At 40.8% G+C, this 144,179-nt stretch overlaps 2 protein-coding genes and 1 pseudogene across 5 annotated transcripts; all 3 read left to right on the top strand.

The window, feature by feature from the left end:
* Positions 1-846: 846 nt before the first annotated feature.
* LOC105240463 lies at positions 847-1,195 on the top strand (annotated as a pseudogene).
* A 34,957-nt stretch (positions 1,196-36,152) lies between these two features.
* Positions 36,153-140,034, top strand: POC1B (POC1 centriolar protein B). 4 transcript variants are annotated; one of them, XM_034643479.1, is made up of 12 exons: positions 36,155-36,309; positions 36,964-37,048; positions 59,011-59,182; positions 63,354-63,533; positions 79,445-79,552; positions 79,675-79,790; positions 80,947-81,080; positions 83,129-83,197; positions 90,891-91,043; positions 99,119-99,199; positions 134,403-134,624; positions 138,457-140,034. In XM_034643479.1, exons 1-12 carry the CDS (start codon positions 36,295-36,297, stop codon positions 138,559-138,561), a joined length of 1,440 nt encoding a protein of 479 aa, XP_034499370.1. In that variant the 5' UTR covers positions 36,155-36,294; the 3' UTR covers positions 138,562-140,034. The 4 variants fall into 4 exon arrangements, with proteins under 4 accessions (XP_034499373.1, XP_034499370.1, XP_034499372.1 ...); XM_034643482.1 differs by lacking the exon at positions 134,403-134,624 and having other exon boundaries at positions 36,153-36,309; XM_034643481.1 differs by lacking the exon at positions 99,119-99,199 and having other exon boundaries at positions 36,156-36,309.
* On the top strand, positions 37,353-39,381 carry LOC100465100 (polypeptide N-acetylgalactosaminyltransferase 4). The gene has a single exon (XM_002925752.4). It carries the CDS (start codon positions 37,608-37,610, stop codon positions 39,342-39,344), a length of 1,737 nt encoding a protein of 578 aa, XP_002925798.1. The 5' UTR covers positions 37,353-37,607; the 3' UTR covers positions 39,345-39,381.
* Positions 140,035-144,179: the final 4,145 nt, after the last annotated feature.

Raw genomic sequence — 144,179 nt, 5'->3', positions numbered from 1 at the left:
AGTTAGAACATTTGTGAAAGGATTTATGTTTACCTCAGGACGCTGGCACAGTTCAGCTGTTACCTTGGGTTACTCTTGAAGAACTGTTATTTACATTTTAACTACTACTGAGAAAGGATGAATATTAAGTAACACAGAAATGAATCACTCTTCTGTTTCTTATAAAGAGATAAGAGACGGAATTAAAATTATTAAAACCTGTGTTAACTACATCTTAAGATGGTATGAACTTAAAAGTCAAGTCACACAGGATAAAATTGAAGATGAATATAAAAATACTCTATTTTACACCTTTTAACCTTATTCCAATAATTCATTTAGGGTTGGAATACTGCCCAACTTTCCAAGTGGGACATTAGAATCAGACAGTAGTTCACCCTTTCCAGTCTCATAGTCTCAAGGTCACCCTCGAGACTTCCGTCTTTATACTTACAGACCCTTCCCTGAATGTGTAGTTATGATTTAAGGCCACACTATTAAAATAGAAGCCCTTAGCCTTTCTTGTCCAACGGGCCATCTTTCTGTTACTTCTGCTTTGAATTCAGTAGTGTTGTTTCTCTCTACTCTTCTCTGCTCCCGCATGCAATCAAACGCCACACACATCTCTCCTGTCTGCTTACAGGATATTGAATTGTCTTGACCCTAGGTCTCTTTCACCAAGTTGGGAGTACTTAATAAGAAACCACAAGGAAGTCAAGTAGGAGTTCAGTGATGGGGGTAATAATACCTGGAAAGTTTTGTGAGAAGGCTTAAATGAGATGATGCGCTCTTTCCCTGCTGCCCCGGGTCATGCACCTGCAGAGGCTGGACGCAGTCAAGATTCGGCTCCACCCATCCCCCCCCACCATGGCCAAGGAAGGCACTGCTGTTGGGGGTGTCATAGACATCAACACTGCTTTACAAGAGGTGATGAAGACCGCCCTCAGCCACGACGGCCTAGCATCAGACAAGCGCCCAGCCCATCTTCGAGTGCTTGCACCCAGCTGTGGTGAGCCTCTGTAGAGCAAGTTGGTGGAGGCCCTTTGTGCTGACACCAGATCAAGTTAATTAAGTTGATGACAAGAAGCCAGGGCAATGGGCAGGCCTCTGTAAAACTGACTGAGAGGGAAAACCCAGTTGTGTGGTGGTTAAAGATGATGGCAAAGAGTCTCAGGCCAAGGATGTCATTGAGGGATACTTCCAATGCGAGAAATGAAGAAATAAAAAACTTGGTTCTTTTTCCTCATTAAGTAAATAAATACATGCATAAATGCATAAATAAAATAAGGTGATGTATGAGAAGCAGCAGCCCCTAGGGATACACGGTAAATACAAAATAAAGAGTAGCTCTGTAGTTCCACAAATAATGAGAAATATGGCCTCCTTCCCCAAGAGCATGTATCAGTGGAGAGCAGACATAAAATTGTCATGGCAAGCAGTAAGCCCTGGGATCACTTAACACCTCCTCTCTATACTTCTGGGCAGGACTGGCTTGGTTGGTGAATAAGCAAGTTTGGAAAAGAACAACCTTGGACTCAGTGAGCTCATGTTCTTTCGCATCACCAGTGATAACATCTAAAAAACAACAGTAGTCACCTCCTACATATCCCCACAAAAACACTGAGATGTTTCTCACTGACAGATTTCATCTCTCTCTCAGGGCTCTAAATTCTTAAACTTTTAGGGTCAAGCTTCTGCTGCAGTCCTAAACTCTGCCTAGGCAGCCCTATGGAGAGGGAAACAGTGCTTTCATAAACGGAGAGACAGTTTAGCGGGGAAACTACCCTGCCGGCCTCGGTAGCCAATCGTCCTGGAAAAATACCAGACGACAACAGAAAAACCCAATCCTGAATCCCCAGCTTATAAGACATTTTGTTTCTTCTCTTTGAATTCTCCACTCTCTTTCAAGTATACCACTGACCTTATCTTCCCTCTCCCCAAGCCCTAAAATCCTGCAGTAAGTTTAATAACAATAAGCACCACCAATTACACTGGGGTAAACTCTGGGCATGCATCGTCCCGTTCAGTCCTCACATTAACTCGATGGTGTGGGTACGAATATTATTCCTATTTTACAGGTGAGCTTCTGAGGGTCATGGAAGTTAATGTCATTCATCAATTCACTGGCAAATGGTGAAGCCAGAACTTAAACCCATCTCTGAACCCAAAGCCAGTACTTTTAATCTCTGTACCAACACCGCCCGGGACCTTCCTCCACCCGAACCCTCATTGTCACCCAGCCGGTTTGGAGGATGTCTTTGGCTATCCTCATTTAAGTATGCGCTTCTGTCTTTTAGTCTGCATTCATATTTAGTTCAGTTTAATGCTATGCTGAGCTATGTAATAGACACAAAGAATTCTGCTCTTAGTTTGACTTAAAACTTAAAAACTTAACTTTCTTTCACCAAGTGAGATGGGTGTCCATTTGGACAGTAAATCCTGGCCTTATTTCCTTCTCCATACAAAATTAGTGGACACCTTAGTAAAGCACCGGGCATGAAGCATTAATTCCTTGGTTCTGTTAACTACTAACTCCCTGAAATGCTCACCAAGATCACGTGTTGGTCAAGCAGAGCCAAGTTCATTGCTTATTGCAGTAAGGGAGAGTACCATCTCGATAAAGTTTGAGTGTGTCTCAGAACGGAGACTTCAAGGATGAATATAAAGTTTAGGCAATCTGGTTTAAGGTGGGATTTTCAGTGTGGGGGGCTGATTGTGACTGGGCCAACTTTGTGATATAATAGCTTAAGATTGGTGAACTCAGCAAAGCTTGGGTTTTGAAGGAACTCTTGGTAAGTAAACAACACTTTGATAAGCAATCTGGTTTTCACAGTTGAACAGTCTATTCTTCAGATAAATGAATTCTCAAGATGTTCTTGAAACAAATATTTAGCAACTTTATCCTCCTGGGCAAGAACTTCCCATCATAGAAGGTTATGCAAAGGTAGCCAGTCCTATTTCATGTAGTTGCAAGCAGCTTTTGCTCAGTTCTTTATGTCTCCTATCTGTAAATAGATGATTATAGCACTTACCTCACCGGGCTATTACGAGGTTTAATGAATTAATGGCGGTAAAGGACTTAGAAGGGTGCCTGGCCCACAGAAGGGGCTATGTATGTATTTATCATCATGTTTACAACCTAGGACATTTTAATTAGTCTTGCTCTTGCCAGACTGAGGAAGACTTTCAATCTAAATGGATTTTTGAGGATGTTACTCTAATAAAGTCAGCTTTATAGTATTAATAGTCATGCAACAACTCTGCGTTACTTTGATTTTGAAGTCATTCTGACTAAACTAAATTCACAAAATGTATGTATCTTGCCCTAGTTTTTATCTCTCCTGGATTCCAGATATGTATTTCCTGTTGAAACTTAGTTTTCCTACTCATCTTTCCCACTCTAACAGGACTGAAGACAACATGCAGTTGACCCTTGAACAGTGTGGGTTTGAACTGCACTGTCTACTCATATGCAGATTTTTTAAAAATAAATACTGCACAATACCGTAAATGCATTTTCTCTTTCTAATGATTGTCTCTAGCTTACTTTATTATAAATACGATATGTAATATATATAACCTACAAAATACGTGTCCATTGAATGTTTAGATTGGTAAGGATTCTGATCAATAGTAGGTTCTATCAGTAGTTAAATTTGGGATGGTCAAAATTTATATGTGGGTTTTCAACTGTGCGGGAGTGTCATGCCCCTGACCCCCATGTTGTTCAAGAGTCAACTATAATCTATGATTTCTTCTCCATCCTCCCACCCAGGCTCCTGTCCAAGGTCTCATTCATTCAGCAAATATTTGTTGAATACATTTGCATTCCAGGTGCTGTAATCAGCACAGGGAATAAAATGGTGAGCAAAACAGACATGGAATCTTCCCTCACAGAGCACATAGTCTACTGGCAGAAATGGACATTAATCAGATGTAAAGTGCATTGGCCCAAGTGGTACTGGGGAAGGGGTGACATAATATAGGCATATCGCGAGATCTGAGATCGCTTGCATCCATTCACCTTCAATGGGGACTAAGAACTAAGATCACCTATGTCAACATGGCTTCATTATTTGTTCCAGGAATGCTTGTCCAGGGAGCCAAGTAGTACCAAGATACTACTATCTATCTACTAGTAAAGACTCTAATTGTTTGCTTTAGGAACTTTTTAAAACCTATGTATCTGAACTTTAGCTGTTCGAACAGTTTCTCAGGACAATAGATCACTTAACTGTCATCAAACGCCTGTTTACTTATCAAGATTTGCTTCAAGACTTATCTTACCCTAAATTCACCAATCCTTAATTATTGTATCAAGAACTTTGCCTAATCTCAGTCAGATCCCCTTAAAACAGAGTTGAGTCTAGACCTCAAAACCCTATAAATACCAGCTCCTGATTTGTAAGATATTTCTAAGTTTTACTTGATCAGCAGTTTATGCTGGTGGTCTTTTTGGAGAGTTTACAGTCAATAATCATTGAAAACTGAAGAGGTGCCATGAAATAAAAACACAGGAACAAGAGTGGATAACAAGGAGCTTGATCTAGAATGAGTGGGGAAAGAGAACTCAGGGAAGGCTCTGGAGGAAATGATATTGGAATTAAGAACTTAATATTGAGGAGGAAGGAGCTGGACAAAGATTAGAGGAGGAAGAGTGTTGTAGGCAAAGGCCTTGAGTTGGGAGAGAGCTGTATTTTTCTACAAGGGAAGGAAAGCTATTATGGCTAGAGTGAAGGATGGGAGGAAATGAACCCCTGGGATCAGGGCGGGGGGCGGAGGTGGGTGGTCAGTTAGACCATAAGGACCTGGCGTGATATGTTGAGGATTTGGACTTGAATCGAAAGTAAAGGGAAACCACTGGAAGGCTTAAGGCAGAGAAGTAATATGTTCTGATTTGATGCCTTAACAAGATCACTCTGGCTGTTGAGTGGATAGTGGATTGTAGAGGAGCAAAAGTTGATGGGAGACATGGTTAAGAAGTGCTATAAAACTCCAGAAAAAAAAGACTAAAGTGGCTTTGACACCCTTATTGTAATTCAAATTCATCCTGTTTACATTGCCCCTCCCCATTTAGGCTTCCTCCATAGCTTCTTAACTTAGTCCACACTAACCCAGATCTACAATCCACCTGGCTCTCTCCTGCAGAATCCTGCTCTATAAAATGGGCTAAGTGATAGCACATATGCTGCTCACTTCATTCAATAAGCAGTTTCGAATACCTGTTATACGCCCAGCATGTGCTAAGTCCCAGGAATTTACTCATGAGCAAGACGAGCATATACTCTGTCCCCCAAAATATAGGATCAAGTAAAGTGATGCATATCAAAGCTCTTTGAAAACTGTAAAGCTTTAGGTATTATAGATATTTTTAATTTTCTTTCTGTTATGATGTTTTGACATGTTAAAAACAAAAGCAACACCCTTCTGGGGACAGCCTCTCCCCTCTGAGGCCGGCCAATTCTTAAAGATAGCAAAGGACCCAGCTGGGAGCATGCCTTTGATACACAGACTAACCAAGCCAGAGCCACGCCTCCTCTATCTGGCCCTACACCCTAGGAGACAATGTTCTTTTGCCTCAATCATCCTAGGGCCAGAGGTTAGGCAGCTAGACACCACCCAAATAGTTTAGAGCCTGCTGAAGTTATTCAAACATTGTAGCCAATTCTAGACTGTTCACTTTCCCCTGCCTTTCCTTTCTCATGGAAAGCCCAAAAGGGCTCTAGCCTCAGCTTTCCCTTTGCTCCTGTCTTCCGCCACCTGACCCAAACCTGGATCACTCTGTGACCCTATGTGGCAAGAGGTGACCTTGCTATACTCTACTCTAATAAATTTTGTTTTCTTGTGCCTTTCCTGTGTTTCCTTTTGTGGCTGTACTTGACTGACCATTGCATAAAAGAGCACAGACCACCGCATTAGCACTCTTGATTTCAAGTTATGGAAACATGAATCAAATGGCTTGAACAAAAATTTATTTGTATATATAATTTATTAGCTTATGAACCTGAAAAGTCTAGGAATAGCCTGGTTTTCAGCATTTTTGGATCTAGGAGATCAAGCAATGACATCAGGGACCCATATCTTAGGACAGGGACCCTGTCCATTTCTTAGACAGGCTACTTCCTCATGAAAACAACATGGCCACAAGCCGTGCAAGAACGATCTTGCAGAAAGAGTCCATCTTTCATAGACCTCTGAGGAGAAAGTTCAGGATAGAATTCTGATAGGTCTAGCTTAGGTGATCTGCTTATCCTTGCAACCTGAGGCCAATGCCAACCTTGATACAATATTCTGGCCAGGTCTGGATCATGTGCCCCCTCCTAGAGGAAGAAATTGGGGGGGGGGCAGTCTCCTGAAACGTATACCCTCAATAGCGTTTCTATTGGTTGATGTGGGAGAAATTTGGATCCCCACTGGAATGTTTGCTGGGCAGAGAACCACAGCAACATATTCCCACACCAAAGACGTTGCAAATAAATATTAGGCTCTATAATTAGGACCCAAATATCTGATGTCTCTCTCATGATCGCTTTTATAGCTCTCAACATAAATACAAGACAGGAAGGAAAAAGAAATATGAAGAGAATAAGAAAAATGGAATAAAAGCTAGAGGATGACACAGTATGGGTCAAGAAGACGATTTTCAGGACGAGAGACCCGAAGATGCTTTTAATCTAGTAGAAGTAGAGTTAAAAATACCAGAGAGAAAGGAAAAATCAATGGAAAAAGTCAAGGAAGGAAGAATAAAGAATGTAGGAAGAGGCTTTTAGTCTTGGGGAACAGCAGCTCATCTTTTGACATGGGAAGGAAGGAGGTTTTGATGGGTGTGGATGTGTTGAACCTTGAAAAAGGTTTATTTTCACCTTGAAGCATCTCTTGTGTAGGAATTGTCTTCATATTGTCTCACAATTTAATTGCAATGTTTTTTTCTTAGGGTCACGTGAAATAATGATGCTTCTTACAATACATCATCACTTCAAGCTGATGAAATGTGGCCAGTCATTATGCCCGTATTCTGAGGGCTTTCATGCTTGAGCATATCCTTGCTCTCAGTTTTCTGAGCAAATGAAATAAGGGATGAGATGACATAGATTGCCAGTAGGGATGGGGCTGGAACTTGGGCTCAGTCAGTACACTCGTGGCTATGGATTGACTCTTAGCTCATCAGTGACCAGCAGGGTACTGGGTCAAGTTGCTTTCTCTCTCTCTCGGCTTCAGTTTTCTTGTCTATAAAAGAACAGTACCTCACTCCTGTGTTTGAGGTAAAGATTAAGTGAAGTGAATGTAGGGGGAAAAAAAGAAAAATAACTTAGCACATGGGCCTGGGCTATAGAATGTGTGAATAAAGGTTAGTCGTTGCCATTGTTGTTCATATTATTTTTGGCTCAGTGAGGTGTGAATGTTTGGAATAGCTGCCATGGCAGTGCTGAGAACCCACCTGGGAGGTGAGACAAGAGTTCTATAGTCTGCCTATTGGCGGAAGTTCCTCCAGCAGAATTCAACTGAACAGGTATAGGTGTGGCAACAGCAGGTTGTGCCGCCTGATGTTGGGCTGGGTGAGAGCAGCAACGTGCCATTTATGCCGCTGCTGCTGGGCCTTTGCCTTTCCTGTTCTCTTGCCAGGAACGCCTTTTCTCCATAGCCACATAGTTCACCTTCTCACTTCACTCAGACTCTTCCTCAAATGTCACTTCTCCAGGAATGCCTCCGTAACAGCCGTAACCGCCGGACCCTGAGGAGCACTCTCCACCCCACCCTGCTTGATATTTCCTTTAGCACACGATGGCACCAGGGGAGAAAAAAAAAATCTTACTTCTACCCTTCTAGGTCCGGTAACAAAAGACAGATTAGTAAGAGGAAAACAAACAGAAGTTTATTAACATGTATTCTCACACAGACAGGAGAAACTCAGGGAAGAGTAACTCAAAGAGGTGGTTTGGAATTTGGGCTTAAACACCATCCTCAGCTAACACAAAGGAAGAAAGATGTGGAGGCAGGGGAGGCAAGTTATGGGAAAGTGACCAGGAAAAGTATGGTAAACAAGGGTAGGTTTTGTTATGCACGTTATGTTGGTGCTCTCTGCCTGGATGAGAGTCTCGTGTGATTTAGAATCTTGTGATTTTATCCTGCTCTTCCTGGATCAGAGAGGAAGACACCTTACAAATGGCGATGTATTTTATAAATGCAAATTTCTCTTACAAGAAGATAGCTTCTATTCTGTTTTTAAACCTTCTTCTGTATCTGCTGTTTTTCAAAATGCAAGATAATCCGTATGCCAAAGAGGCACATTTGGGGGCATATTCTGGTCACCTAAAGTCATGTTTTGGGGTGGCGTATTCTGGTATCCTACAGCCCTAACATTACAGCACATTTTTACTTGTTTGTTTACTGCCTGCCTTCCTGGCAAGTAAGAAGGCAGCTCCTTCGTTGTGCTCCTTGTTCTAGCTCCAATGTCTGGTACAGAATGGACACATAAATAATTGTAGGACAAACAAATGAATAAATGAAGGGGGTGACTGGAGTAATTATCAGAAGTTAAGTTTGCAGTGGAAGGAAATGAAGCTGGAAGGCAGTTCACATACACACACTCATTCATTCAAAATGATTGCTTGAGTCCCTACCCTGTGCCTACTCAGTTCAAGGTGCCGGAGACAGATCAGTGAAGAAAAGAGATGAAAGTTGCATTCTCCAGGGTTTCTATTCTACCAAGGGAGAGAGGAAACAAGCAAGATCAATAATTAATTATGCACTGTGTTAGAAAGGAAAAGTAGAGCTGGGCAAGTGGCATCTAGAATGCAGGGGAAAGAGTGAGAGGTTGCAATTTTAAACTGAGTCGTCAGGGGAGACTTGACGGAGATCGTCCTGTTCCGGCACAGACTGAAAGTTGGTCGTGGAGTGCATCTTGAAGCTCTGTGGGTGAAGCTTTTTTTAGATAGAAGGTTCAGCGATTGCAAGGGGCCAGAGGCAGACGCATACTCACAGCGTATGAGGAATAGCCAGGAGGCAAGACGGCGAGATGGCCTGGAAATGGGAAGGTTGCAGACACTGTTCAGGGCACTGGCAGCTAGTAAGCACTTGGGATGTGATTCTGAGCAATGAAAAACCGGGCAGCTTTGTAGGTGGTAGAGTAAGATGGTCAGGATTTCATTTTAAACAAGCTGAGAGATAACTATCTTCATTTTGGAACTAAGAAAACTGAAGTTCAGAGGGCAAGGTTATTTATTCATAATCACAGAGCAAGTGGCCATCCCGGGATTGGAACCCAGGACAGCCTACATTTGTGTTCTCGGTCAACACATGCTCTGTCTCCCCCCGAGGATGCATACAGCATCGGGCGCCTCAGTCACCAGGAGAGCAACAGTCTCTCTCTTTGTGGGACCTGAGAGTCAACAGGAACTATGTGCTACAGTCTTTCTTTGTGAGTGTGTCCTTCCAGCCTAAGAAGAACCACTTCCATTACCCACCCCTCTACCTGCTGGGTAATACAAAGGAATAAGAATGGCACCAAAGCACCGTCAGCCCCAGCCCCAAACTCCGGAGAGGAAACTGTCCTTGAAATGTCAACTCCTGCTGCTCATGCACACTTGGTGAAGGAAACAGCTTCACTCCCAGCCGCTGATTTTTGGTGCCACGTCCGCACCCTGTGATCCCAGATACAGGCATCCATGACGCAAGGCTAGCCCATCCACTGGCCAGGCTGGGATATACTGCTGTAGCGCCATACCATTCTGTAACCCATGGGGACTAGACCATTTGAAGAGATCTGTTTGACAGTAACGTGAACAGGAGCAAATGCGTGAGCAGAGGACGCTGTTGGGTAGAGAGAGGGGGCAAAGAGCCAGGCACAGGGGGTATGCCAGCACAGGGCTGGTCCAGGCTGGAGCTGCCTCCGTGCCTGGCTGACTGCTTTCTGAGCTAACGCAATGTGCTCTCATGAAAGTGTCCCCACCTGAAGTGACTTAAACACCAGTCAAGCCAAGATAAAGCAAGTTCTCAGGCCACTCTCCACGTGTTCAAAAAAGCTATTGCCTTCTGCTCCCCACGGCACAGGCGAGTGTGTCTCCTTCAGCCTGTGCTAGCCCCGGGGCTGTCTGCTCTGTGCGTGCTGGAGAGCAGACCCCAGGTCGAGTCAAGGCCAATTCCCTGGACTTACATCGGTGGGATTCTAAGTGATGCCTCCCTTTTCTGACCTGGAAGGTGGCGAAAAGCATTTCACCAAAACCCTCTTTTTTCTACCAGGTATCTTGCTCTTATTTTTACTGTGACCACTAACGTAATCTGGAACTAAGGATCCTAAGATAATCTTAGCAAGTTAAAACCACCATCCAATATTCAGCTGAATCCAATAAACACTAAGCGAACATCTATTATGTGCTGGATATGGGACCAACTATACATAAGGCAGATAAGATCTCAGGGCGCATCAGTCTATCAAAAACAAAAACAATCACTGAATTTCTAGTCTTATTTTGGTCTGGTGGCACAGTTCTGTTGCATATAGAGTTTTGCTTTGAGGAACATGGAAAGGTAATAGTTTCTTCCTTGTGAGCTTAAGAACTTGAAGTTGGTCATTTGCAGACCCAGCAATCTCTTGGACCATATTGCAGGAAGGCTGATTAAAGCTAAAGCATGTCTCCTTGTCTCATGGACTGAATACTTCCATTAAGTTTGAATGTCCTTCTTGTTCCTTTAAAAGATGGCATTAGGCCAAGTCATTAACTTTCTGATAGCCTGTCCTTTCCCCCAGTTATCTGCTCCACATCTGTACTTGGTGACTCAAGTTGCATGGATACTTTGATGGAAGTTGGGGATGAACAAACATGTAGAGTATTAAATCTGAAAGTACGTTGTCTAAACTGTTTTCTATTCAGGAGAAATGGAAAAGGAAAATTGAGTAAAATGATGATTTTCTGCCTGTTTTTTAATAGGTGTCTAATCTTCTGTCTTTTTTTTCTAGTTTTATTTTTAATTACCACACAATAAAATTTACCTTTTCTATATGTGTAACTCCATAAATTTTGACTTGTGTATAAATTCATGCAACCACCACCAGGATCAAGATACGGAACAGTTCTATCACCACAAAAAACCTCCCTCGTGTTATCCCTTTGCCATCACTGTCTCCCCCAACCCCTCATCCCTAAAAGATCACTAATCATTTATCTGTTAACAGTCCATCGTGGATGATTTTGTCCTTTAGAGAATTTCACATAAGTGGAACTATTTAGTAGGTAACTTTTGAGACCAGCACCTTTCGCTCAGCTTAATGTCTTTGTGATTCATCCCAGTTGTTGCATGATTCAATAGTGGGTTGTATTATATTGCTGTGTAGCCTTACATTATTTAGATGTACTGCAGTTTATCTGGTTATCAGTTGAAGGACATTGTGTTGTTTCCAATTTGGGGTGATTATGACTAGAGCCACTATACAAACAATGATGTGCAAAGGGGTTTGTTTTTGTTTTGTTTTTGTTTTGGAAACGTGTTTATTTATCTATGGTAAATACTTAGGGGTGGGATCGCTGGATATAGTGGGTGTAAATATGTTTACTTTTATTAGACACTTCCAAACTCTTTTCCAGGCTCCTCGTATCATTTTGCATTCCCACCAGCAAAGAAGAAGAGTTTCAGTTGCTCTATGTCCTTGTCACCACTTGGTATTTTATTTTTATTTTAGCCACTCTAATAGATGTGCAATTGTGGTCTTAATTTGTATTTCTTTAATTGCTAATTATGTTAACATCTTTTCATAGGCTTATTTGACATGCATATATCCTCTTTGGTAAAGTATCTATTCAAGTGTTTCGTCCATTTTTAAATTGGATTGTTTTCTTATTGTTGGTAGTTGAGGGTTCTTTATATATTTTGGATAAATTTTTTTGTTGGAAACATGATTTGCAAATATTTTCTCCAAATCTGTGGCTTGTCTCTTCATGTTTTTAATGTTCTTTGCAGAGAAAAAGCTTTTAATTTTGGTAAAGTCCAATTTATTGATTTCTTTCTCTATGGATCATAGTTTTGGTGTCGTGTGTGTGTTTGTGTGTGTGTGTGTATTTTACTCTTTAGAGTGTTAATGTGGTGGACTGGTGGATCGTATTGACTGATATTCAACCTTGAACCACTCTTGCATTTGCAGGATAAATTCCACTTGGCATGATATATTATTGTTTTTACTTATTGTTGAATTTGATTTTGTTGAGGATTTTTGTATCTGTTTTCATGATGAATATTGGTCTCTGGTATTCTTTTCGTGAACTGTCTCTCTTTTTCAATCAGAATAATGCTGACCTCATAAAATCGATTAGGCAGTATTATTTCCTCTTCTGTTTTCTGGCGGAGATTTTTGTGTGATTGTTGTGTGCTAGTTCTTTAAATGTTTGGCAGTTTCACCAGTGAAACTATCTGCACCTGAAAATTTCCTTTTTGGATGGTCTTTAGCTAGGCATTATGTTCTTAAATAGTTATAGGAGTGTTCAAGTTACCTAGTTCTTCTTGGCTGAGTATTGGGTTTTTTTTTTTTTTCATTGTTGTTCTATGAATTAGTCCATTTTTATAAGCTGCTGAATTTATATATGTAGAGTGGCTCATATGATTCCCTTATTATCCTTTTAATGCGTGCTGAGTCTGGTGTTACACCTTTTCGTACTTCATAATGGTAAATTGTGTCATTTTTCAGTCTTGCTAGAGGTGTGTGTGTGTTTGTATGTGTGTATAAACTATATAAAAATTAAAATATATATATAAACCTAAATACATATATATACATATATATAGTCTTTGTAAAAAAAAGTTTTGTTTTTATTGGCTTTTCTATTGTCCCTCTGTTTTCAATTTTATTATCTTTATGTTCATCCTTTGATTGTTTTGGGTTTATTTTGCTTTTCTTCTCTCTAGTTTCATGAATTAGGCATTTAGATGATTGATTTGAAACCTTTCTGTTTTTCTAATATAAATATTTACTACTACAGGGGCGCCTGGGAGCGCCTCAGTCGTTAAGCGTCTGCCTTTGGCTCAGGGCGTGATCCCGGTGTTCTGGGATCGACCCCCGCATCGGGCTCCCTGCTCCACTGGGAGCCTGCCTCTTCCTCTCCCACTCCCCCTGCTTGTATCTCTCTCACTGGCTGTCTCTCTCACTGGCTGTCTCTGTGTCAAATAAATAAATAAAATCTTTTAAAAAAATATTCACTACTACAAGTTTCCCTGTAAAGCACTGCTTTTGCTGAGCCTCATAAATCTCAATACACATACTTAACTTTTCAAACTGTACTTAGAATCATTATTTTACTACTTGATGTGGAATATAAAATATTTTCCACCATATAGATCCCTTTCTCTTTCCTGCTCTATGTTGTAGCTGTCTTATATATTACATTTATACACACTAAAACTCCATCAGACAGCATTATAATTTTTGCTCTCAACCATCAAGCATATTTTGAAATATGCAGTAAAAGAATAGTATATATTTTTCAAGATATTTACCATCTGTGTTGGTCTTTTTTCATGATTGATGCTATAAGTTTTCTTCAAGTATCGTTCCACTCTGAAGAACTTCCTCTTGCAGTTATTTTAGAACCAGCCTGCCCTCAGGGAATTCTCATATTTTTTCTTTATCTGAGAATGTCTTTTTTTCCCCTTTAATTACTGAAGAATATTTTCACCAGTTATGGAATTCCGGGTTAACAGTTCTTTTCCCTCAGCACTTTAAAAATGTTCCACTCCCTGCCCCCCCGCCGTGATTTCTGGTGAGAAATCTGTAGTCGTTCAAATCATGATTTCCTAGAAGTAATATATATCAATTTTCCGTTGCTCTCCTTCAATATTTTTTCGTCGTCTTTAGCTTTTATGATTTTTCAAAAGTTTTAGCTTTTTGATTCTACTGTGTCTGGCAGTGGATTTCTTGGAGGTTATCTCTTTGCAGGTATGCTGAGGCTCTTGCATCTGTAAACTTTCATCTCTTGCTAATTGGGGAAGTTTTCAGCTATTATTTCTTCTAATATTTTTCTGCACAGCATGATTTCCTTCTGAGACTCTGATGATACAAATGTGAGGCTTTTGAGTTTTGTTCTACAGGCCCCTGAATCTCTTCATTTTTTTTCAATGAGAAAAAGTAGTCTTCTTCTTTTTTTTTTTTTCCAATCTTTTTGTTGTTATTGTTCAAACTGGATACTTTCTATTGATCTATCTTCACGTTCACTTTTTTCTTTGTTAATTTCTTTTGCTGTTGGGCCTATCCAGCAAATTTTTATTTTTGAGTTGTTATATTTTTCGGTGCTGACATTTTCGAATGGTTCCTCTTTATATATTCTATTTCTTGGCCGAGACGTTCTATCATTCCATTTATATAAGAGTTTATATCCTTACTTGGTAGAGCATTTTCGCAAGAGCTCCACTAGTGAGTTTTCTATAATTCCAACATCTATGTCATCTTGGAGTTGGCATCTCTTAACTGTCTCTTCCTGAATGAGTCACGATCTTCTCGGTTCTTTATATGCTGCATACTTTTGGATTGTATTCTAGATATTTTAATTACTACATTATGAGATTCTGGATGAATCTTACAAAGAATATTGATATTTTTGTTTTAGCCAGCAAATGATACAGTTGGGTTTAAGCGGCAAATTCCAACCAGCCATATGTGTTTTATGATTCCAATGTCAGTCCAGTTTATAAAACCTTTCGGTACTCTTCAGAACTGTCCCATGTATGTGCCACACGGTTTCCAGTCCAGGATCTGGGCAGTCAATCCTGTTGCTTGGTTCTCAATGTTCCTGTAGTTTAGAGTCAGATCCACACATGTGCAAATCAGGAGTAAGCTCAGAAGTTCGTAAACAACTTTAAGGAGTTGCAATCCTGAACTCTTTTCTCTTTGTGATCTCCTTGGTACCTTTTGGATTCCTGGGGCTCTCTTCTTTGGTCTTTTGGCCAGAAAGCTAGGATTTTGGTAACTCCACTCTGTTGTTCACTTCCTGCAAATGACCCACATCTAAGGCCAACTGATGAGAGAACACAGAGACAGACAAAGCCGCAGTAGTTTGCCTCATCCCCTTGGGATCACAGCTCCTCCAACTGGAGAGGAATGTGCACCTTTCTCAGAGTTTTGGTTCCTGCATGGTCCTGTTACTGTCACTACTGCAGGATTTCTTGGAGGCACAAGTAAATGAGCAAAAAGGTAGAAAAGAAAAAATACATGTAATAATGGTTTCCTCTAGTATCTCCGAATATTAGGAAATCCCTTTCTGACTCTTTGAGCTGGAATTAGAGGACTTCTCCAGAAGCTCTCTCTGATTGTGCCTTGGTGCCCACTCTGGGCTTCGCAGCCCTGAGTTCATTTCAAGGGATATCAGAGGGGGAAAAGTGAAAAACTCACCAGTTTGTCTCTTCCAATCTGCCTACTACTATTTACTTTCAGAGTCCTCAGATGACCCATGTGTTCTGTCCAGGCTTTATAGCTGCAGTTAGTAGGAGGGACAGGGCAGAATGAATGTGTTTACTCCACTGTACCTAGGATTGACACTCTTTGATATTTCTAAAAACTCCTTCAAGAGGCAAGAGAATGAGGCAGAGCTCCTTATTCTGAATTTCCTGCCTAACTAAATGTTTAGACCTATTAATGCTAGGAAGAGGAAAAATGTAAGTGGGGGTGGATGAGGTGGGACTATCTTGTAGTCATGTGAAACATTTCAAAGCCAAAAAAAGAAAAGAAAGTCTTTTAAGCTTTACTTTTTTACAGGCATATATTTTACCCAGTACCATCTGTGGGGAAGGAAATAAGAAGTGAAAGGCAAGAATTAAAATAAGTTTTGGAATCAGTAGAGGACTAAAGAAAGTTTTGCTGGGCAAGTTAGTATGGATTCAGGAAAGAAGGAAATACACTATACTTACTGAGGTTTTTTTGTACCATCTCCAAGCCAGGGCTTGCCAGGAATTTCCCTTTTTCCATTTACCCTGCTTAGAAGCCCGCCACAAAGAGCAAGACTTGGGTTTGCCGAAGCCTACGCTTGAGACAGAAATAAACCCCTTACCTCCTCACAGGGGACTGAGCTGTGAGGCTCTGAAAGATTTTCCTACTGCTTATCTTCTTCCTCTTCTTCCTCTTTGTTCTTTTATGTGTTCTTAGATCCATAATATCATTACCTTTCCCACACAAACAGCTAGTTTTGGCTCTATAGCCACATCCATGCAGTTAGGGCACCATAAAGATCAACCTCTACACAATATGCCACTGTGTGAGCTGGTTACTGCCTGAACACGGTAGTGTGCGTGTGTGTGTGTGTGTGTGTGTGTGTACTGTGTGAGCTGGTTTCTGCCTGAACACAGTAGTGTGCATGTGTGTGTGTGTGTGTGTACTGTGTGAGCTGGTTTCTGTCTGAACACAGTAGTATGCGTGTGCATGTGTGTGCGTGTGTGTGTGTGTACTTTGGGAACTTTTCAAACACAGAGTTGAACCAAGGATATAAGATCCCGAGAGTCTCCTGACAAGGGAATCATAGGTTTCCCTCCAAACCCTTTCCTGCGAGTGGCTTTATAATAGACTCCCGTCCTGTAACTCGTTTGGTCAGAAACACCATTTCTTCCGCTCTTCTAGGACTGAGGTTGAGAAAAGGATTGCTGGGCATGATTTATAAGACAAAATACAGACAATTCATCTCAAATGAGAAGCTAAATTTACTTTGAAAACCTGCTCTGTTTGTCCGGAGATGACTCTCACGGAAAACACCTTGGAATCTCGGCTACCATGAGGGTCGTTATTCCCCAAAGAGCTGCCCCTCGTCTCAGGAGCCTGGCGGGAAACAAAATTTGGAGTTGAGAAAGTGAGTTGCTGTCAGCCCAAGAGAACAACCTCACCCAGAGCAACCAGATTGCAGACTTTTCTAGGGCTGGAGATCACATGTTCTTCGCTTTTACTAATGCTGAGCATACATCTTTCCACATAGTGGGTAATCCATATAATTATTTAATTAAGTGGTATCTTGACCAGATCTGAGAGAGTGGATTCATTCATCAACATTTAATGAGTTGCCTGCTGTGGGCGCGGCTTGGTTCTAGATCTATACACTGGGGAAAAAGAAAGAACAAAAGACTTTACCTGCCTTAAAGAGACTGTTCTAGTGGGAGAGGTAGAAGGTAACAACTGTCTTAGTCAGCTTGGGCTGCCGTAACAAAATACCACAGACAAGGTGGTGAAACAATAGACGTTTATTTCTCACTATTTTGGAGGCTGGGAAGTCCAAGATTGAGGTGCCAGCTGATTTGGCTTCTAGCAAGGGCTCTCCTGCTGGCTTGCACATGGCCACTTTCTCACTGTGTCCATATATGGCAGAGAATGAGCTGCCTTTCTGGTGTCTCTTCTTATAAGGACACTAATCTTATTGGATCAGGGCATCACCCCCATGACCTTGTTTAACCTTTCTTACTTTAAATATAGCTCCTTGGGGGTCAGGGCTTCAACATACAAATTTTAGTGGGGGTGGGGCACAATTCAATCCATAGCACCAACCAAACAAGTCAAAATCATTGTATTATATATAATGGCAATGAATAGTGAGTGGTATAAAGAGAGTGAGAAGTGGAAGAGACTAGTGAGTCTGAGGTGGAAAGGTGACAGCAGACTTCTCTGAAGAGGTGACTCTAAGCAGAGGCTTCAGTGAAGTATGCTGTTCAATGTTGTGATGGCCAGACTGAGAGACCCAGTGAGACAGAGGCTCTGGGGCAGAAGGAGGCTTGGTTGCAGCAGGATAGATGTTTAAGGACAAAAAAAAAAAAAAAAGGATCCAGGTAGGCTTGATCAGGGATGAACAGCAGACACTTTGCGTGGAATAGCCTATAGGTTTCTAGCTAAGTCCCCAGTAGGAACTGCCTTTACCCATCTAGCACCCAATGTGCCTAGAGGGTATATAAGGGAAGGAAGTCTAAATGTATTGATAATACCAGGTTTTTCTAATAAAGAGTCAAGTCTCAAGGGATTCGGCCAATCTCCGGAGCCCTGAAATAATTCATTCAACAATTTGCAATAATTAGGAAGCCTGTACTATGTGCCAGCCACTGTGCAATTCTTCATGATCATGTCTTGGCATAGAAACTGGAAAAATGTCCTTGGGCTTATTTTCCTGGGAGGTAATTATTACAGTGGTGAAGTGGTGTTAAGTCAACTAGTCCTGTTCCAGGCTTGGAATATCCTAGGACAGAATGGGCTGTTCCTTTTTTCTCTACTACTGGGTCTTTCTCCGGGCTTTAATCATTGGTTCTCTTCTTTATCTTATGCTTTCTTTTTGGCTACTTCATCCAGCCTTATAAATACAAGCTCTATGCCTATCAATCTGAAATTTATATTTGCATCTTCGCATTCATCTTGGACTCTAAATTCATATATGCTTAAATGCCTACTTGACTCTCCATTAGGATGTTTAATAGACACCTCAAATCTAATGTGCCTGACCCTGAACTGCTAATCTTCCTCCCCATCTGCTCTACCCACAGTCTTCTTCGTCTGAGCTGATGACAGCTTAACCCTTGTTGGGGCCCCAAGCCTCAAAATTGTGCTTGACTCCTGTCTTTTCTAGACTCCCATATCCAATCCTTCCACAAGTTCTGTTGGCTCAATCTTCAAAATATACCCATATTCTGACAATTATTTTCACATCCACTGCCACCAGCCTGGTCCAGGCCACTGTTGTTTTTCACCTGGATCATTGCAGTAGCCTCCTGGCTGATCTCCCTGCTACTACCCTTCATCCTCAGCAGTCTAGTCTCAAATGGCAGCCAGAGTCTTTGAAAATGTACGTTAGCTTATCCCACCCCCTGCTCAAATTCCTGCAACAGTGCCGCACTTCGTTGAAAGTAAAAATCAAAATCTTACAATTAACCAATTATCTTTCCCTTCATTAATTCCCTGACCTCCTTCCCCCTTTCCCTTTTGCTCTCCTAATCACAATGGCTTCTTTGCTGTCATAGATGAGGGAAAATAATTTTCCTTCTACCCTTGTAGGTTCTTGTCTGAGACCCCCAGTCATAAGAGACAGATTAACAGGAGAAAAAACAAACCGAAGTTTAACAACAGGTAGACATCCTGTGTATTTGAGAGATATCCAGGAAAACTAAGTAACTCCTTAAAATGGCCCCAGCCACCACCTTAAATACATCTCTAGCTAAGGACGGAAGATGTTGTTGGGAAGATGAACTAGGTTTTCAGGCAAAGCCAAGTAAACAAGCATATGGCTGTTATGCACCTTCTCCACTGCTAAGAGTTTCTGGGGATTTGGTCATCCTTGTCTTCCTGGTACAGAGAAGGAGACATCCTTACAAAGGGGGTTCCCCTTATACTAGGAAACTCTCTTACAAAAGGGTGACTTCGACTCAGTTTCAAGGCTTCTGCAACTTACTTATTGCTGGCAGTCTCCTCTCAGCAGGCCTCAGTTCCATCAGGAGAGGACTTCTGCCTGTTTTTGTCACTCATAGCATCTCAGGCATCTAGGCTAGTGACTAGCACGTCATAGATGCTCAATAAATCTTGGCTTTGTGACTACAAGACTACAATCTGTATCTAATGCAATTCCTTGCATTGCAGGCCTTTAATAACTGCTTTGGAAGGGCTGACTATTTAGCCTGAATTGTGCAGTAGTTCATGAAATTTTCTAATACAGTTTCTAGTTCACAGAAACTTGCAAGAAGGTCATTATATAAAACACATTTCATTTTTTTCTTATTGAAATATAAAATACAGATAGAAAAATACATCTATCATAAAGGCACAGCTTATTGTAATTTCACAAATTGAAGTCTCCCATGGGACCGATACCCAGAGGAGGACACAACAATAGCAGCCCTTAGATGCTCCCTCATGCTTCCCTTCCTTCCCTTCCTGAATTCTAACATCGTAGATTAGTTTGAGTACATTTAAAGACTCCATATTGGGATTTCAACAATTTCAATAATGCTTGGATAAAACTAATCTATTTCTTTTTTTTAGAGAGAGAGAGAACATATGAGCATGAGCGGGGATGGGGGGTGGGGAGACTAGGGAGGCTAAAGAGGGGGAGAGAGAATCTTAAGCAGGCTCCATACCCAGTGAGGAGCCCGATCTCAGGACTCTGAGATCATGACCTGAGCCAAAATCAAGAGTCAGATGCTTAACCAATGGAGACACCCAGGTGCCTTGAGGCTAAAACTAGAATTAATCTGATTTCTCCCCTCACTGACAAAGAAAAGATAAAAATGGAACTTGTGTTATTTTAAAAAATATTTTACTTATTTATTTGACACAGAGAGAGCACAAGTAGACAGAGCAGCAGGCAGAGGGAGAGAGAGAAGCAGATTCCCCACTGAGCAGGGAGCCCTATGTGGGACGACCCCAGGACACTGAGATCATGACCTGAGCCAAAGGCAGAGGCTTCACTGACTGAGCCACACAGGCGCCCCTGGAACTTGTTTTAAAAAGCACACTCATGGGGTGGCAAAGCCTGGGTGGCACAGTCAGGTCAGCAGCTGACTCTTGGTTTCAGCTCAGGTCATAATCTCAGTATCCTGGGATGGGGCCCCACATCGGGCTCCATGCTCAGTGTGGAGTCTGCTTGAGACTGTCTCTCCCTCTCCCTCTGCTCCTCCTTCCTGCACTCTCGCTGTCCCTCTCTCAAATAAATAAATAAATCTTAAAAAAAAAAAAAAAACACACACCCGTAAGGAATTATCAGAGGCTCACATTTCAAAATAGACTTTCTGGGAAAAATCAATTAAACATAGATGTTAGATGCATCTTCCTTTACCTCATGCACATTTAAGAAGGACTGTGAAATATGACATTTGCCAGAAATATATGTCAAGCACTAAGATATCTCTTTATTGCCTTACTGGCTTGTAATATTGATGCTGTTATAACGGTAAGGATTTTCTCACAGAAAGTAAGGAGCTTGCTGAAGAATCACTCCATTTAAACTTCAGGGTGAAGAACTTTAACGTGCGTGGGTGAGCTGTTATTCTTTCTCCCTCATAAGCCAGCTCTATTCTCAGCACTTCTCTTCCCTGCAGAAGTGGATGACTCAGACTTCCTACTGCTTCCCGCCTTTCCCTCAAACCAGCCCTCTGGCCTCACAGGGAATTCCCCATGACCAATGCATGAGAAGACCAGGGACACTGTCTGGTTGAAAGATGTATCTCTATGTGGTGGGCTCTGCAAGTCAGAGGAAAATCTCCCAGTGGACAGACCTTCAGGTGCTACATCCAGTTGGCCACTTGACATGAAAGAAGAGATAACTGAGCTTATATTTATCTGAAATATACAGATTCATGGGCCATAAGCTAATGCATTGGTCAACTTACCAGGGACTTGGAAGTTTTTAAACATGATTGGAAGATATTTGCCAAGATCACCTAAAGACAAATTGTATCACGGACTTCTGAGAAAGCCAACAGTCTTTGAAGCTATTTGAGCTCCATGGAAATATTCCCCCAGGATACACCCACTGTGTAGAAGGATAGAATAAGGAGGTGGTCAACATGACCTATATTGCTTATCAGTGAGCATCCTTTCTGGCCATCTCTACGCTTGTACAAATGGCCCATGTACAAAATGGCCATGGAAACAGAGATTGAAGCAATAAATGTGACTAAAAATGTAGACTTCCTCTTATCACAGTTACTCTGACTTCTACTGGTGCTGAGTGCCCAATTTTCTAAGACAGCAGCCCACATTGAGCCCTTACTTGGTACCATTTCCCAGGGACACAGCCCTCCAGGTTAATTGTTTTGGACAGCACCATTAGAGAAGGGGCAACAGTTTGTCTTCATGGGAATAGCTGCATGCTCTGGAGAGTGATTTCCCTTTACTGCCCATGATGCTTCTGCCAACACCACCAGATATGGCTGATAAACTGTCTCATCACATCCATGGTATTGTAGCAACCAAGGGCAGGTTGCCCCAAGATGGACTATTTTGACATGGAGACTATTTTGAGTTAAAAAGCCATTAAAACCCAGCAGTTTCAGGAAAAGCTCTTTATGTCCCCCACAATGGCCTAAAAAGAATTTCGATAGAGGACCTGCTCCAAGAAGAGAGATATTGCGATGGATAAGTACATTATACTATGAGCTAGTTATGATGGAAAGGGAGGAATCTAGCAAGAGTGGCCCAGCAAACATTGGTTTACTAAATATTTACTCTTTTTCATCTCCCTGTGAATTGCATTTCTTCTCTTTGAAGTCCCAGATCCCTGCCTCCTTCTCCTTAGTGCACAATGACATATATATCTCATTTTGCCTGACTGTCTTTGAATTTCAGTGTCTGCATGGATTCCCTGTACATATGAAATTGAAGTTACTTTTCTCCTGTTAATCTGTCTCATGCCAATTTGATTCCCAGTCCAGCTGGAAGGACCTTAAAGGGGGCAGGACGTTCTTGCTTTCTAACACTATCACACACGTTGTTGCCTCTGACTGAGGAACTCCTTTGCAGTGAAACAACTATGGCTTTGGGCTCAAGTGATGGAATTCCTTGTTCTTACATCACTTGAAAGAAGCTGGCTTGATGGAATACTGGAATGACCTCCTGAAGTCTCAGTTACAGTGCCAGCTGGGAGACAACATCTGGTGAGGTTGGGACATTGTTCTTTAAATGATCAGGTCAGTGGTTACTATAGGGTGTTGAATACATTGTTCTGGAAACCCAGGAGTGAAGGTGGAAGCGGCTTCTCTCAGTTATACTTAATAACATGCTTCAAGAATATTTTCTTCCTGTCCCTGAAACGTTGTATCTAGTGAGTCTGAGGTCCTCCGGCCAAACAGAGAGGATTATTTCCACCAGATAACACTGAGAATGCCTCCTGGGCATTTCAGGCTGTTCTTGCCACTAACCAAGGACAGTGCATTGGGTATGCCTATGGGACAGCGTGATTGATTCTGCTTATCGAGGAGAAACTGGATTGATGCTGCAGAATGGGGACAACATTGTCTACAGCCCGTGGGATTGATTGTACTTTCGTGTCCAATAGCAATGGGCAATGGAAAACAGCAGCAACTCGATAAAGAGCCACAAAGCACCTGCGTCCCGTGGGAGCGAAGGTTGGGCTCAGCCCATGAGGTAAGAACATCTTCCCTGCTGGGGTGCTGGCTGAATGTGAGGGAGTCACGGGATGAGTGGTGGGAGAAGGAAGTCAGAATGGTCGACTTAGACTTATTTTACCAAGTGTTTCTCTTTCTCCCTCTCCTTGCTGATTTACATCCTGGGAGTGGCTGCTTTGTACAGCTGAGGTTCCAGGAAGGAGAATGACTGAACTCTGACACCCCTCAGTGACGCTGTGGTGGATGACATGTTGTTTTTCCTGTGCTGGGGAGCTGAGTTTCTTTAGCTAAGCAAAGGAGTGGCATGGAAGCTGGGTGACAGCACGGTGGCCGGCACTGGTTATTCTCAGCTCTCTTCTCTGCCTTTCCTCGCCACACGCTGTGGCCTGGGAGGCTGATGCCTCCTAAACTTGCCATTTCGCTTGCTTTGCCTTGTCCTCTGGCAAGGAGGCCCTGGCAAGAGGCCGGCGGGCAGGAAGAGAGCAAGGTCAGGGATTTTTTCCTCTTCCCTCTTTGCTCTTCCTGGCCTCCCCACAGTTGAGCACAGGCCCCAAATCCCAGGCGAATCCCAGCCACAGGCCTGTCTGGCTCAGGTCCGCGTCTTAGCAGCCTGGGAACAGCATTTGCTCACCTGTCCCTGCAGGTCTCCAGGGCTGAGGGCTAATCCCTGGGTTTCTCCCTAGAGCTTGTTGCTTCCATTAACCTTGATCATGCCTCTGTAAATAATCCCTGCATGAAATGCTTTTCCGTTAAAGCCTTTTGGGGTGCCATCTGTTCCCTGGGGAGACTTCGATGGATATAGCAGGGAACAGTGCTGAGAAAGGAGAGGGCTATGCCATCTGCTCTTGTGAGGTGGGGGGAAACTGGAGGGTTTCGGGCTGGCATACGGCAAGGGGACGGAATACAAGGCATTTCACAGGCTGAAATTGGCTGAGATTAAAAAGCAAACAATAATCTCTACTGGTCAGAGTTCATAGTCTACTTAATTTGTTTATTTTTAAAAAGGTGTCATAAGGTAGAAAAGCTTGTGAAACAAATTGGGGGGTTACAAGATTGAGGGGTTTCCTGGGATGTGGGACCTCGATGCTACAATCGGGACCATCCTGAACAAACTGGGACACTGGTTACCTTAGTCTGTGACTATACTTAGGACCTCTGAGTCCTGCTCAGACGCTCCTGTTGGAGAGACATTCCACTGTTCTAGGACCATGTGTTGACTCCTCGCAATCTTCTATCAAGGCAGACACTTTTATCTCTCATGACATTCTTTCTCATTAATTGTGCAGGCAGTCTGAGAATCCCCCTTAACACAGTGGTTCAGGCAGCCAGTATCAACTGATCAGAGTCGGAATGCCAAAGAACCTGTCAGCGCTGATTTAGAGCTTTGACTCTGAACCTAACAGCTGAGCCTGACCAAGGAGAGCCTCTGGAACTCCTTTTGTCCTTATAAACTTGGATCCTGCCAACAGTGTGGACTTTCTGGCTCCCTTCGTACTTGACCAAGAACCTGACCTTGTGTCTCTTGGTGTCTCTCCATCTAATGTAACAGCTTCGAAGACTGACAGTGTGGGCTGTAAGAACAGCACATCATACCTTTATAACATTAACAATAGGCCTGCATTTGCTCCAAGTGCTTTGTGTTTATCCATGACTTATATTTTAGAGAGCAGGGAACAAAGTGAAGGGAACTAAGCGACTTGCCCTGGGTGTTACAGGTAGTGTGGAGTAGGCACGGGACTCAAGTCCGCTCAGTCTGGCTCGGAAGTTTCTTAGGCACTGCACTGCAGTGCCTCTCGTCTTGGCCACTGGGGATCCTGGCACCTGGCTCAAAACTTGGCAGGTAGCCAGTGCTCATTGTTAAATATGTGCTTAAAGTTGTTAAATACAGACAAATCCTAACACAGTAAGTTTCCTCTCTTTCAGGTCTCCTTGTTCGTGGACCCTGCCGTGGGTCTTCTAAGTAAGGGCAACCTTTGACCCAGCTGACTAAACCAGCAGGACAGAGGACAGAAGAGCAGAGACCCATCCAATGTCATGTGGGTTCAAATCCAGACTCTTTCAATCTCCTAATCTATAAAATGGCCGTGACAATGGAATTTATCCCAATGAGTTTGTGTACTAAATGACAGCCAAGAACTTGGCACACAGTGAATATTTAGTGTCAGCTTTGGTTATTTTGACTGCTATTATTAGAAATCAATCCGGGGGTGCCTGGGTGGCTCAGTCGGTTGAACAGCAGACTCTTGATCTCAGCTCAGGTCTTGATCTCAGGGTCATGAGTTCAAGGCTCGAGTTGGGTTACACACTGGGCATGGAGGCTACTTAAAAAGAAATCAATCAAGTGTAGTAAATCTAAGTGCAACGGGGAAATTTCTCATACCAGGAGCAATCTCGTGACACCTGCTAGTTCCATTCCTAGTGGAGGGCTCTTGTCTTGGGGTCTGTTTAGCCCTCATCCTCTGCATCTATTCCTTCTCAGCAGAGGGGGTGGAAGAAAAGAAATCCTTGGGCTCCCTCTAGAGGCCAGAGGAGCTCCAACTTTGAGACTTCCAATGACATCCCAGGACCCAGAGGATTTTTCTGATAACTCTTTTTTTCCCCAAGTCCCTCCTTCTGTGCTGGGTGTTTCTCGTTGTCCCTCTGGATCTACGCTCCCTTCCTTTCCACTCTGCTCTGGGTCCTATGATGCTGACTTCTATGGACTGCATCCGGGGGCTCCCTTGCCCACTGACTTACAGGTTATTTTAACCAGTGGAAATCACCAGCACTGAGGAAGAAGAGAGACTGGGATATTATTATTTCCTCAGATCCCTCCCAGCTGAGTTTGCTTAGAGTTGACAATACCCTTCTACCAAAGACTACAGCTCCTATCAAGCGGACTCTTAGATCTCTGGGTATTGGTGTTGGCCTCTTTACCTCTTCAGACCAAGGGTGGAAATGGCTCCCTGCTGTTGCGAGCCCTAGGACACAGCACCATCTCACCTGTTTCCCTTAATCCTGCCCACATCTTTGTAAATACTCCCTTTGTAAATACTCTCCTCAGTTGAGTGTGCCATCTGTTTCCTGCCACATTCTACTCATAGTGTGTCCAGATTCCTTGGCTTGGCGGTCTCATCTCTGCCTCACTTTCCCGTCCACTGCATTCCGACAAACCAGCTCCTTTGGGTTTCTGTGATATAATCACGTGGCTTCGGCCGCAGGATGCTCACATTAACTCATCCATTTGCAGTGCCCCCACATACTCCTTGTCCACCCCCCTTACCATTCACTCTCCACCCTGCCTCCTATGCGATCCCAGGGGCTCTTCTTTTCTAAAGGCCATGGTTCAATGGCCTTGTCTTCTATTCGGTCCTTCCTTATCTCCTGTAGCGCATGGTTACTCCCCCACCCCGCCCCCCGCCATCTCACTGGCATCCCGCCATCTCTATCCTATTGGGTAGCAGCGCTCCACTTTGGTTGGATTTACTTTTCTCCAGTGTCTGTGGAGGATCCTGGGTAATTATATGGCATTGACTGAATTGATTCATATAGATCTGATCCACCCAGTACATGACACTTCCCTGGCCATGGGGATGTCTTCACAGGTGTTCTACTCAGCAGGAAACTGAGGAGTTTTTGTTTGTTTGTTTCCGGAAGTGATGCTTTCCCCATCAGAGTGAATAGGGAGCCTGTAGTTACATCTGCTACTGGCAGCCATCTTGTAACCAAAAAGAATGCTATTCTGAGCAAGGAGCTACCATGGAGGGAGGGCAGGGTCAAGAGAACCACTGAGAAACAGAGCTGTGGCTTTGATCAAACTGTGCCCAAATCTGTTATGCCAGCTTGAAAGGGGGTTTCAGTTATACAAACTAAAAATATCTGTAGCATTTGTGTTAACAAAAAAGCAAAATTCACAGGGTGCAATTAGAAAACAACTTAATTAGTTTCTTCTTCTGCTCATGCAAATCCACCCTAAGGGCTACTTCTTCACCTGTCCCTGGATGAAATATTGGTGGGGCGCAAGGTGGGGGAGGCTCTATGACTTATCTGTTCTTTTACTGATAACAACATATCTTCTAGCCACTTCTAATTACAAAATAGTTTATTTCAGTAATTAAAATACCCATTTCTATATGCTAGTTAAACCTCTGTGATTCATTCAATATAAAGTTTCTCCGCTCCCCAAACTCCAACCCCTAGAAGCTGCAGTGGGTGCCGGATGAGGGAGGGGAATGTTTCTATTTCCCCCATCCAACATTGGGAATGGTGGATTTTATTCTGTTTCCCCTTCCTTCACATTCGCTAAGAGGTTTCTGGCTCCTGGGTTGTAGCGCGGGAGAGAGGTGAGGGGTGCAACGAGGAAGATATTATCTGTATGGACACTCCAAAGTAATATGGTGATGGTTCCTGCTCTTCAGATGTTTAAAACTAATTTTCCCTGGGTTTGAGCCCAGAAAGAACTATCCTCATGGGCACTTCTGTGGGTTCTCTGATGACCTCACTGACACATTGGGCTGGACTCCCTGTGATGTGAGCAATGCATTGTTCTCTGTGTGTCACTTTCGGGTCCTCTCCAGCTCCCGGGACTCTGGCAGTCCGTCCTCTTACTGGGTTTATGGCAACACTTCAGGCTTTCTTGGGCCACAGTTCTGCCCACCCCCCTCCCTCCCCCACCCTCTCTCTCCCACGCAGGTCACGTCCTGTCCTAGAAAGGACAGTGGGAAAATTGCTCAGGGCAGCCTGGTCTCTGCCCTCAGAGCAGTCAGCCAACCATAGCCTCTTGCCCTTTGATTTTACAGGCATGTGTCACATCGCATCACTGTGCTCAGCAGCCCCCAAGAGTTAACATATCTGGAAGAGAGCCTAATCTCCTCTCAGCAGGTTTGAGGGTAGGGAGAGATATCCCCTACCCTTCCCCCATAGGCGTGGGAAGGGGGACTGAGGAACAAACACACTGGTATTCTCTCCACAAAAATCCTCTTATTTCCAAACTCAACCTGGAGAGGGATGTTTGTTGAAAGTCACTCAACTGGTTAACTGCATCCTCTTTGCAAGTCCTGCACAGGTGTTCCAGCCTGTCCCATTAGAATGTGGGGTGCTTGCCACCTATTGTCTTGAGGCCTCAGCAGAAATGGAGATGGAAAGGGTGGGAAGTATACCTCTGTAATATCCTAACCTTTATACGCACTTTACCCCCGGTAGAATTCTAGAATCTGTTGCTGTAGAGACAGGTGCTGTACAGATGTTCGCTGAAGTGCTGGTCATCCACCAATGTACTTGATTACATCAATTCTCCTACTGAGCTATAAACTTTGAAAGTCAGTGACTGAGTCAGGTGAACAGAACTGGAGACTCGTGGACCAAATCCAACTGGCTGAGGGACCTGGGGACCTTATTCTCCAGCTCATGTTTCCGTACAAGGAGGGACCGCCCTGGGGAAACACTTCTGGACTCTCTCCTTCTGCTTTCCCGGTCCTGGGATGAGGGTGGGTTTGAGGGGGGCTGGGAAGGGTGGGGGTGGAGTTTCCTGGAGACTTGAGAAGAAACGGTAATTGAAATGGGGCCCACTCAGCTCAGCCTCTGCCACCCTCCCCTCTCTTCACTTTCTTCTGTCTGCAAAGGGGGAATATCCTGGTTTGCTCTCTTGGCTGTAGGGTAAACTTAGTTTTTTCGGGGTGAAAAGCTAAGTTGGGGGAGAGGAGGGTTATATCAATTCAGGAGCCTGCTAGCAGGCCTGCTTGGTTGTACACTTCAGCCAAATCCTTCATTGTTATATCACCAGTATCATAGCTGACATTTTGACTTGCATCTGTCTGGAAGGACTCAGTGGCTTCTCCATTTGGGTGGGAAAGAGAGGTCTTATTTGGGGCTCACTTAAACACCATCTCAAGCTGTAGAGATTTTTTTTTTTTTTTGGCCCACATGAGTCTTTAAAAATTTCCAAATCGGCATACAACTTTTAAAATCAGGGAGATTTTAACTGAAATTCTAGATTTCCAGCTTACCATGATAATTTCAATGATTTGGTAACACTGGGGCTGCATTCCTCATGGAAACAATTCCTGAGATACTGTGTAGCAACTCCCCCTTTAGCTGAGGTCTGCATTTCCCATTTCCCTAATTCCCAGGTAGCTAGGGTTGCTAGATTTAGCAAATAAAAATGCAAGATATCTAATTTAAAGCTGAAGTTCAGATAAACATTGGTTTTATTGTATCGTTTTTAGTGTACGTATGTCCCACGTAATTCACGCAATTCGTTTAGGGAACTTCATCGTGTGTCTGGAAGCCCTACAATCTAACCTCCTTCCCTCCTTCTTGTTACCTGCTTGGGTTTAGAAGGTAAGTGTTTCCTATGCTTGTACCCATTTTTGCTTATTTTTATATGTTTAATACCTAATATGCTGCCTGGCTCCCTGTAGTGTGCTCAATAATGTTTGTGGAATAAATATAGTCTGGGGACCAAAATTCTGTCCCACGGAGAATGTCACTTTGTCTCAGAAGAGGCATAAAAAGGGGTAACCTCTTGCAACACATCTTGGATAAAGATTCCACATTTGCAGTGATTCGAGGGGCAGCACTGAACTAGAATTCTGGACCATTGACTTTGTAGGCTTGACTGGGTCACTGGCTAGCTGAATGGAGTTGGGCATGTCAATGAGCCTTCCTGGAGCCCTGGTTTTGCATCTCTTCATGGAAAGAATTGATCAACTTGCTCCCCAGGACTTCTACCAAAGGAGCAGTTCTGATTTCTCCCTTGTTTTGCGTATTCATCATAGAAAAAAGATCAGCGTGGGTGAAATCTGACATCAGTATCTGTCAGCAGCACAAGGAGAAAAGTCAATTAATGACTACGTAATTGGTGATAATAAATCATTGGACATATGAATAGGCTACTTTTTCATGTCCCCAGGCACTATTTTAAGAACTTCTGATCTCATACAGGAAATAGAAGCTTAGAACCTTAGAAATGCATACAGTATACTACGTTTTTTAAAGTTTAAGATGTCATTAACTAAACACCCACCATGATTTGATAACAGCTACTTAGAGGGAAAAATATATAAATTATCACATCTGATGCCAATTCAAAAAACTAAAACAGTGATTATATTTTTTTTAAATTTGAGTATAGTTGACACACAATGTTACATTATTCTCAAGTGTACAACATAGAGATCCTACCCCTCTATACATTATGCTCTGCTCATCACAAGTGTAGCTCCTAGGCTTAAACAGTGGTTTTTTGAAAAAGTATGTCTTATAATGAAGAAACTCTGGTATATTGGTGGTAAGTTTAGGAGATTGCTAATTACCTGAAACCTTATGAACAGCAGGAGATCAGGCCAGAAGGGTGGACCAACATTTATTGAGAATGTATGTGTGAATGCTTTCATTTCAATCGAGGTTTCTCGATCTCAGTATGATTGATGTTGGGGCCGGATCATTGTGGGGGCTGTCCCGTACCTGGTAGGACGTTTAGCAGCTTCCCTGATCTCTATATACCAGATGCCAGGAACACCGTACCCGCCACCGCCCCTGCCAGGGTTGTGACAACTGTAGGTTTCTCTAGAATTTGCCAAACAGCACGGGATGGGGGAGGGCTGTTATAATTAAGAACTACTGATTTAAATTATCCGATTGAGTTAAATAGTTCACGACAACCCAGCAAAATAAGGCCTCTGCAGTCTTCACTGTGCCCAGGTCACGCTGTGGTCCATGCAGACCTGGGTGGGAGCCTCCTCCTTTGTCACTCTGTTTCCACTTAGCCTCCTGGCTACCGAGCAGTGCAGCCTGTGTCAAGCGTCTCAGCGGACTGGACCACAACACAGTTTCTTCTACTTCTTCCTGTAGCCCCTCTCTCCAAGACACTCCGATGGAGTCTGCGGGGCTGGGGAAGCCGAGATATCACAGTGCTGTTGTCTGTCCTGCCTCCCTTCTCCGATGACAGGTATTTACTCAAACCTTGAAAGGGTCAGGAGACTGAGGGATAAGAATCTAACTCCTATCAAGCCCTTACTATCTGCCAGGCAGCAGATGGTAACACCTATATTATCCCTGTGTTACTAAGTTCTAAAATGGATGACTCTCATGTATTTAAAGGAAATGAATGAAAAATTTCAGGCTACTCTCTGAGATCTTGTACGGTATATGCAGGTTTACAATGCTCTTGGGAGCTATCCTGGTGTAGGCTGAAACTGGCCCCCATATGCGGAGGGCAGGGAGAGAACGGAGAAAGAGGCAGGTAGGTGGTAGGTGGCCACTTTAATAACAGCAAAGGGAACTTACATAAGAGGCTTGTCTTGGGTGGCGGTAAGGTAAATGGATCCCCCTATACATCCTCCAAATCTTAAAAGCTTACAAAGAGGCCCTAACTGGGTTCGGTTACCTGTACCATGCAGGTGTTTTCAACATCACCTTGTTTTCTCAAGGCTCTGTCGTTGGAGCAGCCTCTGGGAGCGGGAAAGAGCAGGAAAGGCAAGCAGAACCTACATTCCAAGGACGGGGGTGGGGTGGGGTGGGGTGAGGAGCCTCCAAGTGCCCACGTCCAGCTCACTGGTCAGTGTACAATGTGATAATTTGATATTCAGATATATTGCAAAATGTTTACCACAATAAGGCTAGTTAACAAATCCTTTACAACACATCATTGCCATTTTGTTGTTGTTATTGTTCCGGTAAGAACGTCAAAGTTCTGCTCTCATAGCGACTTTGAAGGATCCAATACAGTATTGTTAACTATAGTCACCCTGCTGTGCAGTAGATCCCTGGATCTTATTCACCTTATAACTGAAAGTCGTACCCTTTGACCAACATCTCCCCATTTTCCCCACCCTCAGACTCTGACAACCACCATTCTACTCTGTTTCTGAGTCTGATGTTTTTAAATTCTACGCATGAGAGATCACATAGTATTTGTCTTTCTTTGACTTATTTCACTTAGTTTAAGCCTCAAAGTCCATTCATGTTGTGGCAAATGGCAAGATTTCCTTCTTGTTTTCATGGCTGAGTACTATTCCATTATGCATGTATAATTACATATACCTCATTTTCATCCATTCATCTTTTGATGGACACTTGTTTCCATGTCTTGGCTATTGTAAATAACACTGCAAGGAACATGAGAGTGCAGATATCTTGTCAGTATCCTGTTTTCATTCTCTTTGGATATATACACAGAAGTAGGATTGCGGGATCATATGCTATTTCTATTTTTAATGTTTTGAGGAAACTTGGTACTGTTTTACAGAGTGCCTACGCTGTTTATATTGCCACCAACAGCACACATTTTCTTCACATCCTCACCAACACCTGTTATCGCTTGTCTTCTTGCTGGTAGCCATTCTAACAGGTGTGAGGTGATGGTTCACTGAGGTTCCGATTTGCATTTCCTTGATGCTTAGTGATGTTGAGCACTTTTTTCCTGTAACAGTTGACCTGTCTTCTTTGGGGAAAAAAAATGTCTACACGGTTCCTCTGCCCATTTTAAAAAATCAGATTTATGTTTTTGCTACTGAGGTGTGTGAGTTTTTATATATTTTGAACACTGACCCCTTATCAAAAACATAGTTTGCAAATATTTTCTCCCATTCCATAGGTTGCCTTTTCATTTTGTTTCTTTTTGTTTCTTCTGCCATGCAGAAGCATTTTAGCTTGATGTAGTCTCCCTTGTCCATTTTTGCTTTTGTTACGAAATCTTCTAGGAGGCAGAGGAGGAAGAGGGCCTGTAGAGGGGCCGGAGCCTCAAGGACAAAAAGATGGGAAGATGAATTCTCTTGTGAGGATATGGTTGATAGGATTTGGAAACTGAATGTTGACTGCAGTAAATCATTGATGGTCTGCAAAACAAAACAAAACCTAACGCTTTGATGATTCAGACAGATCTGGTACTTTCTAAGTACTCTCCTATACTCTGCAGCCGCTGGATCCAGAGGACTTACACGGTCTGGAAGCAGGCTACAAAGCAAGTTTCACTCCCGAGTGCCACACAAGAATGTGAACAGCAGATGGCACTTTTGTGCTATCCCTAAATTTTCAACCTTTGAAGGGAACTAACTTAAGAATGACCCCCGTTAACATAAAAATAAACTTCGATGGTGCTCAAGTGGATAAATTTGATGTCTAATTTGAGGGGAACCTGGAAAAGGAGAGCTAGTTAAAGGATCCCCTTGTCTTATGTAGTACCTTGCCTCCCATGATATCTTGTCGATTTCCAAATAGTGTGAAATATTGTGGCTTTCTTCCAGATTAATACATTTGCAGTTTGGAGTGGTTCCAAGTTACTGTAGCAAGTGGAATTACATGAATTCAAGCAGGCTTGAGGTTAGAAAAAAACCAAAAAAAACAAAAACCCAACTTTGGCCATGTTTCCAAACATCCATCTCTGAGCTTTTGCTGTTTGCAAAGGTGAGGAATAACAGACAAAACAAAGTCAAATCAAATATGGGAAAAACCATGAGAGGAGCAGTTTGGATTACTAAGAGATCAGTGAAATGGAAAAAAAAGATGTCCCCCCCCCCGCTTTTTTTTTTCCTTTTTGTAAAATTTACTGTTAGGCCAGGATACAGAATTTTACATGTTTACAATATGCCTGCCATCATGCAAAAGATCATGACTTAGTGATTAAGAGTGGAATCTGCAGGTACCCATTAAAATCTAAAGCTCCGTCACTTCCTGTGTACTTGGGGCAAGTAACTTCATGTCTCTGCATATTGATTTCCTCATATAGAAATGTACATGGTAATAATAGCATTCTTATGAGGACTAAATGTCAAATTTTGTAAGTTACTTAGAGGAGTACTTAGCATGTAGTGAGCACACCATAGGTAGATGAAAAAAAGTTTTTAAAGCCAACTTTTAGGTGATGGGCCAGTAGGTGATTATTTTCCTTCTATTCAGTTAAGAACTTGTATTTTTTTGATAACTAGAAAAAAAGTTTAAAATTTTTTACTAAATTCTGTATTTAAAAACTTCTCTTTTCTTTTGAACTAGTTTCTACATCCCTACCTGTTTCTTTTTCTCTTACTCTGCTATACCCACGATCAGACATATCTTGGCCATGAGAAATCCTGAGGTCTTGGTCATTCCTCAGAGTTTCCAGAACTATTATTTTTGATTGCAGTCGAATACACATAACATCGAATATACCACTTTATTCATAAGTGTACAAGTCACTGGCATGAAGTACAATGTCTCCAACCATCACTAGTACCTATCTCCAGAATGTTATCATCTCAAACAGAAACTCTGTGCCCATTAAACAATAATTCTCCATTCTCCCTTATCTTCACCACCTCTGGTGGCCTCCATTCTACTTTTTGTCTCTATGAATTCAACTATTTGAGCTACCTCGTATACATGGGATCATGCAATATATGCACCTCTGTGTCTGGCTTATTTGTTTAGCATATTGTTTTCAAGTTTCACTCCTGTTGTAGTATGTATCAGAATTTCATTTCTTTTTATGACCAAATAACAGTTATTGAATGTACGTATCACATTTTATTTGTAGAGTCATCTGTTAGACACGTGAGTTGTTTCCACTTTTTGCCTGTTGCAAATAACGCTGCTATGAACCTTGGTGTACAAGCATGGTGAACAAGTATCTTTTCTAGTCCCTGCTTTCAATACTTTTCTGTGTAAACCTAGGAGTTAACTTGTAGAGGAGCTGCTCAACTGTTTTCCACATTTTACATTCAAACCAGCATCCAGCATTATTTTTAAGTACTTTTTTTTTTTTAAGTCAAACGTAGATTGGGAATATGTAGCAAAGCTAAGATTCCTGCCACAGTTTTGGTAAGTTGCTGGTATCAACACTCTTGATACATGACCTCCTAGACTAGAGCAATATTTCTCAATGTACACAGCTAAGATTCCCTTATAACCCTGCAGGGCTCTGATCCCACCCTTTACATGTTGAATCAGCATCTCTGGGGATGGGGTCCCCTAAATAATCATTATGCATGCTAAAATATGAGACTCAGAAACCTAGACTGTTGAGTTCTTGAGGGCAGAAAGAATATCTCAGTTGCCCTTGCACCCCTCAGGGCCAAGCAGGAGAGAGTCAACAAACTTACACCTGAATTGAACTAGTACTGAAATCTAAAGGTATTTCCTATCTTCTTAATTGCTATGTACAGTATTTACTAAAACTAAGTTCTATCACTAGATAACTAGAGCACCTGTAATTAAGGTGAGTAGTATACTTTGCATCTACATCAAACATGTATCTTACCAGGTGTGGTCCATTACATCCTTTTTTGCTGCCAGTAATGTTTATCTTATATGTAATTTTCAGCTGAGTCTTTCATGCTTTGAGGTAGGTTAAAAAAGGATACGGACTTAGAATTGGAAGATGTGACTCTGGGATCTTTGACAATTATATCTAAAATATCTAGGAATCAAGCCAATAATCTGTAAACGTTGGTAACAGGTTGACACTATCAAATTCATAGTGTTGCCGAAGCGCACATGATATTATGTGTAAGAAAGCCTGCTGTACAAGGGGCTATGGTTACTATGTGGCCTAATAATTTAAACAAAAAGTTTCTTTCTAAGGCTTCCTACAGACTTCAAACATGCTGCCGTGTAAGTTTACTGCTCTAAAGCAAACGCTAATGAGCAGAGAATAGAAACACATAACAGAAAATCATTAAGTGGATGCACAACATTCGTTTGTCCCCTCAGTTTATCCAGCATCTATACACCACGAAGCGTACTGTGTGAAAAGCAGTGATTAAATAAATTAAAATGTGTCCTGCAGGGGTTTAGTTCCTGTGCGTATATTAATAATTATCAAGCTGCCCAACTTCAGATCAAAACTCCCTTCTCCTCGTCATTAAGCTGTTGGGGACCCTCTTCAAATTCGTGGGCGCTGTCTCTTTAACGTGTAGTAGAACTCCGATTGCATCGATCATAGCCTCATTACCCTTCCTCGCATCGGTCTCATTTCCAACCTGGTGACTGCCCTACTTCATAATTTCAAGCCGCGGGGAGCGCCAGTGTTAGTAAACGTTGGCTTTTGTCCGTGGTCACACCTGACCCCGGGCCGCCCCGCCTGCCAGCCCGCTGCGGCCCCGCTCTCTCTGGCTCCGGCGACGCCTCGGGGCTCGACTGGCCATGCCTGGAGCGCGGGGTTTGACTGGGCCGCCGTTGTTGTAGTGACCGGGAGGCGCCGCCGCTCTGGGCAGACGGTTCCGGGCGCCGCACGGTCCCCCCTCCTACCCCCTCCCCTCCCTTCCCCCGGTTTCCCCCGCCGGCTGGATCCCGGCGCCGACCGCTCCTCCCATGGCCTCCGCCCTGGTAAGGAGGGGCTGGGGGGCGCATCCCCTGAGCTGGTGCCGCGGGCTGCGGAGCCAGGTCGGGGCCGCGCTCGCACCTGGCGGGAGATGGAGGCCGGCGTCCGCAGCCGGGTCCTGAGCCTCTAGTCCCTCGCCCCTCGCCCCGGGGCGTCCACGTCTCACTCTGTACTGCTGGGGCCGAGTTATGGCCAGATCCCGGGCGCTCCTTCCCGCGTCCCGGAGCCCCGGACCGAGCCGGGGCAGCCCCATGGCCCCCAGAATTCTCTGAGGGTTTCCGTGGAGCGCCTACGTCAGAATCACCTGGCAGGTTTTAAAAAGTACCGAAGCCGGGGCGCCCTCGCACCTGTGACTCCGAGCCAGCGGCCGGGGCCCGGGAACGTGCATTCAAATGAGTTGCCCAGGTGGCCCCGCGGGCGCGCCCGATTCTGGGAAGCGCCCATGGCGGGTTTTGCAGGTTCTGCGTGGGAAGCCGGCGGTGGGCGTCCCCCGGCAGGGATCCGAGCCTGTGCTCGCGCAGGGCACCCCTGCCCCGCAGGCTGGCCGCCAGTGTGGCCGTTCCCAGGCAGGGCGCCGGGGGAGGGGACCGCCCTGATCCCGGAACCCCCGCGTCCGAGGTCTGCACCTGCTTGCAAAACTTGACAACTTTCCTTCCCAGGAGGACCCCGCTCTGGAGCGATATTTTAAGGGCCACAAAGCTGCGATCACCTCCGTGGACTTTAGTCCCAACGGCAAACAACTTGGTAAGTGTTATTCTCTCTTTTTGTGATGAGGCAAATGGTCCAGTGGTCCGAAACCTGGCCTCCCGTCCACACTGGGCCGCGGGAGAACCACTGAGGACCTGGGTGGAGGTTGAGAGCGGCCGGAGACTCGGGCACCTTGGTCGTGTCGGTCCCGACCACCTTACTCCCATCCCAGCCACGCAAAGTCCCTACAGGCCTGGGCCTGGCCGACGACTTTCGCGAACTAACCACAAGGAGGAGTAAGTGGGAAGGGGAGGGGTTTGTCCTGGGCCCAGGGAGGGTGGGGTGTTGGCTAGAGAGTTTGTGAAAAGTTGTGAGAAGAGCAGGAGGAAGCGGGGAGAGAGGAGTTGGGGCTGTGCCGGAGGCCAAGGACTGAGAGGTCTCAGGTCACCCCTGGAAGACCCCGTGGCTGGAAAGGAGCCGAACGTCTGCGTCAAAGGAGGGACCCGCTCGGAAGTTCGCTCCTACCTGAGCCGGGAGCTCAATCTGCGGGTCCGCAGCCCTTCTCCTGCGTGGTGACTCTGGTGGCCGCGTCTGCGCCCTAGCCAGGAGGATCCGGATGGCCGTGAGGTGGACCTGGGCAGGCAAAAGCTGTCTGTTGCTGGCGCTTTTAACAGTGGCCTATATCCTGGTGGAACTCTCGGTCTCTACTTTCCATGCCTCCCCAGCAGCCGACCTTTCCAGGGAGCGGGGGCCAAAACAGCTTTCAGACCCCTGGGAAAAGGCTGAGGATTTGTCTCGACCGCTCTATAAGAAGCCCCCTGCAGACTCGCATGCACTTGGGGAGTGGGGGAAAGCCAGCAAACTCCAGCTCAGCGAGGGTGAATTGAAGCAGCAAGAAGAACTTATTGAGAGATATGCCATTAATATTTATCTCAGTGACAGGATTTCCCTGCATCGCCACATAGAGGATAAAAGAATGTATGAGTGTAAATCCAGGAAGTTTGATTATAGGAGACTTCCCACCACCTCTGTTATCATTGCTTTCTATAATGAAGCCTGGTCGACTTTGCTCCGCACCATCCACAGTGTTTTAGAAACTTCTCCTGCGGTCCTTTTGAAGGAGATCATCTTAGTGGATGACTTGAGTGACAGAGTTTATTTGAAGACACAGCTTGAAACTTACATCAGCAATCTTGATAGAGTCCGCTTGATTAGAACAAATAAGCGGGAGGGGCTGGTTAGAGCCCGCCTGATTGGGGCCACGTTTGCCACTGGGGATGTCCTCACTTTCCTGGATTGTCACTGTGAGTGTAATTCTGGTTGGTTAGAACCACTTTTGGAAAGAATTAGTAAAGATGAGACGACAGTTGTTTGTCCTGTTATAGACACCATTGATTGGAATACTTTTGAATTCTATATGCAGACTGGGGAGCCCATGATTGGTGGATTTGACTGGCGCTTAACTTTCCAGTGGCATTCTGTCCCCAAACATGAAAGGGACAGACGGAAATCGAGAATTGACCCGATCAGATCACCTACCATGGCTGGAGGACTGTTTGCTGTCAGCAAGAAATATTTTCAGTACCTTGGAACATACGACACTGGAATGGAAGTGTGGGGAGGTGAAAACCTTGAGCTGTCTTTTAGGGTGTGGCAGTGTGGAGGTAAATTGGAGATCCACCCGTGTTCCCATGTGGGCCATGTATTCCCCAAGCGGGCGCCATATGCTCGGCCCAATTTCCTACAGAATACTGCTCGGGCAGCGGAAGTGTGGATGGACGAGTACAAAGAACATTTCTACAATCGAAACCCTCCAGCAAGGAAAGAAGCTTATGGTGATATTTCTGAAAGAAAATTACTACGAGAACGGCTGAAGTGCCAGAGTTTTGACTGGTATTTGAAAAACGTGTTTTCTAATTTACACGTTCCAGAGGATAGGCCAGGCTGGCATGGAGCTGTTCGCAGTATGGGAATCTCTTCTGAATGTTTAGATTATAATTCTCCTGACAACAATCCCACAGGTGCTAACCTTTCCCTGTTTGGATGCCATGGTCAAGGAGGCAATCAATTCTTTGAATATACTTCAAACAAAGAAATAAGGTTTAACTCTGTGACAGAGTTATGTGCAGAGGTTCCTGAGCAAAAAAAATATGTAGGAATGCAAAATTGTCCAAAAGATGGGTTCCCTATCCCAGCAAACATTATTTGGCATTTTAAAGAAGATGGAACCATTTTTCATCCACACTCGGGGCTGTGTCTTAGTGCTTTTCGGACACCTGAGGGTCGGCCTGATGTTCAGATGAGAACTTGTGACGCTCTAGATAAAAATCAAATCTGGAAGTTTGAGAAATAGAAGAGCACAACAGCACTTTCTTCCTGAGCTGACAAGAGCTTCCAGAAGTCAAAGAGCCGGTAAAGAACCTCAGTGAAGATTGTATTTTATCAGAAGTCACCCACTGGTCATCTGCGAGAGTTCTGTGAAACCTGTGTTTCATTTTGGTATAGAACACTGAAAGTGGGTGCATGGAGAGCTGCTGTTTAATCTCAAAGTGCCTTACTGGTGGGTTGTCTTATTTAAGAGCTTTGTCAATATGGTTTCTTCTCCTTAAAGAAGTTGACTGTGAATTGAGATACACAAAATATTTAAGTGCCAGACTTAATATTACAGAATGTAAAAGTCCAAGCAGAATGAGGCATGAGTTATATTGATGGGTAAGTTCACTGCCCATCCCTTTAAAAACAAAATTCATAAATGTGTGGTTGGAGCTGTTGCTATTTTGATTGTATGTAGGATTTGAATTTCTTTTAGCCAGCACATTAAGATTTAGGTGTTTTTTTTATTATTTTAATTTTCCTTTAATCAACCGGAAATCAAAGAAAGTTGATCTTAAGGAAAAAGGACTGGTTTAGATGTATGTTTCATTGGAAGAGGGCATTAATTTGAACGTGCATTTGGAGATCTTTTTTAGCATGGAGACATCTCAGAAAAGTATACCCACGTCTGAATGAAATGGGGAGATATTTACATTCCACACTTAGTGAACTTGAGCTATTAGACTTCATTGATCTGTCTTGATACCTCATATTGCTCTGATTTTGTAAGCTGTCCTCTCTGTGAACTCTTTTTTTGTGTGTGGGGCATTTTCTGATTGCACTTCCTTAAGTTATGAATGTACTGGCGAGGGACTCATTCACAATACTGTGCTTCCCTTTGTTAATGCTTAATCGTTTAAAGTAAACACAGTTGTTGGCTCTCTGAACTTAAACCCAACTGCATTTACTGAAATGTGTGAAACTGAAAGTGGGCCCCGTGCTACAAAGGCTGTGGGATTCTTCTAGGAGTTCTTCCTGATTAGGATATTTAAGGAATCATCTTAAAACAAGGAAGAGGACTGTCTGGGCACTGGTGAATGCTGCCTTGCAGCCTGTTGTCAGCACCGAGCACCCAGCCTGGCACTTAGGCAGCTTTCAGTAAGTGGGTGAATGGATGGATGGATGGATGATGAATGAATGGATGGATGGATGGATGGATGGATCAGCCATGGAATGAGATTTTGGTCCTGTTCTTTGACCAAAAGACTGTTTGAGCCTCAGTTTTCTCATCTGTAAATGTGGGTGCCAGATTAGATCTCAAAGATCCCTTCCAGCTCTGAAATGTTGTAATTACGTGTTACAGTCCCTCTTGCAGTCTTTATAACACTTTTTATCTCTTCACATTTAACACAGATAATGTGGTCGAGCAACATTCAGTCCAGTTGTGAAGCTGGAAAAGAGGGACAGTTTTAAAATTAGTGAGTGGAGGGTCGCGTGGGTGACTCAGTTGGTTAAGTGTCTGACTCTTGATTTCATCTCAGGTCGTGATCTCGGGGGTCATGGGATTGAGCACCATAGGGCTGTGCACTATGTGGGGAGTCTGCTTGAGATTCTCTCTCCCCCTGCCCCTCCTTCCACTCTCTCTCTTTCTGTCTTTGTCTCTCTCTCTCTCTTTCAAATAAATAAATAAATCCCTAAAAAATAATTAAGTGAGCTGAGCTCAACTGAAGTGGTTTAGTTTGGATTGAGTGGAAAGTTGTTGTGGTCAGTGTTTATATTCATTTTACTTTGACAGTTGTTGAACCAATTTTGTTTTTATCTTTACTCTTCAAACTCTAAAAGTAATCTTTTGGGCTAATCATATAAATATTTTCCAAAACAAATTATCTGAGAAGTAAGCATACTTTTTTTTTTTTTAAGAAAAAAGTATGTTTACTAGTTTTATTTCAATGCTATATCCAGAAATCACAGGCTGAATTTACAATTAAATCTCAGTTAGTTCACTTTGGTCTAGATTTATGAAAAATGCATACTCCATAGAGAATTAGATAACAGTACACATAAGTAAAGTTGTTTTCAGTGTGTACATGAAGACCGGAGAAAAGGAACTTTGCAGAATGTGAATTTAAGAAAAGCTTTTAGGATAACCATTTCAAAAAGTTAAAGTGCTATGTATCTTGAATATTTTATTTCTCTTTTGCTTCTTAAAATGAAAGTGTGTTAATAACTTTCATTAAGTTATTTAGTAACCTTAAAGTTTATCAAAGAATTGTCCAAATTTCATGTGCAATGTACATGGTCATGGGTGTAATTTAAGGATTTATAAGAATACTCTGAATTTTGCAAAAATGGTTGACAGCAGTTGTTCTCCTAAACCCACCGTCTCCTCTTGCCCAGTCTACTTTTTAATTTAAATTACTCTTTCTCTTTTTATTTATTTATTTTTGTTCTTGTTAGCCCACTGTCAAATGGAAAAACTAAAATTGATGTATTCTGGAAGTACTTACTGAAATCACTTTTATTCCAGTGTCTTGCTGCTCCTGTCAAAAGGTGAAGGGGGCATTGAAAAGCAAAGTACTTAATTGTTTACCCGTTGCCTAAATTGCAGGCTGTAACCCACTGATCTTTTTGGAATTTTAGGATAGCGCTTTATTTATATCAATAACTTGAAAGGGTCCGGTTATTCATTCCTCCTGATAGTGTAGGTTACAGAAGAATGAGACTTTCGTATTTTCATCTATAGGCATTTCCAATTTAATTTCAAAAACATGCTGTAAAATTACAAGCAAAATTTATTTTTATTCCCTAATTCCAATTTATTGGTACCAAAGCTCTCTTTCGCTGTAGACAATGAAGAGTTGACCTTTTAAGTTACTTACATACTAGTAACAGTTTCAATGAAATATTTGGTAGACAAGAGGTTTCCATTTTAAATGGTCACTGTCATTTAGTGTCCAGTTCTATGAGTAGATTGTCTAAATAGGCATTTCTAGCAGTCATCTTTTAAACAAATGATAACCTAGTCATCTGCAGGATCTCTGTAACTCAGAATATCTTGTTTGTATAAGAAAATGTGTTTACTTCCCTAGGGGTAGGCTCCTGCATGTTCATTATATGTTGGCAAATCGAACTTTTCTAGGTTGAAGACAAGAGGTTATTTTTAAGTTGTAGAATCTTAGTGGTTTGCAGATCTCAATTTTAATTAATAAAATATTTAGTTTTGACTTGTTTGTCCCTTTAAATTGCTATTTTAATAATATTTTTAAATGAGCACAAAAAATGTTGAGTTTCAGATTAATCTCTTTGGAACAATGAATTTTTTTCCTTTGTGATAAGCAGTTTCTATCCTTTTTTCCCCTTTTGTTAATGGTTTTTGCAATATTGATTAAGACATAAAATAAAATGTGTGGCTAATTATTTTTGCAAATGGATTCTAATAATTTTAGTCCATGGATCATTGTTTCTGTGTACACATTTGTTGATGGTAACAGGTGAGTTAAGCTTGTAATTGTTTTGTTTGTTTGAAAATACAGACAGAATGTTAAAAAGTCAAAGTTCCTGCATTATTTTGCAAGGTGTCATTTACCAACAAGCAATCCGAAGTGGTGTTAGCACTATTAATGCATGTGTTAACTACCCATAAACAAACAGGAAATGATCCCGGAGCTCTGGGACCCATTGGGGGCACTATCTGAGCAGGTGAGCTCCTGGACACCTTAACACCAATTTCAACACCCTAGGCTGAAAAGAAATGTGTCTATTCTATAAACCACATAACCTCACATTTCCCTTAACCTTCTCTCTGCATCACCCCATGCTAAGTACAATTCCTGTCCACTAGCCACATCTGTCTTCCTCCTTAGTGATTCTGCTTAATGCCCTACACCCATGCCTCTCCCCAGCCTGAGACACTACCTGGGAATCACTATTCTAAGTGAATAATGGGGATTCACTATGCTAAGACGTCTTATAGCCACATTTAGAATATGTATAGTTGAACTAAAGATATTTTTACTGATCTTTTGTTTTTTTACATATAAAGTGTCACTATTAATATGGATGTTATAATTTTGCTGTCTTACTAAGTGACGGCAACCCCGTGCAAATCATTTTATCTCTGTTTCAGTTTTATGAAGGTGAAGAAAGAGTGGGAAAATCATAGAGACAGTACATAGTGTTTGCCAGGGACTAGGGGAAGGAGGAGTAGAGAATGATTGCTAACGGGGATGGGTGGTTTTTTTGTTTTTCAGTTTTTGGGGGGGGCAGTGGGGAGGGGTGTGATGAGAATGTTCTGGAATTACATAGTGACAGAGGTTGTACAACTTTGGTAAAACACTGAATTATACACTATAAAAGGGTGAGTTTATGGTATTTGAATTACATCTCAATTATTAAAAAAAAAAAACAACAAATACAAAACTTTAGGGAAAAAGAAGAGGCTGGAGAATTTCATGTATCCCAGAAAAGATTTCTAAGTCCCTCTGTGCCTATTAGACTTTAAAACAGGCCAGCAGGATTTACTAATACTTGAGTCATTTTGTAATTCAGCAGAATTAAGAAAGCTAGATATATATGTGAATTAGGCTGTGAGTAGAAATAGTTTGTATTGGAATTTTTTTCTAAAATTTCAGAGAAATCTCAATCAATCCTTTTGAACAGAAAGTAGGGATTATTATAAAAGGTGAAATGAGCTCCTGAATCATATAGTTGTCCAAGGCAGAACTGAAGAGCAGACAGGTCCTTACAACTTGCGAATAATCAGACACTACTTTTCCTTTTGTGCCAAGCTCAATCACTTTCTCAGGGTGGCCTGGGAGAGTTGTCTACTGCAGGCCAGGGGTGTCCTTGGCTGTGTGGTCACTATTCTAACCCTCTTATTTGCATGTATCTAATCTTGTTCAAAGGGGGAAATGGGAGGTACTCTATTTATTTAGTACTCCTTTATTTAGTTAATGCTACTGTGTGCCAGATGCTAGCCTATGCTCTGGGTATACATACAGAGGTGAACAAAACACGTGTGCTTTTTCAGGGCGTATGAAGAATTCACAGCCCAATGATAGAGACAAATATTAACTAGGAAATACATAAATCATGTGCAAGTACAACTTGAAACAGGAAAAGAGGTTCATGGTATGAAGAAAAGGAAGAGTGCTTTGAGGAAGAACAGTGGTGACATAATATGGGGTTAAGGGACAGTCCTCTGTGGGAGTTAGATTTAACTCAAGACCTGAAGGAGAAGTTAGGCCAAGACTGGGGAGAGAATAGCATATGCACAAACCAAGGGTGGGAAAGAACTTGTCCTTGATCAAGGAAATAGAATAAGGCCAGAGGTGCTTGGCTGGCTCATTCGGAAGATCATATGACTTGTTGATCTCAGGGCTGTGAGTTCAAGCCTGGCATTGGGTGTAGAGGTTACATACATACATATGTACGTACATACATACATACATACATATACAAACAAACTTAAAAAATTAACTTAAAATAGAAGAAGACCAGAAGAGGTAGAGCCTGTAAACAAAGGAAGAGAGCGAGCTTTGGGAGATGAGTTTGCAGGGGAAGGCAGAGACAGCTAGGTGAGTTCTTGGAGGCTAGAGTGGGTCAAATTGTGGCACTTTAAACATGTCCCTGAAACCTCTAAATATAACCTTATTTGGCAAAAAAAAAAAAAAATAAGTTCTTTCCAGATGTAAATAAGTTAAGGATCTCCAAAAGAGAACATCCTGGATTATCTTGGTGAGTCTTGAATCCAATGATGGGTGTTCTTATGAGAGACACACAGAGGAGATAAGAGAAGGCATGAGAAGCTAGAGGCAGGGGTTGGACTCATGCAGTCATGAGCCAAAGAGCTTCTGGAGGCCTCAGACTCTGGAACAGGCAAGGAATGGAATCCCCTTTAGAACTTGAGAGATTCCTGGCAACACCTTGGTTTTGTACTTCTGCCCTTCAGAACTATACAAGAAAATTTCCTTTGTTTTAAGCCTCTAAGTTTGTGGCGGTTTGTTATGGCAGCCACAGGAAACTAAGAGGCCATGTTTTAGGATTTTGTTTGGAGAGTTGTGAAAAGTTGTTGAGGGGTTTTAAGTAAGGGAATGGCATGGTATGACTTATACTTCAAAAAGATCATTGTGGCTACTGCGTGGAGACTGAACTGTTTATGTAGAGAAATCAATTAGGAGCTTTTTAGTAATAACAGCAGGAGATGATGATGGTCTTCAAACTAGGGTGGTGATCTGGGAAAGAGAGAAATATGGGAGTTACTAGCATAAAGATGGTATTTAAAGTTGTCAAAAATTCAGAAATAACAGAAGTAAAACCAAGCAATCCCTGAAATAGTAATTAGTAAAAGTTTATTGCGTGCATACCATAAAGACAGTTTGCAAACTGGGAGCAACTCAAAGCATGGAATGAGGATCAGAGGTACGTTATAAAGCAGCTTTTATAGTAAGAAAGCAGTGACTTTATTCTTCACACTGATGGCTTGTAATATTAGAATTCTCTTAAATGATAGGGTGTTGGTCAGCAGTTAGCTTGGGAAACAGTTCAAGTTTTGCTTATGATTTCCAAGGACATAAGCAAGAAATGATCCAGGTCAAGTTAGTTTTACAAAATAAGCTAAATTAATCTTTGTATGACTAAATAGGTTTTGTCTACTCAGGGAATTTTCAAGGCTGGTCTCCATTTGTTTTTGATTTTAGCAAAGTCATGGGAATATTTGAGGTCACCTGGGAAGAACATAGAACAATGAGGGCAAATGGCCCAAGGCTGAGTATTAAAGATCTCCAGCCTCTAGACCCGAAGAAGAAATGGCAAAAGAATCTAAGAAGGGATAATCAGAAAGATAGGAGAAAAACCATGGGTATCATGAAAGCCAAGGTCCAGGGTGGGGTAGAATTGTTGAATTGAGAGAAGAAGATATTACATAGTAATTAGGAGGGGCACTTGGGTGGCTCAGTCGATCAAGCGTCTCAGGTCATGATCTCAGGGTCTTGAGATCGAGCCCCACACTAGGCTCCGCGTCATTAGGAGAGTGGGGAGGGGACTATTGCAGCCTTAGGCACTGCTGGACAATATGGAAGATCCATGTGAAATTAGTGGTTCTGAATTTACAATGTTTTCAATCTGTTTGGGGAGTGTGTCTAGCCCTTTTCACTGGTACATATATAGTCCCAGAAAAGGCAACGTGATTGGGACTTGACTGGGGAAATTTGAAGGAAGGAGAGAGGGTCCAGGGGTTGAATATATGTGTAAGAGAGGGATTATCAATTGGATAAGGAGAGAAATGAAGATTATAAATTGGAGGGAGAAATGAAGAGAGCCTCAGGGGAGAATATAGGTCAATGGATTGGAGTTCTGAACATGATAGACGTTACTTGACTATGCTGTAAGGAATGCAGGTTGTCAGAGGATGATGGCTTTCGATTCATGATCTGGGAAGGGTTCAGGTTCTGCTGATGACAAAATGCTGGGTGTGGCCACTGAACGAGTTGCTGAGGAAGCCTGGAAGTAAAGGGCTTTGGTTACCCCTTGGTCTGAAATGCTTTTCACTTTTCACTCTGCTTGGCTGGCTCCTTCTTGTCCTTGATGCCTCTACTTAAAATGCTACTGATAACTCCATCTGAATTAAGTATTCTACCCCCACACAAAATTCTTATTATGACTTCCTGACTTATCTTTCATGTCTGTTAGCACAATTTAAAATGTTTGCCTGTCGTTGACTTGTTTTCCTCCTCTTCATCTGAATGTATGCTCCCCATTTAGAGATTTTGACTATTTTGTTACTTAGGACTTTCCCTGCTCTCACCACAATCCCTTACGTGTTGTAGGGGTGAGATATCTGTTGAATGAACTAATAATATCAGGAGTTGGAGAGGAAAACTGTGACCTCGGGTAGGTGAAATTTGAAAGAGAAAATGTCACTTGAAAGGGTTTCGGGGAACTTGGGGTTCCCAAGCAGAATCAAGCGTAAGTGGTTGAGGAGAAGGGACTTTCAGGGAGGAGGAGGTGGGTAAAAGGGAAATCATCTAGTGGGCGTTCTTCTGGCTCAGTGATAACTTTTGGAAAGGAGAGAAGGCAGAGCTGTTAGGGTCAGCTAAGGGGACGTCCAGAGCACTGTGGGAATGAGTACATGTGATTGCTGACCAGAGGGGCTCAAGGCTTCGACTTCTGGTCATGACTGGGGGAAACAGAACATAAAGTATGGCAGATTTATACTTGATAGCCTTTTCGAAGGTAGTGGGCGCTTGCCTTTCACAGGGTTGGGAAGGATCAGAGGAGAGGGGATTTGGGAAGAAACAATAACCTGTGAAGTGTTTCCATTCCTTTTTATGGGTGAAGGTTCAGTGACTTTGCTGAAGCTCTATAGCCTGGCTGGGCCTGTTTTGGAGTCTGATTCTGGAGCCACATTTTTCCCATTAGGCTAGCTTCTCAGAGGGCAGCACTCAAGTTTATTTAAACATTAGAAGAGTTTAAAAGTACTGTCATGTGGTTTGTAGAATCTGAGTTGCACTTCAGAAATTTTTATTTTAATTTACATAATTTTATTTTTTAGTTCACTTTTCATTTATTTATTTGTTTATTTTATAATGTTGTTAGCCACTGTGTAGTACATCATTAGTTTTTGATGCAGTGTTCAGTGACTCATTAGCTACGTGTAACACCCAGTGGATAACACACACGTGCCCTCTTTAATACCCATCATCCTGTTACCCCCTCCCCTCTGAAACCCTCAGTTTGTTTCCCTGGGGTCCGTAGTCTCTCATGGTTCATCTCCCGCTCTGATTTCTCCCCCATATAATTTTAACATTGCAGTTGTCACTTCCCCCCCATTTTTTCCTTCAAGGTTAACCTGTCATCGACTCAATCCCTATTAAGCCTTTAGGCTGTTCGTAGAATAAATGATGGTAAAGAACGAGTTAACTTCTTTCTTTCTTTCTTTCTTTCTTTCTTTCTTTCTTTCTTTCTTTCTCTTTCTTTCTTTCTTTCTTTCTTTCTTTCTTTCTTTCTTTCTTTCTTTCTTTCTATTGAATAGGAGCAGAATGAAATTTGTAATTTTTAAGTTGTTTTCCTGGTGGTGAAACCATAGTAAAAGTTTGCCAGAAATTCTCTTTCTATTATGGTTCTTGATGGCAATCTGTGTAGTAGTTTTGTTAAAGTTTCTCTTACTATTCTAGTTCAAAAAATTAATCCTAAGTGCTAAAGCAATCTAGTGTATGCACTGAGAGGCAGTAGCAGAGCACCATGTTTCTTCAGTTTTGATGTCCATCAGACTTATTGAGAAAGTGATAAAAAAAAATTCAGATTCCTTGGTCTCACCCTAAATAATGCTTAATTTGCTGGAAATACACATTTTTTATAGAAGATTTTTTAATTAATTAATTTATTTATTTTAAAAGAGAGGGAGTGAGTAGGGGGAGGGAGGGAACCTCAAGCAGACTCTGCACTGAGCACAGAGCCCACTGTGGGACTCGATCTCACAACCCTGAGATCATGACCTGAACTGAAACCAAGAGTTGAACACTTACTGACTGAGTCACCCAGGTGCCCCTGGAAACACACATTTTAAACAAGGTTTCCAGTAATTCTAATGGAGATAATCCATACATGCCCAGTGCTTCTCAAAGCACTGGGTTATTAGTTAAATACCCAGGCTTTGGAGTCTGCTAGAACTGGGTTAAAAATGGACTCCATTACTTTCTGCCTCCGTGACCTTGGGGAAATCCCACCTAACCTTGCTAAGCTTTATTTTTTTCCTCATCTGTACAGGAAAGATAATGATATTTACCTGCCTCGTTGTGTGGATTAAATAAAATCATGTTTATGAAGTCTTTAAAAGTACTTGGCCCATAGTAACAACTCAGTCAAGGTGCATGTTGTCCATCCTCATAGAGATGTGGAATTGGAATAAGTTAAATTAAGTTTCTCCAGATTGTCATCACTAGAGATTATTTTTAAAGTACCCACAGCTCCTTTAAGACCGTGCTTACATTAGTAAGATAATTACTTAGTGTCCGCTAGAAGGAAAACATGATTAAATAGTCCCTCAGGCAGGGCAGAGGAATGTTCAGTTAGTGCCATCACTCATTTATATTATTACATGGTGCTCGGAGAACACAAGCTAATTCCAAAAGTATTAGATAGGTATTAAAGTTTATCTAGTAAAAAAAAAAATAAAGTTAATCTAGTGAAGATTAGATTATTATCTTTTTATTGGGCAGCCTTCTCTCTTTTATCTAAGTTTATAGATGTGTATGCTTGGGAATGATATTTTTTTCTTTTCTTAAAAATAATTTTAGAAAACTCCTTCTTGCGGATTTCCTTAGAAGATGTCCTTGTTTATTTTTCCTTGAAGAAGGCAGCCTGGAGTTTCTTTTGTGACCCAAAGACAAGCATGAACCTGGAAATGTAACAGGAAGTTCAAAATCATGGTGTCCTCAAAGTAGAAACCTGAGTTTACTTCTCGTAGTGCAGTGCAAGGAGGGCATTATCAGGGTCCAAAATATATAAAAGACCTGTGAAATAGTTGAAAGATTAAAGAATTTCTATATGAAGGTGACCTAAATTATTGGGACTCTCTTGAATATGGGATGGAAAAGCCTGAGAGGGATAATTCAAATGTATAAAGTTGTGAAAGATACTATATTGTGATCACAGACCTTTTTGGAAGTTTAAAAACATGTACTCTTTGCCCCATTCATAATTCTTTTGGGAACTGATCACAGTGATGTACTTGCACACATCAGAAATGACACACGTACAGTACAGCATCATTTGTGAAAGGGCAGGACTGTACACAACCTAAACAGGGTAGACCGGTTAAATAAATTCAGGGGTAGCTACACATGAGAAGACTATGTAGCTATTAGAAAGAACAAGGATACTTCCACCTCCAGTCAGGACAGGGTAATTGGTAGCCAGAATTGCCCTCCCGCCTGAAAACAACTAGAAAATGAGACAAAATGTATGAGGCAACTGTATTCAGGCATTAAGCAACAGAAAGTGCAAAACTGTGATGATCCCGGCAAGGAGAGAAACACACCAGGTGAGCCCGCAATCAGGTGGAGCTGAAGCAGTGACACCCTGGCTGAGCAGAGGCAGCAAAGGTCATGGTTCTAGAAGTGATTCTGGAGGGGACTACTCCAAGAATGATGGACACATATTAGAGAAGGTCACAGAGGCCAGTTTAAGGGGCTCTCGCTAGCCAAATTTGGAATAGTATGAGTCAAAATAAATAATGAAATTTGTGCATTATAATCTGAGTTCATATTGATAAAATAAGCTAGTGAATAAAGAGAAAAATAGAGGAAGGGGAAGTTCTTCCTTAAGATAATAAATTAACAAATTATATGTTAGTTCATTAAATTATTAATATAATTTCTAATTAATTGGTTAATTATGGAAAGAAGGTAAATTACCTAAAGAAGGAGGAGTTAGAAAAGCATTAAGGATGCTAAAATTAGTGTGTGACAGCTTATTGAGGAATAGGGTATTTAGATAGTCTTAAAGTATCTCCCCACAAACAACTTACTGATTACAGAGGGGAACAATACTAACTCTACTAGGCAAAAATCACCTAAATCAAGTGAGCAAAGTAAATCTCACCAATATTATGACAGACAGACATCACATACACCCTAATATGATAAGGGCATAATAAAACTTGGGAATTTCCTATTAAAAGGACCATCAGGAAAAAAATTGATAAACATCCCACAAAAATAATAGGTCTATATTCTTTGAGAATATTGTCAATAAAGAGAAAAAGTGACTTAGGAAATCTTCCCAGGTTACAGGAGACCAAAGACATGTGGCACTTAATGCAGTGCATATCCTTGAATTACACCGTGGACTGGGTTTAATTTAGTTTCCTGACTTTGTTAACTATACTATGATGTATGTCAGTGGAGTATCCTTGTTCTTAGGAAATGCATACTGAAGTATTTGGTAGTAAAGAGATATTATGTTTCTAACTTTCTTTCAAATAGTTAAGAAGGAATATGCATGTGTAAGAGTGGTGAGAGAATATAAAGCAGATAGAATGTCAACAATAGCAAAAATCTAAGGTAGAAGATATAAGGGAGTTTCTTGTACTACCTTTGTGTCTGTTCTGTAAGCTTGAAATTATCAAAATAAAGTTTTATCAAAACTAGGGAGGAAAAGAGTAAGACAGTTCTATGTACTGTAAAACACGACCTCCAGTCTATTGTACTAAGTGGGCTGCTAGAGAAGAAGATGCAGAAGCAAAATGCAGAATGGCAGGAATTACATGTTACTATTTGTATAAAAAATACATGCGAATACACATGTATTTGTTTAAGCACATAGGAGGGTACTCCAGAAATAGTTGACATTGGTTGCCTCTAAGAAGGGGAAGTGGGTGGCCAAGATCTGGAAGGAGATTTTGGTAAATACCAATATCATGCACATATATTACCAATTGAAAAGATAATTTAACAATAAACTCAAAAATTGGAGGCAATACCATTTTTTTCTAGGATACGGTATTCCTGACAGAGCAAACTTCTAAATAACTTCAGCTTTGGGTAAATCAAGGAGTGAGAGATCTTGGGTTGACTAAAGTTATTGCTACTTAGGGTGGCACAGTAACTTTTGGACATTATGGAAAGCAAACATGTTCTCCATTAGTATGTTCCTTGTTACCTCCAGAGACTCAGCTTTGGTGAGCACTGACTTTGTTTTTTCTTTGGTCCTAATGAGGATTTCTTGAAACAGCGAATTATTGTTATAGAATATGAATAGTTTTTTTTTTAATGAGTGGATTTACCAGTTAACCTTTTCTCTTAACTTCCTGCCTTTGACATTTTATCTCAAAATAGACCCGATGATGAATGCTACAAGCGTTGACATTTTAAATTATGTGGTAATGTTTATATAAGGTGGGGCTCAGTGGAAACGTATGAAAGCAAATTCCACGTCGACACTGTACAACATGGATATTGATAGTCAAGTAGTTCTTATTATCACGGTATGAGAGATTGGTGGGATCAGGTTAAGGAAGTAAGGACGAAAAATTTGGAAGAAATACAAAGTGTACCCTGAGCCACACAGTGGTAATTGGGACATCTCTGCTTCTGGTATTTCATCATTAATAGGCCTCTGAAGTACCACCTTGCCCAAAGGTTAGGCCGTCCCTGTCCTAGGAACCGCTTGTTCATTCTGCTCTCTCACTTCTCTTCACCGGGCCTCCTACGAGAGCAGCAAGCACTGCTTTAATGTGGGCATGCAGCCATCAGCTCTAACTTTATAATTTTTGAGCGTCCACTCTGGTTAAGATGCTCTTTTCCTTTTCTGACGAGATATGTGAAGGCTCAAGCCCTGCCCTGTGTCACCTGCTCAGTTAAGCTTATAATATGATCAGCCTATAATACCGTTTTTTCCTGGTCCCCTTATCATACTGAGTGTTAGGGACCCTGTAAACCTTCAATGAGTTAAAGAATCAGTTGTATATATTAACTCTTTCCACTGCCTCCCTCCCATTTTCTCATCAACCCATACCATTCCAGCTCTGATCCCTCCACTTCAGTGACACAGTTCTTATTGCCAAACCAGCAGTTGGTCCTCAGGCCCAGGACCAGTTCTAAGGGCATATGACCTATATAGTCATTTAGGTCTCACACCTGGTTTAATGTCCTGCTATCACTGTTTTAGAATTCTTAATAGTTTTTCTACAAGGGCCTCCACATTTACGTTTTACATCGGGCCCCACAAATTATGTAGCTGGTCCTTTTCAGGCCTAATGTTGCTAAGTCTCTTTAAAGCATTTGATACAGCTTGTCACCCTCTTGGAATACTTCTTGAGTTCCTGGACAGCAAAATCTGCTTGTCCCCTCCTATTCCATTTGTGGCTCCTTCCTTTGGTCTTCCTCCTCTCAAGGTTAGGTACCTTCATCCTCTTCTTCATCTAGACTCACTTCCTGGGTGATCCTGTCCAGTATCCGGTCCTTGATCTAGACTGCTGCTGTGGCTAACAGTAACAAAAACAAAAGCGATAGTAATAATAGCTACCTTTGAGTGTTTTCTGAGTGCCAGCCATGAATTGCAAGTATCATTTTAATACGTCCCGGGCATAGAAACGCTGAGTAACTTGCCTAAGGACACATAGCTGGTAAGTGATAGCATGGATTTGACACAGGGAGTCTAATTCTATAGTTTGCTCTTTCAGCCATCACAATGTGCAGTTAAAATCTCTCCCGGAACTCTAGGTGAGTATACCCCTCCCACTACTTGACATTTCCACTTGGATGTCTAATGGGCATCTCCAACTCACTGTATCCTGAAAAATAACTCTTGATTCCTCCTCCATCCTGCCTCACCACCAACCTCCTTCTCTTCTGGTTTTTCTAATTTCATTAGATGGCTCCAAGATTCATCTGGGTGTCCAGTCCAAAAGCCTGGCACCTTTGCTGCTGCTTTTTCTCTTCCTTACATTGAATCCAGTAGCAAGCTGCACAGGCTCTACTTTTAAATATATCTTTTGGGGGTGGGGGAAGGCTGAGGGAGAGGGAGAGAGAGAATCTTGAGCAGGCTCCACACCCAGTGCAGAGCCCAGCAAAGGGCTCAATCTCACAACCCTGAGGTCGTGACCTGAGCTGAAATCATGAGTTGAACACTTAACTGACTGAGCCACCCAGGTGCCCCTACCTTTAAATGTATCTTAATTTTTACTCCTTCTCCCACTTCCATGGCCTCCAGTTTAGTCCAAACCACCACCTTCTTCAATTCTGTCTCCTTGTCCCCTGTATAGTCTGCACAGAGCAATTGGAGTGATATTTAAATTGTTTTTCTTAATATTTTATTGAAGTATAAGATATGTAACCAAATTGGACAACTTGATAAATTCTCACAATGTGACATGCCCATTTAACCAACACCCAGAGCCAGTACTTCCCGCAGTCCTCCTTGTGCTCCCTTCTTGCCCGCAGTAATCTGTATACTGATTTCTAACCCCGTTGATTAGTTTTACTACTTCTTGAACCTCACATACATGAAACCTCATTACACAGGAGGTACACAGTGTGACTACATGACAGTTGATGTATCCATCTTTGATGGCTAGTTGGATTGCTAGGTTTGGTCCATTTTGGATCACATTGCCACAAACATTATTATTCGTCCTTTGCTAAACCTACGTAAGAGTTTCCGTCAGGGATATACCAAGGAGTGGAACTGCTGAGTCAAATGGTAAGTATATATTCAGCTTCAGCAGAAACAGCAAAACAATTTAACAAAATGGTTATAACCCTCAGCATTATATGTGAGGTCCAGTTGTTCCACATCCTCGTCCAGGTTTGGTATTATTCATCTTTTTCATTATAGTCATTCTGACGGATGGGTAGTGCCATCTCATTCATTGCATTGCATTTGCTGAGCGACTCATTGAACTGACCACCTTTTCGTATGTTTGCTGACCATTTGGATATCTTCCTTTATGAAGTACCTATTTAAGTCCTTTACCTATTTTCCTGCCCTTTCTTATTGATTTGTAGGGTTCTTTACAGATTCTGTGTTCAGTGTGGAGTATATGTATTGCAGATACCTTCTTCTACTCTGTGGCTTGCCTTTTCACTCACTTGGTAGTATCTTTCAGTGAACACAGTTTCTTAATTTTGGTGTGATACAAATTATTGCTTTTCCTTTAGTAATTTTAGTAATTTAATCATTTTCATGTCCTGTTTATTGCCTGTCCATCCCATTGCTCATGAAGGTATTCTCCTGTGTTCTAGTCTAAAAGCGTGTCGTTTTACCCATCACATTTTTAGATCTATATTCTTCCTGGAATTATTTTTGTGTTTAGTATAAAATGTAAAAAGTCAAGATACATTCTTTCCCCTTATGAATATCCAGTTGACCCACCATCATTTTTTGTAAAGACCATCCTTTTCTTACTGTAAGAGTGGTAATTTTCTTAGCTCAGATCACGAGATCCTCCCTTGCTCAAAATCCTTCAAAGGTTTCCCACTGCACTTAGCATGAAATAGACACATCTTACCCTGGCTCTTTGCCTGGAATCTGCTTTCTTCTTGGCTTTCACCCCACTGTTCTCATTTTCTGCTCTCCACAGTGGACATGCTGGTCTCTTTGCTGTTCCTCAGTCTTTCAAATACATTATTGACTTGGGCAGTCATGCGTGGGGTTTGTTCTGCCCAGAGAGCATTCTTCCTCCGCATGTCAGCCTGAATCCCTCCTCACTGCACTCAAGTCTATGCTCAGATACCCTTTCCAGGGGCACCTCGGTGGCGCAGTCGGTTAAGCATCAGATTCTTGTCTCAGCTCAGGTTGTGATCTCAGGGTCCGTGCTCAGCGCAGAGTCTGCTTCAGATTCTTTCTCCCTCTCCCTCTGCCCTTCCCCATTGCGCATACTCTCTCTCTCAAATAAATAAATAAAATATTTTTTAAAAAGCCCTTTCCTCAGGATCACTAACCACTCCACGTGACACTAAGAATGAAGAATATATGAAAATCCTCTGAACATGTATGGTATTATTAATGAACTGTTTCACGGTGATGTCGGTGCTTGCCAGGCGGCCTCTCCGTTCTGTTGGCAGGTTCCTCAGATCTCACTATGTCTGGAAGTAGGACTGAGCGTCATCTTTGTGACAGGCAGCAGCTCTTTTAAGCCAGTGTAGCTCTTCTCTCTCCATTATTTTTAGCTTTTGAATTTGAAGAAGCACTTTTGAAGACTTCCATTTTAAGAGCTATGAAAATTTTGCTACCAAAAACCTTCACTACTATGTGCTCAAATGAATGTTGATTTCCGAGGTTTGGAATTTTGTGGATTTGTCCCCTTTTTTTTCTTTTCTTTCCTCCTCTCTTTCTTTCGATGTTACCTGCTGTACATGCTGCACCAGAAGAAGATGGATTATTTTTAAGCTTTCTTAGTTATAGCTGTTATCAGAGTGCCAGGCTGTCATGGCACCGTTTGCTCTCCTGAAATCAACTACTACTAATTCCCAGTTAAACAAATCGTTTTCAGTTTTATCTGTTGTCTTTCTAGCCATTATAGTTATTTGGAATAAAAATTCAATTTCAGTGAAAAAAAGGGGCTAAAGACCTAAATGTGAGACCTGAAACCATAAAACTCCTAAAAGAAAACGTCGGCAGTAATCTCTTTAACTTCAGCTTTTGCAACAGTTTTCTACCTGTCTCCTCCGGCAAGGAAAACAAAAGCAAAAATAAACTATTGGGACTATACCAAAATAAAAAGCTCTTGCACAGTGAAGGAAACCACCAACAAAACAAAAAGGCAACCTAGTGAATGGGAGAAGATATTTGCAAATGATATATATGATAAGGGATTAAGATCTAAAGTATATAAAAAACTTACCCAACTCAACACCCCAAAAACAAATAATCTGATTAAAAGATGGGTGGAGGAGCTGAATAGACATTTTTTTCCAAAGAAAATATATAGATGGCCAACAGACATGTGGGAAGATGCTCAACATCACTAATTATGAGGGAAATACAAATCAAAACCACAACAAGATATCACCTTAAACCTATCAGAATGGCTAGGATTGAAAAGACAAGAAATAAATGTTGGCGAGGATGTGAAGAAAGAGGAACCCTCATGTACTGTTGATGAGATCATAAATTGTGCAGCTACTATGAAAAATAGTATGGAGATTCCTTAAAAAATTAGAAATATATGATCCAATAATTCCGTTACTAGGTATTTACCTAAATAAAAACACTAATTTAAAATGATATATACACCTCTATGTTTACTGCAGCATTATTTACAATCGCCATGATATGGAAGCAGCTCAGGTGTCCATTGATGAATGAGTAGATAAAGGTGTGGTATGTATACACACACACACACACACACACAGAGGTATATTACTCAGCCATATTTTAAAAAAATGATATTTTGCCATTTGTGACAACGTGAATGGACTTCAAAAGTATAATGCTAAGTGAAATAAGTCAGATAAAGACAAATACCATATGATTTTATTTATATATGGAATCTAAAAAACAAAACGAATGAATGAATGAACAAACAAACAAACAAAAAAAAAACAGACCGATAAATACAATGAACATAGTATACTTGCCAGTGGGGGAGTGGGCACAGTAGATAAGAAGGAGTGGGAGGTACAGAAAATAGAATGAATAATTTGTAAAAGTCCTCTGAAAATGTATGATACTATTAATGAACCATCTCCTCTATGATGTTGTGATTCCTTGAGGTAAGGGATTGTGTCTTACTTCTTGTTGTAGATCTTATTTGCAGCATAATACTTTAGAACTCAAATGGGTCCTAAGTATGATGCATGTGATAATTCATTGTTTTCCCTGTTTTGTCTACATTACCTCCAGATAATTCAGACTCTAATATAAATATTTAATAATCTTATGAATTGTGGTGGAACATCAACTTTTTGTATTTTTTTAAAAAAAGGGGGTAGTATACTGTATTATAACCTGAAATTTTACAATTCACTGTAACTATTTTACATGGAAACAATGCATAGGCTAAGTCCAGGTGAATTTTATCTGTGGCCAAAGAAATTAGAAGGTTTTCAGTGACTTATATTCTCTTCTCTAACAGAAAGTTGCATTTTTTCTAAGAATTCTGCAATCTAGACAGTGACTCTCATTTACCTGGTTCCTATTATTGGGGTAATTTGGGGGCTACATGCGTATATAAAATTTGACTTGGGGGCAAGAGTTAGATTGATCTTTCATTTGTTTATTTGTTCATTCTTCGAGGCATTTATTTCCACCATTGGTTGCATTTGTTTTTATTTTCTTAAAGCCTTAAGCTATTTGTTTGACATATACAGTTCTTTTATTAATTGTAGAATGTCAGAGCAGAAAGAGACTTTCAAGATCATGTTATCCAGCTATAAAAGACATCACTGGGTCAGTTAACAGAATTGGAAAACTGTTGGTAGATTAAAGTATTGTCAGTAATCAACTTCCTGAAGTTGATAGTGCTATGGGCACATAAGATAGTATTGTTATTCTTAGAAAAACACAATGAAGTATTTAGGAATAAAGATGCCATGATGGTGTATTTACTTCCAAATGGCTCAGGGAAAGAAAAATGTGTGTGTGTGTGTGTGTGTGTGTGTGTGTGTGTCTATGCATGCGTGTGAGCTCGCTTGCATATGGAGAGAGAGAGTGAGTACAAGTGAGCATAAGAGTCAATTATAAACCAAATGGGGCGCAATATTAACAACAGGTAGATCTGACAAAGGGTGTATTAACCTTCTTTATACTATTCTTATGTTTTCTCTTAAGTGTGAAATTCTCTCCGCATAAACAGTTTTTAAAAAATCATCTCATCCAGCCCTGTCAGGAAAAACATTCGGTCTTTGTGACACAGAGGTTAAGTAACTTTCCCAGTCACCCTGAGAGAGACAAAACCTCTCCTAGTTCTGTGGACTGTGTTATGCTGTGCTTCCACCTTCTAGTAAATCATCATTGAGCTCCAACCAGGTGCAGGGGCCAGTATTCCTAACTTGTGGTTGCATAGGACTCAGCCAAGCTTGCACATTAATGATGTAGCTTTGCGTTACTTTTAAAAATATTTTTTCCGTTACCTGGTCAGCCTTACAACCTCCAGCCCCTCTGTTACCTGGACATCTTGTTACAAGATATGCTGCCCATTGTAATGAGACATGTCTACATTTACATTTTAACAATCAATGGTTTGTTCTTCTCTTTCCTAATAGCTACTGCTTCTTGGGATACGTTTCTCATGCTATGGAATTGCAAGCCACAAGCCAGAGCTTTCAGATATGTGGGTCACAAGGATGTTGTAACCAGCGTGCAGTTTTCCCCACTTGGAAACTTACTGGCATCTGCTTCACGAGACAGAACTGTTAGACTCTGGATTCCTGATAAGTAAGAGAAACAAAGAAATACCTGATATACTCTGGATTTAGGAATGTGAAAGAAAATGAGCCTGGCTGTTCCCTGTGTGCTTCTTGGGAATGCCTGCACTCCCGGTTACCTGCACTGCCCTTAGTCTGAGTCACATGCAAGGCATGTTGCCCTTGTTATAAAGTTAGCAAACTAGTTCATATCATTTTTTCCTCATCTTTAACTCATAATTATCCTTTCTGTTTGAAACCTATTTCTAACCATGGAAATATGCTTAAGGTTTTTTTTTTTTTGGCAGGGGGATGGCTATCAATCCCTTTATAAATCCATTGTAAACTTCAGATTGTCTACCCAGAGAGCTACACATTGACGTATATAACTGAAATTTATAGCTTATTAACCTACTGTCGCCCATTTGTGGATCTTTTGGGGACCTTCGGATATCTGTTAATTCCTGTGCCAGGGCGATTCTTTGGTGCATATCATTCATTATTTTCTGTCTAAGGAAAGTTTCTGACAAATGTATAAATCATAGCATTGTGTAAAGTCCTATCCTAACAAATCTCTCTATAAGAGGCTTTTTAAATCCTAGCTGATAGCTTATCTATTTTAAGCAATTATTGAGCCATGATTTTTTTAAAAAGCTTTTGAACTATTTTTTTGAACTCTTAATTATATGTTTTCAAACACACATGAAAATAGAATGAACAGCACAGTGATCCCCCCCGCCCCGCGACGTCCAGCAGCTATCGGTATCAGCAGTTATCAGTGGTTTCACCCATGCTCCCCCCTTTTTTTCTTTAGCTAGAATATATCATTTCCTCCCATAACTACCTCAGAGAATAAGAATTTGAGTATTTGCCTTGGCTCTATTTGATTCGTGGCAGGATTTGATTCGTGGTATGTGACTGGACAGTCTCAGGCACCCCCACGTGGAAGTTCACAGGGCATTTTCCTTCCAGTAGGCACTTCTGTTTTCTGCCACCACCCAAGGGAAACACCATGCTGAGATATCTGAACATTACCCTGATGGTAGCGAAAACTACTGAAGAGAAGCAACGTGTTCTCATGACACTGTGGGTGGCAATGTACAGGGGAGCTGTGAGGAAGGGAGACTGGTTTGGGGTCCAAAAAGGAAAGTGTTTTCTAAAATCCTTAACTTTGGGGATTTAGAGCTAGTGGATCTACTGTCTTCACCACAACACAGCTTCCGTCTCCCATTACTAATTCAAGGAACTCTTAGTGAATAAACTATATAAGGGTATGTAAGCAAAACGCACACAATCATTAATCTGTATGGGCTGATCTAAGTGCAACAGTTAGTCTTGAGTAGATGTGTCTGGTTTCTCTTTCTAAATCATATCATCGTGAGGCCAGGGCATTCGTGGATCATGGCAGTGGGATGGAGACTGATCTATCAGTTATTGCTGCATAACCTTATCCTCAAAACTTAGCTTAATGCAGTAACTGTCCTTTCCCATAATTGTGTGGGTTATCTGGATGATCCTTCTGCCCCATTTGATGTTGGCTGTTATTCACTTAGCTTCACTAAGCTGGCAGGTCCAGCATCTCACTCATACGCCTGCGGCCTGGTGCTGGCTGTTGGCTGGGGCACCTGATCCTCCATATGCCCTCTCTGTGCCAGGATGAGGACTTCCTTACAGCCTGGCAGCTGGGTTCTAGGACAGTAAAAATGAAGGCTGCTGGACCTTTGAAGGGCTAGGTCTGACACTTCACAGTGTCACTTCTGCCTCATTCTGTTGGTCAGAATAAGTCACAACCAGCCCAGGTGCAAAAGGAGGAAAATTGGGTAGATTCCACCTTAAGGGGTGGGGGGAAGGGGTGGGGGGAGAGAGGAATAGCATATGTGTGCAGGGCTGAGAGGAGGAGGTGGCCATACTCGCAGATACCACACCTGGTGACTGGCAGGCTAGGGGAGAATAGTAGGAACAAGCATGGACACGGTTCGGCTGGGAGTTCATCACACTGGGCAGTCAAGAGAATGTGGGCAGAAAGGGGGCGTAAATATGTGTGGGCAGAGAGCAGATGTCAAGGCGAGGTGAGGAGCTACAAAGCAGTTAAGCAGCAGCACAGCAAACACGAGGCACTCCTATTGTGGTTTCTTACATGCTTCCTGTTGAGACCGGGTCCAGGGGTCACACCAGAGTATAGCCGAGAGGCGGGCTCTTTAGAAAGAAGTCCAGCTGGATAGCCTGCTGGAGTGTGGAGTGTAGAACTGAAGACCAGGGCCGATCCTGATGAGTCGGACTGTCTCCTGGCTTCCTGGTCAGAGCAGGTGGCAGTCTTGTCTTGGTTTTCTCTAGGTTGTATTCTTGAATTCAGCCAAACTATACTAACTGCCACTCATAGAACCTTGCCTTGAAACTTCACTGAACTAGACCCTAAATGCTCCTTCCCATTTTTTTTAAATATCAATTTTAGTTTTTCCTGGTATAATATCATGTATCAGGGGATGGAAATTTATGACAGTCGCTTTTACCTTCTACAGACCACTGGAGGGATAAGCCAGGATGGCTCTAAGAACCTTAAGTAATGACCTTTCCCAGTGGAATTCAACAAAATGTATTGAGTTCTTTTTATATGCCTGATATTGTGCTAGATGTTGGTCTCATAGGGATGAATAAATCATCATTCCTATCCTCAAAAAAACTCACAGCTTAATAGAAGAGAAACAGGTCTATTTTTTTAAGTACTGTATAATGTAATAAGCGAAATAGATGTAGCAGATAAGGAGCAGTGAAGCCTGCCTGGGTTAGTCAAGGGGGGTTGGGGTGGAGGAAATAACCCAGGCTGAGAAAAAGCAGTAAGTGCAAAGCCAGAGGTGTGTTTGAAGCTCGGCCACGTTCTGAGTCCAAAGTTCAGTGTAACGGCAGGATGCCTCGCGGTAGAGCTTGGGCTCTGCACCTTTCTTTGGAGGGCAGCCAGTGACACGTTTATGCAGGGATTTACATGCTTAGAGTGACACTTTTAGGGAGGTAGTAAGCACAATATGAAGGTGACTGGGAGGATAGAAGATTAGAGCAGGGAGACGGGTTAAGAAGCTTTTGTGATAATCTCGGTGAAGGATATGGAGGGTGTATCTACCTTAGTGTAAGCGTAGCTGGGATAGAGAGAAGAGGTATTAAAAGGATATTTGGGAAGTCATAGCAATTTATCACTATCACTAAATCCATTTGTTGACCTACTGAATGTGGGAAGAGAAGGGGAGCTGTTGAGTATGACTTCTCAGTTCTTCAAATTCTGTTGCCCAATGTTTTTCAGTTACATGTAAATACGACTTTCTGAATGGAAAGACACTTTCTGAAGTGTCTTGGGAACTTTGGAATGCTGACACAAAGTAGTATTTCCCAAATGCCCCCTTTGAACTCCAGTGCTATCTGCTAGCCTGCCCCTAACTATTTTAACATTCCCCCCCCCTTGGTGCTTCTCCTTAAATGCCACACATTATTGTCTCCATCTTTTCTTTTTCTATTCTCTTTTTCTCACCCTAGTCAAGAAGAAAAAAGAAGCATCTGAAGTTTCAAAGTTGAGAACTGGATTGTGTTATTACCATTTGTCCTTTGTTTTGCTTGTGAGTGTAAGATTGGGCCTGGCCTGAGCAAGGCCTGAGCTACACCCTGGGGTCTCAGTTGTCATTGCTGGTGCGTGTGAACACAAGTGGAAACAGGAAAGTCAGATCACCTAGAGCTATGTTCTGTAGAGGGGAAAAATGGCGTAAGGGGCATCTCTTCCCTCCCGACCCGGACTGCTGGTCCGCATGAGTTCCACGTGACCCCAGTTTGAAAACACTTCCTTGGAGTTATTCATTTAATCTATCTTAGATTTCTAGGTTGCAGGTTCTTTAAACTATTTATTGCTTTTTCTAGAGGAACAACAGGTAAGTTAAAATTGATGGTTGAGATTTGTTCAAAATATTCTGTAGCTTCCAATTAAAACAAAACCAGCAAGTGCATTTCTGAGTGGGACCACCCATGTCTTTCCTGTTGAGGATCAGTTGTGACTTTAATTAATAAAACCAGCTTTAAAGTGTGTTGATGAAGAAACTTTTCATACTTTTGTTAACTTTTTATAGGAGTTTAACTGTTTTATATGTTTCAAAGTCTGTATATAATCAATAGTTATTGATTATAATGAAATCAAGTGTTATAAATATTAAATTGTTTATTTCCAGGAGAGGGAAATCCTCTGAATTTAAAGCTCATACAGCTCCAGTTCGAAGTGTAGACTTTTCAGCCAATGGCCAGTTTCTAGCTACAGCCTCTGAAGACAAATCCATCAAAGTATGGAACATGTATCGCCAGCGTTTCTTGTATTCCTTGTACCGACATACACACTGGGTACGCTGTGCCAAGTAAGTGTGAAGTTTTGTCATAAGATTTCCACGTTTTTTTCCTGCTGTCATCCATGTTTACCCCCCTAACCCCCAGAAAAGAGGATTGAGAACAAATTCATTCATTCGTTCATTAAGCAAATATTTATTGTGTGCCTGCTGTATGCTGTAAAGAATAGGAAACAAAACAGTCAAAACTCCTTGCTGTCATGAAACTTACATTCTAGAAAGGGGAGACAGATAATAAACAGGAAAATGGATTGGGGGGGGCTGCAGTTTTAAACAGAGTGTTCAGAGGGTGGCCTTTGAACTGAGACCTAACAGAGGGGGAGGGTGCAAGGCTTGAATATATTTGGGAAAAGAATGTCCTGGATAGAGGAAACTAGTACAGAAGCCCTGGGGTGGGAGCCTGGGGGCTGTTCGAGGACCAGCAAGAAGGCTGGTATGGAGCAGAGTGTGGGGAAGGAATAGGAGAGGCCCCGAGGGAGGCTTCAGCCAGGTCAGGAACAGCTGACATGCACCGAGTGAGATGAGATGCCGCTGGAGCGTGTTCACTTCTCTGACCGACGTTTTAATGGGATTGCTCTCACTACTGTGTGGAGAATAGGTGGTCAAAGTCAGGGCAGAAGCAGGGGGTGTTATTGGGAGGTTATGTGTAGTAGTTCATACCCTGGCTTGGACCAGGGTGGTGGCAGTAGAGATTTCAAGAAGTGGTTGGATTCCAGACGTAGTTTGAAGATACAACCAACACTACTTGCTGTCACACTGGATGAGAAAGACAAGGAGAGGAACTACGAATGACTCCACAGTCTTTGGCAGTAGTCTATTAGGACAAGTGCTATTGTAGGTGTCCCTTTCTGTTCTTAGGACACACTGCTAAAGTACTTAAAATATTTCCCCAACTGCCCTGGGAGGATAGGGCTATTGTTTTATTTTCCCAGTGTTGCAGATAAGGGAACTGAGTTTCAGAGTTAAAGTTAGAACTCATCTAGTTGAAAGTGATAGAAACCCAAAGAAATTCTTTTTGTCCTCTCAAGGTGCTTAATTGGCTGATGTTTGGTATCCTTGCAGTGAAGAAGGGGACACTAGAACCAGGGACTCCAATGCCCCCAGTGTCTCTCTAGGCCTCCCTACATGCCGACTCTATTCTGTCAAACACTCTGCTGCTGAGGTCACTGCCAGCTCTTGGCAGAAGTCCTCACAGCTCTATGACTGCACAGGAAAAGGTTCTCCTAACTCCAGTTAGAAAAGTGCCAGGGGCAGCTCTCAGCTTGGATCCTGTGCCCATCCCTTCTCCAGGTAGTGAGACACCGTGGTTGTCTCAGGTTAGTCAGGCATCTGACTGAGACCAGTTACCCTGGCCAGCTGAGGGGTGAGAGTACATACCAACCATGCATTCTGGTGGTGGAGAGAGGACAGCTCTCAAAGGAAGGGGACTAGTGTAGGCATGGTAACTAGGGGATAATCTGTGAAGCCTGCAGCCAGCCAACTTTGTGCACACTGGATGAAACAACGTGCTGGGCATCCCCAGCCAGGATGTGGTGGAGGGGGAGTGGGTGGGGGAGCCCAGCTCTGTCTGTCTCGCCTTACATCCCACGCTCCTGTTATCATGCTCTCAATGGGAATTATTGTTCAGGTTTTGATTATAATCTAGGGTAATGAGTCTAATGAAAATAAAAAAGACAGAAGGTCATATTTTTAGTCAATAGCTTTTTTTTTTTTCCTTCTAAAGATCTCAGCTACTTTTGGCTCTGGCCATCTCAGTCTTATTTCTATATACGCCATAGAGCTGTGTAGTCAAGAACATGGGCCTGGGACCTAAATATAGAGGTTAAAATTCCAGCCCCACCACTTACCAGCTGTGTGACCTTTGGGAAAGTTATCTAACTTCTCAATGCCTTAGTTTTCTTACCTGTTAAATTAGGATAATAATCTGCTGCACAGGTTGTCATGGTATTTAAGTGAGTAAATATATGTGGAACATTTAGAATCATGCCTCCCACAGAGTAATCACCAGATAAATTTTAGCCATCGTCCTCATCATCATCATTGGATATCACAGTCTTGTTTCATTTTTAAAGATATTGTAAAACTTGAGTTGATAATTTTTCCCACCTAAGGAGGTGACATGTGTGGTGGTCCCAAGAGGCTGGTCAAATCATTTGTATTTATTTATGAAATGATGTTGTGAACAGAGATCTATTGTCCAGTGGATCAGACCCAGAGAACAGACAGGGGCACAGGAGACCAGGCCGGGGATTGGGGGTCATTATTCAGCTTCTACTAGAACTGACTCTGCGTATGTTGGCAAAGACATTGGTTTCTGTTAACTTCATCAGGGAGCTCATCAGAAGCAAAAACATTGAGTGATAGCCATTATTTATCTAGTGTGTCCTATCTGTCGCTATTTCCTTCCTAAAATAATTTAAGGTGGTTTATAATAACTGTAACACAATTGGAGGGAATGGAGAGACAATTCTATCTAGAGTTGTGTAACTTTGGGCAGTGCAAATCTGACAGGTTTAGCCTGAATTTCCTGCAGCCAAGGTATTAATGGGATGACAATGGCTGATGTATTTTCATGTTCTAACAACGAAAAGGAATCCTGTCAAGTTGTTCAGATAAGACAAAATTTTTCCTATAGTAAATTCTAGGAGGTATTTTATTCCTTGCCCTTGTACTGAATCATCTATGTATAATATACATGCAAAAGAAAAGGTGTTGCTAATAAAAGAAGAACTTACGAAATGTTGAAAAGATCGCCAATAATGTAAAATTTTGATCTTCAGAATATTCCTTTAATGAGCATAGCCCTGCTACGTACCACATACCCATGCTGAGTGTTAGGTAGGTAGAGATGAAAACCACAGTCTGAGCCTCGAGGAGCTTTTATATTTTATAGTTCAGTGGGAAAAAAATGGATACAAAACAATTATAAACTAATGTGTCCGTTGGGATGATGCACAAGGCAATAAGGGAGTATGCAGTGGGGCACTGAACTAGACCTTTGTGAGGAAAAGCTGGGGAAGACATTTTGGGCCCAGCCCTGAGGGACAGGCAGAAGAGGCAGCCGCATTTTGTCTGATGGGGAGGGGTGGCAAGCCATTCACAGAGAGAATCAGCAGGAGTAGGCGCCATGGCCTGGGAAAACGTTTTGTGCTCTGGGAACATTAATTATTCAGCTGTTGCCAGGCAGGGGAAGTGAAGTGGGATGTGAGGTGGAGGGGGAAGGTGGGGAAGGCTCAGTGTCATGGATGTCATGAAAAAGACTTTGGACTTCATCCTTCAGGTGACACAGAGACACCAGAGGGTTTGGAATGGGAAAGAAGCATGATCTTTCCAAGCTCTCTACTAATTAGTCTTACATCCCACAGCATGACTGCTTTAGAAAGTTGGCTTGAGCTAGGCCAAGACTCATATGCCTCCCTGTGCCACATAATTACCCTTGGGCAAGTTAGTCTATGGCTCTCAGCCTCAGTGGGAGGTGAGGGTAATGAGGCTTCTCAAATGGACTGTTGTGAGAATGAGAAATGCTGTGTTCACAACTGAGTGATGCCAGAAGCCTGCCATTCCTCCGGCTAGGCAGCATCAGTTAGGGAGAAATTTAGGAATTGGGGAAGACCCCCTAAAAATGTTCTCCCTCATCAGTTAGAGAGGAGGAGGGATGGTAGAAGCCTGCTTTTCTGTCTGCCTAGCATCTGTTCTGTTTTCTGGAGACGGTGCCCAGTTTTCCCTGAGGAACCCGCCCTCCCCCACAGTCTCTCTTTATGTTATGTGTATGCTGGTCCAGCCTGATCTCCAGTCCCTGCAGAGGGCACTGAGCTCAGGCTTGCCATCTGGAGCAGGGCATCTCCTGCCTACAGGACTTAGTGAGTCTTGTTAAAATGGCAGGCCTTTCCCTTGAGATTTCTACATTAGGCTTATTTCCTTTTTCTTTTTTTGGGCTTGAACTCATGACCCTGAGATCAAGAGTCACATACTCTGCTGATGGAGCCAGCCAGGCACGCCTTAGGCTTATTTAAACCTGTGGCTGCTGAGGGACACCGTGGGCAAAGAGCTGATCTCACAGTGATGGCGACTCAGGGGGCAGCAGAGCTGTGAGCTGGAGAAAGAAAGAATTGCTCTCTCATTACATGGTGTGGTTTCTGGACACAGTCAAACCTGGTTTTATTAGTATGTGTTTCTGTATGTGCATGTAAATGTGTATGAGAAATGGGCCTTAAAAACTCTCACTTTTTTTTTAAAGGCACTTTCTATAAGATGTGATAGTGGAGCAGTGTTTTGGAAAAGTGGGAGATATTGTTGCATCCAGTGACGTGCACTCAAGACACCTAAATGTTCCTCTCTGCAGATTTGCCTTCCTTCCCAGCCCCCACCACCACTGCTCCACTGTCTCCACAGAAACTTAGGAAATGCAAATCTGCTTGTACTGCTCCTCAGCTTAAAACCACTCAGTGACTCCTTGCCCTGGCATGTCTGCTCAGCCTTCCTGTTACAACCTTGTCTTTTGTCCCTGTCACCATCCCCTTCTTGCAGCGATGCAGAGTTCCTGTGTGCAATGTTCTTTTGTGTTCTGTGCCTTTTCCACATGCTGCCTGCCCTGTCTGGAATGTCCCCTGAATCCCCCCTCCCTCACGGTCCTGCTCTGGATCTCTCCCTCCAGGAAACGTTTCTGACTCCGAGCTTATCAGAAGTCCTTTATGCCCCTGCATTGTCCTGTTTATGAGATCTGTTTGCTTAGGCCTCTCTTCCCTGTCAGACTTTGAATTACAAGTATTTTATTCATACTGTATTCTCTTGACAGGCACTGTTCTAAATTCTGTAGATGACCATAGAAAGCAAAACAAAATTCCCAGTCTTGTAGAGTTCCTTCTACCAAAGGGAGGTAGACAATAAGAAAATATATTAGTGATATGTGCTGTGCAGAAAAATACTGTAGGGTAACAAGATAGAGAGTGCTGGTGTTGGAAGGTGCTCTTTTGCATATCTCTGCTGGGGTGACTTTGACTGAAGGGAGGGAGCCAGTGAGGCGGGTACCAGGGGCTAGTGTTGGCGATGGAGTCATGGACAGTGGGAGAAGCACTGCAGTGTTAGTGTGGGGTGGGGAAGGCTCGGAGGAGCTGTGCAGAAATGGGGGTTGAATGAATCAGTGAGAGGTGTGCGGGTAGCCTAGGTGGGAGTTTTCATGGGCCTCTTCAAGAAAGAGTCATTTCTGTGGATTTTTTATATCAAATATAATAGGGCTGTACACGCACGTTGTAATGGAGAATGTTTATGGGGCTTCACTATTTTTTTTTTTTTTCCATTTTGGTCGATCCCTGTTGAGATAATTTTGTACTGAGCTCATGTGGTCTTAATGGAATGCCTTTATCTCGCTGGTACCTTGTGGTTCCGAGGTGGATTCCTTCCTTCCTTCCTTCCTTCCTTCCTTCCTTCCTTCCTTCCTTCCATCCATCCATCCATCAGTTGTTTTCTAACTGTTTGGCATGAGTGATTCATGTGAAACTCTGCAGAGGCCTCTCTGGAGGAATGTTCTTTGATAACTAATTTGGTTAAATTTAATGAATAAGGATCTCATCTTTGGGGCAACTTTCCATGTATGTGCTCTACAGCATGCTTTGAGAGTCTTTCTCGTGCATTTATTATCATCTTTTTTCTTGCTCATGCTATTGTAGTTAGACAACAGGAGCATTGAGAGGGCTCAACTGACCCCTCAAGCCCAGCCTCTCCAGTGTTTGTGCAACTCTCCTGAGAACTTAGCCTTGCCAGGGTCATCCCAGTCCAGAACTTCCTTCCAAAGATCTGAAGGACCAGAAGTCCTGTTTTCACTTTTTATTCAGAGGTGAGAGTGCTCTGAGGCACTGAGTCATGCTTAATAAACTTAGGAGAGTCTGAAACACAAGCCAGATGCCAATTTACTTATTTACAGTGACAGTGCTAACTTGCAAAGGGACTAGAATATTTGCCTGCTTCAGTCAGGGCCTTCCTCCTCTGCTAACAAAGTCAGAATAAGGACTTGATGGGTCCTGGAACTAAAGCAAGAAAGTTTGTTGAAAAAAGTGTGTTGATGAATAGTCTTCTCAGGTTCGGATTGTGTGATGGGGCCACCTCTGCCACGTGCACACACCTGCCCAGGAAACTGCACAATCAGCTGGTCAGGTCTCCCTCCCCGGGCCAGGCAGAAGACAGACTGACTCCTCTTGCCTCCTGCACAGTTGTTTAGATTCAGAAGAGAGGCAGTACAGGGTCGTTAAGAGTGTGGGTTCACCAGCATGTGATCCTGCGAACATGATTCAATCTCTCTGGGCCTTGGTCTGTTCTGCTATAAAATGGGTATCAAGGGGTACGTTCCTTATAGAGTCTTTGTGAAAATTAAACAAGTGAATGAACATAAACTGTCAGTTAATGTCAGCGATCAACTACCCTCATGTTCTAGTTTCTCCTCCTGTGGATTATACTGGAGTTACCATTCGGTTATGCTCACAGTCATTTCACACATTTGCACACAGTGTTTGGGGTTGCTACTATAGGTAACTGCTATCATTCATTGAATGTACTTTATGTATTTAACTATCAGAGCGTAACTTTATTTCCAAGTACTTGTATCTGAAAATCTCTGCCTTTTAATTGGAGAGCGTAATCCTTTTATATTTATGTAACTCTTCCTATGATTAGGTTTAAGTCTGCCCTCTTACTCTGTGTTTTCTATTTGTCCCATTTATTTATTTCTTTTTTTCCCTTCTTTTTAGATTTTTATTTATTTGAGAGACAGAGAGAGCACAAGCAGGGGGTGGGGAGAGGGAGAAGCAGACTCCCCGCTAAGCAGGGAGCCCAATGCAGGACTCGATCCCAGGATCCTGGGATCATGACCTGAGCCCAAGGCAGATGTTTAACTGACTGAGCCACCCAGGCACCCCTGTTCATTTCTTTTTCCTCCTTTTGGATTGATTATTTCTTAGTATCCCATTTTATCTCCTGTTTGGCCTTTTTAGCTTTGCTCTTTGTCTTGGGTTTTGTTTAGTAGCAACCTCTAGAGGTTACAGTTATATCCTTAATATATCATTGTCTACTTTTGAATTAATTTATGTCATTTTATATATAATATTAAAAGTTATAAAAGTCCTGGGGTGCCTGGGTGGCTCATCAGTTAAGTGTTTGCCTTCAGCTCAGGTCCTGGGATCGAGTCCCGAATCGGGCTCCCTGATCAGTGGGGAGTCTGCTTCTCCCTCTACCCCTAACCCCTGCTCATGATCTCTTTCTCTCTCTCTCTCTCACCCTTTCACTCTCTTTCAAATAATAAATAAAATCTTTTAAAAAAAAGTTATAAAAGTTCTAATGTCAGAACTTAAAAAATCTTTCTCCATTTATCCGAATCTTGACAATCTTACTTCTGTATATGGCAATGAGCCCACACTACATTAAGCAGCCATTTTCTTTTCAAGAAAATAAGAGATAAAAAAGTCTTTATGTTTGCTCTCTTATTTACCTTTTCCAGAACTGTCTATTCCTTTATGTAGGTAGATCCAAGTTTCTATCTGGTATCACTTCCCTTCAACCTAAAAAAACTTCAGGTACTATTTCTTGTAGTGATGAATTTCTCCTGGTGATGAATTCTCTCTTTTTGTTTATCCTTTTTAAAGGATATTTTTGCTCTGTAGAATTCTAATTTAGTGGATAATTTTTCTTTTAGCACTTAGGGGATGTCTTCTCACTGTCTTCTGCTTTGCAATTTTCTTATGTAAAGGCAGTAGTCATTTTTATTGTTATTCCCCTATGTGTGATGTATCTCTTTTTCTTTGCTGCTCTTAGGCTTCTTTTCTTTTCTTTTCTTTTTCTTTTTTTTTTTTTTTTAAGTAATTTGACCATGATGAACCTAGCTATGGTTTTGTATTTTTTTCTTATGGTTTATGGACCAGTGTGGATATATGGATTGATGTTTTTATCACATTTGGAAAAATTTTGTTTGTTCTTCATATATTTTTCTGCCCTCATTTCTTTCTCATCTCTTTCTGGGATTTCAATTCACATATGTTGAATCTTGATATCATCCCATTGTTTATTGAGGCTTTGCTCATTTTCTCAAATTTTTTTTCTCTTTGCACTTCAGTTTGCATAGTTTCTATTGGCCTTTCTTCAGCTTCCCTGGTGTTTTTGTTCCTACAGTGTCTGATCTACTGTAAGCTTATCCATTTCTCTGATGAGATTCCCCATTTGTTTGCTCATTATGCCCATCATTTCCTTTAAATCCTGAACATATTTATAATAATTGTTTTAAAGTTCTTATCTGCGAATTCTAACATTGATGTCCTATGTGGGCCAAGATTCTCTGCTTCTTTGTATGTCTTGTATTTTTTTTTCTTTTTTAATTGTGTGCCCAAACATTGCTAAGTGTTTGAGGGTGTGGATTACTCTATCATCTCTAGAAAGTGTAGAGTTTTGTTTTGGTAGGCAGTTAACTTTCTGCTGGCTCAGCTAGCTTCTCTCGAGGCTTGGATTTAGGCTGTTTTAGGGTGGATCTAGAGTAGCGTTTACATTTGGGCTGTAGTACTGGTGGCCTTTCTAGGGCCTCAACCAGATGCCTGATGCATTTAGCAAAGTCTGTTTAGAACTTGAACATCTCTCACTACTATGTTACCTCTGGCATCTTTGTTCAGCTCTTAGTCTCAGTGGTTGCTCTCTGTCAAGCCTGGTTGCCCAAAGCATAAGCAGCTTTGTATTTGACCAGACTCAAGGGGGCTTGGAGGCAGATGTTTTGGGGGGTTTCTGCTCTTCGTAGCTCCTCTCTCACACCCTGCCTTTAAATTCCAGGACTTTAGTCCAGTTCTGAATTCTGACTTCTGTTTTCTCTGCCCAGTTGAACTGCTGCTGTCTCCTTGGGCTCTACGTCCTTGTGCCATGGTTTGGAAAATGCTCCCAGGTACAAATCTGGGATCGATCTGGCGCTCATCTCCTTTTATCTCTCTCTCAAAATTCACAACCCTTGCTGCCTCTTCTCCAGTGCCTAAAAATAGTTGCTTCATATATTTTGTCCAGTTGTATGATTGTTTATAGTAGGAGAGTTAAGTCTGATAACCATTACTCCCTCTGTCTAGAAGTCCTGCCAAAGGAATTTAGTGGAGCCTACCAAGCCAATTTCAAAATTCATATGGATGAGTTATATGTGCAAGAATAGCCAAGAAAAAAATGACAAGGAAAAAAATGAGAAGAAACTTGTCCAACTGCTATTAGAACACAGTATAAAATTATAGAAATTAAAATATGGTGATAATGGTATACTATTAGGAAAATAAGTCATAGAAAGTCTAGAAGGAGATGCATATATGTTTTATGATAGATGCTGTTTCTAATCAGTGGGGAAGTGGATGGACTGTATAATATATAGTTAAGAAATTGAACTTCTGTTTGGAAGAATATAAAGTGGGATCTTTATTGCATACTGTACATTTACAAAGTTTGTAGATGAATTAAACAACTAAACATTAAAAGTTGTCCAAATGATACTGCTCTTCCTCCTAATACATAGGCAGTATATTTAAATGAATTTAGAGGGTCAGCAGAGCAATTGTTTTTCCCTTTAGTATTTGAATTTTAAATGTATGGCATAGACTTAAGTAATTAAAATTCCGTGTCTGTCTGTGCTTGGTTCTTACCATAAGTTTGTTCTTGGAGCCTAGACTTACTCTGTGTGGCATAGAGATGGTTCCTATTCATGTAAGAAGTGATGAATAGCTAGCTATGTTCTTTGGAGTAACTGTTGTTTATGGTCATACATTTTAATTCACAGAAATATTTTTAAGATATGCTCTATATTGGGAAATATATTCATGCTTCTAAAATATAAACTAGTGTAGTCTTTTCAGAAATCAATTTGCAGAATATATCAGGTGTCTTTGTTGCAGTGCCTTCACAATCGGAGATACGTTCTAAGTGAATACTCTTTTGTATGCAAAAAAAAGCTTTGTATTCAAAGATACTGCTTTCAGTATAATTTATAATGATGAGAAATTGGAAAGAACCAATTTTTCCAAATAAAACTAGTTAAATAAATTTAGACTATTGTGTAGCCATTAAAAGGGGAAACCATATACAAGTAATGACATGAAAATGTTTATGGGAGAGAGGGAGAGCAAAATTCAGAACTCATTATAGTACAAAAGATAAAGTAGCTATCATACACATACAATGTAAAGTGTGACTTTGAGTGATGGGACTATAGACTTTTTTTTACTTTATTTCCCATGTTTTTAACATGCAATTTTTCTTTAATGAGTAATGAAGAAAACATTTATCATTTGAAATATACATAGGTGAGAAATATTTTCTCTTTCCAGTGGCAAAGAATTTTTCTAGTAGGTAAAATTATTGTTGCCCTGTATTCCTAATATAATGTGTACTCTAGGATAACGTATGCTTTCTTATGGTATCCTCCATCAAAAATAAGTACAGCCTATTGAGACAACTTTTCCAACATTATTGCTTTACCAGCATTAATTTTTAGGGGAAAAATCTACCTTTAATTTTCAGTTGTTGGTAGTGTTACATGTGATCTTTGACCATCTCAATGGAAGAGATTTTTCTTTATAATGGTAAGATATATATATTATAGAGCTTACCATTTTAACCGTTTTCAAGTATGCAGTTAAGCATCATTAGGTATATCGATCTGCACAACAAATTGCAAAGATTTTAAACATCAGCTTTCATTGGCTATGATATTAAGTTGGACCCAATTCTTTTAAAAAATTTTCTTTTAAATGCCTTAAATATTTACTGAAGACCTACTCAGTGCCATATACTGTGTCTGGGGTGCAACAATGGATGAGACAGATGTGGTTTCTGTCTTCTTGGAGCTTATATTTGTTGGGGAAGCCGACAGACTGCTTGGTTATAAGTGTGACCTAAGTGTGAATATGAGCTACTCTAAGAACACATACCAAGGAACTAACCTGGGCGGGGCCGGGGGGGGGCGGTGTCTGGAAGACTTCCTGAGGAAGTGAAGCTGAGCGGAGGCTTGCAGGATGAGTAAAATCCTCTTAGGTATTTTAAACTAGATAAAGAGTAGGGGGCAGCATTTGAGGCACAGGGAACAGCCGGTAAGGAAACTTCCTGTGACAGGAGCAAGGACCTGAGAGGAGAGGCGTGTATGCCAGGAAGAGTAAGTAGAATGATGAGGAGACAGGAGGGCAGACTCTGGAGACCTAGTAAGCAGTGGGAAGGATGCCAAGCTTTTTCCCAAGGGAAATGCAACATCATCAAAGCGTTTTAATCAGAGAAATTTGATTTAATATTTAAAGATCACTTTTATTGCCTGTGGAGAATGGAAGACATTAGTTCCCATTGTGGTTTGAAGAGACAGGGCCTGATACTGGATTGGAGTAGAGGGGCGGTTGGAGGAGAAAGAGGCACAAAACATGACTCCTAGTTTTCTGGCCTGAGAAAGTATTTACTGAAAAAAAGGAACACTGGACAAGGAGCAGTTTGGGGAGGTAGACGATGAGTTCAGATTTGGACAAGTTCAGAGTCGGAGGTGCCTGCAGGATATCCAAGAGGAGACGCCCAGCAGGCTGTTGTATTTATGGTTGGAGATCCCAGGAGAGAGGTCTGGGCATATAAATGGTAAATGACCCAACAAATAATTAGCATGTTTCATGGCATAGTTAAATCTTTTTATATCTCTTTCATCTACTTTTTGTCTCTCAGCAGCTGTAGGAATGAATCCTGTTCCTGTCGTTAACAGATGGGTTCTCTTCTGATGCTGACCAACACTTAAAAAAAAAAAAAAAACCAACAAAACATAAATGTTTTGCTTATTGCCTTGAGCTTCACCTTCAGTATCCAAACACAAAATCCCACCAAAGCAAACTCTGAGGCTGCCAATATATATTTTTTAATGAGTCTATGAAAGTTTAGGTCTGAATGCGATCCAAACGCCCTCATTATACAAATAGAAAACAGTGGCCAGTGTGGTTTTGAATTTCACAAGGTTACATAGCTGGGCAGTTGCAGAATTGGCCCTAGGATTCGGGACCATGTACTGACTGGGCAGTCTTATTTCCACTGCTTTTTACTGCTTCCCCCTCCTACTGAATAGCTGCTGGCTTCAGAGTACCAGTTACTAACGATTTGTTTCTTAAGGGGTGTGGAGCAATGCCTCCTGAGTTTGGTGTCAGAGCCCTGAGGGCTGCAACTGTCTTTTTCATAGATTATTCCAATGATAAGAAATTTCCAAAGGAAAATTTTTATTTCTTATAAACACTTTGAAACTTCTCATGGTTCGTGAACCCCTTTGGCTCTCTAATGAGTGAATAGCTCTATATCTGTGCATAGAGTAATACAGTTTTACATACAGTTTCAGGAACTCCATAGATTCCAACTTAAAGAACTCCTGTTACACAATTGGGCTATTCTCAAGGACTTGTGAACCAGAGTTTCTAGAAAGAAGCTCAGTAATTTCCTGATTTCTCTCAAATGCGTATCACTATGTTTAAGAGATTAAATAGTAGTTCAGTTAATGTCCCAGATACCTTACAGACAGTTCATATGTGCTAATCCATGAGTCACTCTTGACTAATATAATGTCCATGTCAGTCACACACTCTCTAGAGGTTTTATTTTTTTATTTGTATTTAAAGATTTTATTTATTTATTTGAGAGAGAGAGAGAGCAGGGGGAGGGGCAGAAGCAGAGGGAGAAGCAGACTCCCTGCTGAGCAGGCTTTAAAAGGTGGTTGAGTGGGGCTAAATTAGAGAAGTAGAAATCTGTTGATGTTTCAGTAGAAATTTTATATTCTTTTAACATTCTTAAAATGAATAACCCTGTTAGATGATGTTTAAGCCCTGACAAAGGAAAGGACGGTCCTTTGCTCCAAAGTCAGGGCAAAGAGAAGCCTGTTTCATTGGTGCTAACCTATTTTTGATGTATCTAATTTAAAATGAAAGGGGAGAAGAGAAGATACAAACCACCATCCTCACTCCTAACCCCTCCCAAGGGAAACAACAACAACATATAGAAAGGCCATATGCAGGGATTATAATGTGGTGTCCAGAGGAGAGGGACAGCCATAACCCCGAGTCCTCCTTTGGTCGTGTTGACCTGGGGGTAGAACTGCCCCCCCGCCCCGGCTGCCTTTCACTCTCTACTTACCTGACATTCTCATCCCCTTCATTTCTTTAGCACCTGGAGCTCTCGCTCCTCCTGCTCAGGATGAATTTCTAGCCAGCCAAGATCCTCCTTTCTCTTATTCACAAGTTTCTTTAAAAAATCCTGTTGCTCCAATGGAACTTCTGCTGACAAATTGGCACCTTTTTGTTACAAACGCCTTTCTTAGCATTATCTAAAATGATAATATTTGTGTGCCCTTCCTAGAACAAAAACCTCATGAGCGCCGGGATCTTACCAGCCTCATTCACCACTTTATCCCCAGGACCCAGGACAATGCCCAGTGCCTGGCTTTGGCAGGTACACAGTAAATATTTGAATGAATGAATGAATGAATGAATGAATGAATGAATGAATGAATGAATATCTTTCCCAAGGACACTGACAGCATATGGCAGCACAGACAGGTTTGTATTAGAGGATAGTCCAGTGGCTAGCCTGCTGGTCAGAGCCTAGTCACATAGCCTCCTCAAAGCACTGCCTCATGGTTTCCCTTCACTCTAGAACTTTGTGTGGTTACCCAGAAGCCACACTGAACTGTCCTCTAAATCATTTAGTCAATTGAAGAACGTTTCCTTTCAGTCAGGGACTTGAGCAGAGTGGCTGACAGGTTTGGCTGTGGAGCCAGAGTGCCGGGTCAAATCTTCCTGGCTGTGTGGCTCCAGCAGTTTCCTGATCCTTTATGGGGCTGGGTATATTGTACATTGAGGCTACCAGTAGCACTCTTTTGTAGGATTATTTTGAGGATTAAATGAGTTGCTATAGGTAATGTGTTAGGATCCATTCTAAGACATACGTAGGCAGGATGATGACGGTAATGGAGGTGGTGGTATTTGGCCAGTAGTGTCAAAGACTTTGTTTTTAATCTGGTCATTTCCATTTTATTAACCATTCTTTCATTATTGCTTTCTGAAAATGTAAGAACCAAGTAATGTCTTAGAAATACTTTTTAAAATATTCACAGTGATTTTTAAAAGATAACTCTTTAAGAAACGCAATTTGATTCCTTGTATTAGTTGCATTATCACACGACGTTTATTTCCGTGGGGGTACTGAATAGGTGTTCCTTCCCCAGGATCGTGTAAAATACTATCATCTATTTGAAGCATTTCTATAATATTGCTCTTCATATGTGAATCTTCCTCACTTCTTTTCTAGAGGAAAAGATTAATAAAATATTATGTTTTTATAAAATCAAGAGGTGCCTGGGTGGCTCAGCTGGTTAAACATCTGCCTTCAGCTCAGATCATGATCTCAGGGTCCTGGGATTGAGCCCCTCATCAGGGTCCCTGCTCAGTGGGGAGTCTGCTTCTCCCTCTCCCTCTGTGCTCGTATTCTTTCTCTTTCAAGTAAATGAAATCTTTAAAAAAATAAAATAAAATAAAGCTGAACTATCCAGCATGGAAAGCATTTCCTTGCAGGGTTACTTTCCAGAATTTTATTTTATTTTATTTAAGATTTTATTTATTTATTTGTCAGAGGGAGAGCAGGAGCAGAGGGAGCAGCAGGCAGAGAGAGAAGCAGGCTCCCTGCTGAGCAAGGAGCCCGATGCAGGACTCCATCCCAGGACCCTGGGATCATGACCAGAGCCAAAGGCAGATGCTTAACTGAAGGCACCCAGGCGTCCCACTTTCCAGGATTTTAGAAGATTATTTCACGTAGAACTTAATTATGCTTCTACCCTCCTTTTTTTATATGGTAAGTCCATAAATGACAGATTCGAAGTTTCTGTCAGGAAGAATTATTTTCAAGTCAGCCTTCAAAATGGGGAGGGAGGAGAGGAGAGAGTGAGAGAACAACATCAACGAAACCTATCAATTATAATCCGCACCCTTAATTGATGACCTTTGTAGTCATCTGGGCATAGAGGGAAAGTACAGAGAAAATTGAAATATAATCAGTCTATGACATAAGTCTGTCTTTTTTTTTGTATTGCTAAAGTATTAATAATAAAAATACTATTCATAGTTTCCTAATAGTCTGAAATTTTTTGGTTTTTTTTCTTGGTCTTCTTCTGTTTTCCCCCTACCACTTAGGGGAAAAAGAATGAACCTCAGAATGGTTCTTAAAGGAAGAGAGTGCATAAAAGCAGTAGATGAGATGTCTGAGAATTGTCTCATTTGTTTTTTAATGGGTCATGTGGTTGGTAGGTGTGCCCATGAATCAGGACCTTCAGTTCTGTATAAATGAGAGCTATCCACTGGAGACTTGGGCCTCTTGAAGTCCAGGAAGTTAGGGAGTTGATTCTTTTGTTGGTGGTATCATTTAATTTTAATTCTCAACACCCCAATCTGTTTTCTTCCAAAAAGCTTTGATAAAGGGTTAGTGGGATGAGTAATAAAGATGGTGGGTGATACCAGAAAATGACAAAAGTAGAAGAAAGAGATAAAGAATACTTTAAAAAAAAAAAAAAAACCAAAGTACTTGGCTTGGGAGGAGTGCAGAGTTGAATCGAAGACCTAGAACAAGGGCCATAAAACTAAATCATTTAAATCAATTAATAAAAGGAAAAAAGACAGTTGGTCTATATAGTATATTTTGACATGGTCCGTCATTGTCATTTGTCATGCTTATTTTTAGTTAGAAAGATGGTTGTAGAATATGACTTTGCTGCATGGTGTGGTAGCTATGATCTCTGGTATTTAATATGTACGGCCCGATGTGTGTGTGTGTGTGTGTGTGTGTGTGTGTGTGTGTGTGTGTGTGTGAGAGAGAGGTGTGAATGGTGGTCAGGAGCCTTTCACAAAGACAGTCTTCTTTCTTGTGCTTTCCAGATTTTCACCTGATGGAAGGCTAATTGTATCATGTAGTGAAGATAAAACTATTAAAATTTGGGATACCACCAATAAGCAGTGTGTTAATAACTTCTCAGATTCTGCAGGGTAAGTCCGTTCTCTCTGTGCTTTTATATGGGTTAGTTTGCTAAGGAGACATTTCGTTATTAAAATTCAAAGAAATGAAGGGAAAGAAATCAATATTAGGCTATTTTATTCTTTCCTCCCAGGTTTGCAAATTTTGTGGATTTTAACCCCAATGGTACATGTATAGCATCAGCAGGTTCTGATCATACGGTGAAAGTCTGGGATATCAGAGTAAACAAGTTGCTTCAGCATTATCAAGGTAACAATTTCCATGACAACAGAATCCGTTTGATGCCTGGCCTCTTCCAGGAACCTCTGAAGCCGACAGCCCATGCTTCTCCAGTGTGGTTTGGCCCTCTTAAACAGAGTCAGGGGCTGCCTTTGAATTGACTGGAGAACAGTTAGTTCCATCCCCATTGTGGTCTGAGAAGCTGGAATGGGTGTCAGAGTGGAGAGGGAGGTGGACGGACCTTAACAATGATGCCAGGGCTGTTAAAAAAGAAGTTACTGTGAGATGTTCGCAGATTGGTTCTCTGTATATTATGAGAGGTCTGGGATAGAAATGGACTCTGAATTCTGAATCAGAAGGAGTTCTTTGAGCACAAATAGGTGTTATAACTGGTGGAAAACAACATCCTACTGCGCCTGTGTATTGAAACTAGAAGAGAAATGAATTGATTTCTTGGTTTGTACTGGATTTATATTAAATTCACATTTCCCTTTTAAAATAAGTATAATACTTACCATGTAGCAGACACTGTGCTAAATCCTTACAACAACCCTGGGAAGTGTTGTTGTTGTTGTCGTCCCCATTTTAAAGATAAGGAAATTGAGACTTAAGGAGAGTAAGTAACTTGCTAAAATAATTGATAGACTAGCTTAGGGTTTTCTGCTTACAAAGTACATGGAAGAACAGCCTTCTGATGGCTGTGTCATGCTGCCTCCTGTTGGAAAGATAGTGTCCAGAAATGAATTCGCAGACAAGCTAGCAAGACTATGCACTTCTACAAATAGAACTCCACACTCTTCTCCCCTTGAGCCTCAAGCCACTAATTGGTTATGAAATTTCGTTTAAGGCTAGTTTGTATACCTTATGTGAACCGGTGGCAAACAACTCTTGGTTATATTATATTGGTAATGTATCTGAAGAGTTTCTAGTTATGTGGTTAACAAGCTCATCTTTCCATGGCACACTTCCGCTTTGAAAGCTATTCTGTCTCATTAGCTGGAAGTTGAAGCCATATGATGACAAGCTACTTACTTGTTTTGGTGAGCTAGTTGGAATTCTGGTATTGTGGAGACATTGTCTTTAACTGATAGTGGTTCCCAACCTAGTATTGCTAACAGAGCCATGAGACATCTTTAGAATTAAAAATTGTTCTCTGAACTTTTTGCTTTTATTTTCTATGAATCAGTTCACAGTGGTGGAGTTAACTGTGTGTCATTCCATCCTTCGAGTAACTACCTCATCACTGCTTCTTCTGATGGCACACTGAAGATTCTGGATCTCTTAGAAGGAAGGCTCATATATACACTTCAAGGACATACGGTATTAACACTAAGATTTGTGCTTTTAAAATAATACATATTTTAAAGTGTTGATCCATCTTATTATATGTTTTTATTTTCTTTCCAGGCATAGCACACGTTACTGCTGTCACACACACACAACATGTTTGCTTTCAGGGCTTTGCTTTTATCCTTTGGAAGCAATGCTTAGAAATATTACTTACTGCAATTCTTATCAGAATCAATGTGTATCTTTCAGTGGCCATTAACTTAATCCCCCACTGCTCTCTTCCTCAGTATGTAGTGTAGGTGGCGATGAGTAAGCTTTTTCTTTCCTTCTGATCTTTCCCCCCAGGTGGGGGCTGTCCCGTAGCTCTGACACGGAGCCCCTCACACCCTCTCACACACCCCTCTTCATTAATCTGACTGGTGAGTTTAGAAGGAGAAAGTGAACAAGGAGAGCCCAGTGCCTTCTGTTAGGAGCCTGTCCTCAGTATTTTTCTCTGATACTTCTTGTGGGAATGCCTGCCCTCGTCCGGTCTGGCCTATGACAGGGGACTCAAATGTGATTAATTCTGGGATTCAGTTCTTCAGCCCATTTACCCACAGATTAAGCCACATTTTCTCTTTACAAGCCTTTATCAGTAAGAAAGATGACATTCCTATGTATTAATTTTTAATTAACTTAGAACCCGTGAGGAGAGGCTTGCTGTTTATTGAGCCTGTTCGATCACACATACACCCACCCACACCCACCCACACACACCAGCATATAATGCACTAAATAAGAACTGCTTTTAAGTGTATAAACTATTCCTCCTTTCTGGGTAAATATTCAAACTTCTCTAAAGTTTTTAGAATGCATCCTGCATCCTCTTTTTTTTTTTGAAGATGTACTAGGTACTTCCTTTTAACCAAGTGTAAGCTGTTTATCTCCAGAAATAGAATAGGCTTTGTGGTCTAGGGGAGAAGGGGTTCTTTCTGCCTTCATATATCCTGCCTGCCTTCCTGCTTTGCTTTAGCATTTGTTCTGCAGCTGTGTTAGAGCAAAGCAGAAATAGACACTGACCAGCTCAGATCTATGTGTGTCCATGGATTTAGGTGGAATAAACAACCAATAAAAGTGGTCAAGGATTAGAATATCCATGGAGTAATATAGAATAGTAATAATAATAATAATAATACAGAATAATAGAAAAAAAAGATAATATTCTAGGGCAAAAACAATGTACACAAAGATGGAATTTTTCATAGTCTAGAGTAAAGATGTTTAAGAGTCTATAATAACCTAAGATCTACTTGAAAAATACAAAGTGGTTTTCCCCCCAAATTTTTCTTATACCGATTAAAGACATTAAGAACAAACAATATACTAATATTTTTGCAATGAGAAAGAATTACTCTTATCTTGACTGACAAATTGACCTGGAGGCTCTGCATCTTATGACTTGTCCAGCTCCACAGTCGTTGCTTAATTTCAGGTCCTCACTACCTCTCACCTCGATAATTGCAGTAATTGCTTAACTGGCTCCAGCCATTAATTCTTGCTCCAGTTCATCATTCATAACAGTCGTGATCCCAGCGTTCCACAGTCACAGCTCTCCGCCTATCTGTGTGCTGCTGGCAAAACTGTCAGTGACTCACTGTTGCCCGCATGAAGGGAAAGCTCAGTGAAGCCTGTTGTGGTCAGGAAATGGCTTTGTTTGTATAACCTTCAGACTTGTCATTCAGTTTCTGCTAGTGATTTGTTGAATAAAGAGCCCAAAGCCAGAAAATCTCAACAGACATTCTTATTCACGAACACACGTATAAGCTTTTCTTTAAATGGAAAGAAAATGTATTTTCATATTTTTATTAGTATTGCTTTTTGAATCTAGTATCATTTCTATGTGTTTTAATATAATTGGATAGTTTTCTTGATTATCTTTACTCTGCCTACATTAGTTGGCAGTGACTAGATACGTTCTATCAGACTTACTGCATAAATCGTCTACATAGATTAGGATGAAAAATTCATACAGTCTTCCTGGCCATGAGAAAACAATACCAAGTGCTTTTTTTTTTCTTTAATCTCTGTTTATTTCTTAGGGACCCGTCTTTACTGTTTCGTTTTCAAAAGGTGGAGAGCTGTTCAGCTCAGGAGGTGCAGACGCGCAGGTTTGTACATCTTCCAGCTCCTTTGATTTGGTGAGGGTAAAGGGATCCGAGACCTCAGCTAGGATTCTTGCAACCATCTCATTTGTAGGGGTTAAGATGATTATAAATGAGTTTATATTTTAATTTCATGCCAGGAAGTCTGCTGTCTCATAGCTGCAGTAGCGCCGGTTCTGACGGTTTCTGGAACTCAGACAGCAATTATTTCTTGTGCTCATCTCGGCACTTAATCGCACACGGAATTCACTGAATTCCCAGGGCTGGTGTGGCACTTCCACTTGAACTCTTGCCTCACCTTTTATCTTGAGGTCTTGCTTTTCAAATGTTAAGCTCCTTGAGGATGGTAAACATAAATTGTTCATGTAGCAAATCTGCATTTTTGGGGAAATGACCAAACGTCATTCATAGGCAGATGTATTCATCAAGGTGGATTGTCAAGCCAAGAACATGACTTTGAACTTTGAAAACATAGATGGGGAATTAAGATGGCGGAGGAGTAGGGACCCCTTTTTCAGCCAGTCCCCTGAGTTGAGCTGGATAGGTACCAGACCATCCTGAACATCCACGGAATCAGCCTGAGACACAGGAAGATACATCTGGATCTCTACAAATGAACATCTCCAGCGCTGAGTATTGAGGTACGAAGCAGGGAGCTGTGAAACCGCGCACAGATATCGGAAGATAAACGGAAGGGGGAGGGACCCGCCGTGTCCGGGCGCCGGGAAGCGGTAGCCACCTGCACAGGGGAGCGGGTGGACCGGGGACCCGCACCCTTGAGACAGCAGATCCTGGCGCGCACTACCAAGCATCTCACGGAACTCCGGAATCCTGGTGTGCTCACTGGATCCAGACTGAGACCGGGAGCTCCGGGAGCGCATGCGGGGCGGCTGGCGGCTGGTGGCTGGCGGGCCACCTGCACCGGGGAGCAGGCGGACCGCGGACCCGCACCCTCAAGACAGCAGACTGAGACCATGAGCCGGGAGCGCGTGCCACCAAGCATCTCATGGAGCTCCGGACTCCAGTGTGCTCACTGGATCCAGACTGAGACCAGGAGCTCTGGGAGCGCACGCGGGGCGGCTGGCAGTATTAGAAACACAAAGGACAGAGACGCGCTGGCCCTGGAAGTGAGGGCTGGGACGCCAGGTGTGGGGCGCATAGCCCGGGATGCTGCAGGGTTGAGTAGCACCAACAGAAACAGAGTTAAAGTGGCCAGAACATCAGTGGAGAACAGGCTGCAATCCCTCTGTTCTGTGACAGAGGCTGAATTTCGGCCGCTGCTGCTCTGGCTCTCAGAAGAGGCACAGCAGACCGCCAGGGAAAGCCGCCAGAGAACAAAAGCCTGGAAATACCGGCTCACAATGTACCCATCCACATCCCCCCTCGCAGGGGACACGGGGACTCTACCCAAACAGGGTTGCCTGAGTATCAGCGCCGCAGGCCCCTCCCCCAGAAGGCAGGCTGAAAAATCAAGAAGCCCACAACCCGGGGCGCCTGGGTGGCGCAGTCATTAAGCGCCTGTCTTCTGATTAGGGCGTGATCACAGCGTTCCGGAAAGGAGTCCCTCATAGGGCTTCTCTGCTAGGAGCCTGCTTCTTCCTCTACTCTCCCACTCCCCTGCTTGTGTTCCCTTTCTTGCTGACTGACTGTCTCTCTCTCTCTCTCAAATAAATAAATAAAATCTTTAAAGAAGAAGCCCACATCCCTAAGATCTCTATAAAACAAGGGCACACAGCCTGGATCCCAGTCAATAATTTGGGCTCTGGACAGCCCCGCAATCTCTCCTCATCAGAATGACGAGAAGGAGAAGTCCCCCCCCACAAAGAAAAGACAATGAGTCTGTGGCCTCTGCCACAGAAATAATAGATATGGATGTAACCAAATTATCAGAAATGGAATTCAGAGCAACAATGGTCAAAATGATGAGTAGACTTGAAAAAAGTATAAACAAAAATTACTGAGAATATAGAATCCCTAAGGGTAGAAATGAGAGTGAATCTGACAGAAATTAAAAATTCTATGAGCCAAATGCAGTCAAAACTAGGGGCTCTGATGGCCAGAGTCACCGAGGCAGAGGAACGCATTAGCAAATTGGAGGTTGGGTTAGTAGAAGAAAAACGAAAATAGAAGCTGGTCTTAAAAAAATCCATGCCCACGAATGTAGATTACGGGAGATTACTGACTCTATGAAACGATCCAATGTCAGAATCATCGGCATCCCTGAGGGGGTGGAGAAAAACAGAGGTCTAGAAGAGATATTTGAACAAATTGTAGCTGAAAACTTCCCTAATCTAGCAAGGGAAACAAGCATTCGTGTCCAAGAGGCAGAGAGGACCCCATCCAAGCTCAACCAGGACAAACCTACGCCACGGCATGTCATAGTGCAATTCGCAAATATTAGATCCAAGGATACAGTATTGAAAGCGGCCAGGGCAAAGAAATTTCTCACGTACCAAGGCAAAGGTATCAGGATTACGTCAGACCTGTCTACAGAGACCTGGAATGAGAGAAAGGCTTGGGGGGGCATTTTTAAAGCTCTTTCAGAGAAAAACGTGCAGCCAAGGATCCTTTATCCAGCAAGGCTGTCATTCAGGATTGATGGAGAAATAAAGACGTTCCAGAATCGCCAATCATTAACCAATTTCGTAACCACGAAACCAGCCCTACAGGAGATATTAAGGGGGGCTCTATAAAGGTAAAAAGGCCCCAAGAGTGATACAGAGCAGCAAGTCACAACCGATACAAAGACTTTAAAGAGAAATGGCATCATTAAAATCATATCTGTCAATAATCTCTATCAATCTAAATGGCTTAAACTCTCCCATAAAACGCCACAGGGTTGCAGATTGGATAAAAAGACATGACCCATCCATTTGCTGTCTACAAGAGACTCATTTTGAACCCAAAGATGCATTCAGACTTAGAGTAAGGGGATGGAGTACCATCTTCCACGCAAATGGACCTCAAAAGAAAGCTGGAGTAGCAATTCTCATATCAGATAGATTGGATTTTAAACTAGAGGCTATAGAGAGAGACACAGAAGGGCACTATATTACTTTTAAAGGAAGTATTCAACAATTGGATATGACAATTATAAATGCCCCCAACAGGGGAGCAGCAAGATACACAAGCCAACTCTTAACCAGAATAAAGAGACATATAGATAAAAACACATTAATAGTAGGGGACCTCAGCACCCCACTATCAGAAATAGACGGAACACCCTGGCAAAAACTAAGCAAAGAATCAAAGGCTTTGAATGCCATACTCGACGAGTTGGACCTCATAGATATATATAGAACACTACACCCCAGAACCAAAGAATATTCATTCTATTCTAATGCCCATGGAACATTCGCAAGAATAGATCATGTTCTGGGACACAAAACAGGTCTCAACCGATACCAAAAGATTGAAATTATCCCATGCATATTCTCAGACCACAACGCTCTGAAGTTGGAGCTCAACCACAAGGAAAAATTTGGAAGAAACTCAAACACATGGGCACTAAGAACCATCCTGCTGAAGAATGACTCGATAAACCAGGAAATAAAAAAAAAAATTTAAACAATTTATGGAGACCAACGAGTATGAAAACACAATGGTCCAAAACCTATGGGATACTGCAAAGGCAGTCCTAAGGGGGAAATACATAGCCATCCAAGCCTCACTCGAATAGAAAAATCTAAAATGCAGTTTTTATATTCTCACGTCAAGAAGTTGGAACAGCAACAGAGGGACAGGCCTAATCCACTCACGAGGAAGCAGTTGACCAAAATTATTGCAGAAAACAATGAATTAGAAACCAGAAGTACAGTAAAGCAAATCAACAGGACTAGAAGCTGGTTCTTTGAGAGAATCCATAAAATTGATAGACCACTGGCAAGACTTATCCAAAAGAAAAAAGAAAGGACCGAAATTAATAAAATTATGAATGAAAAGGAGTGGTCATGACCAACAACATTGAAATTGGAAGCATTATTAGAAATTTTTATCAACAGCTATATGCCAAAAAACTAAGCAATCTGGAAGAGATGGAGGCCTTCCTGGAAACCTATAAACTACCAAGACTGAAACAGGAAGAAATAGATTGCTTAAACAGGCCAATTAATTATGAAGAGATTGAGTCAGTGATAAACAACCTTCAAATAACTATGAAGAAATTGAGTCAGTGATAAACAACCTTCCAAATAATAAAACTCCAGGCCCAGACGGTTTTCCTGGGGAATTCTACCAAACATTCAAAGAAGAAATAATACCTATTCTCCTAAAGCTATTTCAAAAAATAGAAACAGAAGGAAAGCTACCAAACTCATTCTATGAGGCTAATATTACCTTGATCCCCAAACCAGGCAAAGACCCCCTCAAAAAGGAGAATTACAGACCGATTTCTCTAATGAATATGGATGCCAAAATCCTCAACAAGATCCTTGCTAATAGAATCCAACAGTACATTAAAAGGATTATCCATCATTACCAAGTGGGATTCATACCTAGGATGCAAGCGTGGTTCAACATCCGCAAATCAATCAGTGTGATACATCATGTCAACAAGAAAAGACTCAGGAACCATATGATCCTCTCAATTGATGCAGAAAAAGCATTTGACAAAATACAGCATCCTTTCCTGATTAAAACCCTTCAGAGTGTAGGAATAGAGGGTACATTTCTCAATCTCATAAAAGCCATCTATGAAAAGCCTACTGCAAGCATTATTCTCAATGGGGAAAAGCTGGAAGCCTTTCCCTTAAGATCAGGAACACGACAAGGATGCCCACTCTCGCCACTATTATTCAACATAGTACTAGAAGTCCTTGCAACAGCAATCAGAAGACAAAAAGGGATCAAAGGTATCCAAATCGGCAAAGAAGAAGTCAAACTGTCTCTCTTCGCAGATGACATGATACTCTATATGGAAAACCCAAGAGAATCCACTCCCAAGCTATTAGAAGTTATAGAAAAATTCAGTAAGGTGGCAGGATACAAAATCAATGCCCAGAAATCAGTTGCATTTCTATACACGAATAACGAGACTGAAGAAAGAGAAATTAGGGAATCCATCCCATTTACAATAACACCAAAAACCATGCGTTACCTTGGAATTAACTTAACCAGAGACGTAAAGGACCTATATCCTAGAAACTATAGATCACTTTTGAAAGATATTGAGGAAGACATAAAAAGATGGAAAAATATTCCATGCTCATGGATTGGAAGAATTAACATAGTTAAAATGTCCATGCTACCCAGAGCAATCTACACTTTCAATGCTATCCTGATCAAAATACCGAGGACATTTTTCAAAGAACTGGTACAAATAGCTCTTAAATTTGTATGGAAACAGAAAAGGTCCCGAATCTCCAAGGAACTGTTGAAAAGGAAAAACAAAGCTGGGGGCATCACAATGCCGGATTTCGAGCTGTACTACAAAGCTGTGATCACAAAGACAGCATGGTACTGGCACAAAAACAGACACATCGACCAATGGAACAGAATAGAGAACCCAGAAATGGACCCTCGGCTCTTTGGGCAACTAATCTTTGATAAAGCAGGAAAAAACATCNCGTTACCTTGGAATTAACTTAACCAGAGACGTAAAGGACCTATATGCTAGAAACTATAGATCACTTTTGAAAGATATTGAGGAAGACATAAAAAGATGGAAAAATATTCCATGCTCATGGATTGGAAGAATTAACATAGTTAAAATGTCCATACTACCCAGAGCAATCTACACTTTCAATGCTATCCCGATCAAAATACCGAGGACATTTTTCAAAGAACTGGAACAAATAGTCCTTAAATTTGTATGGAACCAGAAAAGGCCCCGAATCTCCAAGGAACTGTTGAAAAGGAAAAACAAAGCTGGGGGCATCACAATGCCGGATTTCGAGCTGTACTACAAAGCTGTACTTCGAGCNTGGGGGCATCACAATGCCGGATTTCGAGCTGTACTACAAAGCTGTGATCACAAAGACAGCATGGTACTGGCACAAAAACAGACACATCGACCAATGGAACAGAATAGAGAACCCAGAAATGGACCCTCGGCTCTTTGGGCAACTAATCTTTGATAAAGCAGGAAAAAACATCCGGTGGAAAAAAGACAGTCTCTTCAATAAATGGTGCTGGGAAAATTGGACAGCTACATGCAAAAGAATGAAACTTGACCACTCTCTCACACCATACACAAAAATAAACTCCAAATGGATGAAAGACCTCGATGTGAGACAGGAATCCATCAAAATTCTAGAGGAGAACATAGGCAACAACCTCTACGACATCAGCCAGAGTAACCTTTTTCGCGACACATCTCCAAAGGCAAGAGAAATAAAAGATAAAATGAACTTATGGGACTTTATCAGGATAAAGAGCTTCTGCACAGCCAAGGAAACAGTCAAAAAAACTAAGAGACAGCCCACGGAATGGGAGAATATATTTGCAAAGGACACCACAGATAAAGGACTGGTATCCAAGATCTACAAAGAACTTCTCAAACTCAATACACGAGAAACAAATAAACAAATCATAAAATGGGCAGAAGATATGAACAGACACTTTTCCAATGAAGACATACAAATGGCTAACAGACACATGAAAAAATGTTCAAAATCATTAGCCATCAGGGAAATTCAAATCAAAACCACACTGAGATACCACCTTACGCCAGTTAGAATGGCAAAGATAGACAAGGCAAGAAACAACAATTGTTGGAGAGGATGTGGAGAAAGGGGATCCCTCCTACATTGTTGGTGGGAATGCAAGTTGGTACAGCCACTCTGGAAAACAGTGTGGAGGTCCCTTAAAAAGTTAAAAATTGAACTACCCTATGACCCAGCCATTGCACTACTGGGTGTTTACCCCAAAGATACAGACGTAGTAAAGAGAAGGGCCATATGCACCCCAATGTTCATAGCTGCATTGTCCACAATAGCCAAATCATGGAAGGAGCCGAGATGCCCTTCAACAGATGACTGGATTAAGAAGCTGTGGTCCATATATACAATGGAATATTACTCAGCTATCAGAAAGAACGAATTCTCAACATTTGCTGCAACATGGACGGCACTGGAGGAGATAATGCTAAGTGAAATAAGTCAAGCAGAGAAAGACAATTATCATATGATTTCTCTCATCTATGGAACATAAGAACTAGGATGATCGGTAGGGGAAGAAAGGGATAAAGAAAAGGGGGGTAATCAGAAGGGGGAATGAAACATGAGAGACTATGGACTATGAGAAACAAACTGAAGACTTCAGAGGGGAGGGGGTGGGGGAATGGGATAGACTGGTGATGGGTAGTAAGGAGGGCACGTATTGCATGGTGCACTGGGTGTTATACGCAACTAATGAAGCATCAAACTTTACATCGGAATCCGGGGATGTACTGTATGGTGACTAACATAATATAATAAAAAATAATAAAAAAAAAAAAAAAGAAAACATAAGAGAGGATTTTAAAGTAAGAAATTATTTTCTTCGTATGAATTTTAAATTGGACATGAAGGCAATTCAAAGTGCTAAATCTCTCCCTCCCACCCTTAAAAAGGGAGTATTGGGAGGTAGTGGCACTGTTGAAATATACAGCTAGCCTTCCTGACTCTCATGAGGAATAATGTAAACTTTTTTTTTTTAAATCAGTTCTGTTGCTTTTACGTGCAGGTCAATTTTAAATGCCAACATATTAATGTTTTTATAGGTCTTGTTATGGAGGACTAATTTTGATGACTTGAATTGTAAAGACATGATGAAAAGAAATCTCAAAAGGTTACATTTTGATGCATCACCACATCTTGTCGATATTTACCCAAGGACGCCACATCCCCACGAAGGGAAAATTGAGACTGTTGAAGTGAGTACCTTGTGCACGGTCCTCCTGCTGTTTGCACGTGTACATTTTGGGGCAATTGGTCAACTAGATGCTTGAAATTATACTTTATTATAAAAAACCTAGTTATGTCTTCAAACAGCAGCACTTTGAAAAACAATTATTTTCACTAATACAATGAAACTATAAATAATGATAGTGTGTAATTCTGCTGAGGCCTCTCAGGTTCACAGCTTGAAGGCCTAGAAATAAAGCTTAAAAATTGTGTCAATGATCATAAGAAATGAGAAATCAAACCTGCGGCCTGTGGTGACCATGCAGCCTGAATTACTTCATATTCTTGGTGTGTTTAGGGAGCGTCTGTGACGGCTGTCACGAGAACAGGGCTGAAAGGCAAGAATTTTTATAACAGTTCCTGGAATAGGTTTTGTAAAGCCTTTTTATGACAAAAAAAAAAAAGAAATCCTGTGGACAGTAAAAAGAGATTTAGGCATTAAACCTAATCATCAAGACCATTTTACTGTTTGCCTACGTATATTTTCAAATATATAATTATCTATTTAGCTATACGTTTTTGTTGACAAGTTCCCCTAGGTCCTATAGATTTAAATGTCCTACTCTTCTCAAAGGCAACATTCATCTTTGCTGGATACTTGGCTGGTGTTTGTCTGTTTCTTTCTATTTTGCATGATTCTTCTTAAGCCCCTTTCTCTTCCAAGAGCTGATACTGGAAATCACTATTACCTATTTATCTGAATTGTTTTTTCATCATCGACAGAGCCTTGCTTTGCTTTTAGACTAGCTATTTTGAGTTCTTAATGCTTACTCCCAAGTGGAAGTTCAGTCACCCCATGCACTGTTTATGTGATGGATCCATATTCCTTTCCATGGTCCCTGTGTCTCCACCCCAGTCAGTTCTTTGATTTGGGTTTCTATTAGTCACTGTATGTGAGTGTGTGTGTGTGTGTGTGTGTGTGTGTGTGTGTGTGTGTGTACACATGTAAGTTTTTAAAACTTTTTAAAGTTTTTTGGATTATTTTCTAGATTTTGTTTAGCCTTATTTGGGGATTTCTGTCCTAGTTTTTTTTGGTAGTGTTTATTTTCAGTTCTTTTTTATAATTTTTGTCCTTCCCATCTTCTGACCATCTTTCCAGTTCTTCTAAACCAAGTATTTACCATGCGCTTTACTACTTGTTTGTGCTATTATTGTATCTCATGATTATTGATGATTATTGTATCATTTTTTAAATTTCTTTGAAAGAAATGATGTAATATAATTTGTGGTTCATCACATATTTGTTTCAGTTTCTACAATGATAGATGTATTTGCGGGTTCCCTGTGATCACACGTGTTCACATGATGTACATGTGAAATATATTTTAATTTAAGTTCCCTTTTTTTGTTTTACCCCAGCTGGTTTTATTGACTGGTGGTGTTTTTTATTCTAGCAGTTCTGTGGCTTGGCTGGGCGTGATCCTCAGCATTGCTGCTGCCCTGTCCTCCACTCAGCCACCTTTCCAGAGTGGTGGGGGGTGAAGCGCAGGCTGAGCCCAGGTCTCCTGACTCCTAATTCACTGATATTTCCATGACACCGCACTACCCCCGCATTAGAGACCCAAGCCATTTTCTCTGTGATTTACTGTCAGCTCCAGCCCACTTAACAGTGCTGGACTCTCTTGAAAATGTCAACAAGTTGTCCAAGAAGCTCTGCTCTGACACAGCAGCCAGAAAGCAGTAAAAGCAGCTGGGCTGCTTTGCTTGGCTAGGTCGAGATGACCCAGGCCATGCAAAGTCACTCTAGACCATAATTTTCACATGTAACTTGAAAAATCTATTAAAAACCTGGAATCTACTAAAAATCAACCTGGAATTAGAGTTCAGTTTTGCTGAACAGAATGTTGAGCCTTGTGACTGAATTATGTTTGTGGCCCTAAGAATGTCAGCCTCTGTGTACCCAGTTTAAATTATCTGTAAAGCACTCATGGTTGCTTCAATTAAGTACACAGTATGACATATATTTGTAAAACATCTTCAGATCATGTGATATAAAATGCCAGAGAAGTGATAGGATGCTGCATATGAACAACCATTTGCTTTTTTTTTTTTTCCTTTTTTTCTTGAAAAGATCTTATCGTAAAGCAATGGTATGGAGTTTTCTGGACAGAGGACATCTTTACTATTATAAATAAATGTTAAATATAAAATTTTTTAAAGGCTTCAAGTTAATGTCCAAGGACAACCTCATAGAACCAAAGAACTATTAGTTTGAAAATATCGCCTAGAATGGAAGAGGATGAACCAGAATAGAGGTTGTACTATGCTGTCCATTTATGATCCCTACATTTTACTTTGAACTACTAAATTTGGTCTATTGATTTTTTTCCAAAGGTTTAGGCAAGGTCAATTTATATATCATATGCTACTTTGGAAATACTTGAAAATTAGAAAAAAACCCCTTTTTTTTTTTAGGTCAGAATTCATGATTCACAGTATAAAAATATATTATTAAAAGGTGTAGGAAAAAATGGCTCCTAAATGATCTAGTTAATTTCCCTAACTTGCTCTTTTTATAGTAACCATTAGTATTCCATTTCTGAGTTTGAATCAACGTAGTATTCCTATGGTTTCTATTCTTGTGTGTTTTCTGTGAGGCTCATTTGAGTGGCACAATCTCAGTTTTGTGGGTGAAGTCGTCTGGCCTTTTGCAAAGGCCACCCATTTGCCATTGTAGGTGTTTTGTTGTTTGAAGGTGGCATCTTAGACCTTGGGTTCCAGCTGAGGAAATATGTAAATTACTAATTCTTACATGGATAGAGAGGGTGATAGCAGGTTGCTTTTAGAATAAATGAGAGAAGGCCACATGAAAGAAGGCACGCAGCATACAACCCTAGTTCCAGCTGCGTGAGACAGATCCCTCCTGTGGCCTTTCTGCTGATCTAACCGCAGATCCTTTGTAGCACTTCTGGCCTACACACTCAATATTTTTTATTCTTTTTTTAGTGTGTGTTTTTAAAGTTTAAGTAATCTCCACACCTGACGTGGGGCTTGAACCTATAACTCTAAGATCAAGAGTTGCACGCTCTATGGACTAAGCCAGCCAGGTGCCCCCAAGGCACTCCATCTTAATTAAAAATATGATAACTTCTTTCTTTTTTTGGTGGGAGAGAAGCCCAATTTTAAAACAAGGTATCTTTTTTTTTTAACATTTTATTTATTTATTTGAGAGAGAGAGAGAGAGCACAAGCAGGGGGAGAGGCAGAGGGAGGGGGAGAAGCAGACTCCCCGCTGAGCGGGGAGCCGGATTGGGTGGGTTTGATCCCAGGGCCTGGAGATCATGACCTGAGCCCAAGGCAGACACTGAACCATCTGAGCCACCGAAGTGCCCCTAAACCCAGGTATCTTTTTTTTTTTTTTAAAGATTTTATTTATTTATTTGATAGAGAGACAGCCAGCGAGAGAGGGAACACAGGCAGGGGTAGTGGGAGAGGAAGAAGCAGGCTCCTAGCGGAGAAGCCTGATGTGGGGCTCGATTCCACAATGCCGGGATCACGCCCTGAGCGGAAGGCAGAGGCTTAATGACTACGCCACCCAGGCACCCCAACCCAGGTATCTTAACTCCGACCACGATATGCTACGGCTTGTCGTTAATTCATGCTGTCTTTATCTTCTTCAGACTGGTATGAGCTGAACTGCACAGTTCTACCCCCAGACAAAACCAAACTTTCCTTCTTGAGGGGGAACTTAATGTGTGTGCAGTAACTTCCTCTTTTGCATATTTTAATGGGAAGACAATAAGGCCATCCTAAGGGTGACAGGCACCAAAATAGTTATTCTAGGAGAATTGCAGAATATTGTAGGAAGGGATTATGGTTAGTTAAAAAGAATTTATTAATAAAATAATTGTTCTGGTGTTTTTTAATCTTATATAGCCATTTGAGATGAACTTAATCTATAAGTTCTTAATATTGCACAGAAAATTCTGTGTGATATTTAACAGGAAGGAAAAATTCCTTTAACTTAACCAAATATCTACATAATAATAATTTGTGACAGTCTGGCCATGATTCATTGTTGAAAAATTATCAGTTTAAGTCTTCAGGGCTGAGACTGGGTTTTTATCTCAATCTTTTCTTAAGGTTGAAAACATAATTTTGGATAAAAAAATGACCACTTCTCTACAAATCTTGTATTTTATTTCTAGCCATGGCATATGTTTATGTTGTTTTGGACCTCAATAAATGTTCTTCAGAGATTTCATAATAATAATATTAGTAATAATAACAATATGAAATACATATAAAATTATTCTAATTGGCTTACATAAGTTGTCATTAAATCTTCCTTTAAAGCTCTATGAAGTACAATTTTTATTCCTTGAGAAATTAAGGCACATATAAGTTAAAACTTAAAGTTAGTAAGTGGCAGTGCTAGAATTTCAACCCAGGCCCTCTGGTTCCATTTTGTGCTTTTAACCATTTTTGATGTAATGCTTCAAAATAATCAAAATTAAATGCTATTCTGCTAACAGACAGTATCTATGTGCTGGACATTATACGAGCTTTAGAGTACGCAACAAAGACCAAGATAGGCATATTCTTTGCCCTTCAGATTTGTTAGTAGCAGTCCTTGTGCTCATGGACTTCTCAGTGTGGTGGGTACACCTCAGAATGGGGTGGTGCGCACAAGGGTTCTCTCCTGCACAAACCCCTCAATGGTATGTCCTGGTTCAGTTATAGAACTCTGCCCCTCAAAAGGCAGCCCACTCCATTTCAAGGTGAGTGTAGTTATGACACGGTTCTTCCCTTTAATAAGGACAGAGAGCTAGGATGTACTGTTAATATTCCTGGAGGTTTGCTAGCGAAGAGCCTCACTGGAAGCCTCGCCCCCTCCACGTATTTTCTTTTGGAGAAGACTGTAAAGTTTTCCTTAGTAAGAAAGTCCTGCTCCAGTTAATGTATGTGGCAGCAACTCGTTAGTTACATCGAGAGTTTTCCAACTTGGAGACGTTTACGGATTTCTCTGTGAGAGATGCTATTTCCGTGGGATTTAGATTTTTGGAGGATTCCAATTTCAGGTGGTAAAGCAAGATTGTATTTTTCACTACATATCTACGCTAGGTGGCGGTAGATAAAAGAGAATAAAATGTCTGCAAGCAGTGTCTTTGGCCGGCTAGGCTAAGATCAGAAGGAAAGTGATTCATCCTCAGGTTTCCTATCTTGGCCTCCCTTGTGGACTCAGAGCTGATGGGGGAGGCTGTGTTTTTTCCTGCTGTCTGGAGCAGCCAGAAAGAAACAGAGGTGCTGGCAGGCTGAGTCCATAGGCCCTCGTCCTGATCCTGCACCATGCCAACCCCTTTTCTGGGCCGTGGGCACTCCTGGGCACTCACCTCTCACACAGGTGGCTGGATAATTATAAAAACCTCTTAATGTTTCCAGAACTCTAGCTATACCCATCAAACATGATACGTGTTTTTAAAATCATTCTGCCCCTCTTCCCACGGGCTCAGCCCTTATCAGCGTGGTCCCAGACTGTTGCAGTAGTGTTCTCACTGTTACCCAGCGTTACTCTAGGCGCTCTGCAGGCCTCTGTCAGGTTCATCTTGCTGAAGCACATTGCAGGCTCCAACTTTTCTGTGCCTTCCCAAATTCCTTCACCCTTCCCACTCTGCCCCTTGCCAACCTGTCTTATTACTATCCTGTGCAGAAGGATTATGTCAGCATTCTGCCTCTGTGCTCAGGAATGCTCTTTACCTCCTGTCTGTCTCTGGTTTTGTTTTCTAAACCTTTTTTTCAAGGATCCATTTTAAGCCCTTCCTATGTTTCCTCCATGGAAAAGTTTTTCTTCCTAAGTGCCCAGTCAACAGTTTCTTCTTTGAGGTTCTTGTATACTCGTTGCTGGTACCATTCATTTGATACAAAGTTCTCCTATCTTTGTTGCCCTTTGTTAACTAATTTGTGTTCACAACCTTTAATAAGTATTTGATGATGTGGGTTTATTTTTTATTTTTTTCCTTTGGTCTCCTTGAATTCTGAAGTAACCTCCTTCAGAAGTAATCACCAATCTAGTTAATTATTCCCTTGCTTTCCTTTTTTCATTTACTATAACATATTTTAATATATAATTAGATGTTATTTAGTTTTAGCTGGTTTTAAGCTTTATACAAATGAAATCATACTGAGTGTATTTCTCTATAAACTGCTTTTTCACTTAAAATTAAAATTCTGTGGGGCGCCTGGGTGGCTCAGTCAGTTAAGCGTCTGCCTTTTGCTCAGGTCGTGATCTCAGGGTCCTGGAATTGAGCCCCATGTCGGGGTCTGCACTAAGTAGGGAGTCCACTTGAGATTCTCTCTCTCCCTCTGCCCTTCCCCCCTGCTCGTGTGTGCTCTCTCTCTCTCTCAAATAAATAAATAAAATCTTTAAAAAATTAAAATCCTGGGAGTCATACGTATAGATTCTAAATTTGTACAATCAAATGTCGTACATAGTTGTGTTTCCTTTATTTTCACTGCTGTGTGGGAGTCCAGTGACTGTACCACAGTAGTAACTACCACAACTTATGTGTCTTTTCTATCATTGATATACATTAGGGGATTTGGGGTTGTGGCTTTTTTTACTTGTTTTTACCATTATAAACAGTACTGCTATAAACAAGGCTGACATCATTGAGCTTTCTCATTTTCAGAGTCTAATATCCAAGGAGCATTTTGCTTTAATCTGATCTAATTACTAATGTTTCTGTAAGTCTTTCCATATGCTGGTCAACTATTAGGTTTTCTCTTCCATAATTTTTTTTCTTGGGATCGCTGTCTTTCACATTGATTTGTAGATGTTTAAGAAAACATCTACAAAACATCTACAGCACCAATTTTCAGAAACGGCTTTACTTTTTCAGTTTTAGACATCATAATCTATCTCCTTTTCCATGACTTGATTGTTAACTTGTGGTGTCCATTGTTAAACAGAAATTCTTAATTTTGATGTCATCAGATAGATCAGGTTTTTAAAAATTAGGTGTTGTTGTTATATTTTGCCTTACAGTTTTGCTTTTGCAGCTCTTGTTAAGATGTCCTTTTTGACCCAATGTGACAAAGATATTCTTTACATTTACCTTATAGTTTATAACTTCCTAGTTTTAACATAACATTTAGGTTTTATAATCTATGTACTGTCCACTTTTGTATGTCATATAGTGAGCCAGTTTTCTCAATTATAATCATCCTTCCTCTATTGATTTGTGATGCTGTTTTTCTTTTGTGTTTATTTCCCTGTATATAGGGCTCTGTTTCTGAGCTCTTTATGGTAGCTTTCTATTTAGTTAAATCTTTTAAAATATCTTTTACATTAATTTTAGTATTTTCCCCATGAGATCTTACACGTTTATATGTTTATGGTGATGTATTTAAGTTTTTATGGTATTATAAATTATGTCTTTTTAAAAAAATTTTTATTGTTTTAAAGTAAGCTCTGCACCAACAAGGGGCTTGAACTCACCACACAAGATCAAGAGTCACATACTCTACTGACTGAGCCAGCGAGGCATCCTATAAATGATGTCTTTTTAAAAGTTACATTTTATGTGTGTTGAAGTACAGACATGTATTTGATTTTGTGTATGGATTTTGGATCTCATGAATTCTCTTATTAGTTCTAATGTTTTAGCAGTAGATTCTCTTGGAATTTCTCCATAGATAATTACATATGAATGACAGTTTTATTTCTTCTGTTCCAATTCTTACATCTTAATACCTTTTATTTCCTTTTCTTGTTTTAATGAACTGGCTAGGACTTTTTTCTGCATCTTTGAGGTGGGTCATTTTATTTTATTTTAAAAATCCCTTTATAAAGGTAAATTATATTGATTTTCTAATGTAAAATCAACTTTTTATTCCTGGGATCAATTCAGGTCATAATCTTTTCTTATACATTGATAGATTTGATAGGCTAATGTATTTAAAAATTTGTATCCATGTTCATAAATATAGCAATATATTTTAATTTTAGAATATATTAGGAAATAGCCTCTAGGTTGTTACAAATAGCATCCAGTTTCTAATGGTAGAAAAACTAATGTTAACTTTTCTTATATATATACACACAGATTAATCCAAAGCTTGAGGTAATTGATTTGCAGACTTCTTCTCCCCCTGTTGTGGACGTCCTTTCTTTTGATTCAACCATAGTAAGTTTCCTTGAAATTTAAATGGCATTTAATTATTTGTCAGAATCCATTTTCCTTAAAAGTGTCTGGGAGAGGAGATCAAAAGTGGGCTAAATAGCCTAACATTTTAGCATTAAAAAAACTTATACAAAAGTCGTATTTGCAATGTGTCTAAATAGCCACAAGGGGGAGCAGCACCAAGTTTCAGAAAAGGCTTTACTTTGATGACCTTAAACTCAATCTAACCCATACTGCCTGTCTCATTTCCTATTAAGCTGCCATCCAGGTGACATCTCACTTTATTGTCACAGAACAGGTTTTCTTCTCCGTTAATTGCCTTTAAGAGATGCTAAACTCACTTCTAGTTTTCTCCTGAGAAGCTATAAAAAAAAATAGTAATTTCTCTTCATTCATCCCTCTTGATGGATTATCCAGACATTAAGTATTTCTTGTACTTGCAATTTTGTTTATAATAATTATATACATGTAATTTATTTACTCAGTGTAAAGTCAAAGATTGAGAGTTTCAGCCTTTCAATCTGCGTCTGTTAGCCTTTGCAAGGCAGATCGTTGCTGCCATCCATTCCTGCTAGTCAATGCAAAAGTAGTCACAAGAATGAGTGGGAGGAATGGCATGCATGGTCTTTGGTCACACCACTGTGATGGTGTCAGCGTAGTTACATATTTTGGAGAAATTATTAATGTGTGGCCAAGAAAGAAAACAAATAAAAACGCCCTTTCCAGCAGATCTCAAGAATGGTATTTTTGGTAGAGGAATTCTGTAGAGGGACTAGTCCATGTTGAATCTATCCTGTACCAAAAAGAACTGTACTTTTTAAAGGGTTCTTTCACTATTAAGCCCAGGCAGAGAAGACTCTGAGATCACTCATGAGAAGTTCCAGCAAGAAATCACCCTGGGTTGGGGGAGGAGGGGTAACCAACAGGCTAATTGTCATGCAGAATTGTCACAGAACCTCAGTCAGGTCTGTGGTCCTGTCTCTTATAATATTCATGTTTATAAAATATACCTCTTAGCACTTCTGCATTAATAGCTTACTTATGACATTAAAAATTAACTGGACATCTAATTGTTGCCACATTGATTGGTGGCTTATAATAGGTACTCAATACATTTATGTTCAATGACTTACTCAAAAAGCATATATTCCAGTGAGTTGGATTTTTGCCCCTGCAGTAAGAGGAGCAAAAGAGAGGTAGATTTTGAGATGTGATGCCTTCCTATGAGGCTGTTAGTCTACCAAATTTGGGTATTCCTGGCCTAAAAGTCATCACAGATTATCAAAAGTCTTTGGTCTATATTTTGAGACTCACTCTCCCTGCTGTTGCCTTTGAGGTTTTGCAAAGCCTCGTGACCTGAAGAATCCAGATTTTTTTTGTTTTTCCAGTATGCTATGCAAGTGGCGTAATTGCCACATAGCAAGTGATAGCAGAGTATCTATCCCTGGATGGTGATCCAAAGGTGCCCAAGTCAACTAGTCCATGTTATAGGACCCTAACTCAGGGACTACAATGTATGTGGAACTTTGAGGGGACAATTCTGTATGATATACACATGACAAGTTTGCAGCTATACTATAAAACCTTTAATAACACTGAAGAGTACAAATATTGTCCACATAAGGGATAATGTTAGGTTGGATTATATGAAATTGCCATTTTGTAGGCCAAAGTGGTCTAATGTCAGTGATTTCCCATGGTTCAACCCAATATGTAAGTGTTACAAAGAAGACTCCCTACTGTTACTTTGAGTTGTGTGCTTGATGCTCCATAAAAATAAGACAAGAAAACACAGGAAAACAAAAACATATTTGCCATAAATCAGTTTAAGATTAGTCTAATGAAGTCCTGTCTGGGTAGTTTCTTTTATAATCTGGAAGATAGCTGGTTGCCTCCAGGCAAGGTATAAAGACTTCTGATTTTATTTATTTTACTAGGACATTCTCTGCAGACCCAAATATATGCTCGTAAAGCATCTTTTTTTATAAAAATATCTTTAAAATTTTCCCCTTTAAATTTTCTTTCTCTCTCTCTCTCTATATATATGTATATCTATCTATCTATCATCTATCTATCTATCTCTTCCTTTTAGCTCATTGATAGATAACTGGGTAGAAAACTAAAGTGAAATCACTTTAAATGTTCATCTTCTCATTAATCTACTGGTCAGTAATTCTTAATCTGTAGTCTCTATACATTAGCTGCTTTTCTTTTGCTTCTATACAACAAATCAGGCATAATTGTAAGGGAGATTTGTTTCCACTCTGGCATGAAGCACAACTGCATTAAGTATTTGTGATGTGAACTTTGCATGTGATTATAATTTTAAAACCCAGAGAAATACTAGAAGCCAAAAAACAGTATTTAAAGGTGGTTTTGGTTTTTAATGTTGTGGTTACTCTTTATCTGGGGATTTATTTGTTTGGTTTTCATAGAAGACTGGAAGAAATTTTCCTTAGAATTCATTTCATCAAGATGGGACATTAAAAAGATTACTCTTTAAGCCTTAATTTGTCAAATCTCCTAGTAGGATAAAAGCCAGGTTTGTTATGATATAAGAAACAGTTGGCTTCTATTCCTGCTTTTTCTTGATTTAATATTACATTCAGAATGATTATAGATCTGAGAGTACTGATATCTAGGCTCTGATGCTTTCTTACTACAAGTTATGACATACAGTGTAACATTGGTATATTTGTGGCTTATACTTGTGCCTCTAATGGCAGGTAGGACGTGATACAGTATTTCAGGATCAAAATAAGGTTTTACCAATATGCATTTTTTTAAAGATTTTATTTATTTGAGAGGGAGAAAGTGAGAGACAGAGCACGAGCGGGGGCGGGGGGGCAAAAAGAGAGAGAGAAGCAGACTCCCCACTGAGCAGGGAGTCTGATGTGGGGCTCCATCCCATCTGGCCCTGAGCAGACGCCCCACTGGCTGAGCTGCTCAGGCACTCCATCAATCTGCATTTTTAAATCTTTTCTGTTAAAAGAACAAACAAACAAAAACAGAATGGGGGGGGCAGTTTGTAAAGGGATATACTGGCTGTCAAATAGTCATAATTTTAAAGTGTTGATCTCAAATTCCTAAGTCTTTATTCTGATTACATTGTTACTTATTATGTAGTGATTTTCTGAGGGTGTTCCAAGATTCCATTGAATCTTTTAATATTTCATTTATTCAGTTAGAACTAGACCAAGATTTTATCATCAGAGTTGTACAGCAGCGTTTAGCATTAGCACTGACATGGGATGTGGCTATATGGGATGTTCCAGACCCTCCCCTATGCTCACCTCTCTCCTGTAAAAGGCAGACAAGATAGGAATTTCTCATCTGTATCCTAACATAAAGTCTTTTTTAAAAAAATACTGATTATAAACAAAATTTATTTAAAATACTTTAGGATTATTAAAATATTTTATTCTAGGTAAATTATATTCCGAAGTTTTGACATATTAATTTTATTATTATTTGTCCTACAAATAAACAAAATGAAATTGGTAATCTTGCTGGTGTTCCAGACTGACTCTTCACTGAGAACCAAAAGAATGTTCTCATCTTCATTCTGGCAACTGTGTAGAATATGGACATAATGTGGGTGCCTTTCTTTAGAATTAGGGACAGTATTTCAGGTCAAATTAATTCTTTACAATAAATGAGAATTTGCAATTATATTACAGAAAAAAAATCAAGGGTTTACCGTCTTCTGTTGCTCCATCAGTCAAAATACTTTAAATTATAGTACGTGAAGACATTACATGAGATGTTCAGTGAGCTGACTTCAAGAAACTTACAACCTCCCCCAGTAGAAATAAGAGTATAAGAAATAAGTGGCAATTTCAGGATACTAGATGTCAGGAGTATGTGATTATCATGAAAGGTTATTGATGGAAGTACTCAGTAGAGACCATTAATGGGCTGGAAGAAACTAGAGAATTTCTCTAGAAGGAAACTTTTGACCAGTTCTTGTCCTGACCAGAGTTGGGTAGGATTTTGAAAGGGACATTCCAGTTGGGTAAAGCAAGGTGTTAAGTAGATGTCTCAGAAATAATTGAAAATATATACCACAGTAATAAAAGTGCATCAGTCTAGTTTGGGATCTTGAAGTTGCTTGACTCAGTGGGTAGCAGATGTGGTAGAATGCCAGGAACATGCCTTCTTACAACGGATATGTCTCTTAATCCATGCTTGCTGAGTAACTATTCTGTGTCATTCACTGCTCTTGAATTTAGAAAAAGTGGACAAAACAAAAATACCTGCCCCGGAGAAGTCTGCTGTCTACATTCTAGTGGGGAAGACGGGCAATTGACAGATTAAAAGGTAGACTGTATAGTATGGTAGGCCAAAGCATAGATAGGCCCCCGAAAACTCAAGGGTGTAGAAAGCACTAAAGGCAGACAGGAAGAAGGGTGTGCTTTAGGTAGTATGGCCAAGACAAGTCATGCGAGAGGAGACATGTGAGGAATGAAGGGAACAAGCCCTGTGAGTACCTGGGCAAGCCCTCCAGGCAACTGGGAGCTGTGCTGGAAGGGCAGAGTGAGTGAGGTAGGAGACGCCAGAGGGTGTCCTTCCGAGGCGGAACTTGGTTGACTTCAGTTTTAACAGGTTCAGCGTTGCTATGACTGTGTTGAGAATCGGCTCAGGGGTGGTGGTGGAGAGAAGCACGCAGATTGGCGAACTGGGAAGCTGATGAATAGTCAGATGGGAGGCCAGAGTCCCCTGACCCACAGTGATGGCAGAGGAGGTGGTGTAAGTGATCTGATTCTGGATGTGTTTTGAAGGCAGAGCCAAGAGGATTTCCTGACAGCTTGGATGTCAGCTGTGGGATTCCCTATCTCCTTTCCCCAGGGACAGTAAGGTGTAGCCTTGAATAACCTCAGGCTAGCTGGGATTATCTCCTGGCTCCGAGTCATCTTGCTGGATGGGTTGCTGAGAGAAAAAGAACTGTGGTTTTACCACATTCTTCTTTAGGCTCAGGAAAGCGATCAGAGCAGTGCAATCAGTGCAAGAGATACTCTGCTATGGCTAGGGAAGCCCGCTGGTAAAACACACTCCTCCCTCCTAGATGTCATTTAGATTTGTGTTTTTCAGTAAAGTGTGCTGGTTTCCCTCTTGAAAAGATTTTTGTCTCAGCATATGTTTAGGAAGAAAATGTTACAGGCTTTCACAGAGATGGTCATATGGTATATGCTTTCTGAAAAATATTAATGCATTGATAAAATATATGGACATACAAAGAGTAAACTTGCAGGTACAGAGAGAATATTTCCATGGATGTTGTGGCAACAGTTTGTCCTGGTTACTAAACAACATTGCATAACTAGTTCAGAGTTATTCCAGTTCCTAACTGCTTATGTAAGCAAAGATTTGGAAAGACTTACTCAAAAGAACATGGTGTATGCAAACCTAAATGTCTCAAAACTAAAATTTATAACTTTAAAGGAGTAAAATGGTAATATGCAATTTATTGTCCTCAGAGTCCCCATTTACTTTTCCAGGAAAATAAGTAAAAATCAGGTTGCACAATCCTCCTGCTTTCACTACTTTCCTGTGTGCTAACATTGCTGGATGTACATATATAAACCACCTCCAAATTTGGAGGTAGGGGAGATTCTTTTTTAAGTTTTTAAACTTTGCAATATTTTGTAAGGTGGCATTTAATTTGTAAGTTTAGTCCATATGACTTCTGAAACTTGTTATGTTTGTAATTTTGTTGGTGCTTACTAAGCTTTAGGAAACACAGGTTAACCATATCTTTAGACATTGGTTCAGTGGCCCTGAGCTATCTTTCTCCCGACCCTTGCTCTAAGCATTTGAAAGGGAACGAACATAGATGTTTATAGAATCTGTGTCCGGACTCACTAGCTGGTACCTTCCACAATTTGTCCAACCTTTATTAAAAGGCCTTTAGTCTTCATTTCAAACAATAATGAACATGTCAAATAGGATACAGTAATTTTTTTTTTTTATCCAGAACTCAAAAAGTTAAATGTAACTCTGAGATGCTTAGTAGGAATAAAAGAGGAATTCTCATCTGGGTTGAGAAATAATTTTAAAACATTGTCCTTTGGGGGCGCCTGGGTGGCACAGCGGTTAAGCGTCTGCCTTCGGCTCAGGGCGTGATCCCGGCGTTCTGGGATTGAGCCCCACATCAGGCTCTTCTGCTATGAGCCTGCTTCTTCCTCTCCCACTCCCCCTGTTTGTGTTCCCTCTCTAGCTGGCTGTCTCTATCTCTGTCAAATAAATAAAAAATCTTTAAAAAAAAAAAAGAAAAAAACATTGTCCTTTGAAATTGTAAGAAATGAAGTAATTAAATTGTCAGAGACATTTTAAAAAAGAAGATATACATGATAATCAACAGAAGTAATGAAGAAAAATGTTTTCAGAGATCTTTAACCATTTAGAAGAAAACTGCATTTTTTTTTCAGGTACAAGTTATTTTAGAGATAGGAGAGAAAATATTAGAGATGGAAAGATACTATTTCCAAATTAATTGTATCTTTGTTTTGAAGTATATCATGACCCATATGTTATAAAACTACCAACAGTTGTGAATGTGATAGCTGACCTTTAAAAAAATGTGGTTTTGGATTGTTAGGGAAAAAAATCCAACTAAAACTTTTAGTCTGTTAAAAGAACATGACTTTTTTCTTTCTTTTTTTTAGAAGACAGATCTGGTAGTCTGTAAAATTTACTAAAATAGTACAATTAGAAAAAGAGATTAATAGTGTTGGTCAGAGCCTTTCTTTTTTTCGTTGAAATAAAATGTACTTTTTAATAAAAATCAAAATGATCATAAGTTCCAAGTGTTTGACTTAGCTAAACTGAAGAATGTACTAATTTGAGTTTCATTCCCAGTTTCAAGGTCACAGAGAAAGAAAGCTTACATTAATGAGTGTTTCCTTTTACCAAAAAATGTTTTACAAATTACTTTTCAACAAAAATGATTTAGGACTTAAACTCTTCTTTATGAAATGTACAAAAGAAAAAAAGAATAAAAGGAGACTCTCTGCAAAAAGATTTTATAAATTATGCTATTGGGGAGCCCAACAGAGTACTTTTTTAGAATTTCCTTTAGAAAATTAACACAGTTCTGGGAACTGGAGGTGTTGAAGTTCCAGGTATTACTTCTGCCTTCCAGCCTCCTGAGATACTGTCTTTCTAAGCCGTGACCCCTAACTGCTGCTGTACTTACTACCCAGGGTCCCGGGCCTGGGAATCTCGGCTGCACCCCCAATTCCCACAGCTGAGCCTGAGGCATGCTGAAAATGCCCCACAGCTCTCTCCGCCCACACAGCCAGTAACAACTGGTTCCTTCCTCTTCCTGTGGAAGAGCAACATCCTCTGAGATGAGAAGAAATGCACCCTGAGGAATGCAAGAACAGCAGTGAGCTTTTCACACAGGAAATTACTCCAGTAGCACTCTGAGAAGTGCCTGTCTCTTGGACAGTCAGCCGGGAAGGAGCTTCCTGCTGCTGACCCAGAGGGCGGTTCACTGTGGAGCTTAACACCACATGTGGGTCTGTGAGAGTTTCGTGGAAAATTGTGAACTCAGCTTTCAGTTGTTCTGTCCGTCTCTACCTAGCTGGTTTTGAGTTGTTTGGTGCTGCATAGACGGTAAAGCTAGTTGGCTTTGGCCTTCTGTTTAGCCACTTGACAGTTAATTATTTGGTGGAAGTAGTCAACAATCCGCTAATATGAATTTTCAGTCATTTCTTTGTACTTTATGAAATCAACATTTGTAAAATATGTGAGGGTTTCAGAGAGATTAAAACCCTTCTAATCAGTGGCGTGGCTATTAAGGCCAATGCTGGTCCTTGTTTAGCTCCTTCTGTGTCTTTCAGTTTATTTTCTGAAGTGGGCATCAGCAGAAGGTAACATACTCTGTGCACAATCATACATTCTGGAACATAGATAAAGCTCTGTTTCTTTGAACCAACCAACCAACTCCTATCATTTACATTCCAAATGGATTTTTACAGTTGAAGGATGTTTTAGTATAACTTGACTTTTTGTTTGTTTGTTTAAACTAATTCCTATAGCGTTTTCTCTTTGCATGAGATGATGATGGCTACTACAAAGCCCAGTTTGTATATTATGTGTACATTTTAAATTGCTTTCCAAATCATTACAGAATTCTGCTGGGTTTCAGTGCTTATGGTGGCAAAATTCTTTTACTTTTTGTGTGTTTGCTTGGATTATTTTACTAAAGCACATACAAGTTAACTTGTTTGTTCTAAGTTGAAGGGAGATGGAGAAGGAATGCCAGGCATTTCCTCTTCCTTTTCAGAGTGTCTTTTTAATGAACATTCCTCTTCTGTCCTATGAACAAATCATCTCAAGTCCGCTAGGGGCATCTAAGTGCCTAGTGTCCAATAACCCAGCATGTTTTCTTTGTTCCTCCAGTGCTACCGAGGTATTTGTTTCATGTATTTACTGTTTCTTGCCTCTGTGCTCCCTTTCAGCCTTCACACACTTCCGCATCATATATTAAATTCTCTCTGTTAAGATAACTGTTGTGGTTTCTGTTTTCCTGTCTTAAAAAAACAGTAAGATGTACTGACAAAGACTTCTATTCAAGTATGTTTATTCCAGCATGACTTATAATAACAAAAAGGTGGACACAAATCAGATGTCCTTTACAAAAGTATTGCTTAAATAGAGGTATAATCTATCCATGGATGGAATTAGCCATACCATATTCAACAACAACTAAATACAATGTGTGTGATTCCAGATTTGATCCTGGGTCAGTGGGAAAATTGATATATAGGACATGATTAAGACAGTTGGCAAAAATGTAATATGGGCTGAATATTAGATGATAGTATCAATGCTAAATTTCCCGATTTTGATAATGATACTGTGGTTATATGGGTGAACGGTCTTGTCCCTAGGAAATACCCACAATAGTAATTGAGGTAAAGGGGCATAGTGTCTATAGCTTCTCTCAGAAGATTCAGAAAAAAAATTAGATAAAAAGATGATGATATAGAAGATGTGACAAAATATCAACACATGAATCTACATGAAGGGTATATGAGAGTCCTTTTCATTATTCTTGCAACTTTTCTATAAGCTTGAAGTTATTTCAAAGTGAAAGTTAAAAGTCACATATATTTTTATAGGGAAATATGATTTTTATTTTTTACAATTTTTAAATATGATTTTTGTTTATTTTTTTATTAAGTGAAAAAAGGATATCATAAGCGAGATGGTTCTAATTTTATCCAGGGAAACAAATACTTGTATCCATTCAGTGGGATTCCCCCTGAGCATCTTGTATGTATTGGATACTAACCTGGGCATTTGAAATTTACCCAGGGCCATCCAGCCAGTAAGTAACAAAGCTGGATTTTGAACTTTATCTGGCTTTAGANTATAGAGTAATTTAGAGATTCAAACTTAATATCGCCTTTTTTTCCCACTGCTGTGATTTTTTTTTTTAAAGATTTTATTTATTTATTTGACAGAGATAGAGACAGCTAGCGAGAGAGGGAACACAAGCAGGGGGAGTGGGAGAGGAAGAAGCAGGCTCATAGTAGAGGAGCCTGATGTGGCTCGATCCCGTAACGTCGGGATCACGCCCTGAGCCGAAGGCAGACGCTTAACCGCTGTGCCACCCAGGCGCCCCGGATGTGTATGTTTTTAAAGAAGTAAATTTTCTATTATACAAAGAATGAAAAATAAGAAGAAAAAAAACACAAGAAAAAAAAATTTCCAGGAGACAACTGTTGTTAACATTTAAAATATAGTCTCCCAGGAAGGTTGCCACTGTTAGACGCTAGAGGCTTGGAGAAGAGGCCCGCCCTCCAGCCTCAAGAGCTCAGAGGGCAGAACCTACAGAGTTGAACCCAGACTTCTGAGGGGCACTGGTCACCTGGTGCTAATGTCTCTGTGGGGCGAAGGCTGTTGCTGGGAAGAGGCTGACTGGAGCAGCAATCAAACAGGAGGAGGAGTCTCTTCTGTCACCTCTGACCTCTGGCCTCCCCATCATGGCTTCTTTTGGCAGAGCCTATAAGGGAACCCATTGGCAAGAGAAAGCTATAGTTTGCAGAGGCCCAATCTCAGCATCACAGAACAGAGTTTTGAAGGGTGGATTTAGAACAAAGAAACATTCTATAAGAGGAATCACTGAATTAAAGGATAGGAACTTAAAAAAAAAACCAAAAAAACTAGAAGGCAAATTCAGTCTGGAATGTGTGAATTTGGATTCCCACTAGTACTATATGAGCATGCCCATTTCCTACATTCTAAAACATATGTTAGGTGTTATATTTATTTAATTATTAATTGTTTAATTTAAAAAGCTTTTAAAAATGTAATAAGCAAGAGGTGTTAATTTTTATTTTTTAGTGACTTGTGAGCTTTTTAAAAATGCTTATTTTTGACAAATAAAAATTTGGATATATTTAAGTTATACAATGTGATGTTTTGACATATGAATACATTATGAAATGAGTACCACAGTTGAAATAAGTAACATATCATCTCCCATAGTTACCTTTTATGTGTGTGGTAAGAACAGTGACTTGTGCACTTTGACCTATTTTCATGATTTCTGCTCGTTCGTATTTCTCAGAATTGCCTATTTGTGTGTTTTGCCCATTTTTTCTATTGTTTTGTCCATTTTAAAAATTGATCCTTAAGTTATTTTAATTCGTAAGGTTGGCCATCTTTGCCATGTGCTACGAAGTTTCTTTGTTATTTCCCCTTGAATTCTCTTTCTGATTTTTTTTTTTTGGTAAAGATTTTATTTATTTATATGAGAGAAAGAGCAGAGATAGTGACAGAGAGGAAGAGTGGGGAGGAGAGGGAGAAGCAGGCTCCCCGCTGAGCAGGGAGCCCGATGTGGGACTCGATCCCAGGACCCTGGGATCATGACCTGAGCCGAAGGCAGACACTTAACTGACTGAGCCACCTAGGCACCCATCTCTTTCTGATTTTTTTTTTTAAGATTTTTATTTATTCATTTGACAGAGATAGAGACAGCCAGCGAGAGAGGGAACACAAGCAGGGGGAGTGGGAGAGGAAGAAGCAACCTCCCAGCGGAGGAGCCTGATGTGGAGCTCTATCCCGGGACTCTGGGATCACGCCCTGAGCCGAAGGCAGATGCTTAATGACTGAGCCACCCAGGCGCCCCTCTCTTTCTGATTTTTGATAGGTTTTTGTTGCATTAAGTTCTTGAAAAGTATCATTATTTTAATTTTATGATTTCTTTGGAGTTTGTGCAAAAAAAAGTCCTTCCCAAATACATCTCTAGCTACTCTTATTAAGGTTTGTTTTGTTTTGTTTTGTTTTGTTTAATGTATTTATTTGAGAGAGAAGGGTGGGGAGAATCAGAGAGGGAAAGAAAGAAAGTGTGTGTGCAGGAGTGGGCGGGTTGGAGGAGCAGAGGGAGAGAGGCAATCAGACTCCGCACTGAACACGGGGCCTGATGCTCTCTGGGCTCTATCCCAGGACCCAGAGATATGACCTGAGCTGAGACCAAGAGTCAGATGCTGAACCGATTGAGCCACCCAGGCACCCCTTAAAGTTTTATTTTTGACAATTAAATCTGAAATTCTGGGTGAATTAATTTTGGTTATAAGTTACATACTTATAGTTAACAAAGTTATCCTCCATTTGTATTGTTTCTTTCTTCACTGATTTGAAACTTCTTAAAACTAAATCCTTATGTGCTTGTGTCTGTTTGGGGCCTTTGTCTTATGTCTTGTTGATCTGTTTGGTCTTGATCTATTTTCATACCTTTTTAATTACTGTACCTTCAAAATATTTCATTAAAATATAGTGCACAAGTTTTCCCTTCAAATGCTTCTTGGATATTCTGGCCTATTATTTATCCATATGAACTTTAGAATTATTTTGTCCATTCTCCAAAAACATTCTTTTGGAATGTTGATGGGGTTGCATTTTATATAAAATATATATACAAGGTATATTTTATATAAAATATATATATAAAATGATTTGAGGGTGATTGCCAACTTTACCATCTTGTATTTGTTCACCTAGGAATATAGTATTATAGACAAGTATTTTCAAGTTCACTGAATCAAGTTTAGGAGCATTCTCCTTACATGTCTATGGTTTCCACAAAAATAGTCATGATTTTTTATGTATGACTAAGCATTTTGTCTCCTTACTAAGGATGCACATAGTCTCTATCCACAAATTAGCTCTAAAGAGGTTAAGGTAACTCGCCCACGGGCACCTGGGTGGCTCAGTCAGTTAAGCATCCAACTCTTGATTTTGGCGCAGTTCATGATATTAGGGTCTTGAGATCAAGCCCTAAGTCAGGCTCTGTGCTCAGTGGTGAGTCTGCTTGAGATTCTCTCTCTCTCCCCCTCTTCCTCTGCTCTCCTCCTGTTCACAAGCTTATGCGCGCTCACTCTCTCAAATAAATAAATCTTAAAAAATATATAAATAAATAGAGAGGTTAAGGTAACTTGCCCAAAGTCCCACCAACTGTAAAGTGATAGAGGTGAGCTAGGGCCCAGATGGGACTAAGCTCAGAGCCCAAAATCTGACCCCCTACACTCTACCACTCCCCAAATAGTTAAGCTACCCACACCACATGACTTGTCCTTCTGAATCCTAGTTTTAGCTTCCTTATCATCAACAGGGCTTATCCTAAGTAAATATTTCTTCACTGGAGTATAATATAGTAGCCAAAAAACCCTGATGAATATTCGTTTGGGGAGAATAAGGGGGACAAGTTTTGAGCACCTCAGTACTTGGTTGGGAGCATATGGAGAAATAGGCCCTAGTGTGTCAATGCTTATAAGTCATTGGTTGTGGAGCCTACTTTGGGATTTTATACGTTACCCATTCCTGTTTGCCAAGTACTTAAATCCTCAGCATATACGAGACGTTAACAAGCACAAATCCTTAACTTAGAATTAGAATCCTCACCACAAAGAATTGTGTTTAAGACACACCGTCTCTTACTGATTACCCAGGAGGCATGCCATGTAGTATGCTCATCCTAGGTTGTCCAAGTCTAACTGTGTGGATTGAGCTTCCTGGTAAGAACAGCTATTGAGCTTTCATATCTTAAATCTCTCTCACGATAATAGAGCTGGTTTACCTCCTTGGCAGGGCTTTTCAGTTACTTTTCTTTTACTGCTTCCCCCAGGTCCCCAACCTCATCCTACTATGGATTTTCATTTTTTGTTTGTCCGTTGCTTTTGAAGAAAGGATATTCTTTGTGGCAAGAATTGTGAGGACCCAAGTTTCCATTGGTGGTGTTACTGCTATTAGTCCTGGTGTGTACAGGTTTTATTTCCTTTGTAGAATAGATTATAACTTCATTTTCCATCACATTTGGTGACGTGTGACTTTTATAAAGTGAATCCTATTTTCCACTAACTTTTATTTTTAAACAGAGCTGTGTTTTCCTGGTAAATATCCTTAGTTTGCTGGGCTGGAAATCTTGTGGGCAAGGCTGGAAAGCATACCATATTTTGTTTGTTTCTATTGATTTGAGGCACTTTTGCAACTATACACCCTTTTGCAGAATCCAGGTGGTCTCCTCCAACCTTTCTTTTCTCTTGCTGTTATTACCCCTCAGATTCCGAGTACTTACAGTTCCCAGGGAGCCAGTCCTTCCACGTTCACTGCTCCTCGGGCTCCGTGGGCATCTCCTCTCTGGGAGCCACTATGTAACAGAGCTGTGTTTCTGCATTGAACCTTGTCCCCATAGATGGAAACTTTCAAAGACATTTCCTAGTTCACTTGGACAACTGCTATTTGAAGCTTCAGGTTCAGTGAAATGGATCTGTGCCCTACTTTGTCCATTCTCTACATAGTTAATATTATGTAGAATGAATTAATTCTAAATGACATCTAGCATCAGGCGAATTACCATGCTGAGGAATGTGATTCCAAATTCTGAAATACACATGTTGAGGATAAGAATTAATAACCTAATGAAATTTGGGAATGATAAATAACCAAAATAACTTATTATCTTAAACAGAACTGGAAATGCATTATTAAGATAAAGTGAAGACAGGTGCTTTGGAAAATCAGTTGAAAATTTGAAAAATTTGACTAAGCAATGTACTCTCCTAGATTTGTACTTTTAGAAAATTCTCTGTACTTTCTGTATAATTCTGTACACAGTAAAATTACTGAAAAAATTCAAGATGTTAATGCTATTTTAAAAGTTGTTCTTTTTCAAGAAATCATTTATATACATAAGCGTTCTGTGAATTATGAATGCATAAAACTATGGCTATTTACATTTTGGGCACTAATGTATCAGAGGGTCACATCGTTTTCTCTTACTCTGAGAAAAAGTTACATTCTGGCATACAACTAACTTTGACATGAACAATTGCACACAAATAAGATTATTATTTAAAAAAATACATCACCATTTTTCAAGTTGAGTATACTAGTAGGTTTACCAAACAGAATTGAGGAAAAAAAATTTTTTTTAATTTCAAAACAAATGATCTCTTCCCTTAAGTACACTTAAACTTGTTATTCAGATAGCAACAATTTTCTCTAAGATATATTAACAATATTTTAATCAAATGTTAATATCTTTTTATTTGTGCTACTATGTGCTTATGACTATTTTTATGTATTTATTAGTCAAGGGAAATGACACTCATGGAGTTTATATCTCAAACTATGTTTTGTTTATTTTTAGTGTTCACTTTGGCACTCCTTCCAGGCAGTTCTCTTGGCAACAGTGGTGTTGCCTCTGCCTGTCGTGTGTCTTACGCAATTAAGCTCTTCCATTATATCCCCATCACAGCTTACTCCATGTGAATGTTCTAGCTGTTGTATCCAGCCATTAACTTATATAATTTTTCCTATAGTCAAATTTTAGTCAAATTTTTCCCCTAAACACAAGAAAGAATAGATTTTATGAGAATCTAGGCAATGAATTTTAAATGGAAAAAAATCAGAGTGTACTAAAGGTTTTTGTCTTTTCCTCCTGCCTCATTCTCTCCTGGTGCCAAAATTTTTCTCACACCAGGGTAGGAGATGTGAATCTGGCCACAATAAGTAGAATTTACTTGTTAAACTCTGTTTCTTATATACCCAGCACAAGAGAACCTGGAGTACCTAGTAGACGGTACATGGAGACTATGTCCAACCACACTTGTTATAATGAACAAAAAGGCCAGCGCATATGGAATCATTTACTCTCTGGCTGTAGCTCAGCAGACCCCAACTGAGCGAATCTTGGGAAGGAATAGCAAATCCCTCCAAGAACTAACCACAGATAAGCTGGGTTTCTGTAGGAGCCGAGCTCGGGGCAGTGAACCTTGTGTTAGTGTGATTTGGGGTGTCAGGAGTAGGCTCAGCAGACGTTGTTCATTCATTTCTCAGAAAGGAATGTGCCAGGTCTTAGGTGGGAATTGGGGGCTGGGGAGAAGGATGCATGTAGAAGTCTAAGCAAAAGCTATCATGGAGAGTTACATGGTACAGTGAGAGTATGAATTGGGGACATTTGACTTCATTAGGTGTGCGGGTAAGGTGGAAGGTTCTCCTGGAAAGACATTTGAACTGAGATATAAAACCTTGCTATTCAGGGGCACCTGGGTGGCTCAGTCGGTTAAGCATCTGCCTTCGGCTCAGGTCGTGAGCCCGGGGTCCTGGGACCGAGCCCCATGGCGGGCTCCCTGAGCAGGGAGCCTACTTCTCCCTCTCCCTCTGCCACTCCCCACTGCTGGTGCTCTCTCAGCTCATGCGCTCTCTCTCTCAAATAAATAAATAAATTCTTTACAAAATAAAAAAATAAAACCTTGCTATTCAAAATGTGGTCCATGAATAGTTTGCTTGAGTATCATGTGGGACCTTATTAGATATGCGGATTCTCCAGTCCTGTCCTACACCTACTGAATTAGGCTCTGCATTTTAATAAGATCCGCAGTGGTTTACATGTACATTGAAGTTTGAGAAATGTGATCTAAAGCTTCAGCGGGGCTTGAGGTGAGAGGGTTAGGAGCACTGGAGTGTCCTAGACAGAAGGAACTGTGTGTGCAAAGACCATCTTGCAGGGGAGCTGGTTATGCCCTGAGGACTGAAAAGAGGGCTGGAGCCCAGGGGTGGGTGGGAGCATGTAGCGTCCTGGCAGTCAAGAGAGGAGTGTTTCAAGGGCATGGGTATAGCAACATAGCTGAAAGCCAAGAGATGGACTGAAAAATGTTTGATGAATTTGGCAGAGATTTTTGGTTACCATTTGGAGGGCTTTTTTGGTGGAGTAATACAGGTGCAAGCCAGTATGAATGAGTTGAACAGTGAGTATGGGGGAAGGGTGAGCAAAAGAGGCAGCTACAATAGATCATTCTTTTATTCAGTACATTTGCTGAACATTGTTATATACAAGACAGTGAGAATGTACAGATGAGGGACTAAGTCCAACAATAGGGATATAGCCTAAGTTGCTATGGGAGGACAGGGGCAGAGTGGCTAAATAAGGTGTATGTGTGCGTGTGTGTGTGTGTGTGTGTATGCGTACACATATGTGTGTACTGACTAGAAGAATAAGGTGGGGAACAAAAAGTTGATCAGAAATAACCTCCCAGGTGGGTTGATACCTGAGCAGTTTCTTTAAGAATTTGCCTGATGATATGGGGAGCAAGGACAGAGCTCAGTTTCTGCATAGGCAGGAAGGCTTGAGAGGGCATGGTGAGTTCCGAATACTGTGGGCATTCCTGATTGGCTGCAGCATTGGCAGGGGAAAGTTGAGGCAGGAGAGAAGAGATGAAACTGGATCATGAATGACCTTGAATGCCATTTGAAGGTGTTTGAATTCACCCTGAGAATTTCAGAAGGACCAGTGAAGTATTTTAAGCAGGAGGGTGACAAGCAAATTTGAATTTCAGAATAGGTACTCTGAAAAATGTGATAGAGGAGGGGTGAGAGGGAGGTCAGACTGGAGGCGTAGAAAAGTGGGGGGGGGGGCAGTTGCAGTAGTAATCCAGATACAGAGTGGGGAGTGCTTGATCAAAAGCAGTAACATAGGGAATGGAGAGGAGGTGAATGACCTTAAATTTGGAACTACTGAGTAAATAGTTTACCAAGATAGGACATAGAGCTTGGGGATAGAGCACCCAGTCCAGATAGAGACTTGAGAATCTTTAATTTATTGATTAAAGCCGTAAGGTTGCACAGAATGATCCCAAACTGAACTCCATAGTAAATACTGGAGCAATTATGATGAACCAATGATCAGCATTAATCTTGTACCATTCATCAGGAGGGATCATTAGAAGACTGTTTATTTGAGACATGCTGGTTATCTGGTAGGTACTGTGACTGAAATATGAAGCAGCTAAAACTGGTTATGTGTGATGGCAGGAAATATCGGACATGATTTAGTGGTGGCCTGGCTTCCTCTTTCTGAACGGCCCCCCTCCGCCTGTGTGTGTGTGTGTGTGTGTGTGTGTGTGTGTGTGTGCGCGCGCGCACACAAATTATCATGATCGCTAACCACTCTTTTATAGAGTTAGAGAATCTAGTTCATACTCTCTTTGACTCGTGGCGTCTGTGAAAAGTATGTTTGAATTTTATGGTAGTATTTTTTTTCAAGATGTTAAATCGTTTATTAATTACACACGTTAATGGATGAGGCACAAGCTTCAGTCCCATCTATAATTTTATCTGATACCGTAATTCAGTTTAGATGTATTGCATAGGATGTGCCAGCAATCATATTAATAACCAAATAAAGTTCTTTTAACCATGAACTCCAGGTCACAACACATTAACTGTCAGTTCAGCTACACCAGGGTTTCTGGAGACTGTGGCTTCTGTGTCCAGGCAGGTTGCAAATACATTTCAGATGGAACCTGGTATCACCTTGAAGGAGTTCGAACTTCACACTGTTAAGGTAGTCTGCCAAGATGGCGTCAGAGTAGACTACCTTTACATAACACATTTTTAAAAAGACACATTTATTCAGCGCCATGATCAGACTATTACATTTAGCAACTGGCAGCATGGGTGCAAAAAGAAAAACAAAACAAAACAAAACAAAAAAACTACATTACAACCCTTTCTTGGAGTGCTTTACATCTTCCACAGAACAGGAACTAAAATAACCTGCTACACAATCACCGGTTTTTTGCCCGTACATATGAGTATTGTCTAAAACATGTCTTCTTTGTAGTAGCTAGGCCCTGCCACAACTGTGCTCGGCTGAGTTCACAAATCTGCTGTAGCCTGTAGCTTCCCTGTCACTTCTGTGTCTCTCCTCCTGTGAAGCTTTCTTTCTTGGCAGTGGTTAAAACCTGCCACTGCCGTAGCTACTGCTGCTCCTGGAACCACCGTAGCCACCTTGGTTTCATGGTTTGGCAGAGTATTGGCCTCCACCGCCGTCGGGGCCAGAGCTTCAGCCTCCAAAATTTTCTCCTTTCATGGGTTTGGATTTTGAAGAGTGATTGTTGTAGATGCCCAAATCACTATAGCTCCTGCCACCTCCAAAACTGCTTCCATCATTACCAAATGCATTAAAGCCATCCCCACTGCCACTATAACCACCACCACCTTGAACTGCCCCCAAAGCCACCTGACCCACTGAAGTTTCCTCCATGACCAAAGTTGTCATTCCCACCAAAACCACCTCCACAACCACCACCAAAGTTTCCAGAACGACTTCGACCTCTTTGGCTGGATAAAGCACTAGCCATCCCTTGCTTAGATAGGACTCTCCTTACTTCAAAATTGTGGCCATTCATAGTGTTGTATTTCTGAATGACAATCTCATCTGCAGAGTCATGGTCATCAAAGGTTACAAAAGCAAAGCCTCCCGTTGCCATGCCTCGGTAAGTCATGATGTCAGTCACTTCGTGTTTCCCCTGCTCTTCAAAATAATCTCTTAGGTGATGTTCTTCAGTGTCTTCTTTAATGCCACTGACAAAAATCTTTTTCACAGCCAAGTGGGCACCCTGTCTTTGAGAATCTTTTCTTGAGATGGCCCTTTGTGGTTCTGTAACTCTTCCATCCACCTTGTGCGGCCTCGCATTCATGGTTGCATCCACCTCCCCAACGGTGACATACGTGACAAACCCAAAGCCTCTGGAGCATTTGGTGTCTGGATCTCTCGTTACCACACAGTATGAGAGCATTCCCCATTGTTCAGAATGGCTCCTCAGACTCTCATTGGTTGTTTCAGAGCTCAAATCTCTGATGAAGAGCTTCCACAGCTTTTGGGGCTCTGGGAGACTCTGACTTAGACAGGATGGCGGCAGGAGGGGAGATGTTCATGATGCTTACTAGGCAGCATCCATGGGTAGAAAGTGAGTTTTATGGCAGTATTTGTAAGTTATTTCTCCTGGACCATTTTTCCCCATGGTGATTGATTAAAAAGAAAAAAAGAGAAAATATTTCTTGATAAATGCAGTTATTATTTGTATTGTTCTTTGTTTCTGTGTTTCTTCCACCAGCAAAATAAGAAAGGAAGAAACACCCACACCTTTCTACAAACAAAAATGTTGGAAAGGAAAATATTGTATCTCTATCAAATGGTACACTGTTATCATAGCATCTTATTTTCAGCTATTTATAATGAAATATCAGTTACTGAAATTCTTCTCATAAGCTATTCTTCCTGGAGGCTTTATGCCATAATTTTCAACTATGTCTAGTTATATAATCTTCATCAAGGGGTTAAATATTTTAGATGAGATTCATAGATTGAAATGCTTGATGTTAGATTGGCTTCCTGTATTATTATTAGGAAACCATTTTTTATCCATGTAAATTACAAGAACAGAATTTTTTAATAGATATTGGATCTTTGTCTACTAAATCTCTCTCTTTTTTTTTTAAGATTTTTTAAATTTATTTACTTAACAGAGAGAGAGACAGCGAGAGAGGGAACACAAGCAGGGGGGAGTGTGAGAGGGAGAAGCAGGCTTCCTGTGGAGCAGGGAGCCCCATGCGGGCATCGATCCCAGGACCCTGGGATCATGATCTGAGCTGAAGGCAGATGCTTAACGTCTGAGCCACCCTGTCGCCCCTACTAAATGTCTTTTAAAAATATTATATACATTTTTCAGGCAGCTGCCTGAAAATGGTAACCTTGCTTTTTGTATGTTTTTTAAATTACATCTGAAAATGTCTTAATATTTTATTTTGAATTTGTCAGTGATTTTCATTTTAAATGTATATTCAGTATATACTTAATCATTTACTATCAGCATTTATTTATTATTGCTCATTCATTTATTTGTTGAACTACCACCTGCACTTATATGGCTTTATCATCTAATTTGAGAAACCAGACATATAAAGAGGAGGATTAAAAAAAAAAAGTTGGAGTATACTGCATGGAGAAATATCTTTAATTCAACAAATTTTATTAATTACTTTATGTGTGCCTTACACATAGGAGTTACTCAGCAAGTTGTCAACTATGTGAAGGAAGGGAAGCTGTGGCTTCTGCCCTTTTAGAAACTTGCAAATTAGATTTTAGAGGAGTTGGGGGAGGACATAATATGATGATACTGATGATGGTAGGTAGGTGAATATAAACTATACATTAAGCTCATTACATTCTCACAACAACCTTATAATGTAGCTTAATATTATTTTCTTCATTTAATGGATGGAGAGAACTAAGGCCTAGACAGGTCAGGTAATTTGTCCATGGCCACATAGTTAATGTACAAAAGATACAGGGTTAAAGGTCTGTGTGACTTGGTGTCCCATTCATACAGCCACCATATTGTATGAGAGCATCGAAAATTATATGATGTCACAAATAGCAGAAATGCAAGGAAAAATTGATAATTGCCCTAAGAAGCAAAATTGAATTTTTATAGAGATTTAGCTGAGGGGCAAATTTCATCTATTTGGGGAAGATAAGGAAAGACTGTTATTTAGCAAATGCAAATTAAAGTCAACTAATACAATGTACACTGTGTATATTGAATTCTCATAGAAAGCTTTCATTCTCTGTTTTCTTGAATGATTTAATGAGTAGTAAATAGACAGAAGGGTGGTTCTTAAATGCAGCTGTGAATATATATTACTGTTACAATCATAGTTATTATTAATTGTAGTATAATATTCACATTATACTACATGATGAATAGAACAATAAATAAATACAATATTTGCTCTCCAAAAGATGTTCTGTAAGGCTTGCCAGTTTTCTGAATGTAGCTTTGTTAAATGATTGGATAAATTCTTGTCTTGAAATTGCCTCTTCATAGCACTAAAACAAATACAGTAAGGGAGCTGAAGTCTTATTCAAGTGAGTAAAGCATGATGTACTTTGTGTGTCCAATTTAAAAGAATTATCTCATGATTTTTAACACACAGCTCATTTATTTTGAATCTGGCACTTGAAGAGTTTTGAGGAACAGAAAATAGGGCCTGTGGGAAAGGCCAAGAAATGGCATTATTTATCTGAGAGAATAAGCAAGCTCAGGAAATAATTTTTCAAAAATACATTCTAAATAATGTCCCTGATTCTATGATAACTTTGTTTCACAAAAATACTGAGGATAGTTATTTGAGGATATACTTTGACTTGTTGATTTGGTTGGCTATGTGTACAGATCTTCCTCAACTTACAACGAGTTTACATCCCAGTATACTGCATTTAATACACCTAGCCCACCAGACGTCATAGCTTAGCCTTGCCTACCCTAAATGTGCTATGGCCACATTAGCCTACAGTCAGGCAAAATCGTCTAACACAAAGCTTATTTCGTAATAAACTGTTGACGATCTCATGTGAGTTATTGAATACTGTACCGAAAGTGAGAAACAGAATGGTTGAAAGTAGAGCGATTGTTTACCCTTGAGACCCTGTGGCTGACTGGGAGCTGCGGCCCACTGCCACTGCCCAGAACCACCAGAGAGCGTCATACCCCATGCGTAGTGCTAGCTCGGGAAAAGATCAAAATTTAAAATTTGAAGTATGATTTCTACTGAATGTGTATTGCTTTTGCACCATCATAAAGTTGAAAAACTGTAATTTGAAAATCATGGTAAGTTGGGCTCTGTCTGAATAACTATTACAATGCCCACATGGTGGGGACGTGTTTGTTTTTGAAGCGCATATACTAAAATTGAAATGATACAGAAAATACAGGGTGTAAGGCATTCATGTAAGGATAACATGAAATTTAGAAAATATTCCATGGTTTTTGGAGTGCCATGTTTATAGATAGGGTGGCTCAACGTCATAAAGGTGTTAGTTTAGTTCTCCTGAATAAATCTACAAAGCTAAAGCAATTCCAATAAACATCCCAGTAAGATTTTTAATGAAACCTAAAAAGTTGATTTTAAAGCTCCTGTGGAAGAGCAAAGGGCCAAAAATAGCCAATTTTTGGAACAGGGCAATTTTGAAGAAATATGAAGGTTGGAGATTCATTAAGCTTTAAATGTGGTGCTGTTACAGGGAGAGACAGAGTCCACAGTAGGGAGCACATAAACAGACCCACTCAGATATAGATGGTTGGTACATGAAAGGCCTGGCTTTGCAGACCCATGGAGGTGGATTAGGCACTGAACAGACTGTTCAATAAATGTTGCTGGGCTATCAGAAAGAACGCGTTCTCAACATTTGCTGCAACATGGTCGGCACTGGAGGAGATAATGCTAAGTGAGATAAGTCAAGCAGAGAAAGACAATTATCATATGATTTCTCTCATCTATGGAAATAAGAACTAGGAAGATCGGTAGGGGAAGAAAGGGATAAAGAAAGGTGGGGTAATCAGAAGGGGGGATGAAACATGAGAGACTATGGACTCTGAGAAACAAACTGAGGGCCTCAGAGGGGAGGGGGGTGGGGGAATGGGATAGACTGGTGATGGGTGGTAAGGAGGGCACGTATTGCATGGTGCACTGGGTGTTATACACAACTAATGAATCATCGCAGTTTGCATCAGAAACCAGGGATGTACTGTATGGTGACTAACATAATATAATTTTAAAAATTAAATGAATAAATAAATGTTGCTGGGACAACCAGCTAATTGGAAAAAATATATAATTATTTTCTTACTTTTAGCCACAAACAAAATCAGTACCAGGGGAGTTAAAAAGCTTAAATGTGAAAATACTTCAGAACCTCTGAAAGAAAACAGAAGAATATATTTATACACTTCTGGTAGGCAAGGATTGCTTAAACAAAATACGAAATGCACAAATTACAAAGGAAGATTTGATCAATTTGACTACATTTATAACAAAAATTTGTATGAATAAAGAAAATCCCATAAAATAGAAGTGAAGACAAACCACAGAGTAGGAGATGTATTTTACATATAAACAACAAAATACTGATATCCAAATATGTAAAGAACTCTCAAATTTAAATTAGAAAAAAGAGAGGTAGAACAATTAAAAAGTGGACAAAGGATTTGAACAGGCAATTTACAGAAGAATGATAATATACACATAAAATATGCTCAAGTTAGCAGTAATCATGGAAATGCACAATGAAATATTGATTTTGTTGAAAAAAGGGGAAATTGCCTTCTGCTCATAAAAGAGGAAGTTTGGACAATGTCTGGACAATATTTTGGACAATATCTGGTAAAACTTTGACTTAACTTTTCCATTCTAAAGCAACTCTGACACCTGTATCCAGGATACATTTATAAGACTGCTCATGGTAGCATTTAATGCAAGTTAACAGTAGAAAGAATATATGAATTGTAGAACAGTCAATCAATGGAATACTATTTGGCAGTGAAAGTGAACTAGATTTAGCTGCATCCCCGTAGACAAATCTAAAAATGATGATTAACAAAAAGTTCTACAAGGATATACTACATGACCATTTTATTTGCAGTTCTAATACGTGCAAAAACAATACTATTGTTTAGGGATATCTACAGATGTGATAAAAGTAAAGGGACGTGCGTTGGGATGATAGATACCACATTCAAGATTATGGTAATCTTTAAGAGGAGAGGGAAAGGTTAGATCAGAAAAGGATACACTTTATTTCTTAAGGTAGCTGCTTTATTAGTCCTTATACCTTTTAATTGAAAGTTTTAAAGCATAGTTGGAACTTGAAGAAAGACCAGTTATTAGATGAAAAGAGAGGGATTACTGATGCATTCAAAAACGTTAGTATTGCAGTAAGGTTGCATTTCTTATTCACTCATGTCTTAATTTCCTTGATTGCTGTTGTGCACGTAGAGAAGGGGGCAGCTTTCTGAAAGGTGAACAGATGGCTCTGTTGAGACATGTGGGTGAAACTAAACCAAATATGGCTTTCCACGTCAAACTTCCATTTTTTTCCAAGATGTAATATAAAATATCTTTAAGAAATACATCATTGTATAATATAAGCTATTACCTGCCTCAAAATTCAGATACACGCACGCGTGCACCTTTTTTGAACAGAGTGAAGCGTCATAGTTTGTGTTTGCCTAATCATGTAAGAAGTGAAACAGAGAAGGAAATTTTTGTACAGATTTTATTTGTCCTACTTGTATCCTACATGTTCATGGCTTCAAAATTAATAAGCTTCTCTAGAGATTAGAATAAAGATTAAAGACAAAGACAGACAGTTGATTTGCTGCGGCAGCTGCCTTTTCCAAGCGGCCTGAATTAAGCATTCAGATGTTGTAGTTGATAGCTGCGTAGGGGTGTGTTTTTCAAGTCTTCTGACAAAAGCGAATTTCCAATTTGGTTTGAAGAAGAAAAATCAAAGTCTTCTGTAAGACCTTATCCCTAAAGCCTGAAGGCTCTTTCTTTGAGAAAAAGATGTATGATTTCTTCCAAGGGACAAACAGAAGTCTTTTTCAGCTCAGCCAACATAATGTGAGAGACACAGATTTCACATGACATTCTCCGATTTTATCCAAGAGATACTTTTAAATCAATAAGGCTTGAGCAGGTGGGTATGTTTTTGCAAGGATATACACTACACTGTGCAGATACACAAAATAGAAGACTTGTGGTTTTCTTCTTCAGGATTTTCTTCCTAATGAGTTTAGAAATTGGGAATGAGGGGCGCCTGGGTGGCACAGCGGTTAAGCGTCTGCCTTCAGCTCAGGGCGTGATCCCGGTGTTGTGGGATCGAGCCCCACGTCAGGCTCCTCTGCTATGAGCCTGCTTCTTCCTCTCCCACTCCCTCTGCTTGTGTTCCCTCTCTCGCTGGCTGTCTCTATCTCTGTCAAGTAAATAAATAAAATCTTTAAAAAAAAAAAAAAAAAAGAAATTGGGAATGAATCTTTTGGTGTGGTCCTCTGACAGTCCCACATGGGTGTTTCTATAGCTCCTTTTTCTGTTTTCCTGATTGGTTCATCCACTCTTTGGTTAACACAGGATTTTTTATCTCAAGGAGAAAGCTAAAGATAGAGCAACACTGAGTCACTTCTGAAAGACAGCCATACTCTCTCTGTCAGGATTCTCAGATGAACTCAGTGACTGTCTGAATCCTTTGTGCTGATGGTAAACTCAGCGTAAAGCCTCCTACTCTTTGACCACCACTTCCTGCAGTCCTCCAGTTTTGATAATTCATCAACCCCAGAAGGGTCTCCAATCCATTGAGCCTCCTGCCTTTTCACTGCCCTCTTCCTGTGTCCCTCTCTTCTACCTTAGATTCTGTAGTCCATTATTACAGCCATGCTCTTGTCCCTTCCTCCCTCTGTTGTACTCACCTGAAAGATTTCAACCTGATTAAATCTATTTCTTTGCCTACTGTACACCAACACCCAAGCAACTGATTTTGACTAGACAGCCGTGCTGACTGATTGCATCTTAAATTTATTTATATAAAGTTCCAGGGCACTCAGCACGGCGTAGCCAACCCATTTACTGAGTAGTTATCACCTCACTGTCCTGTGACATCAATACTCTCTTCCTACTAGATCTTTTCCATCAGCACACGTTTATAATGTATTTACCATCTTTAAAAAGGAAAACTTCATTTGACCCCTCATCCCTATCCAGCTCCTGTCTCATTGCTCTGCTCCCCTTTAAAGCAGAAATCTTCAAAAGAGTTGCCTATATTTGATCTTCATTTCTTCATTTTCCACTCTTCTGAATCCACCCCCAACTAAATTTTGTCCCCACCATTCCACTCAAGGTCAAGGTCCCAGTGATTCACTGAAATAAGCCTTTCTATAGCACTTGGTCCTGGTGATCACCCCCTCTCCTTGAAACTCTTCTGCCCCTTGGCTTCTGGGCCACTACCCTTCCCACCCCTTGGCCTCTAGTCACCTTTCCTTCTCCTTCCCTTCCTGCCTTTTGAAGTCTTTGCAATTCTTTTCTTGTTTGACTCCCCCCCCCAACTGATCATAGGTCCATGGCTATAATATTTACATGCTGAGCACTCCAACTTCAAGGCAACAGAAGTTCCTGTATTTGGGACTTTTCCAGACCTTGCTCTGTGTATCTCTTCATCTGGCTGTTCATTTGTATCCTTTATAAAAACTGGTATATATACATGTATTCGGATAACTCCCCACAACTTCTCCACAGAAGTCTAGAATTATATACGTCCAATGGCATTCATGACTTTTCTCTTTGGAAGTCTAATAGGTATCTCAAACTTAACATGCTTGAAATTTATTTTCTACCTTCCCCATTTAAAAAAAAATACATTATCAGTGAAGCTATATCATAATATAGCACGTTACCCAGCTTTTTTTTCGGAACCCTTGTCATTACCTGACATTGCATCACATATCTGTATATTTATTTTCCTGTTTCACCCACTTGAGTATAACCCTGTGTCCACAGGCTCTTATTTATTCATTCCTTATGGTAGGCACCCTAATCATCCTTTAAAGATGTCCATGTCCCCTTTCCCAGAATATGTGGGTGTGTTTTCTTACATGGGAAAAGGGACTTCGCAAATGTGATAAAGTTACGGATCTTGTGTCAGAGAGATTATCCTGGATTATCAGGGTAGGAGCAATAGAATCACTTGTGTCCTTGTAAGGGAAAGAGGGAAGCATGGGAATTAGAGAAGGAGTATGACAATGGAAGCAGAGGTTAAAGTGATGGGGTCATGAGCCAAGGAAGGCAGGGGCCTCTAGAAGCTGGAAAGGGCAAGGAACCGCCTCTCCCTGAGAGTCTCCAGGAGGAACACAGCTCTGCTATCACCTGCTTTTAGCTCTGTAAAACCTGTCTTGGACTTCTGACCTCCCGAGCTTTAAGTTCATACGTTTGTGTTGTTTTAAGCAACTAAACTTGTAATTTGTTACAGTAGCAGGAAACTAATACAGTTCTGTATCTCTGCTGTTTAGAATTTTTCTGGCATGTAGGCATTAAGTAAGAAAATGTCTTTTGAATGAGTGTTATGTCTTCCTTATATTAGATCCCATATAGAAATTATTGAAGTTTCAAATTTTTATTCTAAATGTTATTGAAAATAAATAATCCATTCTTTATTTGAAAATAATATTTACCTGTATTTTTATCCAGGCAAAAGATATTCTTTGTTATCCTAGTCTATTTCAAGGAGGCATTTCGTGTGTTGTGTGTGTGTGCGCATGCGTAGTGATGTAAAAATCTCAGAATATCCAGAATGGAAAGGACTTTGAAGGGCATTCATTTGAATTTCCTGACCTGATGTTTGTATATTTTTCATACTATACCCCAACAAGTGACCATCCCATGTCTATTTTAGAATTTTCAATGATGGGAAACTCACTTTAGCTGGAGGGGTAAAAATCACTTTTGGATAGATTTTTCTGACTTTTGTCTGTTTTGTTCTCTACTTACAAAGTTAAACCAAGACTAAAAATATTAGTTATAAGCCAAAACTGACTTATTTCAACCCATGTATTAAAGATCTATCTGAAGCCCAATCATTGATTATCTTTACATGTGAAATGCCTACTTTTGTAGAAAGTCTTTATGCTAGGCCATGAGAAACCACCAGATATTCTGGAGGGGGAATGGTGAATAAAACTCAAGAAGTGATTTGCAGATTTGCAGATTTGCAGTTATGTGATAAATGCTTCCATTAGCTCCCTCATAGGAGGCACTTCAGGCAGTAATTTTAGTAGAGAAAGGTATTGGCTTAACTTTGGGTTTTTACTTGTCTCCAAATACTGTCGAATTATTAATATTTCTGTTTTGTTGATGGCTCAACTGATAGAGGACAGTGAAGTCAGTGAATTCGAATCTGTGAATTCAGCTCCGTAACTGGTGAGCCCTATCAGTGTCCTATGCACGTGCCAGACACCTGAGGAATGGTCGTTACGGCTCCTGCCCTCAAGAGACTCTCTCATGAGCTAGTTGGGAATATAGACATGTAAACACAAATGTAACAGGAAATGACAGTGCTCTACTGATGGTGAGCGGAGAGGCACCAGTGATTAGTTCTGGCTTGCTCACCCAGACAGGGAGTGGGTGAGAGGGGAGGAGGAAGGGGAAAGAAGGGGAGAGGAAGGAAGGGAATAAGCATAATGCGTGACCTTCTATGTGTAATAGAGCAGCACAGCACAGTATCTCGAATGTTCCATTGTTAATTTTATAAATAGTAGTAGTTTAAATGTGTAGACCTTGATTACATTGTTGGAGGTTATTTCCTGATAAAAATTTGCTTGCAAATGCCATGATTTTCACTTTCTATTAATGTATTTTTAAAATTCATTCTCAGGGCGCCTGGGTGGCTCAGTTGGTTGGGGGTATGCCTTTGGCTCAGATTGTGATCTAGGGATCCTGGGATTAAGCCCCGAGTCAGGCTCCCTGCTCAGCAGGGAGTCTGCTTCTCCCTCTCCTTCTGCCCCTGCTCATGCGCTTTGTGTCTCTCTCTCTTTGTCAAATGAATAGGTAAAATCTTTTTAAAAAAAAATCTAAGAAATTGATTCTCTAAAGTAAGTGACAAATGAAAAATTTTGCATTACTTTGTCCATGGCATCTAAACAATCTGTTAAGAGTCAGTTGTCCCCAGAACGTCAGAGGTTTTGTATCTAGCTCTCAGGACTATCAAAGTTGTTGGCATCAGTCAACTCTGTCTCTCTTATTTTATTTTGCATGTTCAAAGGGAGAGTCGAGCCTTTTGACCTGTAGGCATAGGGTTTCTCAGCCACTCAGGTGTATTCACGCACTTGGTGAGGCTGCATTTCCCATCTTCGAGGTGGCCACCGTGGGCCTATCTGACGAAAACTTAGGGGTGGTGATTGCCCTGCCATCCTTTTGGATGACGTGGTTTCTTGGAGAACTATAAGCACCACGAAGAAAGGTAGCACATCCCTCTTGCTCTCTGCTGCAGCGTTAATGCCCAGCATAGGAGGCCTTTGCTTGCTGAATCAGTCAATCAATGAATTATTCTTACCTCACTGTACTTCAAGTGTCAGCAATAAAAGTAGGAGCTAAGGGAACGTGGTGTGATTTCTTCCTTTTATGGTGCACCAAAGCAGTCTCACAGTCATGTGTTGAGCTCCTGTTTCTTTTTCATTCTGCACTGCCAGTGATGTACCAGGCACCACGGGGGTTCTAGGCCTTGCTCTGTCTTAATTCTCTGGCCACAACAGAATCCTCGAGAGCAGGCCTTGCATCATACTCACATTTAATATCAGTAAATGCTTGGTGTGATGTCAGTGCTCAGTAGGCATTTACCCAGGAAAAGAGTAGCAGCAGCTTGGAGGTAGGAGAGGGCCCAGGTGCACTGGGAGCAGCAGAGACGGCAGCCTCATTTGCTGGACTTCCGATAGCCCAGAATCTTAACGTATTTTTTCCCTTCTCAACCTTTTTTAAAAATTTCATGAATGAGCGTGTTGAAACTTCCCCAAACCATGCATCTCTCCTTTTCCTGTACAAGCAGGATGCAAAGTCAGGGTTGGCTGGTGGGAAACAAGCTACTAATTTCTAGGTTCCAATGCCTCTGAGAAACAGAACGAGAGATACGTCAGTTGGCTAATGTTGTGGAATGTGGGATGGAGACCTTGTCCTTTTCCCCTCTCTCTGCCCATATCCTTGGCTGTGTTTCATTCACTTCCACATGTCATATGATAGTCATTTATTTGTTGCTGGTCCCAAACAAGAAGACCATTATTAAGGCTGTATTGAGATCTTTTACGGCTTAGACTAAGGGCCTTAAATCTTTCCTTTGTCCGTTTCCTGTTACCCTTTCTTCACTAACCACCCTGACTGCAAAGCCCGGAGTTCAAAGATGGTTGCTTAATTAGCTTGAGGCCTTTTCCCATGGCTGATCGGAGCTCTTGCTACAGCATCACTAGTGATATTTGCGTGTACATACGGAGGTATGTCGTGACCCGTGTGAAAAAGACTGTCTTGGTTATATGGAGCGCCTGGTTTGTATCTGTGAGAACAGTAATAAAATTGGATATCGTTGGTTAACATATTCAAAACTATTCAAGTTCCTACTAAGTCCAGGGGATACAGTGGTAAGGGAGTGGCCATAGCACAGTCTAGTGAGGGAGACAGCAATAGGAGCAAATATGTAAACACAAACTCTGATCAGTTATGGAGGAAAACCTGTGGAGGAGGCCATCTTGGAGAATGGAGAGTCTGGTTTCAGTAAGGTGTCGGGGACAACTTTCTGAGGTGACAGTGAAGCCAACATTTAGAGATCAGAAAGGATTCAGCTGTGCTGGAAGGGTAGAGTAGGCTTTGCAGGCAGAGCAGAACCAATCTTAAAAAAAAAAAAAAAAGTCTGTTGTCTGAGCAGGAATTATTTATTTTGGGATGAGGATGGTTGTACATGGCCATCCACACATTGCCCCTAGTCAGTGAGGTGGCTGCAGAGGATCCGGAACGCGGACTGATTGTGAGGCAGGACATCCGGGCAAATACTGCATGTACCTCATATTCATCTCCACGTGGCTTTCATTTCTGTCTTGTCACCAGCCGCAAGCTGGGGACCCAGGTAGAGAAATGCCGTATGTTGCTTTCCTAGTTCCCTGAGCTCGGAGCAGAAAGAGGTGGGTCATAGTTGCATCTGGGCATGGCTCATGGGGAGCGTTAAAAATCCTTTGTTAACTTGTTCTTCCATGATCTGTGATTGCTAGGAATTTCACTTCCGGACATTTTAAGGACAGTTTTAGCTTTTCTTCCTCACATGGTGTGAATAATTCAGAGGGTTAGTAATGGAATTGTTTTGGGGTGTGGATTTTAATGAGTGCTTCATCTCCTAAAATAATACCACTCAGGTATTTTAACATTGTCAGGCACATCACAAAGGGGGAAGATTAGGGGATACAGAGCAAAACTCTTCAGCAACCAGGATGGTTTTTGAAGATAAATATAGCCTGCTAGATAATAAAACAAAAACGTAAGTTCACAAATTTCTGAGGGTGAAAAGTGGAAAAGATAAGTTACCAAATGATTGAAGGGTCCAGAACGTAAGCTTCAGGAGAGCAAGATCTTGGGTCATGCTGCCCACTGCTGGGTTCTCACTGCTTAGAAGGGTGCCTAGCACAGAGCAAGGCCCTGGGAGTATGTGCTGAGTGAACAAACAGAGAGACTGTGAGCAGATACACTTAGGTAGGTGTGACTGTGAAGGTGTATTTTACACATCCTTTTAAAATGAATTGCGAATAGTGGATTTTGAGTTTGTTTTTATTATTTTCAACAAATGGCGAATTTGTAAGATTATGATAGAGGGAAACTTGAAAGTTTTCATCTTCCTAAAAAATGGCTGGGATTCTCATGGAGAAAGTGGCTTTGATCCCAAAGTCACGTACCAGGAATACTTCAGCATCTCTGAGATGTATGATTGCTTATGGTTCATACATCTGCCCCGCGTGTGTAGCCTGGGGCAAATTATTCAATCTCTCTGTATCTCTGTTTCCTCATTTGTAAAATGGGAATATTAGTAGAACCTACCTGATGGGATTATTGTGAGGATTAAATCAATTAATATATGTAAAGTACTTGAAACAGTGCCAAGTACATGGTAAGCTCTGTAGGCTAATGGTCGTCACAGTCATCATCGCCATCAGAAGTATACTTCCCACGTTTGAGGTGACCTCTCTCAGGAACTCTAACGTGATAGCCAAAAATGTAAAACTGATTAACATTTTTAAAAAACCCTCTGTAATGTGTATGTTTGTATTTTTGTTTGTTTTCATAATAGTTTTAATAAGATATAATTCACATACTATAAAATTCACCCTTTTAAAGTATAATTCAGTGGTTTTTAGTATATTCACAAAGTTGTGTAACCATTACCAATGTCTAATTTTAAAATATTTCACCACTCCAAAAAGAATTTTAAGAACATTTTTTTCTTCCTTCCTCCTTCCTTCCTCCCTCTCTCCTTCCTTCCTTCCTTCCTTCCTTTCTCTTTCTCTTTCATTTGTTTGTTCGTTCATTTGTTCTTTCTTTCTTCCCCCTTCCTCTCTTTCATTCTCTCTTTCTTTCTGTCTTCCCTCCTCTTTCTTTCTCTTTTCTTCCTTCTTCCTTCCTTTTTTCCTTTCCTTTATTCTTTCTCTTTTCTTTCTTTTCTTTTCTTTCTTGCTTTCTTGCTTTTCTTCTCCTCCCCCTCCTTCCCTGCCTCCCTCTCTTCACACCCAACATGGGGCTTAAATTCATGATCCTGAGATCAAGAGTCACGTGTTCCACTGGCTGAGTCAGCCAAGTGCCCCAGAATTTTAGAACATTTTCATCACCCTCATACCATTACCAATCTCTCCCCCTTCTTCTCTCCTCCAAGCTCTGGCAACCACTAATCTCTGTCTGTCTTCATATATTTATCTGTTATGACTATTCCATGAACATGGAATCATACAATGTGTGGCCTTTATGTATAGCTTCTTTAACTTAGCCTAATGTTTTCAAGGCTTATCCACATGGTAGCATGTATTAGTTCTCCATCCCTTTTGTGGGTAAATAATATTCATTGTATAGATATACCACATTTTGTTAATCCATTCATTATCACAGCATTTGGATGCATATGGAATGTTTCCATTTTCTTGGCTATCATGAATAATACTTCCCTGACATTCATGTATAAGTTTCGTATGGGTATATGTTTTCATTTTTCTTTGGTATATACCAAGGACTGTAATTGCTAGGTCTTTTGGTAATTCTGTGTTTAACATTTTCAGGAACTAACGAAACTGTTTTCAGAAGTGGCTGCACCATTGTACAATCCCACTAGCAAATATATGAGGGTTCCAATTTCTCTATATCTTCACCAACATTTGTTATATTTTGTCTTTTTTGTTTTAGTCATCCTAGTAGGTATGAAGTAGTATCTCATTGTGGCTTTGATTTGCATTTCCCTGATGGCTAATGATGTTGAGCATGTTATCATGAGCTTATTGGTCATTTGTGTATCTTTGGAGAAACACCCATTCAGATCCTTTGACCATTTTTGAGGTATTTTTCTTTTTATATTTGAATTGTAGGAGTTATATGTTCTTTATATGTTCTTCAGCAAATCTCATCAAATATATGATTTGCAAATGTTTCCTTCCAGTCTATGGGGTTTTTTTTCCAGTTTTATGATGATATCTTTTGAAGCACAAAAGTTTTTAATTTTGATTAAGTCCAATGTATTAATTTAGTCACTTGTACTTTTGATGTTGTATCTAAGAAACCTCTGTCTAATCCAAGGCCAGGAAAATTTATTTGTATGTTTTCTTCTAAGAGTTTAATAGTTTTCATTCTCATGTTTAAGTCTATGATCCATACTGAGGTAATTTTGTATATGGTGTGAGGTAGGGTCCAAATCCATACTTTTGGATTTAGGCATCTATTTTTTCTAGCACCATTTGTGGAAAACACTATTCTTTCCGCATTAAATTGTCTTGGCAACCCTGACAAAAACCAATTGACCATAGGTAAAAGGGCTTACTTCTGGATTCTCAGTTCTGTTCCACTGAGCTATATGTTTGTCTTTATACCCTTTGCCATACTTGTAGTTTTGTACTAAATTTTGTTATTAGGAAGTGTGAATCCTCTAATTTTATTCTTCAGTATTATTTTGTCTATTCTGGGTTCCTTGCATTCCCTTATGAATTTTAAGATCAGTTTGTCAATTTCTGCAAATACGGCAGCTAGGATTTTGATAGGAATTGTATTGAATCTGTACATATCAATTTGAGGAGTATTGCCATCTTAACAGTATTAACTATTCTGGTCCATGAACATGGATGTGGATGCCTTTCCATTTATTTAGATCTTCTTTAATTTCTTTTAGGGATGTTTGCAGTTTTCAATGAACAAGCCTTGCACTTTTGTTAAATTTATCCTAAGTATTTTATTCTTCTTAGTGCTACTGTAAATAGAGTTGTTTTTTAAATTTTATTTTTGGATTGCTCATTACCATATGTTTGGAGGGTTTTTTGTGTTTTATTTTATTGTAATAAAATATACACAACATAAGATTTACCATTTTAACCACTTCTAAGTGTACAGTTTACTGACAATAAGTATTCACAGTGTTGTGTATTCATTACCACTATTTTGAGAACTTTTTCACCTTTCTAAACAGAAACTCTGTACCCATCAAACAATAACTCCACCCTCCCCTCCTTCCAGCCCATAGTGACCGCTACTGTTTTCTGCATACCTCATATTAGTAGACTCATGCACTATTTTCCTTTGTATCTGGCTTATTTCACTTAGCATAGTATTTTCAGGGTTCATCACGTAGCATGTATCAGAATTCCAGTCATTTTTGTGGCTAAACAGTCCTCCATTGTATGTACATACCACATTTTGTTTCTACATTTATCAGTTGGTGGATATCTGTGTTGTTTCCACCTTTTGACTATTATGAATAAAGTTGCTATGAGCCGTGGCGTACAAGTATCTGTTCAAGTCTCTGCTCTCACTTCTTTTGGACGTATACCCAGGAGTGGAATTCTGTATTGTATGGTAATTCTGTGTTTCACTTTTTGTGGAACAGCCAAACTGTTTCCTACAGCAGCTGCACTATTTGATATTCCCTCCAGCAATGTGCGAGGGTTCCAATTCCTCCACATCCTCACCCACACTTGTTTTCCATTTTTTTAAAAAAAATGATGGTTATCTTGATGTTGTATTTGTTTTTAATTAAGAATTAGACTGCGTCTAAACAGTCCTTTTAGTGGTAGACATCTTATCTAGCAGACAGATACATACAAAGTATATTTCATATAAAAAATCAAGGAAAATTGTGAATTTTATCTGTTCATTGTTAGCTTTATTTTCTCCCTGTAATTGTAATTTTTATAATACTGCAGTTGAAGATAAACAATTAAATGTAAGCTGGGTATTTAGAAGAAGAATATTAAAATATATATATTGAGGTTTGGAAAATATAACTCTTCCTGTCTTTTCTATGTTGTCAAAGACAACAGATACCACCACCGTTAGAACCTTAGCAGACAAGAGCGAAGAGATAAGTGGATATTTTTTGAACCCTTCTTTATTGACATCGGAATGTTCACCAACATCCTTGAAAAAGAAAACAGAAGACATGAGTGACCTCCCTTCTGAGAGCCAAAGAAGCATACCACTCGCTGTGATGGATGCTTTAGAGCATATCATGGAACAACTCAATGTTTTGACCCAGGTGGGCTAGCGTGCTTTGTACTTAGGGGTAGGTTATACAGAACAGTACTGGTTACAGGAGGTTGCAGAACTAGCAGAGTGGGGGGGAAATTTCTTAAAAAGGCGAGCTCAAGGTGGCAATCAGTATAGCCCGGCATGCTCTGCTGAGCTGCTGTAGTAAGATCTTACAGAGGTATTTACACACGCACACACGCACACACGCACACCTGCCCTTGTGCTCTATCTGCCATCTGGAGGCCAGAAGGAACAGCGGAGACTGGGAAGAATAGCAGTGGTACTCCATGCTCTAAATGTATATGATTCTGCCCAGGAATGTTTTACCTGAAGATTTTTGATGTATTGTGTTCAGATTAGGACATTATCAAAGAAATATTTAGAGCCCTAAGAAAAATGATTAACAATTTCTGTTTAGAATGAAATTTTGACAATGTTTATAGTTCTTCACTGTGAAGATATTCTCATTGTCCAAGATATAACTTTCCTCATTCCAAAGCTCACTCCACTGATGCTGTGTTCTTGTGGAGGTGATGGTTTTTGCATATGTGTTTTAGAATATTGCCTCGTCCCTTGATGCCTTTTTACCTTTGCAAAGAAGCTATACTGTGAATCCTTATATACCAAAAGTCTTCCAACTCTTGGTCAGAAGATATAGGTGTCATTTAAGGGAAGTCATATGTTGAAATGGACACATCAAAAGTTTCTCCTCCAGCTCTGCTGATTCCATGTTTCCTTTGAAGAAGTCTTATTGTTCCTCTGATCTATGGAATGAGGTTGCCAATATTTTCAGAGCAAACCTTGCTACAAGCTATGCAGAAAGAGAGGCTGTCATGTGAGCTAGAGAAATGTCAATTACTTTTCCAGAATACATATTTCAAGTTGAAATGGCTCTTGCATAGAAATCATCTCATTCTCTTCTCCACTCTGGCCGTGCATTATAGTCGCCTGGGCAGTTATAAAGCATACAGACAGAGAGGGCCAGTTCTCATCTCCAGACAATCCATTGCCATTGGTCTGGGGTAAGGCCCTGACATTTGTCTTTTTAAGTACCCCATACGATTCTGTTTTACAGACAGGGTTTAGAGCCACTAATTAAATGAATATTAAAAAGCTGTTGATGACATCTGAGGGTGTTTAGAAGCAAGGGCCATGTATGTGGATTTGGGGTCCTGACAGATAGTGGGAAAGAGCCATGTGAGAACTTGGAGTCATCACAAGATTTGTTCAGTGAAAGTCATATTAAAATCACTAACTTTCACTTTGCAGTATTGTACTGGAGATGACCTTCTTTGTTTTTATCAGACATTTCTTCCCTTTAAAGGCAGCTTCTCTTTCGGCCTCAGGCCAAATTTAGTTTTCGTTGCTTATTTCCCATATTACCACGACTTCTTCACCTACACTGTCATATTCGATGTCGGGTCCTTCTTAGAGCCTCTCCTAAGTGAATCTTTCCATTCTCTATTCTTTCAGCCTTGTGACCCCTCTTTCCTTCTTTTTACCTGATTCAAGGTTAAATGAATCATTTAAGATTTATTGAATGTCTCTATGATTTTTAATTTTTAATTTTGCAAGCCTGGCTCTCTTTTATAATTAAAGAGGTTAAAACAAGCACAACACACTTGCAAAATAGAAACAGCAAATCTGTGGGCAAGTAGCAAGTAAAATAAACATGTTCTGATTCACTTCAGTTACAGATGACTGAACATCTCCTAACTCACTCGCAGTGTTTATAACTTACCTGCACAGAACTATAACCAGAAATAAATTAAAACAAAATTACATTTTATATGGTACTTAAATGGAGTTAACCAGTGTTAAAGGTGTTGCTAATATACATAGTAGCTTTAAGATGTGGAATTGTGATAATGTATGTAAAGTATATGGCAAAATGCTTGGCCCATAGAGGTACTCAAGAAATGGTAGAAAATATCATCAGCATCATTCTTAATTAGCCATAATCTATAGTTTGGAAAATGAAAGCAAAAGCTATTAAATAATGATATTTTAAAAATTGTCTACCTTCAGAGGACGATAGGGAATCAGTTCATTATCTTGAAACTTGTTGACTAAAATAATCAAACATTTATCTTGCTTTTCTATGAAATCTACCACTGGATAACCAAGTAGTAGATGAGGAAAGTGTCTCTTATTTATAAATTATCCCAGTTAATAATTTTTTTAAATGATGGAATTAGAATGTCATCATTTACAGTCCTCAAGGATGAATAGATCTAGGCATTGAGCAGGTCCAACATTATGAGAAAAGAAATGATCAAACCTTATTAACATGCCTTCTACTGAAATAGGCCACTACCTATAGTCTTAACTATAGGTCTTATTAGATCTGTAGACTTACAGATTGAATCTGAGTCTAATCGAGCCTTTGAGTCAGCTGCCAATTTATAGAAAATATAGAGAACAGAACAGACTGACCTGCACCCTTAGCATGCTGTCCTTAAAATTCAGACTGGTAGAAGCTCTGTGGACAGACTTTACTCTAAATGGCCTGAGTCTGTCAACAGACAAATTAAAAAAAAAAAAGAAGAAGTGGGAGAAGATGAGAAGCTGTAGATTAAAAGGAACTTTAAATGACATCTCAAACTTTGAAAATGGGTAAGACAAAATTATAATGTCTAGGATTGTATACCTGAAAGATAAAACCATGGAGAATGTAAGAAGGCAATTACTGTAATGGTCAAGATAGTGGCTGTTGTCAGGGGGAGGGCAGGAGTGGGGATTCTGAGAGGCCCATGGAAAGAACTCTGGAGTGGCTAACAGAGTTCTAGTTCTTTTTTTTAAAAAAGATTTTGTGTATCTCTTTGACAGAGAGAGAGAGAGCACAATCAGGGAGAGCAGAAGAGGGAGAAGGAGGCTCCCCACTGAGCAGGGAGCCCAATGCAGGGCTCGATCCTAGGACCCTGAGGTCATGACCTGAGCCTGAGGCAGACACTTAACAACTGAGCCACCCAGACGCCCCAGAGTTCTAGTTCTTGACCTGGGTGCTAGTTATCAGAGTATTTTTCTCATGAGGATTCATTCCGGGACACGTGTTTTGTGCAGCTTCCTGAATCCATTTTATTTTATAATAAAATATTTAAAAGAAATCTGAAAGATTGAAGATGAAATAGTCAATATCAAATTAGATTTGCCAAATTTAAAAACATGCGTTTTTGTGTGTGTGTGTGCGTGTGTGTCCATATGCTCATTTATTAGCCACGGGAGTTAAAAGAACTAAGATTCTTCAAGTCCTCTGTGCCAGGCATCACGTAAGCATTTCACGTGCATTACGTCATTCAGGCTTCCTAACAGCCCTGTGAGGTGCCGTCATCATGTTCAAGGTGTGAGAACTGATGCCGGTCATTATGGCAGTTTAAAGTACACTAGCGATCCAGCTGGCGTAGATAGGGTCTATCATGGTTGGTCGTGACAGAGTGACCAGTGATGGCATATAAGTAGCCCCCAGGCTGGGCATGCGGCATCCCACCCTGGGCCACCCACACACTGCCGTGCAGCATGCGGGACTGCGCGCAGGCTAACTGCGGCCTCTTCCCTGGCACTGGTGCTTCGGGAGACCAGACGAGGATGGTCTACAGAGGCCCCTGTTTTACTCTTCTTACCAAAGGGATCAGTTTTTGTCTTTCCCTCAAATCGCTTCAGAGCGCTTTTGCCCGTGGTAGGGCGCAGAAGCAGAACAGGTTCTGGGGCTACTTTATGAGCCCCTTCCTGGCCAAGGGGTGGACGTTCCAGTTCCTAAAAGGATCTCCTGCGCAGAGACGAGCATCATCGTCCTCACCGTCAGGGCACTAGGCATTGATCATTCTGTCCTCCTTTTGCAGACTGTTTCAATCTTGGAGCAGCGACTGACTTTGACAGAGGATAAGCTGAAAGACTGCCTTGAAAATCAGCAAAGGCTTTTCAATGTTATCCAGCAGAAGAGTTAAATAGAACAACATGAGCAGAGGCTTGATAAGTGACCACATGGACCTGTGCTCAGGAAGGCAGGACGAGATGCTTCGTGCAACACAACCACGTCCTAACTCTCCCGCATTTCTTAAAAGGGTGAGCAACAGAACAAAAGGCAGAAGAGGCATAGTTAACGGCTAATTGAAACACACAAATCAATGTCAAGGACTAATCCGAACCATTACCATTTATGACTGCAGTAATAAAGTGATAACTATTCAAGTGGCTCTGTATTTCCCCCATATCATTGTAAATGCCAGTTTTCGTTTATGGTCCAGACCCTGCCGGGAAGGTAACCAAATCTCCGAATTTCATTGTTAAATCATTTCAGCTGATCACGTTCAGGCGATTCCTTAAAGCAATGGATGTGTTTCCTTCGTAACAACACGCTTGGGCTGAAGTCCTGCAGTTGCCTCTAAAACGGCCTCGTGGATCCAGAGAACGAGGGAGTCGTCTGACTCACGCTTCTGTCAGCTCAAAACAAAATTTATTCTTTCTTCACAGTGTCCTGAAATGATGAGCTTATACAATCCCAAAGCACAGAATTGCCACAGCAAGAATACACTGACATACGTGGCACAGGGCAGTGGGTTTGTATTCGTTTCTGGTGTACATGGCTTCTCCTTTGCCCAACCTGAAAGAAGACGAAGAGCTGGACACGCATGAAGCCACGTCTGCTCTCGTGGATGAGTGCGCGGGGTGACTTGGGCTGTGTCCAGAGCTGTGACCCTGGTAGCCGAGATGGCGCTAGTGGGATTTCGGTGTGCTCTGAAGCCTGGAGATGCACCAGTGATGTTTACAGACACACACACGTATGTCCACACACTTCAGCAATGTTGTTGCTTAGGGTGATTTTGGTGGCTAATAAGTACATATAATATTCACATCATTGTCTTCCTATTTTTTTTTAACGAACTGTGATTTAAAACAAAATGAAAATGAGCCTGGCATTCCAAAAAAAAAAAAAAGCTCAAGGTGATTTGGTTACAAATTAAGAGTTTTGTTTTATCTTTAAAAAATGAGATTAAATTGAAGAAAAACAAATTAATTTTTGCTTCTCTGATATGCTAAATCAAGGGCAAAGAAGGTGGGAGAGGGCAGTCTGTGTTTCTGCTGTCTGTAGATAACATGAGGAAAATGCTGTCTATGTTTTGAAAAAGAAGGAAAAGTCAAGTCCTATTTATGTAGGAGTCTGTGTTTATAAATTTTTCCTCAAGCAATTTCAATCATAACTATAAGGTGTTGTTTTTTAAGAATCACCTCATTGTGTGTCTTAAGTGCCTTTTTATATTATACTGAGTGTGAACTTCTAGACATTTTCAAGTTATAAAGACTAAGTGGCATTGTATTTTTATAACCTCATTCAAAAGACTAAGAAATGAAATGTCATACTGATTTTTGTTTACCATTTCTTAAGCTTCAAACAATAAAGACATTTTATCTTTAAAAAAGTTGTTCCTTTCTTTTTAGATGGTTAAAACCTTGAAATACTAAACTTCTTACCCAGCTCAGCCACCTTTCATTGTGCGTCACAATGTCCTGGAGCATTTATCGAAGGTGCCCGGGCCCTGTCCCGTTTGTAGGGTCACCGGGTGGGGGAGGGGCTTCATCTGCAGCTCTGAGAAGCTCCCAGGTGATGCAGATGCTTGCTGGCCTAAGGCCCACCCTCCAGAAACAGATGACGGAGCTATAACCACTTCTCACAACATGGTGTTGCCACATCTTTACAGGCATCACACACCTTTATGAGGGATCTAAAAACAGTGGTGATAGAAACTAAAATGCCTTGAAACTTTTTCAAGAGGGTCATTTTACAGTCCCTCTCCCCCCTTTTTTTATGCTTTCGCGGATTCTCTCTGGTCTTCCTCTGATTTCCAGCCTCCTCTCCGTCCTAACCTGCATAGTCAACTGCCTGGGCAACATCTGCGCGCGGAACGCTGGCAGGGGCTCTGAATACGTCGGACACCGAGCTCTGCTGCCCCCGCCCGCCGTCCGCCGGCTCCTCCCCTAGCTCTCCGTCTCGGTGAGGGCAGCTCTGCGGCAGGTGCTCAGGCCGAACACCTCGGAGCGACGCTTGCCTCCTTTCGCTCACACCTCACCTTCCATTCCTTCAGCAGATCACTACCTCTGTCACCCGCCAGGGCCCGAGCCACCATTGTCTCTTACTGACATTTGCGTCCCTGCTGGCCTGCCTGCTGTCCTTGCGTCGTAGGCCAGAGTGCTCACTGAAAAGCGAGTTTATGTGTGTGGCTCTGCTCAAAACCTTCCCATCGCACTCAGCAGCGTAAAACCTCAAGCCTTGACAGTAGTAAAGAGACCCCTACCCCCTCCTCGTGCACCTCCTCTCCCCCCTGCCTTGGGTCACCCTCGCTGACCACCCCCTGGCCTTAGTGGCCTCTTTGCCTTCCTTTGAAGAAGCAAAATAGCTCCTGCCTGAGGGCTTTTGTACTTGCCCTTCCCTCCGCCTGGAACTCTCTGTCTTCAGCCCTCATAACATTCCAGTCCTGCTCACAGGTTGCCTTTTTATTTTTTTATTTTTTTTTTTTAAAGATTTTATTTATTTATTCGACAGAGATAGAGACAGCCAGCGAGAGAGGGGAACACAAGCAGGGGGAGTGGGAGAGGAAGAAGCAGGCTATAGCAGAAGCCTGATGTAGGGTTCGATCCCATAACGCCGGGATCACGCCCTGAGCCGAAGGCAGACGCTTAACCGCTGTGCCACCCAGGCGCCCCTAGGTTGCCTTTTTAAAGACATTTTTTTTTAAAGATTGTATTCTTGGGGCGCCTGAGGCTCAGTTGGTTAAGCATCTGCTTCAGCTCAGGTCCTGAACCCCGGGTCCTGGTATAGAGCCCCACATCGGGCTCCCTGCTCAGTGGGGAGTCGGCTTCTCCCTCTCCCTCTGCCTCTCCCCCTGCTTGTGCTCTCACTCTTTCTCTCTCTCTCAAATAAATAAAATTTAAAAAAATTTTATCTTCAAGCAATCTCCACACCCAACATGGGGCTCGAACCCACGACCCCACAGACTGAGCCAGCCGGGCACCCCTACAGTTTACCTTTCCAGAGGTGTCCGCCCTGACCCCCCAGGACGAAATCATTCCCGTGCACTCATTCCCTGCACGTCTCTGGTCCAACATAGATGGCAGTACAGTTCCAAGTCCGCCCCTTCCGCTGTGGCTCTGCCTTCTCGCAAAGCAAGCGCTGTGGTCTGTAGATTTCCCCACCCAGCACATGGCCTCATTCATAGGAACTCAGCAGGTACTTGTGGAGTAAATGAGAATTTTCCTTTATTCGAGCGTCTTAAAAACATTTGTTTTTCAATCCACTTCCAGCCAAAAGCAGTTAAAACTAGGCTGAATGGACTGGAAGAAATAGCATAGGTAAAAATTCAGATGCTTGATGTTGGGGGCTGAGTGGGCATTGTTCCGACTTGCTGTTTGTTGTATAGCTCAGTAGTTAGATGCACAGCCTTTTTTTAAAGACATGCCTTTTTAAAAAAGATTTTATGTATTTGAGAGAGAAAGGGAGAGAACACGAGTAGGGGTGGAGAGGCAGGGTGTGGGAGGGAGAGGCAGAAGCAGACTCCCTGCCGAGTAGGGAGCCTGACTCGGGGCTCGATCCCAGGACCCTAAGATCATGACCTGAGGGAAGGCAGGAGCTTAACCGACTGAGGCCCCCAGGTGCCCCACATGCATAGTCTTTGAAGCCAGAAAGACCCGGCTGTACATTCTGGCTTTGCTTTTCTCTAGCAGTGTGACCTTTAGGAAAGGGACTCATGGGGGCGCCTGGGTGGCACAGCGGTTAAGCGTCTGCCTTCGGCTCAGGGTGTGATCCCGGCGTTATGGGATCGAGCCCCACATCAGGCTCTTCCGATATGAGCCTGCTTCTTCCTCTCCCACTCCCCCTGCTTGTGTTCCCTCTCTCACTGGCTGTCTCTATCTCTGTCAAATAAATAAATAAAATCTTTAAAAAAAAAAAAAAAGGAAAGGGACTCATGAAGCTTAGTTTTCTTTACCTATAAAAGGTGAAAATAATAATTGAATTATGTTTGTGAAATGATTAGCACAGTAGCTGTCACAGAGTTAAGGGCTCAATAAATGGTAGATATTATTGCTATTTATTAATCATTTTGTTTTCCTGGACTGCATTTCCAAATAATATGATTTCAACTGTAACTGTGGGAAGGATACAGGTATTAAGTGCTTATGAATGAAAGCTTGATATTTAATCCAAAATGAATGTTTTTATTATTAAAAGTACAACAAAAAGAATAAGTAAAAGAAATTAGCCTTCCATACACAGAAAACCTCAAGCTTCAGGCCAAAAGTTAGCCTCTGAGCAACTTCGGAAGAATTCAACCTGAGCATACAAATGCCATAATTATCCTAAATAGAGGCAGGGCAGAAAGGAGAAGTGGGAGAAGGGCCTGGAATGTGAACAAAGTAAATGCGAGTGAGACAAACACTTACCTGGAACTCATACTATCCTTGGCCTTTGACATTTGGAGAACGAGTATTATTTGCTTTCTGCCTTTTCTTTAAAGACAAAGCCATCGAGAGCCTCGCTTAACATTTCATTCACACGAGGAACAAACTTGGTCTTTTGTTCCCAAGATAAATTCTGGGCATCTAAGAGGATTGAAAGATAAACCCTCTACCCCTGGACAGAAATATTTGGCTGCTGAGAGAAAGAAATGATTCCAGTATTTGGAAGTTATTGACAAATAATCATGTTCAACTCATGAGCCAGTTCAATGATATATATAGATGGCTCTATAATAGATATTTAAGGGAATTATATCTTCAATACACTGTATGCTTCCTATTCCACTATGGCTCGTACAATGTTTTTGCCTTAGCAGGTCATGAGGTTTCAGACTTCATGCACCAGAGGGTTTATGAATGTACATGGAATCTAGAAACACAGTGTAATTGCCAGGTCGTCCTCTATAAGCCCCAGTGGGGACTCTCGGTCAGGTAACACAATGGCAGCTTGGGCTTATGGGAAAATAGGTCAGCGGCTTGCCCAGAGACAGAGGTTAATGGGGGTGGAGAGGGTGTGCACAACTACTTTTTTTCTTTGCAAAGGACAAAAGTAGCCTTTTCTTTTGGGCCAAATCTCAAACATGTTCCTAATAAAAGAAAAAGGCTCTGCTTTGAGATTCTTCTCCTAATAAAGTAGATTTCAAAACAAAAGCAGTAGGAGAAGGAGCTCACTCATCTAAAATTTCTAAATTTATAAAGCAAAAAGTTTATAAGGAAAACATTGGCAGAGATTCAACATAAATAATTGGGAATATCAACAGCTCAGAAGTAGAATTTTATTAATCCATGACATAATATTACACATAAGTAATAAGGCACACTTAACATATGTACAAAGAACTACATGGAAATATAAGTAAATTTTCTTTTTTGTCCAAGTGTATTTTTAAACAAAATTTGACCATGATATAAAGGAAGTTACAACACTATATTCTATATATCCAGAGAGCAAATCATAAAATTAGAAATAACCAAATAAAATGCTCAATGATACAGAAAACATGAAAAAGAAAACTTAAACTCCCATACTATTTGGGCCAGTGAAGAAACCCCA

Source organism: Ailuropoda melanoleuca, chromosome 15, assembly GCF_002007445.2.
Source record: "Ailuropoda melanoleuca isolate Jingjing chromosome 15, ASM200744v2, whole genome shotgun sequence".
In the NCBI taxonomy this organism is placed as follows: Eukaryota; Metazoa; Chordata; class Mammalia; order Carnivora; family Ursidae; genus Ailuropoda; species Ailuropoda melanoleuca.
This window is presented reverse-complemented; position numbering and strand designations above follow the sequence as displayed.

Excerpts from the sequence above, each read along its gene's own strand:
- POC1B (XM_034643479.1), top strand. Across the intron at positions 79,553-79,674 it reads AACTTCTCAGATTCTGCAGG|GTTTGCAAATTTTGTGGATT; the intron begins GTAAGTCCGTTC and ends CTTTCCTCCCAG. Across the intron at positions 91,044-99,118 it reads GGAAAATTGAGACTGTTGAA|ATTAATCCAAAGCTTGAGGT; the intron begins GTGAGTACCTTG and ends ATATACACACAG.
- LOC100465100 (XM_002925752.4), top strand. The coding sequence starts at position 37,608 with ATGGCCGTGAGGTGGACCTGGGCAGGCAAAAGCTGTCTGTTGCTGGCG.